At 42.6% G+C, this 121,808-nt stretch overlaps 2 protein-coding genes across 2 annotated transcripts; one reads left to right on the top strand and one right to left on the bottom strand.

Annotated features, from left to right (window-relative positions):
- Positions 1–4,198: 4,198 nt before the first annotated feature.
- On the top strand, positions 4,199–25,798 carry aldh5a1 (aldehyde dehydrogenase 5 family, member A1 (succinate-semialdehyde dehydrogenase)). Its single transcript, XM_080203883.1, has 10 exons — positions 4,199–4,595; positions 5,790–5,873; positions 12,972–13,142; positions 15,545–15,661; positions 18,202–18,345; positions 21,194–21,337; positions 22,964–23,122; positions 23,686–23,855; positions 24,668–24,726; positions 24,908–25,798. The coding sequence occupies exons 1-10, from the start codon at positions 4,305–4,307 to the stop codon at positions 25,111–25,113; spliced, it is 1,545 nt and encodes a 514-aa protein (XP_080060009.1). The 5' UTR covers positions 4,199–4,304; the 3' UTR covers positions 25,114–25,798.
- Positions 25,799–27,780: 1,982 nt separating this feature from the next.
- Positions 27,781–119,241, bottom strand: LOC145353274 (dyslexia-associated protein KIAA0319-like). Its single transcript, XM_080203870.1, has 21 exons — positions 119,134–119,241; positions 112,256–112,412; positions 104,159–104,910; positions 102,155–102,356; positions 85,686–85,784; positions 71,828–71,925; positions 67,903–67,990; positions 65,119–65,211; positions 63,088–63,220; positions 60,881–61,109; positions 59,585–59,708; positions 56,144–56,276; positions 53,215–53,360; positions 51,165–51,316; positions 48,092–48,230; positions 46,103–46,262; positions 42,605–42,747; positions 38,609–38,731; positions 34,045–34,135; positions 33,295–33,383; positions 27,781–32,580 (listed from the first exon to the last, which is right to left on the bottom strand). Exons 2-21 carry the CDS (start codon positions 112,326–112,328, stop codon positions 32,405–32,407), a joined length of 3,243 nt encoding a protein of 1,080 aa, XP_080059996.1. The 5' UTR covers positions 112,329–112,412; positions 119,134–119,241; the 3' UTR covers positions 27,781–32,404.
- Positions 119,242–121,808: the final 2,567 nt, after the last annotated feature.

Here is a 121,808-nt window from a genome sequence, read left to right as displayed (position 1 = left end):
TTACAGTCACAGCTAGGGTGTAGAGAAAGTTCAACTTATTGTATGATAGGTCCATTTCAAAAGTCTGATGGCAGCAGGCTGCATGTTGTCAGGCTTTTGTATCTTTTTCCTGATGGAAGAAGGTGAGGGGAGTATGTCTGTGGTGTGTGGGGTCCTTGAACACTACTGAATGCTTTCCTCCAGTCTAGGTAAACAAACCATTGACTACTGATCTGCTTTTGGCCCTTAGCCAATTTTGTATCCCAGCTCCCATTGTGCCTTTAATTCCATGGGCTTTAATTTTGCTAACAAGTGTGTTCAGCCTTTTGAAAATCCACATAGAGAACACCAGCTGCACAACTCTCAGTAAATACCTCTGTTATTTCATCAAGTAACTCGATCAATATAGCCACTTGATTTTACTTCAGTAAATCTATGTGAGCTGTCATTGATAAACCCATGTTTTTCCAAGTGACAGTTAATTTTGTCTCTGATCATTGCTAAAATGCATAATTTTATATAGTGTCAGAAAGTTCCACTTCATCCACGTTAGACAGACTAACCTTTAATTTTTTACTGCCTTAACTGCCTATGAACATTGGCATAACATTTGCAACCCACCATCCTCTGGCACACTGCCCTATCTAAGGAGGATTGAAAGATTATGGATAGATTTCCTGCTATTTCTACCCTAACAACCTTAAATGCATCCCATCTGAAATGGGAGACATTATTTTATAAGCTTCACCAACTTTTTAAATGCTTTATCTATTTTTATCCTATCTAATTTCTCTACTTCGTTTGTGACAAAGGCTCATGTGTTTTAGTATCATCGGATATGTGTGGTACTAACTGAGCCAGCATACCTGGCCCATCCCTAATTGTTCTTGAACAAAGTAGTTTGTTAGACCATTTCCAAAGATGTGCAGGTTAGGTGGATTGGCCATGCTAAGTTGTCCCTTAGTGTCAGGGGGATGAGCATGGTAAATACCTGGGGTTACAGGGATAGGACCTGAGTGGGATTGTTGTCGGTGCAGGCTTAATGAGTCAAATGGTCTTCTGCACTGTCAGGATTCTATGATTTCAGAGCGAATTTAAGAGTTGACCACATTTGTTCTGGGTCTGGAGTCATATGTAGGCCAGATCAGATAAAGATGGCAAATTCCCTTTCCTACAAGACATTAATAAAACGGATGGCTTTTTAAAGACAATCAACAATCATTTCATGTCATCATTAGACTTTTAATTCCAGGTTTTTATTGAATTCAAATTTCATCATTTGCCGTGGTGGGATTTGAACTGGTGTCTCCAGTACATTACCCCAGGTCTCTGGATTACTAATCCAGTGATGATATCACTATCCCCATGTGATACATATGGACTATGACTTGTCATTTTCTTGAATCAATTTTGTAAATGCTATTTGTATAATCAAAACAATAAATTGATGAGAAAATTAAGCTGATGTGCAACTTGCCAGTTAAAACAGGACTTGAAGATGATCAAACTGAGACTGGTTTCCTCTGAGTGAAACTGACCTCTGCAAATCTATCATAGTGACTCTCTTACAGTGGTACTGAAATCCTTCTGGGTTAATGTTACTTTTTTGAAAAAAAAGTATTTATGCATTTTAGCAATGATCCAAAGATTCTAGCAAGTGTATCCTTGTTTACCAAATTATTTGTCATTTGGGATGTACAAGAATGACATGCAGGGAAAGATCAGCCTAGTCATTGAGTCTGCTCCAGATTGGAGAGGACCAGGGACCATATTTCTGAACTATGATTTGGTTAGCATTGCTGCCTCACAGTGCCAGGATCTCGGGTTCAATTCCCGGCTTGGGTCACTGTCTGTGCGGAGTCTGCACGTTCTCCTTGTGTCTGTGTGGGTTTCTCCCGGGTGTTCCAGTTTCCCTCCACAATCCGAAAGACATGCTGGTTAGGTGCATTGACCATGCTAAATTCTCCCTCAGTGTCCTCGAATAGCGGGGTTGGAATATAAAGGGAGACAATTATACTTCTGTAGTTAGCCCTTCAATCCGACCTTATGTGGAACATTGTTCAGTACGAGTCACCACCCCTCAGAAAGGATAGTGGAAAGGGGACAGAATGACCATGGGGGAGGCTTAAAAGGTAAACAATGAGGACAAATTGCCAAAAAGGTCATGCTTCTCTCAAACATAGAAGATTTGATCTGTGATCTAATCAAGGAGTATAAAATGATAAAAATTTTTATCACAAAGATAAAGTGAAACAACTTCCCCTGCCAACTGAATCCAGAACAAAGGGGCATATCTTAAGCATTTGTGCTACAATATTCAGGAACTAAATCAGGAGCTGTGTTTTTGCATGGAGTGTAGTAGGAATCTGGAATCTCCTGCTGAAAAGGTTGTGTCCTCTAAGTCAGTTGGAACTTTCAGGACAAAAAGTTTATTTATTAGTCACAAGTACGCTTACATTAACACTGCAATTAAGTTACTGTGAAAATCCCCAAGTCGCCACACTCCGGCACCTGTTTGGGTATACAGAGGGAGAATTTAGCATGGCCAATGCACCTAATCAGCATGTCTTTCAGACTGAGAGAGAAAACCAGAGCACCCAGAGGAAACCCACAAAAACACAGGGAGAAAGTGCAGACTCCACACAGACAGTGACCCAAGCTGGGAATTGAACCCAAGTTCCTGGCACTGTGAGGCAGCAGTGCTAACTGCTGTGCCATCGTGCTGTCCTAAAAATTGCAGCCATGGGAATAATGAGAATGTTGAATGTGAACACTTTAAGAAGCATTTCAAAAATAAAAGATTTTAATATCCAGCTTCATTCTTCCTAATGCCTGTATCACCTTTTTCTTAATCTGATTAAAATCTCAGTTACAATGATCTAACTCTACAGTAATAATTGGATTTGAAACACTTTCAGGAACGTTAAAGAGGCACTAAGGTTGAATGGTCAAATAATCCTTTCAATCGTTAACTGCTCATTTTAAATTTAATATCCTGCCCATTGTGAGTAAATGATGCCAGTTTGAGCTTTGCTTTTCTTATAAAGAACTCACACAGTACAGCATTGTTTGATTTTTTTGAGGAGCCAGCAACTATTCTGCATTAAAAAGCTGATTGGTAGTTAACAGGTAGGTGTACTTCAGTCAGCTGGCATGACTCGCTGGAACATTGAGAAAACATTTACAGTAATGCTTTATCTGTAAGTATGTAGTGATGAAAGAATTAATTGGTCACTGTTCGTATTCAGTTACAACTCTATGATTTGGAATTTGAACTAGTTCTATGCAACATGTATACTGCAAAAACTAAATGCAAAATGATTGGGACTTTTACCCAACATATATTCTTTACACCTCCAGTGCCAGGTAGTCTCCTTATAAATGCTGTTTGTTCTTTGTGTGACTGGCATATTATTGTAAGGTAGGAAACACATTTGCAGATCCTGTAAAACAGCAATGAAATAATGAGCTAACGATTTATTGTTCATGATATTGGTTAAGGGATAAATATAATTTCAGGACAGCAGTGAGTATTCCCTTGGTTCTCTCTGTACTGTACTGGCTGTTTTAGTCCTAGGAGCATGAAGGAGAGCAGTGAAAAGTTCCGGACTTTTAGAATAGGGTAATATCCAAGAACCCATGGATGGGAGAGAATGGTGGGGAGGGGGTATGGAGGGCAGGTGGCAAGAAAGGAAGGAAAGGGGTGACATTTTGGAGGAGTCCGTCCAATGCACAGAGGTGCAGCTCTTCCTCACACTTCTGAATTTGACTACAAAAATACAGTCTGCCCACTGCTGCTCACCTTTCCGCGCCAACTGTATTTTTACAGCATGTTACCTTGGGTGATTGGCTTACATACAAGCCTTCAATTATTCACATGACAGGTACGCTGCCAATCTACACCCTAGCTATTCTTGTAACACTGCATTCTGCACCCTCTCCTTTCTGTCGCTATGAATGGTATGCTTTGTACAAGCATACACAATACTTTTCATTATACACTAATACATGTGAAAATGTCAAATCAAATTTCAGCTGGCGTATTACGGAGGTTGGCATGAAGGTGCGCAAAAGGAGGTGCGATGGTCACCCAACACATTTTAGTGCCCACACTGCCCCACAAACACATGCCAGGGTGGGGGGCATAAAGTGCAGTGCAGTGAAAGTGGGGTGCTGGCTGGATGCTGGGGTGTCAGTGCAGTAATCCTTTTGTCCTGCAGGGGGGCTAGTTGTACGCCAGTGCCCGATTGGCCGGTGCCCGCTGGGAGGCGGGGTGACTCTTGCCCCCCACTCGCTGTCTCTTCGGTTTGCCCTCTGCGGGGACGATGTTGCGGGGGGTGAGGAGCGGAATGTGGGCGCTGACAGCGGCAGCGGGCCCCCGCCCTGTCCCCGGCAACCGGCTCCACTCCAGCCAGAGCGAGTCCGGCCTGCGCCGCTCGCAGGCTTACATCGGGGGCCGCTGGCTGGAGGCGGATGGCGGGGCTCGGTTCCCGGTGTTGGACCCGGCCACCGGGGAGCTGCTGATGGAGGTGGCGGACTGCGGCCCGCGGGAGGCCCGGGAGGCGGTGAAAGCGGCTCACAGCAGCTTAGCCAGCTGGAAAGCGGCAACCAGCAAGGTGAGAGCCGGGGTGGGGTGCGGGAGACTGACAGCGGCACAGGGCTGGGGCCCCCCCTCCGTCTCCCCCTCCCTCCGTCTCCCCCTGCCCCCGTCTCTCCCTCCCCCCCGTCTCTCCCTCCCCCCCGTCTCTCCCCTTCTCCCCCCCCCGTCTCTCCCCTTCTCCCCCCCCCCCCCGTCTCTCCCCTTCTCCCCCCCCCCCCGTCTCTCCCCTTCTCCCCCCCCCCGTCTCTCCCCTTCTCCCCCCCCCCCCGTCTCTCCCCTTCTCCCCCCCCCCCCGTCTCTCCCCTTCTCCCCCCCCCCGTCTCTCCCCTTCTCCCCCCCCCCCGTCTCTCCCCTTCTCCCCCCCCCCCCGTCTCTCCCCTTCTCCCCCCCCCCCGTCTCTCCCCTTCTCCCCCCCCCCGTCTCTCCCCGTCTCTCCCCTTCTCCCCTCTCCCCCCCCCCCGTCTCTCCCCTTCTCCCCCCCCCCCGTCTCTCCCCTTCTCCCCCCCCCCCCCCGTCTCTCCCCTTCTCCCCCCCCCCCCCGTCTCTCCCCTTCTCCCCCCCCCCCCCGTCTCTCCCCTTCTCCCCCCCCCCCCGTCTCTCCCCTTCTCCCCCCCCCCCCCCGTCTCTCCCCTTCTCCCCCCCCCCCCGTCTCTCCCCTTCTTCCCCCCCCCCCCGTCTCCCCCCTTCCCCGTCTCCCCCCTTCCCCGTCTCCTCCCCCCCTTGCCTCGTTGCCCCCCCCCTTGCCTCGTTGCCCCCCCACTTCATTTTGGCTTCATGTTGCAGTGTGCTGACTTTTCTTCCCTCAGGTCAGGCGATCCCAGTGTGTCATTGTGTCAAACTGCATTAGGTTTGACACTTAATAACTTTTATCAGTCACTGGCTGGGGGGAAATCAGCGGCATTGCAGTGCCAGGTGAGTTCTCATCAGCCTTGTTTCCTCTGCCAGTGAAGGAGGGCAGAGGCAATGTTTCCATCTGTTTGTAAACAGTAAATCTCAAAAACTAATTGACAGATGTCCGTGAATCCTGGTCCACCGATAGGGCCTGGTGGCTCAAGGAAGGACAGATTTGTTTTTGGCAAAATCCTTGGATTTTATTTAAAGGATCTGTTTCATAGAACCCCTACAGTAAAGAATGAGACCATTCGGCCTATTGAGCCTGCACCAGTATATATATCTTTCAGTTTGCTATTTTTGATTCTTCTGTTTTCAGGAACGTAGTAATTTATTAAGAAAATGGTACGATCTGATGCTAAAAAACAAAGATGAACTCGCAAGATTAATTACTGCAGAAAACGTAAGTGAAACACTAATGTGAGTAACTAATTGAGAAGACATTGTTCTTTAATATGATATGGTTATATCAGTTTTATCAAAGTAAATTAATCAGGGAAAGTAACGTATCCATTTCACTAACCGTTAAAATTTCGAAAGATTAAAGCAGTAAGTGGTGTGCTGTACGCACTATATACACACTGGTGTCACAATTGTGTCTCAAAATTTTTTATTGTGCTGAGGAATTCCATAAATTCAAAAGTAGTTGAGCAACTCAGGAATTGTGTAGGATATGAAACTCTTTAGCCAGTAGTAAATCTGAATTCTTACTAGCTTTGATGTGGTCACTGACACGCAACCTGTGCTGTGTTAAATCTTTGATGAAACAAGAGATTAATTGTGTGAGCCTGTTTTGTCTTCCTATGTGCATTATGAATGAAGATTGATTTAAATTACAGGTTAAAACTGGCTCTTTTATGCGATAGTGCTAATGTATAATCAAGCTGATATAAAAACCTGACTTTCAAAACTAACTGGATAGCATATACTTTTGGTTCCACTATCCCTAGACTGTCTCTCTGCTTGTCTGACATTCAGCATTGGCTTAGCAAAGATTTTCTCCCAACTAAATATTGACAACACTGAAGCCATTGTCTTCAGTTCTTGTCACAAATTCCGTTCCCCAGCCACTGGTTCCATTCCTCCCCCTAGCAACTAATTGAAGCTGATCCAAATTATCGTCAGATCAAAGCAAAATACTGCGGATGCTGGAATCTGAAACAAAAACAGAAAATGTTGCAAAATCTCAGCTTGTCTGACCGTATCTGTAGGAAGAGGTGTTTCAAGTCTGGGTGACCCTTTATCAAATTATGAACCTTGATATCATGGTTGGCACTGAGATAAGTTTCTGATCACATATCTACACCATCGTTAAGATTGCATATTGCTGTAACATCGCTTGACTATACCCTTGCCCTGTCCATGCCTTTATGTTTTTAGTCTTCTAATAAACTCCAGGTCATCCTTTAACAGCATACCATCTGTTAACTTGAGGTCATCCAAAGCTGCTGCCCATGTCCTAACTCACACTGACTTAAATAATTGTATTTCATTAACAGTAAATTTCCAGAGTTTAACCTGTTTCAGAAGATTCAGTTTAAATATTACATTGTCATTAGTACCAGAATTTGATGTACAGAGTTGGGGTGTATCCATGCATACAAGGCAAAAAAATGTTCTTCTAAGTACTGGTCAGTCTCCTGTCATATTGCACATGGTAATTTGCAGTCCTCAGTGATTTGTTTTCCCTACTGTATGTCATCAAGGGCTTTTCTGCACACCTTATGCTATTACATTCCTTTGTGCTCTTCCACCATTTCCTTATTGCCATCAGTAGTGCTATGACGTTTTCTTTTGATTTCGTGCTTGACCACTATTTTCTGTCTGCTTTGATGATGCTGACGCTAGCATCGCCTGTAACTAGTCATTCCTCACTCCTATTGACTTCCACCAAAACGCAGGTGATGAGTGGTTAGAAACCCTATCGCTGTCAATCTATTTTCTCCTCTTCTTCTCTGCACCCCCTGCCCTGGCCAAAACACACTGTCAAATTCTCTCTCCTTAGAGGCTTTGTTTCCTTTCAAAATCCAACTTGTTTAGTTTTTTATAACGAACATTAGAATGACGAAAGGCATTCTGTCTGCCTCCCTCTATCTGTATGTCTCACAGGTGTCAGGAATTGGAATATTTACATCTTCTGTCAGCGAATCAGGTGAGGGAACTGAAAACTTTGCACTTGCTTTAAAATTGAAATTGAGATTTTGGTTTGGAGCTAAGATTGAGGAAAAGATTTTTTCTACTTCATATACCTTCTGAAATTTCTAGTACTGTCTCTGTCTTTCTCTTGCGTGCAGACAAGGTCATACAACACTTTTTTTGTAAATTGAGTATAAAATGTCAAAAATGTATATAATCCTATCACTAAAATATGTTACATTAAAGCATAAGATGGCTTAGAATCATGAAGTCCTACAGTCCTACAGAAAGAGGCCATTCGGCCAAACAAGTCTGTATCGACCACAATCCTATCCAAGCCCTATCTCCATAACCATATATATTTACCCTAGCTAGTTCCCCTGACACTGAGACAATTAAGTACGGCCAATCCACCCGACTCGCACATCTTTGAAGTGTGAAAGGAAACCCACACAGACAGTGACTCAAGTTGGGAATTGAATCTGGGTTCCTGGCACTACTAGGCAGCAGTGATAACTACTGTGCCACCCTGCTGTCCCTGAACTTCTTGAAGTTTAGGCAAGGTTACACACTAATTTTATTCTGGCAACCTAACTGTGACTAAGCTAAGACAAGTTTAACAGTCGCTCATTTCAGTTTAATTTTTATTTTCATCAGGGAACACTTCAGATTGCATTGTACTGGTCAGCTTAAGTTTATAGTTTAGAGTCACAGAGGTTTACGGCATGGAGACAGGCCCTTTGGCCTAACTTGTCCACGCTGTCTTTGTTTTTAAACCCCTAAGCAAATCCCAATTGCCCACATCCCTCTATACCCATCTTATCCATGTAACTATCTAAATGCTTTTTGAAAGACAAAATTGTACCTGCCTCTGCTAGTATCTCTGGCAGCTTGTTCCAGACGCTCACCATCCTCTATGTGAAAAAATTGCCCCTCTGGATACTTTTGTATCTCTCCCCTCACCTTAAACCTATGCCCTCTAGTTTTAGACCCCCCTACCTTTGGGAAACGGTATTGACTATATAGCTGACCTGTGGGCTTCATTATTTTGTAGACCTCTAGAAGATCACCCCTTGGTCTTCTACACTCCAGAATTTGTAGCCCTTTTATTTGGTATCAGTGAGGTGTGGTTCTGGTTCACACAGCATAGATGTCACTCACTTTTTTTGTCCTTTCAAGGAATGTGAGCATCATTGGCTCTGTCGGCATTTATTGCCCATCCCTAATTGTCCTTGAGAAGGTGGCACTGAACTACTGGCTTGAATGGCTGCAGTCAATGTTGTGTAGTGTACCCACAGTGCTGTTAGGGAGGGAGTTCCAGGATTTTGACCCGCTGACGATGAAGGAACAGCAATATATTCCAAGTCAAGATGATGTGTGTCTTGGAACGGGAACTTCAGGTGGTGGTGTTCCCATGTGTCTGCTACCTTTGTTCTTTTATTGTGGGTTTGGAAAGTGCAGCTGAAGTAGCCTTGGCAAATTGTCAAAGTGCATCTTGTATATGGTGCACACTGCTGCCATCATTGGTGGTGGAGGGAATGAATGTTTAAGGTGGAGGGACTAGGGGGTTAATCAAACGTGCTGTTCATCTTGACGATGTTGAGCTTTCCAAGTATTGTTGCAGCTGAACTCATTTGGGCAAGTAGATAGCATTTCATTACACTTTTTGTAAATGGTGGAGTCAGGCGATGAAATACTCACTGCAATTTCCCACCTCTGGTCAGCTCTTGTAGCCATGGTATTTATATGGTTAGTCCAGTTTAATTTGTGTTCAATGCTAATCCCCCAGATGTTGATGGTGAAAGATTCAGTGATGGTAATGCTGTTAAATATCAAGGGGAGATTGTTCGATTGGAGATCGTTGGAGATGGCTGTTGCCTGGAATTTATGTAGCATGAGTGTTACTTGGCACTTAGCCCAAGTTTGAATATTGTACAAGCACATGGACATTTCAATATCTGAAGAGTGACAAATGGCATGAAACATTAGCAATCATTCTCATTTCTGATCTGATGATGGAGAGAAGGTAAGGTAATTGATGAAGCAGCTGAAGATGGTTGGGCCCAAGACACTAGCCTGAGGAGCTCCCGCATCTGTGTCCTGGGGTTGAGGTGACTGATGGTGAACAACCAGAATTGTCTTGCTTTGTGTCAGGTTTGATTCCAACCAGTGGAGAGATTCCTACCTACCTACTCCCGCCCCGCCCCCCCAACCCCCCCACAAATTCCCTAAAGACTCTAGATTCTGTATTCTGTCAGATGCTGCTTTGATCCTGAGGCCAAGCACACTCACCTCACCTCTTGAGTTCAGCTCTGTTTAGAGCAAGGCTGCAATTAGGTCAGGGCCAAGTGTCCCTGCAAGCAGGTTATTGCTGTGTGTGTAAGTGCCCCTTGATAGCACTGTCGACAATATTTACCATCGCTTTTCTGATGTTCAAGAGTAGATTGGTGGGGCAATTGAATTTATTTTTTTTTCTCCCTTTCATGGGAAGTGAATATTGTTGGCAAAGCCAGCATTTGTTGATATCACTGATTTCCTTTGAATTGAGTGGTTTGCTTGGCTATTTTAGAGGACAGTTAAGAATCAACCACGTTGCTGTGTCTCCAGAGACACAGGTAGGCCAGATCAAGTAAGTTTGGCAGATTTTCCTTCCCTAAATCTTTTTATAATAACCAATTATAATTGTCAAGGTTACAATCATAAATGCTTAGTTTTATATTGCAGATTAATGATTAATAGAATTCAGATTCCACCAGCTGCCATGATGGGCTTTGAACCCATGTCCCCCGAGCTCTAGCCTGGCCCACTGGGTTACTGGTCCAGATTATCAGTATAGATTGGCTAGATTACTATCTGGTCAGAGGATGTGAAGTCTGCAATTAGTGACCCATCTGATGTTACAAAGCCAGTCTACCATCTACATTAGACATTACTACTATGTCATTGTCTTCCCCTTTCTGTCGCCTGGCTGCCCTTTGTAAACCTGTTGGATTTTCGAAATCCAATCACCAATTTTCAACAGATCACTGTGGTTTGAAATGACAAATGCTTCAAGTTTAGATTGGAATAGCTTTCAACTGAAGGAAACTTGCACTTCATTACAGCCTTCGTCCAAACATAGACAACAATGCTGAATTCCAGAAGTGAGTGTGATTACCTTTGACAACAAAGCAGCATTTGACAATGTGTAGCATCAAAGAGCCCCAACAAAATGGGAATAGAAGGAAACCTCTCCAGTGGTTGGAGTCATTTCTGGTACAAGGGAAGATAGTTGTGTTTGTTGCTGAATCACCTGAGCCCAGAATATCCCTGCAAGAGTTCCTCATGGCAATATCCTAGTTCGAGCTATCTTGGTTCCTTCATCAATGATCTTCTCTTCACCATGTCCGCACACATCAAAACGTGGATGATATCCATACTTGCATTACTAAGTGACAAGTAACATTTCAGCCACACTGATGCCAGGCAGTAACTGTCTCCAACAAGAGAGACTCTAACCACTTCTTCTTGACTCTCGTCTGTCACTAAAGCACAGCATAACATCCTGGAGGTCACCGTTGGCGGGTAGTATAATTGGAACTGGACTGGGGTCGGTTTAGCTCAGTTGCTGGATAGCTGGTTCATGATGCAGAACAATGCCAACAGTCCACCTGTTCCCCATACCAGTTGAGATTATTCATGAAGGCTTGCCTTCTCAACTTTGTCCCTCGCCTGAGGTTGGTAATCCCCGAGTTAAATCGCTACTAGTCAGCCTTCACCTTCAGAAGGGTCATCTGGACTGTGGTGACTTTACCTTTACCTAACTGAAATAACCACATAAATACTGTGGCTGCAAGAGCAGGTCAGAGGTTGGATACTTTGGAATGAGTAACCCACCACCTGACTTCCCAAAGCCATTCCACCATCTACAAGGCAGGTGTCAGTTGTTCAATGGATCCGTTTGTCTGGGTAAATGCATCTCCAACGTTCAAGAAACACAATCCCACCCAGGACAAAGCAGCCAACTTGGCCAATTAGCAAGGTACAGATCATGTCAAAGGAACTCACCAAAGCTGCTTTGACGGTGCTTTCCAAACCCATGGACTCTACCACCTAGAAGAACAATGGCAGCAGATACATGGGGATACCACTGCCTGCACGGTGTTCCTCAAGTCACATACCTTCCTGATGTGGAAATATATCACTATTCCTGGATATCTGGCTCAAAATCCTGAAATTTCCTACCTGTTGGTGCTGCATGTGGATACATCGCATGAACTGTACTGGTTCAGGAAAGTGGCTTGCCCACTATCTTCTTGAAGACAGTTGGGGATGGGTAATAAATGCTGGCCTTGCCAGTGACACCCATATCCTCTTATTAAAGGGAAAAAGGAACTAGTAGCACTAACATTTCATTGGCTATCATATGAAAGGCATTGTAAGATAATAGGTATAGTACTCGAAGAACTGCACTTACATTAATTGTTGAGGGTGGTTAAATTGAGGTTAAGTGGATTTACAAAATGCCCAGGGCTCCCAATGGACTGGCGTTCCATGTGGTATCCAATGTGACCAAGTGAGATTAGCACCTCACAGTTGACCCTGTCTCTTTCTCATGTTTAAAGCCTGAATTTAGATTTGTACTCCAGTGTATCATTCATGTGAAGTCCAAATTATTTTGCATTTAATAGTAAACAGGACTACCATGATATTATTATGCATCGGTGGCAAAGTACAATGTCTGGAGTATTGATGCATCATTCTCGAAACATGATGTATAGTTTTACACTTGTAGAGCTTTAACTTTGCTGGATTGTGTGTTAATATCTGATCCCTGAACCAGTTTGTAAAGCTGAATTTAGTTTTTTTTTCAATCTAGAGTATGTGCCCCCTATGTTCTGCATCCAATATAGAATATAAGAACCAGGAGCAGGAGTAGGCCATCTGGCTACTTGAGCTTGCTCCGCCATTCAGTAAAATTATGGCTGATCTTTTCATGGAATTCACTCCACTTACCTGCCCGCTCAGCTTATTTCCTTTACTGTTCAAAAATTTATCTACCCTTGCCTTAAAAACATTCAATAAGGTAGCTTTAACTGCTTCACTGGGCAGGGAATTCCACAGATTCACAACCCTTTGTGTGAAGAAGTTCCTCCTCAACTCAGTCCTAAATCTGCTCCCCCTTATTTTGAGGCCATGTACCCTAGTTCTAGTTTCACCCGCCAGTGGAAACAACTTCCCTGCTTCTATCTTATCTGTCCCCTTCATAATCTTTTATGTTTCTGTAAAATCTCTCCTCATTCTCCTTGTGTTGTATATACTTATATATTTGATTTTTGCAACTTTTTAGTAGAAGTCCTAACTCTTTGTAAATTGTCCTCTTTAGGGAAAACCATTGAAAGAAGCCTTGAGTGAAACACTGTACGCTGCATCATTCTTGGAGTGGTTTTCAGAAGAAGCTCGTCGAGTGTATGGTGATGTTGTACCTACTTCTTCCCCTGACCGTAGGATCCTAATCCTGAAGCAGCCAGTAGGAGTGGCAGCTGTTATAACTCCTGTGAGTATTACGCATCAAGCTGCCTGTTTGCAGTGTTACATCATTGATGCCTTGGTAGATGGAAAACTTATTTATGATATGTTTGGATCTAAGTTTCCTTTCATGTACTGCAAATTGCCTGTGGTGTATATGTTATAGCCAAATCAAATTAATGCCATACTATTAAGGGGTCACACGTGTAAAAGTTTTAATCCTGGAAGATTATAATTTGGATGTATGCTACCTGACTAGAGCATGATGATTTGCTGTTAATCACTCTGCTAATGACCATTGTCCTGGGTCTGACAAACATAATCTTAACTCAGGATACCGGGGAATTTAGAACACGTTATGTGGTTCTACTGCTGGTGGTGTGCCTCACTGGTTGAGATATCACCGAATGTGAAGTTATGAGTTAAAGCCCCATTTAAAGACTTGAGCGCATAATTAAGTGCAAACAGTATTGACGGAGTGCTGGATCATCATGAATGATGTCTTCTGGGCAAGAGTTCAAATGGAGCTCCTTCTGCTATGTTTGCATTCGACTTAATGCTGCCTGTTCTTCTTCAAAACAATGTATAAACGTTTTTTTGAAAAGCACGAGGTTGGCTAGAGAAAACTTTGGACCTATAATTTCCAATAAAGGGAAATTTTCATGCAGAGGACGTGGCTAAAGTATTAAATAAACACTTTACATTTGATGTTACCAAAGAAGTGGATAATATCAAAGTTACACTATAGAAAAAAGAAGAAAGTTATGGGCATCGTCTTGATAGAGAGTTTGTATGAAAAAGACTAGCATTACTGAAAGTTTCTAATTCACCTGGTCCAAATGAAATACATCCTAGCTTGTTGGGAGAATCAGCAGTAGAGATAGCAGATAGATCTGTCACATCCTTTCAGCTCTGAATGAATGCATCAGTAGTGCTGGAGAAACAGAGGGCTTGTAATCTTATATCACTGTTCAAGAAATTGGAGAAGGGAGATTAGTCAGGAAACAACAGGCCAGCCAATCTAACATTGGTGATATGGGAGTTATTAGGAATGATTACCAAGACCAAAATAAACCTTTATTTGGAAGGATATGGGCTAATCAAGGAGAGCCAGCGTGGACCTGTTCCAGGTAAAATCATGTCTAACTAACTTGAATAAATCCTTTGAGGTAGCAAAAAGGTTGTCAAAGTAGTTTTGCCAATGTATATATGGATTTTTGGAAGGATTTCAGCTTGTTAAGGTTGAAGCCTCAGTAATTAAGGGGGAAGTGTTGGCACGGATCTGGAAATGGCTCAGTGGCTGGAGTAGAGGGTGAATGGATATTTTCCAGTCTGGGAAATGGCTTGCAGTGATGTTCCACAAGTATCAGTTTTGATTCATTATTTTTCTCAATTTTTATGAACAACTGAGCCTCTGGCCTAGGCAGCAGCATTACAAAGCTTGCAGATGGTTCAAAAATTGGCAGCATTGTAGATCGTAGTGAGGATAGATAGAGACGTAAATGTGGCATAGACAGGATGGTGAAGTGGGCAGAAATGTGACAGGCAGAGTTTAGTGTGAAAAAGTGGTGTGTTATATGTCCATGGAAAGAAAATATATATGGAACAATTTTGAAAAGTTTGGCTGCCTTGATGGCAGTATCCATCCATCCATATAGGAGACAGAGCAATGTATAAAATTGCTAAGAGACTTGACAGGGTAGATGCTGAAAAAATATTCCCCCTGGCTGGGAATCTAGAACATGCAGTCACAGTGTTAGAATAAGGGGTCAGCCATTTTACACTGAGTTGAGTAATTTACTCATTCAGGAGAATTATGAATCTTTAGAATTCTTTATCCCCGCATCTGTTGATGATCAGTCATGTGGCTGTACTGCTCAGAGGGCACCGGGCAGTGCTAAGGGAGCAGGTTCTGGTGGAGGACAGGGCCTCTGGGGGCAATTGGTAGGGGATGAGATGTCTTGCTGCCACTCTGCATTTGGTTTGAGTGACGGGGGGTGGGGGTTGTCAAGAGATCAGGGTTGCTGGGGGAGGGGGGTTCGAAGCGTGTTTGGAGGGCCAGCAATGGGGGCCTTGGAGCTGGCCAACGATCGGGAGGCCGGCAGTGGGGGCTACTGTGCATGCGCCAATCTCCGCTATGACAGATCAGCGCGTGTGCAGTGGCCCGCTCAGCACTATGCTGCTGGCCTCTCCAGTGGGAATAGGCCCTGCCCCTGATTTTCAGCATGATTCACGCTGAGGCACTCTGCAGTGCTCAGAGTGTAGGAGGTTCATCTTGAAACTCCCGCTGAATAAATCAATGGAATTTACTCTGGGTTTTTACACAAATTTGACACTTGGAATTTTGGGGGGGAAAATCACCCTTGTAACCTTCAACAGAGTAAACTAATTTACTCTGAAACTGTCTAATTCATGTTATTTTATTTATAGTGGAATTTTCCCAGTGCTATGCTCACAAGAAAGGTTGGGGCAGCCTTGGCAGTCGGTTGCACAGTAGTGGTGAAACCAGCTGAAGATACTCCACTATCTGCATTGGCATTGGCGGAGGTAAGTTATACCGGATACCCACCTGAGGAAGGAGCAGCGCTCCGAAAGCTTGTGATTCCAAATAAACCTGCTGGACTTTAACCTGGTGTTGTGAGACTTCTTACTGTGCCCAGCCCAGTCCAACGTTGGCATCTTCACATCAGAAATACATAGAGCAGTTATTAACAAAACCAAAATTAATTGAAATCTTGGATTTGATGTATCACGGAAAAGGGAAAAAAAAGGACCAAATGCACTGATATAACCTTCAATTAATCTCAGTCCCGTGTAATCCTCCCATCAATTATCTTCTTGGCGATGCAGAACACAAGAGACCTTTAGCCAATTTAGGCAAATTCTTGTCAACAAATCCTCTGGTTGTGAATATTTATATATATTACTGTTTTAATCCCAGTTGATGTTATAACTGGGGGAAGGTCCCAGAATGGAAGCCTGGCTCAAAAGATTGTAACTTTTTTTAAAGAAAATGTGGAAGAATAGAGACACAGGACCGCTAATTAACTTTTAACAAGAAGAGAAAAAAATTATTAAACATTACGAGGTTGATTATAATGCAATATTCTTTTATGACCCCTTAGCTTCACAAATACATACAAATTTTAAGGTTAACACAGATTAGAAAGTATATCTTCAGTTATAGTAGTCACAGTAACATGTAGTCCCTTTCACCCCACAGGCTGCCTGTGATCAGACACACACTCTACTCTGAACCTGAGTAAATCTTTGTTGATTTCTCCTCAAAATCCCCATATGATTCTTGCACCATGAGCCACCTTGTTTCACTGAACTCCAGCTTCCACACAAGTGATTTCAAATTCCACTTTCAAAAAGACACTTCCAAATCTTTTTTTAAGCAGTGCTTTCCTTCAGCTGCTTCCCATCAAAGTTTCTCTTTCAGGTTTAGCAATTCCTTCTTCAGGATTGGGCCTTGACTATTGCACAAACTCTTCAGTTATTTTAACCATTGATTCCCAGATTGTATTAAGGTGACCTCAAATCTTTGATTTACTTCTGGAGTCTATTTTTCTACTTTAAATCTGGATACTACAATTGTCTCTTCAATTCAGAACACTTTATGTGCTTTTCCCTTGAATTCTCCTGAACAGTACCTTGCTCAACTTCTTGGTACCTGTTCCCTTAACTTCAGTCTTCCTTAGACAATCTTTCTGCCCTGGTCCTCTGGTTGTCTTGACTTTGTCTGGTTCTTTGGGAAATCTGTCTTTTTTGCAATCTCCTTGTTCTGTCCAGCTTTTCTTCTGCAAGAATTGAAAGATGCTCTCTCCCTGATCTCCCATCTCCAACTGCCGATATATCTAGCTAAAAACTAAACTCAAAAAGCCGTTGTACCTTAAAAGGTGCCCCAGTTGCTCAGAAACAACTTCATGCTTCTGCCAGCTTTTATTTACTTTTCACGCCATAACTTCTCTAAACATGATAGAAGCAGTTCGAATCGAAACCAAAACCCACATGTATATGAACATCTTTGCCCAGCATGAATCTAACTCTAGGTGTACCCTTCCTTACACAGCAACACTAAATTAAACTCACTTAGAACTATACCTTATTTCTAACATTTACCAACACAAATCCTTTAAAACTACCTTTGTTTTTCTGATATTAGAGCAAAGGTGATATTAATCAATTAGTAAATTGCCAAACAAAACTTCTACACTAGTGCTGGGTTGGGGCTGATTTTCAGTGGTTAAGCTGTTGATTTCTGTTCAGTGGGAGAAGGGAACAACCAAAAAGACAAAGAGGTTTTGCCTTCTAAAGCTGGTGTCAGAAACTTCAACAGTGCTAACTTTAAAAGCAAAGACAGCTCATAAACCAATTTATTGGTTTCCAGTTGGTCCTCACCTCAATAGTTTATCATTTCACCTTCTGGAATTGGAAATGTGTTGGCACCTTCAAGGTTACGTGTAACATGGCTGTTATCTTAGCATCCTGAGTTACTTAATTGATTTCAGGTAGCAATGGTAATTGTTGTAGGAAACTCCAGGGTCACTATGAGAGTGACCAGTTAGAGAACAAGCAGTCTAACAAAGCTATGTAACAAAACTTTTTTACACTAATTTCCCCTTGAACCAGCACTAACTCACAAGACAGATCATCTTTTTTCTTCCGCAGCCTAACAAACCCTCTTCATGGTCTTTTAAAGAATTGCCCTTACCAGAGGAGTGAAAAAAAGTTTAATTATGTGTTTATATTTACTTATGCATTTGTGTGTGTCTCTATATTGTGCCCAGAATTAACATCACCTATTGGGTATCCATCTCAAAGTTTGCCCAGAAAGATTGTGCATAAAGCTAGTTTTATTTTGAATCATGGAAAGAGATAACCATGGAGTTAAATCACTCCAGATGTATGGATCATATACAAGACATGGACGAACTAAGTCAAATATTTATATTTGTATAAAATTCAGCTTTTAAAAAAGCTGACTTTTCAAGTCCACTGCAAAGTGGAGGGCTTCACTTAATTCCAGGGGTAAATGTTTCTCAAAAGTAATTTCATTGCAATGATATTTCTTCTTTCTGTAGCTTGCAGATCAGGCTGGAATTCCTCCAGGGGTTTTTAATGTAATCCCCTCTTCCAAGTCCAAAACGCCAGCTGTAGGAGAGGTACTTTGTACAGACCCTCTTGTTGCTGCAATCTCTTTCACTGGTTCCACAGCTACTGGGAAGGTGGGTATTTTGGTGCACGATGGTAAAGCCAATGTTTATTGATATGTCTTGTTACGTTGCTGATAATTTGTTTGCAAAGTCTTTGATGCAAAATCTTTTGGAAACATTCAGTTGTGGCAGCACGTGAGAAGCAGATAGGATGCTGTGTTTCATTTTAATGCTGGAATCAGTTGCTGAGATGCACAGATTTAATAGGCTGAGATTTGTCAAACCCTTGGATTACATGTGAGCAGACTGTATTGGACTTGCTCATTTTAACCATTGGAATATACTTCATTAATCATGTAAGAAACAGGATCTAATGGTGTGACTCATTGCACAAGCCTATATAATGTATGCACCTGAAGTAACTTGAAATAAAGTGTATGTATTATGTCAACTATTGTGATTTGACCTACTTTGAATAGCCTAAACACTAACAAATAAATAAGAAAGCTATCCCATAGCTACTGAATAATCTGGTCAACAAAGTGGTATAGTACTCCAGGGATGTATTATCCAGTACTGTTGTTATCCCTATTTAAACTTGGCTGGTTGTCCAAAATCGGGTATGTGAATTCTGGAAAGAAGGTGACAAGGCAGCTACCCTGTGATCTCGCCGTGGTATTCTTAATTTGCATGATTTGTTTCATGAAACTGCAATTTTATCCATGTTCAGGCAGTTAAAAGTATATTCTGGCAGAATTCACCACATGTTCAAAGATGCACATGCAAACACGCAGCTATGTGCATATCTGTATGTACCTGCATAAAATACTATTGCTATCCAGACTACTCGTTCACCTTCACTCAAGTTCAAGACTTTCCAGCTTATAATTTACCAACAGCTTTAAGACTGGATCAACATCATCATCATCAGCAGTCTGTACGACTATGACTGGTGATTACTTCCTTTCCTACTGCTTCAGTGCCTAGTGATTTCATTCCACTCATCCACAAGCTCCCTCCTGTGGCACCCTTTCTGTGGTTTCACTCTTGCCTGTATTAACACTGCTGTTTATAGGTTCTCTGGTTATTTCTCCTTCCCCCATCTGCACAGTTATTTCTGAACAATCCCCCAAGCACCCATCCTAATCATCATCATTCATGTTCTGTCACTTGTGGATGTAATCCACAAGCACATCAACGCCAGCAGTATGCCTCAGGGATTAGTGCTGGGTCCACTGTTATTTGTCATTTATATTAATGATTTGGATGAGAATATAGGAAGCATGGCTAATAAGTTTGTAGATGACACCAAGATGGTGGCATAGTGGACAATGAAAGAAGTTATCTCCGATTGCAACGGGATCTTGATCAATTGGGCCAGTGGGCTGACGAATGGCAGATGGAGTTTAATTTAGATAAATGCAAGGTAATGCATTTTGGTAGATTGAACCAGGGCAGAACTTTCTCCATTAATGGTAGGGTGTTGGGGAGAATTACAGAACAAAGAGATCTCGGGGTACAGGTTCATTGCTCATTGAAAGTAGAGCCACAGGTGGATAGAGTGACAAAGAAAGCATTCAGCATGCTTAGTTTCATTGGTCGGAACATTGAATACAGGAATTGGGACGTCTTGTTGAAGTTGTACAAAAATTGGTAAGGCTATGCTTGAAATATGGGTGCAGTTTGGTCATTGTAACTCCCAGACACTCACCATCCTCTGTGTGAAAAAATTGCCCCTCTGGACCCATTTGTATCTCTCCCCCCTCACCTTAAATGTAAGCCCTCTATTTTAGATTCCCCTACCTTTTGGGAAAAGATATTGACTATCTAGCTGAGCTATGCCCCTCTTTATTTTATAGACCTCTGTAAGATCACCCCTCAGCCTTCTATGCTCCAGAGAAAAAAAGTCCCAGTCTATCCAGCCTCTCCTTGTAACTATTATAGAAAGAATATTATTAAACTAGAAAGAGTGCAGAAGAGATTTACTATTATGCTACCTGGACTTGATGGTTTGAATTATAAGGAGAGGCTGGATAGATTGGGACTTTTTTCCTCTGGAGCGTAGAAGGCTGAGGGGTGATTTTGTAGAAGTCTATAAATAATGAGGGGCACAGATCAGCTAGATAGTCAATATCTTTTCCCAAAGGTAGGGGGAGTCTATAACTAGAGGGCACAGGTTTAAGGTGAGAAGGGAGAGATGCACAAAGGTCCAAAGGGGCAATTTTTTCATGTAGACGGTAGTGTCTGGAACAAGCTGCCAGAGGTAGTAATAGAGGCGAATACGATTTTGTGTTTTAAAAAGTGTTTAGACAATTACACGGGTAAGATGGGTATAGAGGGATATGGGCCAAATGGGGGCAATTGGGACTAGCTTAGGGGATTTAAAAAAAAGGGCAGCATTGACAAGTTGGGCTGAAGTGCTTCTTTCCATGCTATAAACCTGTATGACTCTATGATTAGAATCTCCTAACTTTTCCTTACTGATGCTAGTTATTCTAAGTTGTCAGAGTTGAACTTTGTGTTATAAGTTTCAAGTAGAAAGAGCTTTATAATACAAGTTATTGTAAGTGAAGGGAATTTTTCCAAGCGTGACAGGAGTTTTTTTAAATGCCATGAGGATAATTTTAAAATGGTGAGTATAAGTGAGGGCAGCTTTATAAATGGAAACTTAAAATTAGTACACAGTTTGTTATTGCTAAAATGAAAGAATATTGATTTGATTTGCCATGTCAACCTACAAACTGGCTATTTTATTTTGGTGAATGATTAGGGAGTCAAGTGTTCCCTGTGCATTACAAAATCAGAACCAGTTCTTGATCGTTTTATTAACGTATGCACAGAGAAAGCTCTTGCCTCCACCCTTCCTATAGATTGAAATAAAAAAAAAAGTGTTTTGACAAGCTACAGTTATGCCTTACAGATCCTCCTGCGTCAAGCATCTGACACTGTGAAGAAGGCTTCTATGGAACTGGGTGGACTGGCTCCATTCATTGTTTTTGACAGTGCTGATCTAGATAAAGCTGTCGCTGGCGCCGTGGCCTCCAAGTTCCGAAACTCTGGACAGGTGAGTAGCTTGAGACAGATATCAGATCAAGAGTTTTGAATTAAAGGATCCTTTGCAGAGCACCTTTACTCGTTAAGAAATGGAAGTGTATCCCCAAATTAACAGTTGAAAACGCTCCTCAGTTGCTCTTCCACTATACTTTCAGAAACTTTGTTTAAAGGCGCAGATCAGGATACTTTGTGAAACACTCCCAGACATGGCACTCTAGAAGAAATCCAAATTGCTCACAGGCTAACCAAGCTAACCTTCAGTGGGTCAAGAAGATGGTTCACCATCACTTGAGAGGAACTTTGCCAGCAATTCCCATACTCTTGACAGTTTTTTTCTAAGCTGTTTCATTTTTCCTGGACATTCGAATGCCATAATTCTTGATATTCCATTTAGTCTGGCCTATAAGCAAATGCCTTGCCCTTTTAATCTTGACACAATTTGTCTGTGGTCAATTACCATCAACCTCATATGGTTTCAGTAAGGTAGTTTAAAAATTTTTGGTTGCTGGGGTAGGGGGATGTTTGAGGTGATCAGAATGATGATGGCTTTGGAGATTGATGCAAGTTCTGTTAACAGCAAAAGTACATTTACAATATCAAACCCATATAACTCTGAGTTGTTTCAGGAGCAAAGTCAAAGGCAGCAATATTGCTCATGTATAAAGGTGATTGATGGAATTCAAAGTGGTAGGAATGATTCCTGAGCTTTAGTTTAAAGTTTATTTATTAGTGTCACACGTAGGCTTACATTAACACTGCAGTGAAGTTACTGTGAAAATTCCCTCGTTGCCACACTCTGGCACCTGTTCGGGTACACTGAGGGAGAATTTAGCATAGCCAGTGCACCTAACTGGCGCATCTGATAACATCCTTTGTGCACACTAACAATTGATTATTATATTAATGACAATTGGTATTTCATTGAAATTCCTTTAATCTTTTATCTCATTGTCTTTGGCTATATGATTATGTACTTAAGGGCTTAAAATTTTCTTTCCAAAATGAAATCCCCACTCCTATTTCTTGTAGGCCAGTAGGCAAGCTTGGTCTCCATTTAGCCCCTTATATGTGTGATGGAGGCCCAGACCACTTTCTATCATTCTCTAGCAACCTATAGAAGTTAAAACAAATCATTGTGCTAATCCCCAGGGATCCCATCCTTTCTGTTTTGATCATAGGGATATGAAAAAGCTCAAGATTTTAAAGACGAACACTTAAACACTCACTGATTTTCATTATCTAGAACTAACACCATAAAGATATTCACAACCATACTGTAGTTGTTTAGCTGATACTGATTCTAACTTCTGCTTTATACCATTTTTTTCAGTCAGATGTATATTAACCTCTCATAATTCAATCATTTTTGAGCTCTGAAGCAAATTCAAGATTATCAGCTATTTGTGTTCTGTAATTTATGGTAGTCAACTATTGGTTTTAATTCCTAAAAGCTACTGTAATACTTTAGAAATAGCCCCGTGCTTATCTATTGGAGCAATTTAGTTATTTTTCCACTTAGTGAGGCAGTTCCATTAGCTGTCGTACCTGAACACCATTCATTGCTGCCTGGAATCTGACTTGTGCTGCATATCCGAATATTGACATTTTGTTTCTTTTGATTCCCGCTGGAATGCAGACTTGTGTCTGTGCAAATCGGTTCCTAGTGCAAGAAGGAATCCACGATTCTTTTGTAGAGAAGATGGTGAAGGCTATGAATCAAGAATTGCGTGTTGGGAATGGATTTGATGAGCAGAATACACAGGGTCCCCTCATCAATGAAAGAGCTGTGCAAAAGGTAACAAGCTACCTGTATTCAATCAAGGCAATCCATGTTAACAACTGTAGCTAAAATAGCTAACGTTAGCTCAAAGATTTCCAACGGTTTTTATTCATTCATTATTTCTTCAGAAACTGTTGTCAGAATTAAGGGAACCTGCACCAATTTTTCCAAATTAACCAACAATAAATTGCATTCATTCAGCACATCTAACATAGTGAAATGCCCCAAGGTCATTAACAGGAAATTTCCAAACATAATTGGACATTGGACATTGAACCATGTCAGGAGTTATTGGAACTGATGACCATAAATTTAGTCAGAAAAGGAGGTTTTAAGATGTATCTTAAAAAGATGAGATAAGGAATCTAGGAAGGATCTAAACAAGTGAAAGCATGACTGTTAATGAAGGGCTAAGGTAAATAAATAATGGAGCTAAGAAAGTCCAGAGTTGGAGAAATGAAAGATTGAAGGCTGTGATTGGTTATGGTCATAGGAAGTGGGGTAGATCGTGAAGGGATTTGAATTCAAGGATAAGAGATTTTAATTTTTAAACACTATCTCTTAATTCTCTGTCCCAGGTCGAAAGTCAGATACGTGATGCAACGTCTCGTGGTGCCTGTATTGTGACTGGGGGAAAGCGACACAGTTCTGGAGCAACATTCTTTGAACCAACTCTTCTTTCTAACGTCACAACAGACATGCTTTGTGCACAGGAGGAAACGTTTGGACCTTTGGCACCTGTTCTTAAGTAAGGAAATGGTCAATTAGAAGTATTTACAGGAAGCGGGTGTGAGGAATTGTAGTCAAGGAGAAGCTGTAGGAGTTTGTGGATATTGGTCCATAAACTATCCGTGAAAAGGGATACCAAGAGGTCGAGGGAAAGTCAGAAATGTAACCAAGGGAAGGATGAAAATTGGAGGCAAATTTGAAATTGTCCAGTTTCAGAGCAAGAGTACAAATTGACAACAATGCATTGTGTACTGGAGAAGGAGGTGCTGGAGGGAAATTGAACAAAGATCCTTCCATATATCTTATTAGAAGGAAGTCATGGCTGGAATCCACTTGAGTTCCCATTTGGGTTTAAACTTGTCACACCTCTTCCATTCATCATAACTGGAAGAAGCTAATTGACCTGAAATGTTAACTGTTCTCTTTGCACAGATACTGTCAGACCTACTGGTTATTTCCAGCATTTTCTCATTGTGCTATCTCCTACTACGAAAGAAATTCCATGTGTAAATAGATCTATAATTCGATTCATTCAACATCTCCCTTGTATATGCACAACTCCCCACTTCCCCATCAACAAGGTTCCTGCATTTATTGTAAAAGGTATTCTGAAAAACAAACAAACATTATTACTTGCCATTATTTGTATCACCCTCATTGTGATCTATCATGCACTGCCTGGAAGAGTAGTAGAAACAGATTTAATTGCATCTTTCTATATAGAGGCAAATTTACAGGCCTCTGGGGAATGAGAAGGACGAATTGAACAGCTCTAAGAGCTGGCATGTAAGGCTGAATGGCATATGATGCCATTTATTTTTGTGCTTGCAGGTTTCAGACTGAGGAAGAAGCTGTAACTATAGCCAATGCTTCCAATGTGGGTTTGGCTGGTGAGTACATTAGTGAGGCATGACCCCATAGCCTTGCTTTAAAGCAAAGCTGAATAAAAATAAAATTGTCCACTTCCTGTTTTGACTGAGTCAAGAAATTGTTTCTTGCTTGATAGGATAACAACATTTCTTCCAACTTTATCCAGTCACTAGTGAACTTTATTATTTTCTACCATTCCAGGCTACTTTTACTCCAGAGATCTTTCTCAGATTTGGCGGGTTGCTGAACAACTTGAAGTTGGAATCGTTGGTGTGAATGAAGGACTGTTATCAACCCCTGAGGCACCTTTTGGAGGAGTTAAACAGTCCGGCCTTGGGAGAGAAGGCTCCAAATATGGTGTCGATGATTATTTGGAAATCAAGTATGTATGTTTTGGAAATTTATAAGACTAGAGAAATAAATATTAAAACCACAACATCAATCACTGCCGTTATCTGTGAACTTACTTGAAAACAATAAGTTTACATTATCTAATGAAATAATGCTGATGATGTGGCACTTTTTAAACATTTACTGATCATGTTCCAGAGTAGAGGCAAAAATATCCCTGGTATCTGAATTGTTAAGGTAAATTCAATCTATGATTTAACTGTAGTTTAGTTCCTCACCTTTCTGGACACATTAAACATAGAATGCTTAAGCACAAATACTGCTTTATATTACAACATTTGTGTTTCTAGAGTGTTTGTAAACACTGTTGCACCAGTTTAGGATCAGTTGGTGTAAAGTGTCTGTTTCTGAATTTTAACTTCTAATTTCTATTATCTAATTGTTAAAAATGTTGAATTAAAAATCAGTATTTTAGCTATGTGCAATACTGTGACAATTACAAAACATTTAATTTTTTTGAGTTTCTTATAATTGCCAAGTATCTTTGTGTCAAATCTGTAAATTGTTTATATTTGGTCTGTAACCATGAATTATGTCATTTAATAATCCAAATTAGTTACATGTGGAACAAAGATCCATTGACCTAATTCCGTTATAGATGTATAAATTGAATCTCATTAATACCTTGTTATAGTTATATTAAGCTATGTGTCTTGAGGCAATAAATTTTTAAGAAATGTACATGATGTTGAACACTTTGTTCTTTACCCTAAGTTAATTACTAAGTTTAGTTATAATCCGTTTTCTGTTGGACAAAGTCAAATTGCCAAAGAACATCAAATGGTAGGTTAACTCACCTTAGGAATGTTAAATGTCTTTGAAAAGACAGCCATCATAACTGGGAGGAATGAAAAGGTTTTTGGAATATCTATTTAATGTAGGGACATCTGCTATTAGCCTCTTTTATATTCATTAAATATGGGTAAACACAGTTATGGCATAGCAAACCATCCACTTTATTTTTCTGTAACCACCTTCACATCTCTGCACTCTTAATTTGACCTCAAGTACGTTTTTTTATATATAGCTTATTGAGAGCAGTGTCTTCAACTACCCAATGCCCTAAACTCTGAAATTTCCTTCCTAAACCATTCCACTTCTCGATGTCATTCTAGAACATAAGAAATAGGAGCAGGAGTAGGCCATCTAGCCCTTCGAGCCTGCCCCGCCATTCAATAAGATCATGGCTGATCTGTCGCTGCTCAGTTCCACTTTCCCGCTTTCTCCCCATAACCCTTAATCCTCTCTCTTATCAAAAACCCATCAACCCGCGTCTTAAAAATATTTAGCGAGGCAGCCTCCACCACTTCAACGGGCAGAGAATTCCAGAGATTCACCACCCTTTGAGTGAAGAAGTTCCTCCTCAACTCCGTTCTAAACCGCCCCCCTTTTATCTTGAGGCTGTGCCCCCTAGTCCTACTGTCTTTTTTGAGCAGGAAGAGTCTCTCCACCTCTATCCTATCCATCCCATTCATCATCTTATAAGTCTCAATGAGATCTCCCCTCATCCTTCTAAACTCTAACGAGTACAAGCCCAGTTTATTCAGCCTCTCCTCATAGCTCAACCCCCTCAACTCCGGTATCAGCCTAGTAAACCTCCTCTGCACTCCCTCCAAGGCCAAAATATCTTTGCGCAGGTGCGGCGCCCAAAACTGCACACAGTACTCCAGCTGCGGCCTCACCAATGCCCTATACAGCTGCAGCAAGACCTCCCTACTTTTATATTCAATCCCCTTCGCTATGAAGGCCAGCATCCCATTCGCCTTCCTGACCACCTGCTGCACCTGCAAGCTGGGTTTTTGCGACTCATGCACAAGGACCCCGAGGTCCCTCTGCACCGTCGCCTGCTGCAGTTTTTCGCCACGTAAGTAATAGTCCTTCCTACCATTCTTCCTACCAAAGTGGACCACCTCACACTTGCCAACACTAAATTCCATTTGCCATTTCCTGGCCCATTCGCCCAGCCTATCTAGATCCTTCTGCAGACTCTCCTTGAAGAATAATTTTTAAAATCTACTTCTGATCAAGGTTTGAGCATCGGTCTTCAATACATGATTGTCAAATTTAGTGCAATAATTCTCCTTTGATATATCTTTGGGTCCTTTTTTACTAGCTTAAAGGTGCTATATAAGTACAAACTATTGATTCATTACAATGTAGGCAGGCAGGCAGTCCAAGTTCTTCCCGGATTAAAGTGAAAGCAAGTCACAAATGAACAATGTTAAAAAACAAAACTCCACTGGTGCAAATTATCTTTCAAAATATATTGTACCACTTTGATAGGTTGCTTCTGATCTTGAGTTCATACAGAAAGTGATTTGTTTTGCTAGTTTATGTAAACAATTCCTTTGAAAAATACATGTTTTCGGTGGTGTAATCCTTTTTGTGTAGGAGGAAACTGGGAGGTGAACGTATCGTAAAAGTTAGATCTACATGAACCAATCCAAGAATCGAATACTTGGGAAAATGGGAGAGGTGATACACAAGTATACTTTCCAAAAAGAAATGTGTTAAACATAACTTAGGATAGTATTCTGCTAGTCACTCACTTATTCATGTACAATGTCCAGTTCTGGCAATAGTATGAAATAGTACCATAGTTCTGGTCCCACCAAATTGTCAGACAAAACACAATGGATCAGGCTAAACTACACACACAAATTTATTGTCACTTAAATTATACAGAAACAAGAATAAATCAGCAGGTTAGATAGCAGCACATTATTTAGCTTTCCCTGGTACATTCTGTTATTTGAGTTCACTGCACGTTGCTTTGAGACTTTTTTCTCCTTGGAATCCTTTCAATTAATGATTATATACCCAACAGAGACATCGAGGCACTTTGGCCTGCTGGCTCATTGTTGCAGCAAACATTTCAATCATGTCAGCTGTTGAAGTGGCTAAAAGCTACAGGATTTCTCACTTTCGGTGGTCTTTGGAGGATAAAGCTATCAAAGCCGTAATCAATATATACAGTGCAGGAGCATCTCACGTTCCTGTAGATTGTTATTCCTGGATGAGCTAGAACCAAATTAGTCCTCAAGGTAATTATAATCTGCAGAGTAAAGCATTTGGGCTGCCTTTTTCAGCATGGACACTCATCCACATTTCACAATAGGTTAAAGTAGTTATAAAAAACACGATGCACCACGTGACAGTTATGCTTATAAGTTTTGCTAGGGGTTCAACCAGAAGGCAGGACATTCCAAGCAATATCCTCATGTGAACATAATGACATCCGTATTTAAACTTAGCACACTAACAAGTTTATAAAAATGATGTAACACAGAATGTCCAAAGGATGAAAAGGCAGGTGGACAAGTACATGGATAGGAAAAGTTTAGAAGGATATGGGCCAAATGCAGGTAAATGGAGTTAGTCTAGATGGGCACTTTGGTTGGCATGGACCAGTATGGGCCAAAGGGCCTGTTTACGTGCTGAAGTTGGCCAGAGCCTGGATCTGGCGCTATATGCTCTCAAATTAACAGTAGTGAAATTTCAGAGATAGATAAAGCTTAGCAGTTTTATATACTTTGACCCTGAATTCCAGAGAAAGTGCCCCAGAATTGTCAATCATTGAGTCTGGTATACTTCATCTCTTTTTGGTAAGCTGGCTATCCCACCAGCAGCACAGATTCACCCCAGTAAAAGGGGGGCCCAACTCAAAAGATTTGCCTATCAAATAGAGAAATTGAACTGATAGCAAGTGGAACAAGAAGCTTAGCAGTGCTGATTAATGTCTACTTCATATACAATCACCCCCACAAAGTGGTCTACTGGTCTTCCGTATGAATGAAAAGGTGTATTACTTACGATCACTCAACCGGATTGTGTTTGAGCATTGAAGATGCAAGAACACCTGATAGAAATGTATTTTTCTTCATAAAGTGAGTGTGCCTAATTTTAAAACAAAGCAAACATAGGCACAAAGGCACCTTTGTGTTGTTTGAACTGCAATAATTCCCAAAGAGAAATGTCAGATTTTGCAGCAGTAAACAAACTACCCCATCTTTTCAAAAATTCTGTGTGTTTTTTTTGGAAACCTTTATAATTCAAGGGGTGGGGTGTTGGTATAAGTTACTAACATTGGTATTAGATGTTGCCTGGTGGAAGACAGTGAAGGAGATACCAAGCAAACTGCCTCTTTGAAGATTGAGCTGTATAATGGGAGAAATTTTCCTAGAATGGTTACAACGCAAAAAGACAACCATTCAACACTCTGTGCTGGCTGTCAATAAGAGCAGCTCAATTCAGGATCTTAGACGTCGAACATGCTTTGTCTCTACTCAAAACACGCTCCATAATAGTTAAAAGACAGCCCCGTTAGATAGGTAGTGTTGCACTTGAGCTTCAATGTGTTGGAACAATGGCAACAGCAACTCAGCCAGTCCTACTCTCCCTGCATTTTCCCTGAAGCCCTGCAACTCTTCTCCACATAATTATCCATTTCCTTTTTTGAAATCCGCAATTGAATTTATCTCCACCACAGTCTGAGCTGTCTAAAAGATTTACCCTCCTCTTGCCTTTGGTTCTTTTGCTGAACACTTTAAATCAATATTCTCTGGTTCTCAATCAATGGAAATAGGTTATCTGTATGTGCTCTGTCCAGAACCCTGATCATCTTGAAAATCTCTATCAATTCTCCACTAAACTTTGAAGGAGAATAACCTCAGCTTCTCCAATCTATCCATGTAACTGAAGTCCCACATCCCTGCAACCATTATAAATGAAGCACTGCTGGAAATTCCACCCATCCAAACTCTGGTATGAGTAATAAAACCCTGGGCTAGGGGCACAGGATAATAGATACCCATATATCCCAGGGACTGGAAACTAATGTATATCAGTAAGGCAGTGAATTTTGGATGAACTGAAGTCCTAAGGATGGTAGGAAGCCACCAAGAATGCAACTGGTATAATCAAGTCTTGAGGTGACAGAGGGGAAAATGGGCTGAAAAGGATGTGCTATAAAGAAAATAGGCAGTCTTTGCGATGGACGAGGTTTGGGGTGGGAAGTTCAGCTTGGTTCAGCATGAGACAGTGACCGGGAAGGACATAGACTCAGAGTTGAGTGTATGGAATTTGTTTTGGGGACTGAAGACAGTGCCTTCAATTTTAGGACAAATATTAGGAGTCCATTAGTGACAATTTTGATAGTATTCTATACAATCAGGAGACAAAGCAATCCTAATCAGCCATTTCTAATATAATCTTTAGACATTGCCTGTGATAAATCAGAACAGTACATTCCTGTTTTGAGGAATAGAGGAAGCACTAATGGTCTTGACATATACAATTCAGGTATCATTTCAGATGTGCTTTAGGTTTTCATTCATGATCAAAGAGCTAACATTTAATCAATTACCCTCAGTCCAACAAGTATAAGTGATGGTACGATGTTACAAAAATCATGTAACTATCAGGCAAACTAATGTAAGTAACAAAATTGTGACCAGAAATAACTGTTGAGAAATATTCATACAGATGGCAGGGTTAACCATATAAGCCATTAAATAATGCACATCTGGATAGGGATGATGTTAACAAGTTCTGCAAACAAGATATGCCTAAAATATAATAATAACAGCCCTGTGCAGTCATCCACTGTAAGACCCTTTCCCTAGAAGTTCCAAACAAAAGATGTTTAAATCTCTCATACAGAGTGCTCATCACAACATTCCAATCCAATATCCAAATTATCTGACTTGAAAACACATTCCTTCTTCAATTTGGAGCTAGAAAATTACACAGTGGCCAACAGTACATTTGCTGGCAACCCGAAATAGCCAGTCTTAAACAGTATTATGTTAGAATGTTCATCAGCAAATGCTTTATTGCTTAGATTTCTAAAGTTCTTTTTTTTGGACTCGTAAGATCCTATGGTTCTATTTGAAGAGCAGGAGCTGTCTCTCAGTGTCCAGCCAATATTTATCCCTGAACCCACATCACTAAGCTCTCTTCATTAATCTCATTTTTGTGCACTGATTGGCTGCCTAGCCTCCCTACATCACAAATGACTATACTTCAAAAGTAGTTCACTGGGTCAGTTGAGAAAGTAAGTCACTTCCAGGAAGTAAGCATTGTGCTCAAACCTGTCAATAGATTATGGATAGTAACTCGAGAGAGAAAATTGAACTCTTGAGACGAAGGACATTATTAATTTATTGCCCAATCTTGACTTTTCATTGAATAACAGTCAGCCACAGCACAGTGGTTAGCAGTGCTACCTCTCAGCGCCAGGAACGCGTTCAATTCCAGCCTTCGGCCACTGTGTGTGGAGTTTGCACATTCTCCCCACGTCTGCATGGGTTTCCTCTGGGTATCCCAGTTTCTCCCCACAGTCCAAAGATGTGCGGGTTAGGTTGATTGGCCATGATAAGTTGCCCCTTAGTGTCGGGAGGATTAGGAAGGTAAATATGTGGGGTTACGGGGATAGGACCTGGGTTGAATTGTTGTCAGTACAGGCTCAATGGGCCAAATGGCCTCCTTCTGCACTGTTGATTTTATGATTTGCATTACTAATTCTACCTACAACTTTGTTTTTAGCTTACCTGTGTAATTGCCCTACTGATCACACTGAAAATTAGTCACAAAGAAAGATTGTTGCTTTTTTACGGAACTCTGAACCAATCTATACAGAGAAGGATATTTTTGTATAGCTTATGCTACAAGGAGTCATATTGCTACACTGCAGCTCCAAGATATCAACTGAATGATTTTACACTGGTATAAAGAGAAGAATTTTAATATCTAGATCCATTTCTTTCATTGTGTGTGAATGAACCATTTACTCTTGCAATTTTTTTATAGTTAGCATCAGGATTTCTTTTCAAACTCACCATTCATAAGACCCTGTCCATTCCCAAATTTGATTTCCACGCGAAAAGAGAAATTGTTTCAGGAGAACAATTTCTCATGTCATTTCTTATTGATGGAGCCACTCTCTTATCTCATGCTTGCACACCCCTTTAGTTAATGCAGACTTCACAGAAATTCCTAGAATCATAAATCTACAGGAAGCGGAAATTACAAAGTACCTCAACAGGGCCGGATCCTATCTGACAAATCGTTCTGCTGTCAGGGTGTCGGCATCCAAGATGAACCGATGAAGAGAAGAAAAAAGTGCTCCTTCGGCAGCTTCTAGAAAAGTCTCCTCCAGAGTATGCCAAACATTTTGAAAACACATTTTAAAATGTCTATTAATAATCCAAAGTGGGCGATTGTACCCAGTTTTGCACTGCCACATAGTTGCATCACAAGTAGGCCATATTCTCGTACGCATCACATTTATCTGTTTTGGGGGTGATAATTGAAGGAGACTCCATTCTTCAGTGAGCCATTCATTCCAACTTTATGGTTCTCCTCAATGGTTTCTCTGCTAAAGAGCGTGTTCTGATCACTGTCAAATTCCGACTCAGATACCATTAGACTCGAGTTATGTTCTGTGCTTTTGTGTTTCACACCTGGAGCAGAAAATCACAGTGCAAGTCAACAGGAAGGAAAACGCACCATTATGATCCAGTATTTGCACCTTGAGTGAGCGTTTCCCCATATGTGATTATAGGCCAAAAATAACATGAAATAACAGCACCTTTCACAACCTCAGGATGTTTCAGGGTGCTTTGCAGCCGATGGAGGGTAGACACAGTTGTAGGGAATACAACACATTTACAAATGACAATGTGATAGAAAAATTATCTATCTTGTCAAGTGATGTTGGTTGAGGGAATAAACATGCACCAGGTCACCAGGGAAAACTCCCTGTTCTTTGAAATAGTGCCAACGTATATTTACCCAACTGAAAGGAAGACTGAGCCTTGATTTATCCAATGAACAGCACTGCCAACAGGCTTCAGTACTGCATTGTAACGTCAGTCCAAATTGTGTGCCAAGTATCTGGAGTGGGACTTGAACCCAGAAACCTCTGACTCAGATGAGAAAAGCTGGACTCTATTACCAAAAATACAGTGTGACGTTTGTGCACTTGTAGTAGTCTGTTGTGGCCTGCACTGGCAACATGGCATGAATACCGTTCCAGTTACCTGGAAGCCATTTTGACATTATTCCAGCTTCTAATCTTTAAAGACAAATAGCTATCAAAAATAGACTGCACATAAGAAAATCTGTTGTGCTACTCCTGGGTGCATGCATCCTGGTATTATATAGGAAGCACTAACCATATTTTGGCCTCAATGCCATTCGTTCCTGATCATCCATATTGTCCAAGATGGTGTATTTGTTTTTCTTCCTCACTTTGGTCCGCTTCCTGTTGAAAAAGTGTGCAAGATCATTGTATGCGACGGATTCAAAGATAAGATAAACCATAAGACATAGGAGCAGAATTAGGCCAGTTGGCCCATTGCGTCTGCTCTGCCATTCAATCATTGCTGTTGTTTTTCTCATCCTCATTCTCATTCTCCTGCCTTTTCCCCATAACCCCTGATCCCCTTATTAATCAAGAGCCGATCTATCTCTGTCTTCATGACATGTGTGTTATTTTAATGGTTTCTAATGAATGATCATAGAATCTAGAGTGCAGAAGAAGGCCATTTGGCCCATCGAGCCTGCACTAACCACAATCTCACCCAGGCCTTATCCCAGTAACCCCCACACATTTACCCCATTAATTCTCCCTTATGCATCTTGGGATACTAAGGGGCAATTTAGCACAACCAATCAACCTAACCCACACATTTTTGGACTGTAGGAGAAAACCAGAGCACCCAGCAGAAACCTACACATATATGGGGAGAATGTGCAAACCCCACGCAGACATGGGGAGACCATGCAAACTGCACACAGACAGTGACTTGAAGCTGGGATTGAAACTGGGTACCTAGCGCATTGAGGCAGCGGTGCTAACCACTGTGTCACATGCCGCCCTAATGAATGATATTGAAGACTACTAGCACCTACAATGCACATACCTCTGACAGCAACAGATACAAATCCAGCATGTTGCTCCAATGATGATGATTGCTAGAAACACTGACAAGATCACATACAATACACTCCAGTCTGTAAACAGAAGAATTAGAACCGAAGCTTAGAACAACAGCGGAACCATTCCTGAAGATCTGCATTTTATATCACCTCTTACAACCAAGGATATCAGAAAATGCTTCACACAAACATAGGAAATAGGTGCAGAAGTAGGCTGATGAAGTACATTTAAATGGAGTCACTTCGTAATGTAGAAAATAGTTTTCACACAGCAAGGTCCCACCGATATTAATGTAATAATTATCAGATAATCCTGTTTTTGTGATGTTAATTGGGGATGAATATTGTCAGGTCACATTCTGTCAAAAAAGTAAATGCTGGCGAAACCTCTTGGCCAAGATCAAGTGTAGTTTTGCTGTCCTGCACTTGATGCAAGTCAACGAGCCTACACTGAGGTTTCATTTGAAGCAATTTTTAAAACACCATCGTGGCCTTTTGGTTAAGATACATGTGAGATCAAGCACTGGAGGAGGTGCAATGCTTGCTCCTATCAGCTTGGATCATGTAGCTCAGGCCCAAGACATGAAGTGGCCAGCCTGAAATGTCAGCTTGGATTTGTAATGTTTCACTGGTTGAGACTTTGAATTGGTCTTTGATTGGATTTGGATATAATTTAAAGAAATGCTGGAGAAACTCAGCAGGTCTGACAGCATCTGTAGAGTCTAAACATTGGCTCTGTTCTCTCTCCGCAGATGCTGTCAGACCTGCTGAGTTTCTCCCACATTTTCTGTTTTTGTTTCAGATTCCAGCATCCGCTGGATGCTGCAGAGCAGCACAGGACTCAGTGCTGCAATGGGATGTCAACCTAGATCTCGTGCTCACTTCTCTCTAACTCAGAGGCAAAAATAGTACCACCGAAGTCAAAACTGAGTAACATCAACCCTGTGGGTTGGTGTTTTTTAAAGGCTGCCAGGCACAAGACTGAGGCAGAGAGAGAACAGGAATGTCTGTGCTTCAACCCTGGGTCCAAGACCATTCAGGCTGACCTTCAATTAGATTAACTTAATTCCATTTATCCACCGTAGTTCCATATTCCAGACACCATTATGCCTGCTGCCATCAGGAAGGGCTAAGCCCACATTGCAGCCACTGGTACATGCTCAAATGGTCCTAACACCTTTCCTGGCAATAGAAGCATCAGTGGACTTTTTAAAAGATTGCTTTAAAAGCTTTGAAGACCAAAAAAAACTGCCAAAACTACAAAAGGTTCTTGCTCAAACCGGGAAGTGGGAAAATGTTTGAAAAGTTCCAGGCAATGAATTGTGGAGTTGCCAAGGCTTTGTGCACCAAGTTCCTACAGATCCTAACTAGTTCAACTGATAGTTAATAGGACTCTTAATCCCATGTCACTGTCTCGAGGTTTTTAATCATTTGGAAGTCGTTGGCTAGGCCAACATTTATTGTTCGTCCCTAACTGCTTTCCATTTTAGAGACTTAGAATCATAGAATCCCACAGTGCAGAAGGAGGCCATTCGGCCCGTCAGATATTTTAAATCAGGATGTCTTCTGATGAACGTGTCACCTATAACATTTCATAATGGAACAAACCATATCTGCCGAAGACTGTGTGCAATCTACTCTGTCCACAAATTTCTCACTCAGTTAATTGAGTACAATTTATTACCTTAAATAAAATGTTAAATTGTAAAAATAATTAGGCAATGTAGAGATAAAGAAATCCAGAATTGAAAAGTCTACTGATGACCATGAAACAATTAATCAATTATTGTAAAAACCCATCTGGTTCACTAACGTCCTTTCGGGAAGGAAATCTGCCGTCCTTACCCTGATCTGGCCTACAAGCGACTCCAGATTCACAGCAATGTGGTTGACTCTCAAATGTCAAATTACAAACACATACAGGTTAGGTTAATTAATTAACCTAATTTAGGCCATGCTAAATTAACCCTAGTGTCAGGGAGATTTGCAGGGTAAATCTGGGGGACCTGGGTGGGATTGTCATCGGTACAGTTATTGTTGCAGGCACCTGTTGCTACTTTCTCATTGGCATTTTCTTCTTTTACCTCTACATAAGTTTTCCACACTGGTCTTCATTTTCAGACATGCTTTTAGGGTGGAGCATGCAGTAGATACAACCCTGTAACTCCTCGCACTGTATTGTATATGTGCGAGAAGTGCTCCCCCTAGTGTTGCAGCATCAATAAACACAACCCATCAGTTAACACTCTTACCCCAACAGAATATATCAATCTCACTTAAGAAATTTTTATTAACCTGTGTCAACAGCTTTTTGGGAACAGGTTCCAGATTTTCATTACCTTTGTATGAAGATGTCCTTCCTGAGAGCACCCTGAATGCCCTAATTCTGATGGAGATGCTATGTCCCTTGTTTTGGAGTCCCTCACCAGAGTTTCTCTCAAACATTGAATTCTTACTATGCAGAAGGAGATCATCTGGTTCATCAGGTCTCCACCGACTCTCTGACAAAGCATCTTTCCCAACCTACCCCACCTATCCCCATAATCCCACACATTTACCCGACCAATCCCCCTAACCTACAAATCTTTGGACACTAAGGGGCAACTCAGCCTGAACAATCTACCTAACCCCAACATCTTTGGACTGTGGGAGAAAACCGGAGCACCCAAAGGAAACTCATTCGGACATGGGAAGTATTTGCAAATGCCAAACTGAGTCACCCGAGGCTGGAATTGAACCGGGTCTCTGGTGCTGTGAGACAGCATTGCTGCCCTCGGAAATCTGTAATCATGTTGAACACCTCAGTCAGGTGACCCCTTAATCTGTACTACTCAAGGGAACAGGAGCCAAGTCCCTCCAAACTTAACCTTTTCAGTCCCAAGTTAGACACTGGGTGAGATCAGAATCCAGTTTAGCTACACTAGCCACCAAAGATAGGTGGATGTAAGGGTTAAAATTAATTTAAAAAGGCAATAATTGATCACTGAACTAATGCACAAATGTCCATAGCACACAATGAATTAACTCCAAAATAAACAATGTCCTATCAGCTTGATAGAGCATCACTGTAATAGTATACATTTTACACTGTGTAGATTAAAGACTACTTGACATGAAACAACATGATATTCAATTATCCTTTAGCACTGGATCAATGTCAGTAAAGGCTCCTCCTTCCCCATACATACCTCAGTACAACGTTCCATTGTTAAGAGGGTGGAGAAACGGCCAGCTCCCAGAATCTACTTTGCATAGTAAATGAGACCAACAATATGTGCTCAGCCCCTCTGCTGGTTGCCTTTTCCATAGAATCTTACAGCAGAGGAAGCCACTCTGCCCATCACACTTGTGCCAGCCCTTTGAAAGTCTCAAACCTCAATCTTCTCATCATAACTCTATTCCTCTTCTAGTACTTGTCCAATGTCATTGAAGGGTTCTGTAGGAATCTGATTCCACCATTTTTCAGGTTGTGTTCCAGATCCTTGCAAACCTCATACGTGAAGATAATTCTACTAATTTCCATTCTAGATATTTGGCAAATATTTTAAGTCTATGGTCTCGATTAACAAACCACTTGCTGCACAGACATTTCTCCCTATTTACTCTCACAAGATCCCTTACAATTTTGAACACCTCTATTAAAATCTCCCCTTAATCTTCTCTGCTTTAAGGAAAACAATTGAAACTTTCTAGCCTCTCTCTATATAACTAAATGCCCTCAGCCCTAGTGCCATCCTAGTAATGCTCCACATCCTTTCCAATGCCTTGGCATCCTCCCCAAAGTGCAGTACCCAGAATTGGACATTATTATCCAGAGCCTCCATGGAGTGGCAATCACCACTGGGCTGCCACTCTACTGCTTTTTACTTCTTAATCAGGAGACTCTACTTTCTCAGGAGGCCAAGGAAATTTGGCATGTCCGCTACAACTCTCACTAACTTCTACCGATGCATTATAGACAGCATTCTTTCTGGTTATATCACAGCTTGGTATGGCTCCTACTCTGTCCAAGATCACAAGATACTACAAAGTGTCATGAATGAAGCCCAGTCCATCACTCAAATCAGCCTCCTAGCCATTCATACTGTCTACACTCAAAGTTTATTTATTAGTCACAAGTAAGGCTTACATTAACACTGCAATGAAGTTACTGTGAAATTCCCCTAGAGGGAATTCCCCTCGACTTCCCACTGCCTTGGAAAAGCAGCCAACATAATGAAGGACCCCACACACCCCCGGACATACTCTCTTCCACCTTCTTCAGACGGGAAAAAGATACAAAAGTCCGAAGTCATGTATCAACTGACTCAAGAACAGCTTCTTCCTGCTGCCATCAGATTTTTGAATGGACCTACCTCACATTAAGCCCTTCTTTCTCTATACCCTAGCTATGATTGTAACACTACATTCTGCACTCGCTCCTTTCCTTCTCTATGAACAGTATGCTTTGTCTGTAAAACGCACAAGAAACAATACTTTTCACTGTATGTTAATACATGTGACAACTATAAATCAAATCAGCTGCACATTTCAAGGTAAACTACTCACCGCAATTACTTTCTCCATCATCAAAGTAACGCTGTATCAGATTCTCCATCCAGAATGGGTAGCAGACACAACGCTTGGTGAAGGGGTCACAGTGCCCATGGCCTGAGCACTTCAGAAAGCAGACTGCAAACACAGCAAGGTGAGTAATATCACTCTCCATATGTGGTTTGAATAAAATCCTTGCTTAAAATGACAAGTTTATACATTCAGGTAATTCCACAAGGACCCCTCTTGCCAATGGTAAATGAGAGAGAACCAACCGTGTGGTGTTACACATTACAGTGGGTTGACTGTAATTACTCACAAACCTCTGTCAACAAAGCCATGTAAAAAGCTATTAGGATGTACGTTGGGTAATTATGTTATGTTATTCTCTGTTTTTTTTTAAATCTCCAACACCAAAAATGGGGAGAACACAAAGGGTGGAATATTCTGCCCTCCCCCTTGATGAGTTTGGTAGCAAGAGGAACATTTAATTAGGAAGAAGAACGAGACGCAGCCATCGTCTTGCCTCCATTACGATTTAAGTCTGTGCTCAACTGAGATCCTCAAGTGGACATCTAATGCCACTTAAGGGCCTCGTCTTCCAATCCCCACCCATTCATCACTCATTTCTGTCCCGGGATTAGCAATAATTCTAGACCTTGGATGTGTGTTGTACCAACAGCTGCCACCATCTTCCCAAATTACACTGCTGTTCGATAGAGCTGCCCACCTCGGATTGGCCAGCAGCTCTCAGTGGGTGGGACTTCCACTCCCCTGGGTCTTTGGTCTAGGGAGATGGCTCATGTTGGGGATGGCCTATGTCGAGCCTGTCCGCAGATGCAGGGTGCAGGAGTGGGAACTTCTCTGCATTTTCTCTATTCTATTTTTACAGACATTAATCTGGAACAAACTTACCTGACACACTATTGACTAATACATTAAAATCAACATGCTTTTTTTTAAAAAGGAAAGTTAATCATTTGACCTGAAATGTTAGTTCTGTTTATTTCTCCACAAATGCTGTCTGATCTGCTGCGTATTGCCAACATCTTCTGTTTTTATTTCAGACTTTTAGCATCTAAATTATTTTGCTTTTGTATAAAAAAGATGACTTGGTGCATTGGTCTCCAAGTAGTTGATTGTGATTGGCAGGTCACTCCTGGAGTCTGAAAAGTTGATTTTCATTGGCTATCAAACCACTGCCAAAAATGTCTGGTACTCAGGCTTCTTGCAACGAAGACTGAATCAGCTCATTGGCTATCAAATTGCAGGCACCAAAATGGGAACTAAGCTGGATGAAGACAAAACGATGAATGAGGAGCCAGGGACATCCAAGAGGGTATAAACCTACCATTCTAACTAAGAATGGGAAAGTGAATGTCTTTTCATGAATGTCAAAGGTAAGATCATTTGTCTTGATTTATCAGCAAGGTGTAGCTTTGAATGGAAGAGGTCATTTGGAACATCATCACAAGATAATGCATGCAAAATTTCAAGCCCTTTAAATAATGCCATTCGGGCAAAAAAAGTTGGGGAGTTAAATAGAATGTTGCAAGCTCAACAGCCACTCTTTTCATAACCTGTGGTTAAAGGCAAGGCGAACAAAGAGGCGTCTGCCATCTGCTGGCAAAACGTAAGAAACCGTTAACCGATGACAGAGTTATCAAGGAGGCTATGATGGTTGCTGCCAATACCTTGTTAAAAACAAAGAAAAAATGACATGATGATTGCCTTCAAGAGTGTGCTACTTGGTGCTTTAACAGTAGCCAGAAGGGTGGAATCATTGCCCGAGGACGTGGGTCAGCAAATACACCAAGACTTATCAGGGTGTGTGAATGTTTCTCACTGCAGTTTGATGAGTCAGTAGACATGATGGATATGGCACAGCTGAATGAATGACATGTGAGCGAAGACAAAGATACAAAACAAAGAAGTACTTTGTTATTCTTTTGCCACTCAAAGATAGGACAAGAGGTGGCACTGTGGCTAGCACTGCTGCCTCACAGTGCCAGGAACCTGGGTTCAATTCCAGCCTCGGGTGACTGTGTGGAGTTTGCACGTTCTCCTCATGTCTGCGTGGGTTTCCTCCAAGTGCTCTAGTTTCCTCCCACAGTCAAAAGATGTGCAGGTTTGGTTGATTGGCCATGATAAATTGTCCCTTAATGTCAACAGGATTAGCAGGGTAAATATGTGGGGTTACGAGGATAGAGCCTGGGTGGGATTGTTGTCAGAGCAGGCTTGATGGGCCAAATGGCCTCCTACTGCATTGTTGATTCTATGATTTGCATTACTAATTCTACCTACAACGTTGTTTTAGCTTATCTGTGAGTTTGCTCAACATTCTGAACTGATGGTGCACCATCAATACTGGGTGTCAATGCAGGCTTTGTTGACTTTGCAGAAATGATCCTGAATTCCCTTCCTTTGTCAATTACCACTGTGTTATCCACCAGCAAGCAAGGTTATTGACTTCTCATGTACTGACAGTTGTCAAGATCGTCAACTCAATTCTTGTCAGAGCTCTACAACATCACTTGTTCAAATCATTACTCGATGAGCTAGATGTTACCTATGGTGAACTAACCCTCCATGCAGATGTGAGATGGATAAGACAAGGAAATTCCTTCCAGAGATTTTTAGATCTGCTCCCTGAAATTGATATCTTTCTTAAATCAACAGATGAGGTGCTTAGCGAGCTGTCAGATAATATGCAGTTGCTAGACTTGAAATTGAATGAACTGAACTGTGAACTGCGGGGAGGGACAAAGGCTTGTCACATGATCAGTGCAGTGAATGTGTTCAAGTTGAAACTGGGCCTCCCAGCTAAAGATCAAAATTACTGAACACTTCCCAAATCTGGAGAAAATCCAACAACTGGTCAAACAGAAAGGGTCCCATCCAAACACATTCTGTGACTGCCTGAACAAATTGGAAAAGAAATTTAACAGATGATTTTAGGAGTTAAACAAGATGGAACAAATCATTATGTTTCTCTTAAATCCTTTTTCAGATGGACATTGAAGAGCTGACAGCAAAATTTCAGCAGGTGTTCAAACAAAGCAGCGAACTTGACATGGAAATAACCACCTTGCAAAATGATACAGAGCTGAAAGCTGAGGGACAAAGGGACTTCTAAACAGAGAGAAGTACGTTCTCCTGACATTGTGTGCCAAGGTGAGGGCTTTATTCCCAGGTGAAAATCGTCAAGTCCAAGTATCACACTTGTCTCACAGATACCCATCTGATGGACTGGATGAGACTGGCCATCTCAAACTACAATCCAAACTTTTAATAAATAAAGTTTATTCATAGAACGTGTGCAAGCACAGGTGTCACACTAAGAATAGGTGAGTGTTATGCACTAGTACATTTGGAGAGTTTTAGCAAAGTCAAATTTTTAAGGTTAGAACTCATGCTGCATTTTGATACTAGAAGTGATATTATGCTTAAAAAGACTGGAGACCACTGTCTTAGAGCAAACTAATATGCTGACTTATGCAATCTGGAGGCACTTCTAAAAATGAAAATATGCATTTATATGGGACAGTCCCCTCAGACCCTTCAAAATGCACAATGGAAAAAATACTTTAAAATTGAGACTGAATTATACTCTTATTCTAATATTTCCATTATAGGTTTCTACGTTAACATTTACAATGGAAACTTGCCACACTGGAGTCGTGCCCTCTACCAATACTGACGATTCAGTATCTCCAATCACAAAAGGGCATTGAATTTAATGACCCCAAAAAAAGCAACGCTCTAAAGAAGTTTCAATTGTGGATTTGAACATCACCATTTATAAAGACATTGGGCAGGAATTTCTGGCCATAGTCGCCCCAATGCTGGAAAATCCCACTGGAGGTCAATGGACCTTTGCATGGTCCATGTCCTACCGCTACAATTCCAATGAGGGGCAGGATGGGAAAATTCCACCCATCATTCCGATTATGTGCCTTGTGAAAATAGAACCATTTAATGAAGGTAAAATGTGATGACAATGCAACTCACCAACCGTATCTATCCTCAAGGTTTTGAAAAGCAGGAAGTCCACCTTCTCTCTCATGAGCTGTTTCTGCAAATTCCGAGCTACATCCACCCCTTTATACACCTTGTATGGCTGCCCGCTTTCGACATAAAAAGTCAGTACCGTACTGAAAAGGCATAGGATACAAAACCATCAGTCAATGGCATTATACAGGCTGTTCCATATTGTTCCAACATGCAGAAGAAAACCCCTTACCCTTTCATTGCAAATTTTAATTGAAACAATAGAATAAATAGTTATTTATCATTAGAGGGATCCCACTACCTAATTAACAAAATCAGCAAATGGACAATTTAAAAGGCAAAACATCCTGTTCATTAACCCTATGCTCTGTTGCATTTAAAACAAATAAAGGCTACAAGAATATAATAAGTTTTTTTTATCCTTGTCTAAGTGAATCATGAGGTGGCACGGTGGTATAGTGGTTAGCACTGCTGACTCGGTGGGTATTGGGTTCGATTCCCAACTTGGATCACTGGCTGTGCGGAGTCTGCACGTTCTCCCAGTGTCAGCGTGGGTTTCCTCCGGTTTCCTCCCACAGGCCAAAACAAAGACATGTTGGTTAGGTGCATTGGCCGTGCTAAGTTCTCCCTCAGTGTACTGGAACAGGCACCGGAGTGAGGCGACTAGGGGATTTTCACAGTAACTCAATTGCAATGTTAATGTAAGCCTACTTGTGACAATATCAGTCCTGAGGAATGAAATACTTTTCCATCTTCCACAGGTATGACAAATTGAGATAGGATTGTCCAATCACAATTCATAAAGCATCATTAACATTAACTGCATATCAATACTTGAGGATGTTCAAGTCTACCAGGCTGGGGCACAGTTTCAACATGAAAAGTAGTAGTGAAAACCAGCATGGTAAATGGATGGAGGCAGGAAACACCTAGGTCTTTTATGTTGCATTTCTCATTGGATATTGGGGAGGAGAGGTTCCATCCAATCCATTATCAGCCTTTCATTGAGGAGGAAGCAGACCTGTAGGATGGCATCTCCATAATTCTCAGTGCTGAGCCTTCCTTTAGACAGAGAAACCTGGATCAATCCAGTCAGTTGTGTTTAGTTATATTCGGGTGAAGGGCATTAATTTGGGTTTCAGGTGAGGAGATATAATGTGACCTTCACTGAAGCTGAGGTTGTAATTGAGTTAGGAGTGTATGTTTGCATTGCTTCACTTTGTAAGTAGAATGGCTCCATTACCAGCCTTCACCAATCTGCTTGCTTGAAGTAAAGTGTTAATGGAGCAGAATAACTAGAGCTTTCAAGGTTTGAGTCCTGACCTGGCAGTGATCTACAAGTGCAATCAGTATGGCAGCAGGTCCTATGCCCCCAGGTGAGCTGATGCTATCATTCCAAACAATGAAAAGGGATTATTCCCCCAAAAAACGGAAAAATATCCTAGACCAAAAAGCTACTCAGCAGGCCTGGCAGCATCTGTAAGGAGAGAAAAGAGCTGACGTTTCAAGTCCAGGTGACCCTTTGTCAAAGCTTAAAAGGCATAGAAAGCGGGAGATATTTATACTGGAGGGAATGAAAGATGAGTCAGAGCTGCAAAAACAAGGGGAAAGGCTGCTAATGGCAGTCCACTGAGAGAATAGAAGATGTGAATGGCCAAACGGCAGAGAAGCTGAAATCAGAGGGTAAACTGTGACATACGAAGGTGGGAGAGAGGTAAAATGGGGAAAGGGGAAGCAAAGGTGGAGGTAAAGCTCGAAAAGGGGGAATAAAATAGGGGAAAAAAGAGTGGGGTGGGAAGAAAAATAAAAAAAAGACATTAAGGAAATAAAAGGTAGAGAACAGTTAAAAATTAAATAAAATGAAAACAAAGGGGTAGAGCTAATCTCTTGTTGAATTTGATGTTGAGACCAGAAGGCTGTAAAGTGCCTAGCAAGAGGATGAGATGCTGTTCCTCCAGTTTGTGTTGAGCTTCCCTGGAACACTGCAGCAGATCAAGGACAGACATGTGGGCATGGGGTATCTTTTCTCCTCCTTTTTCTCAATTTTACCTCTCTCCCACCCATCAACCCCCTCCCCCGCCACATCTTCATCTGCCACAGTTTACTCTCCGATTTCAGCTTCTTTGCCATTTGGCCATTCACACCTTCTATTCTCTCTATGGACTGACACTAGCAGCCTTTCCCCTTGTGTTTATAGCTATGACTCATCTTTCATTCTCTCACCATACAGTACAAATATCTTCCACTTTCTATGCCTTTTAGCTTTGACAAAGGGTCATCTGGGCTCGAAATGTCAGCTCTTTTCTCTCCTTACAGATGCTGCCAGACCTGCTGAGATTTTCCAGCATTTTCTCCAGCATCTGCAGCAATTTGCTTTTATGAAGAATATCCCAACCTCCCTGATTAATGTAAGTATTGATAAAAACTAATATTCAGTCATCGCTTGCTTAAGTAGCATTAAGCCCTTTTGTGAAAGGTGTGTGAAGATGTGCATTTGAAATGCCATACCACACCGCTAATGACCAAGTGCTGGAAAACGGGATTATAATAGATTGGTGTTTGATGGCTGGCGCAGACATGATGGGCCAAAGGGCCTTTTTCTGTGATGTAAAACTCTTATGACTATGTATGTGTAGTGCATGACATTCTATAAAAATCATGAAACTTGCAAAAATGAAGAGCAATACTCATTATTGACACTCCTCACCTCAGAAACGGGGTGTATTTGATGAAATTGGGTACAGATACAGTAGAATAGTGATCAAGTTACAGAGAGAGTGATCCAGAGTTCAAATCAAAGATGGGAATTTGAGAATCTGAATTCAGTATAAAGAAAAAGGAAGGGATTCTTTCCAGATTCTAACCAACAGGAGTAATTTCAAATATAAGAGTTAACAGTTTTGGTCTGTAATAATATCAATGTTCAAAATGTACACCAATGTACACCATATCTACTAAAGTTTATAAGTGTCACAAGAAGGCTTACATGAACGCTGCAATGAAGTTACTGTGAAAGTCCCCTAGTCGCCACACTCCAGCGCCTGTTCAGATACTCTGAGGAAGAATTTAGCATGGTCAATGCACCTAACCAGCAAGTCTGTCGGACTGCAAGAGGAAACCAGAGCACCCAGGGGAAACCCACATAGATGCAGGAAGAACGTGCAGACTCCGCACAGGCAGTGATCCAAGCTGAGAATCAAATCCAGGTCCCTGGCACTGTGAGACAGCAGTGCCAATGGCTGTGCCACCGTGCTGCCAAAACAAATAACAAAAGGAAAGATTGCAGGAAACATGCTGCCTTTAATCAGGCTGACCTATATGTCATCCCAGCTCCCTAAAACATAACTAAAGTGGCTAAGCAAGCCATTCAGCTACACCAGGGCAACTAGAAATAAATGTCAGCCTCGCCAGCAATGAGGGTGCATAAAGGAAGAGATATATATATTTGTGATTTCAAAAGATTTTAGGTCTGGTCCCCAAAGCTCCAAATCCAACTACCTGGAATCAGAATGTGCCTGAATCTTCTGTACATTGATGTCTGTATCAAGCACCCCTAGCAGCACAGCCAGCTGTCGCACGAGGGTGTCCTTCTGCTGCTCTGTGAGAACACTCACACCAACCTGTAGCACCAGCTCCACCAGGTCATTCTTCCTCGGATCTGCAGGCCATGTGCACACAAACATTAAGTTAGACACTGGAAGTCAAGGCACAACACTGTTTACCGTGCAACTCAACATGTTTTAGAGTAAATAGACATTTTGCAGGACATGCTCTCTTCTCTACCTTTTGCACCCCTGTGTCTTAGCTCAGACCTCAGTATGATTTCACTTCTACCCAAGGCTATTCATTGCCACAAACAAACTACCAACTTTTGTATCTCACTACTTTCAGCAATGGCTGTACTCAAAACTGGAGTGATGCCAAACTCCCAAAAAATGGCAAAATAGTTTCAGGATATTAGCAAATCATTTGGACAATCATTTAGAGGGGGGTGACTGAGGTAACGCAGTCTGAGTGGTGGAACTGACTCAGCTGCACCACATGTAGATTGTCAAAGACCTATCAGAGCAGCAAAACATGAATTAATGCATGGATTTGACCAATTCCTTTGACTGTTCACACCTTAAAATTTGGAAGCATATTTTGTGGCAAATCTGTATAACAATCCAGTCTATCCAACGTGAAGAACATGGAAATAAATTATACCCAACTTAAAGAACAGTGAGAATCCACCATATCTGGCCATCCTGATGTTATAAAGCGGAGGTAGATTCCCCCCCCCCCGAGAACTAACACCTAACCACTCAAAGAGGAATACCTCGCCCCATAATCTGTAAAAGTCAGTGTGAAGTGGTACGATCTGCTCTTCAGCAACTTTTAGTGGTTAAATCAAAATAACTCCCTGACACTCTCTCTAAAATCAACAAGTAACAATTCATTTATCTAACTAACAGTATTTAACTAAACTATTAACAAACCAAATAAAACAAGATTCTAATTGAATGCTGTTCAGATAAATACAATTCCCACTTCTTAACTAAAAAATAGAATTTTGTCACTCTCTAAATTACAACCAGGTTTTGTGTCTTCTGGAATATTCTGGGCCTTCTCTGCTGATTCTTCTTTCTTCATTGGTACCTTTGCTATCAAGATGGTATTTTCTCTTAAGACATAAAGGAAGCTAAGAGCTGAACTGAGAGCTGTTACTCTCTGCTTTTGTCCCACTGACACCTTTTTTTATACCAGTGATGACATATCAATATCCCCTACAATAGGATTGTCAAAACCATGAAATTTAAATTTAATAGGTTCTTGGTATCTAAGTGCCTAATTCAAATTGCTCAGCTAAATTCAAATAATTCAAATGATTGAAAGCCTGTTGCCTTGGTAACCTTGCTGCTTGGCCTTTCGATACAAATGTTTTATTTTGGATGTTTCATTTTTGAGTATTCTATCTGTATTTGCATTTTTAAAAAACTTTCAAAGCACAGAAAAAGCACCATCTTTTAAAGGGACCATGCAATGCTTTCTGCCTAGCATTTATAATTTTACAAACACCAATCTACAATTACTCTACTCAACTCTGCAACACTAATGTTTTGCAATGTTATAAACATATTTTCTGTAGGATGAAATTGTCCAACCTTTGTTCATGCTCCAGTACCACAAAGCAATTCATGTGTAAGGATAGACTGTAAGGCATCCAGGCCAGAACTCAATCCTGATCCTCACCAAAGGTCCAAATACAATTTCTAGCAGCTGTCACTGGATGGCAGTCAAAGCTCTGGAGTGTTTTTGTTTTGGCTCAGATGCTCTGAAGCTACATGTGGGCTAATTCCCACAGAGTGAGGTTTAAATAGATTTGAGAAGCAGCACACAATCATAGAATCCTACACTGCAGACGGAGGCCATTCGGCCCATTGAGTCTGCACCAATCACAATCCCACTGAATCACTATTGCTGTCCACAAACTCTCCATCACCTTACCAGGTCGCACTTCAACAGTGGTGCTGTCCGTATCCGACTCCCCATTCATATCAGTGACTTTCAGGTGAAAAACGTACTTCCCTTCTACAAGGTTGGTTAGCTGCAGTTTTGCTTCATGGTTTGAATGATGCATTACCTCCTGCAAGAGAGAGAGAGATCATCATTGCTCACATTTTTATTTCTTGAAAAAGAAACCTAAAATGTGTAGACTGAAGAGACTCCATAGAATACTACAGTGCAGAAGGAAGCCATTTGGCCTATTGAATCTGCACCAACCACAATCCCCAACACCCCCCCAGCCCTATCCCATAACCCCATGCATTTACCCTAGCTAATCCCCCCTGACACTAACGGGCAATTTAGCATGGCCAATCCCCCTCACCTTTGGACTCAGATAAAGAGGCAAAAGCTGCTAAAAGCATAAGACATGTTAATTCCTATCTGACTGAAAAGAGAACATCAAATGTTTTAACACTAAAGTTTCATACTGCACTTGTCTCATTTCTGTTGAAGAGAATCAGGGAGAATCAAAATGGGAACATGTCCACATGTGGAGTGAGATCTAGGGAAGTGTGAGGCTATTCACTTTGGTAACAAGGAAAGAAAAATATAATGGAAAAAGGCATGGAACTTTTAAAATGTTGACATTCAAAGAGACTTGTGTTACTCAAACAAGGAACACAGAAAGCTAGCATGCGGGTATAATTATTAGGAAAGGAACTAGCATGTTGACCTTTATTGCAATGGAACTGGACTATAGGAATAGGAAAGTCTTGCTACCATTTTATAGAACTGTGATGAGACTGCACCTGGAGTATTGGGCAAAGTTTTGATCTTCATTCCTAAGGGAGGATATACTTGCATTCAAAATGGTACCATGAAAGTTCACCAGTTTGGCTGCTTGAATGAGAGGCTGAGTGAACTGGGTTCAAAAGAATGAAAGGTGATTTCATTGAAAGATACAAAATTTTGAAAGGACTTATCAGGGTAAACACTAGAAATCATAGAATCCCTACAGTGCAGAAGAGGCCATTTTCCGACAGATTATCGTACCCAAACCCTTCCCTCCGCCCTATCCCTGTAACCCCACACATTTGCCATTGCTAATCCATCTAATCTACACATCTTGGGACACTAAGGGGCAATTTAACATGACCAATCCACCCAACCTGCACATCTTTGGACTGTGGAAGGAAACCGGAGCACCCAGAGGAAATCCACGCAAACACAGGGAGAATGTGCAAACTCTGCACAGAGCTGGAATTGAACCCAGGTCCCTGGAGCAGTGAGGCAGCAATGCTAACCACTGTGCCACCATGCCACCCAGGGGTTGTTTTCTATGGCTGGGGAATCCAGAACATGAGGATAAAGTGTCATGATAAGGGGAACTGTGAAGAGGAGAAATTTCTTCAATCAGAGGGTTGAGAATCTTCGGAATTCACCCTACTCCACTGTTGACAGATTTTTCACCTTCCAAGGCACGGTGGCACAGTGATTAGCACTCCTACCTCAGAGCGCCAGGGACCCAGGTTTGATTCCCGGTTTGGGTGACTACTTGTGTGGAGGCTGCACGTTCTCCCCATGTCTGTGTGGGTTTCCTTCAGGTGCTCCAGTTTCTTCCCACACTCCAAAGATGTGTGGGTTAGGTTGATTGGCCATGAAAAATTGCCCCTTAGCGTCAGGGGGTTCAGCAGAATAAATACATGGGGTTATGGGAATAGGGCCTGGGTGAGATTGTTGTCAGTCTGTACAGGCTCGATGGGCCAAATGGTCTCCTTCTGCACTGTAGGGATTCTCTGATTCTATTCTAAGGAGTCAAATTAGGTGGGAAATTGGAGTTGATGTAGAAGATCAGGTTTAGGGAACAACATAGTGGATGATGTCATGGTCATACGGATATCCTATGGACTTGGGGCATATGTAAGGATCTGTCTCGAGGGGAACATTCAGAGCAAGAGCAAGGAACAAAGGATAAGATATCTTTAACACAAAATTATTGTTCATCAAAGGATTGGCACAACAGCCAACATCTGTACTTATTGCCTTGTTACTGCCTTTAACCAGTTGTACTTGATCATGAAAAATTATCAACGCCGCCATTTTTAGTTGCAACATTGAGATGACCAAAGCCTTTGACAAAAAGAAAGCTTATGTTTTACATCAATGTTACTGATAAGCGACAAATAACATTTGCATCATACAAGTACCAGACATTGACCAGCCCTAGCAAGAGAAAATCTAACCACTGCACCATCACGTTTGATGGCATTACCATCACGGAATCCCCACTATCAATATAAGCAGCTTACCAATCTCTAGAAACTGGACCAGCCATATAAATACTGTGGCTACAAGAGCAGATCAGAGGCTAAGACTCCTGTAGCAAGTAACTCACCTCCTGACTCCACAATATCGGAACACAATCTACAAGGCACAAGTCAGGAGGTGATGGAATAGCTTCCATTTGCCTGGTTGAGTGCAGCTCCATCAACACTCAGGAAACTTGACACCCTCCAGGACAAGCAAACCGCTTGATTGGCACCCTATCCATCACCTTAAACATTTATTCCCTCCACTTGACACAGAGTAGCAGCAGTGTTTACCATCTAAAAGATTCACTACAGCAACTCACCAAGGTTCCTTAGGCAGCACCTTCCAAACTGACAACTTCGAAGGACAAGGGCAGCAGATGCATGGGACTATCACCAGCTGTTCAGTTCCTTTCCAAGCCACACACCATCTTGACTTGGAACTATATCACTGTTCCTTCATTCACTGGATCAAAATCCTGGAACTCCCTTTGTAACAGCACTGGACGTGTTTCTACAAAAAGAAGTCTCACAACATCAGGTTAAAGTACAACTGGTTTATTTGGTAGTAAACGCCACTAGCTTTCGGAGCGCTGCTCCTTCACCTGACGCCACTAGATCCAAAAGCTAGTGGCATTTATTACTAAATAAACCTGTTGGACTTTAACCTGGTGTTGTGAGGCTTCTTACTGTGTTTACCCCAATCCAATGCTGGCATCTCCACATCATGTTCCTGATTGAAGAAGTGAAAATTTGATACTCACACCGGCAGCAGGACTTTGCCCATCTCTCGTCCAAAGGTAAGATACAATGCCTTGGTCATCAGTCGAGTTGGAGCCGTCAAGGGTGATGGAGTTATTGGGCAATGTCAGGAAATGGTTACCTCCAGCACTGGCCACAGGACGATTATTGGTTTCTTAAAGATATATTCAAAAATTATCAGTCTGCACTATCACTGGGAGATCAATTAAGCAAACAGTTAGAACTTTAAGAATTGCTGGATTCATAAATTAAGCTTTTTGAGAACAAAACTGGAAAATAAAAGACATCTAATCACAGTGGCTGAAGGCATTCATTTAGTACAAAGTGATCCAAAAGTCCAAAACCACACACATCTGAAAATCATTTCCCACTACTCCAAGAAATGACTTTTGTGCATGCCATACAATCAACCTTAGGCAATTAAATAATAATTAAGTTCATCAGTAAAATGGCCATGAGTCTTCTGTTATGCTCAGGAAGTTAGTTATGTGGGACATGGGGTATGAGAGCAGAGATACAGGGTGAGAGTTATTATCAACACCACTAACAATAGAATCTCGTTTACAAGCACAGCTTTGCAGAATGTATCCTTGTGTATTGCATACAATATGTTGAATATAGAATAGCTGTTATTTCATCGACTGTTATGTTATATTTTTATTCATTCATGGAACATGGGCATCATTGGCTGGCCAGCATTTATTGCCCATCCCCAGTTGCCCTTGGAGGACAGCTCAGAGTCAACCACATTGCTGTGGCTCTGGAGTCACATGTAGGCCAGACCAGGCAAGGACAGCAGATTTCCTTCCTTAGTGAACCAGATGGGTTTTTCTGACAATCAAAAATTGTTTCATGGTCATCAGTAGATTTTTAATTCCAGAATTTACTGAATTCAAATTCCACCATCTGCTGTGGCGGGATTCGCTCTCAGATCCCCAGAAAATTGGCTGAGTTTCTGGATTAATAGTCTAGCGATAATACCACTAGGCCATCGCCTCCCCCTAATATACTGTGCAATATGTGGCAGTTCATTCAACCTTATGAAACACAAAATGTGGAATTGTTAGGAGCTGACAATAGAATGAAGATCAAACAGCTCATAACAATTATTGGAATGCAGCCTTTAAAATCACGTCAGATTAGATGTGTCACATGAGTCATCCCAATGGATGGTTATTTTCAGTTTAGATTATTTCCTGTTCTTTACAGCGAGTTCAGAGACCGACGTTGCACTCTTGTTACAACTGTACACACATAGGTGACACCACACCTAGAATACCACGTGCGATTTTGGTAAACTTATTGAAGGTGGGGGAAGGTACTGGCAATGGAGGCAGCTCTGGGAAGGTTCACTGGGCTGATTCCCTGTGATGAAGGAGTAGCCTCAGGAAGAATGATTGGGCAGGCTGGGCCTGTACTCATTGGAAAAGAATGAGAGATGAACATGGATAACCAATTCTGAGGTGGTTTAACAGGGTTGATGCTGAAAGGCTGTTTGCTCTTGTGGGGAAATCTAGAAGTAGGGAATATGATTTCAGAATAAGGGGTCAGTCATTTAAGACCGAGGTGAGGATGAGTTTTTTTCTCAGAGGGTCAGAAATCTTTGGAACTCTCTACCCCAGACAGCAGTGGAGGTTGGTCATTGAATATATTATAGTTATGGGGAACAGGCAGCAAAGTGGATTGAGGCCCAAGTTCACATCAACCATGATCTAGCTAAATGTCGGAGCAGAATAGCTTTCTGCTGCTCCTATTATATTCCTAGGACACATCACAGGAACAGCATTGATTGATGAGCATCAGGACGTCACAAGTCTGTTCATAAATCACCTTAGCTCATTGCAACCTCTGGCCTGGACATTCCTCATTACTGATCCAGTGGTGTTATTTTATTTCCTGGGTATGAAATATTAACCTGGCGAGTATTATAACAACACTCACAGCGTAACAGGAATAAGAACTAAACAAAAAATCCTCACTTGGTTAGAACACTGGAATATTGCCATGGATATGCAGTCTTTTACAACTGAAATTCTGATACATTTTACTCACCTTCTTTGATGGTGACTGCTACTGTCTTTGAGGTGCTTAGACCCTGTTGGTCAGTGACAGTCAGCCTGAATTGATACGTACCAACTTGAAGCCCCATCACCGTGGCCACAGCCTTGTCATTATCCTCAATTTTCACATCAGGACCACTGAAAGCAAGAATTTACATTTATATAGCACCTTTCAGGACATTCCAAAGCACTTTGCAGCCAACGATTGTAGGTACAGTCATCTGTCGTAGTGAAGGAAATGCAGCAGCCAATTTGCGCATAGCAAGCTCCCCCAAACAGCAATGTGACAATGATCAGATAGTTACACTGTTGCCTCACAGCTCCAGGGACCTGGGTTCGATTCCTGGCTTGGGTCACTATCTGTATGGAGTTTCCACCTTCTCCCTGTGCCTGCATGGATTTCCTCAAGGTGCTCCGGTTTCTTCCCATGGTCCAAAGATGTGCAGATGAGGTGCATTGGCCATGCTAAATTGCCCCTTACTGTCCTGGGATGCATAAGTTAGAGCGATTAGCAGGGTAAATATATGGGGTTACAGGGATGGGGCTTGGGTGAGATTGCTGTCAGTGCAGACTCCGTGGGCCGAATGGCCTCGTTCTTCACTGTAGGTATTCTACAACATTCATCTTCCAGTGTTAGAAGGGACAAATGGTGACCAGGAAATCAGAGGGAATTCCCCAGTACTTTGCAAAGCAGTTGGATAGGAGTGTATATCCACCAGAGGGAGTAGGCAGTGTTTTGCTTTAACATAACATCTGAAATGTGACACCTCTGACAACGTAGCTGTATGCACTCAGTGCTGCACTGGGAGGGTCAGCCTAGATTTTGTGCTCAAATCTCTGAAGTGGGACTTCAAATCGGAACCCAACTAAGATTCTACCGCTGAGCTGTGGCTCAGACTGAAAATAACCAAGCACACAAACTCCAAGGAATTTCCTGCTTTGCTCTGCTAAACTGCTGAATCCAGAGCAGGTTCACGAGAATGATCCCGGGAATGAAAGGTTTGATGTATGAGGAGCGTTTGAGGACTCTGGGTCTGTACTCGATGGAGTTTGGAAGGATGGAGGGGGAACCTCACTGAAACTTACAGAATGCTAAAAGGCCTGGATAAAGTGGACGTGGAAAAGTGTTTCCATTAGTAGGCAAGAGTAGGATCCCAGAGTAAAGGGACGACCCTTTAGAACCGAGATGTGAAGGAATTTCTTCAGCCAGAGGGTGGTGAATCTGTAGAATTCATTGCCACAGAGACTGTGGAAGCCAGGTCATTGTGTGTTTTTAAGACAGAGATAGTTCTTGATTGGTGAGAGGATCAAAGGTTATGGGGGAAAAGGAAGAAGAATGGGGTTGAGAAACTTATCAGCCATGATTGAATGGTGGAGCAGAGTCAATGGGCAAAAAGGCCTAATTCTGTTCCTATATCTTATAGTCTGTGCCAGGATTGGAATTTTAAGTTAGCTTTATAAATACATCTTTTAATATAATTTTAATTGGATTTTAAATTAAGTTCTGAAAATAATGAGCCTTCGAGGAAAAATAGCGGACCAGAATCATAACAGGGATAGAATCATAGAATCCCTACACTGTAGAAGGGGGCCATTCGGCTCATTGAGTCTGCACTGACCACAATCCCACCCAGGGCCTATCCCCATAACCCCCTGACACTAAGGGGCAATTTAACATGGACAATCCATAACCCACACACCTTTGGGCTGTGGGAGGAAACCCACGTAGATAATGGGGAGAATGTGCAAACTCCACACAGACAGTGACCCAAGCCGGGAATCGAACCCGGGTCCCTGGCGCTATGAGGCAGCAGTGCTAACCACTGTGCTGCCCAATGAGGAACTCCAGTTACATGTAGAGGCTCCAGAAGCTGTAATTGTTTTTGTTACACCAGTAAAGGGAAAGGCAGTCACCGGACATTCCTAAGCACTTAATAGGATGTTCGAAATTATGAAGAATGTTGATGAAATAAATAAGGAGGATCGGTAAAGGTTTAAGATAATTGGCAAGGAACTCAGGGAAGAGGATTTTTTAAAAATACATCAGGTGATCTGGAATGTACTGTCTGAGTGAGTCACGGATATAGATTCAATAGAAACTTTTCAAAACAAAACTCTGTATAATTGAAAGAAATTTGTCGTGGCACAGTGAGTAAGTAAGATAGTGATATTAATTGGAGAGCTCTTTCAAAGAGTCAGCACTGGCCCGATGGCCTAACTGGCTTGCTTCAGTGCTGTAAGACACTGTGGGCAGGATTTTATAGCCTCGCTTGTCCTGAAACTGTAAAATCCTGCCCGAGGTTATTGGATCTTTCCATTGTCCGCCCCTCGCCCGCTCCAATTCCTATGGTGGACAGGCCAGTAAAATTCCAGCCTATCATTCCATTTCTGAATGCTTCATGTTTATCTGAGTTCCAACTGGCAGCTATTCCAATAGGTGCAGCTCCCAACAGTAACAGAGCGAGGGAAAGCTGCAAATGAAGAAGGCTATGGACGCAAAGCCAATTAATGATTTCATGAGTAAATTGGGTGAGAACTTGAGGGAAATACGCTTGTGGGGTTGGAGTGAAGAAAAAGGATTGCTCTGCAGAAGCCGGTATGGACTCAACGGGCTGAATGGCCTCCTTCCATGCCGTACACTTTGATAAGTAAAAATGCTTTAACAACAAATAAACGAAGGTAGTGTGAGGAACTCGGGCAGTATTTATGTTTTCAGATCTCTGCAGTTTCAGTAACAATTCATGAGAAAAGAGGAGTTGGGAAATTCTCAAATCCATATGCATTAACTTGTTCATTGGCTTACGTTTCGGATTTTACACTGACCTGGATTCCAGAAATGACCATTTTGTCACAGCTACGGAGCAGGACAGAAACACCATAGCACAAAACAGCACAGACTGATTATTCGAATCATCAGTTACCTGATCTTCTCCCAGTGATATGAGATAATGCCCTGGTCATCAGTACTCCCTTCTCCATCCAAAGTGGTACTCTCTACCGGACTGATTAATTCTTTGTCAGGGCCCACAACTGCTACTGGGGGGCTGTTTTTCTCTACAGAAAAGAATAGCAATGCAATAAATTCCAAAGGGCCCATTAATGTACTTACTGTGTACAAGATAGAGGAAAATGCCTGAGAAAGCTCTCCTACACACTGCTTGCACTGATATCTACCCATTGAACTGACCCTGAGTTTTTAAACTTGCCTGTTAGCATTAGTTCAAAATGTGGCAATGCTGGCATTGGACTGAGGTGGGCTCACAGCACCAGTTAAAGCACCAAGAAGTCTCATAGCACCAATTACAGTCCAACAGGTTTATTTGGTAGCACAAGCTTCCACAGCGCTGCGACTTCATCAGGTGACTGGGTGAGTCAGGTGAGGATTGCTCCGAAAGCTCGTGCTATCAAATAAACCTGTTGGACTTTAACCTGGTGTTGTAAGACTTCTTACTGAGCTTAGTTCAACACCTTCCTCCAACTGTGACATTTCAATCTTTGGCTTGCTACACTGTTCCTGTGAATCTCAATGTAAGCTTGAGGAATAGCACCACATCTTCTGACCAAACACTTTACAATCTATTAGACTTAAAACTGAGTTCTACAGTTTTAATTCGTAGCTTCATTCCTTATTTTGTTTAGGGTTTGTTTTTGCTAAGGCTTTCTTTCTTGTTTTTCAGAAATTTCCTTTTCTTGCATTCAGATGGCAGCTATACAGCATCCTGCTATTCGTACCTCATCTTCGGGCAGGTTTTGTTTCTTTATTTGTCCCATTTCCACTGCCTCAGCCATGCACCATAGAACCTTCAGTCATTTAATCTCTCCTACCCTATCACAGAACTTCATTCATGCTCTTTGTCCCACCTTCCCTCATTTTCATTTGCTCAAAACCTGTTACATTTCTAATCTTTTCCAGTTTTACTCAAAGGTATTGGCCTGAAACATTGGGCAGAATGATGGGGCCCCTTCTGTCAGTGGGGTCTTCCAGTCCCATGGAAGTCAATGGACTGTTGAATGTCCTTTTGCACTCTCCAGCCTAGCACCCACCATGATGGGGCTGTAAAATTCCTCCCATTAACTCAGTTTGTCTCTCCATAGATGCTGCCAGACCTGAATATTTCCAGCTTTTTCTGGTTTTGCTTCAGAGTTCCAGGGTCCACGGAGTTTAGGGAATCTATCAGAACACCACCTACTCCAAAAGATACCAGCCAAATCTGAGCAAATGTTTGCAAGTGGGGAGATAATTGTATGATTGAAGGCCACTGACAAACACTTTTGTTTCTGTGCCATTTGCTGTGACATTGGCAATTGCACACTTCCCATTGGACACTGCAGATTTTCCATTGAGAATTGACTGTTACATTTTCTTTACTGAGAGCAGAGCAGCAAGGGGTGGCTGGAGGAAGTTTCTTTGTTCATCTGGCAGTAGGGATGCTTCGGTTGCAAGTAATAAAAAAATTAACTTCAGAAAGTAAATCAAAGAGAAAGGTTTAATAAAGAAACTCCAACACTTGGGGCCACACAAGCTCGCCACAATTCCCCATCTGCTTTTTATTTATACCGGGTCAGCTGACCACCACATCATTTTGCCATTGGTTGCATTGTTTACCAGGTCAGCTGACCCTCACAGCATGTTACCATTGGTTACATTATAACAGATCCAATGTTATCATTGGTTACATTATAATACTTGTGACACTAACACACGGCACATTGAAATACAATGCTACACAAAAAATATTTGCACCTGGTTCTCTTGGAAATTACCTTAAACAGGTGTTCTCTGGACATCGACCTGCCTACCATTGGAAGCAATTTCTCTGTATCTACCTATCAACAACATTCAGAATTTTGAACACATTGGTTCAATCTCTCCATCACCTTTTCTGTTCCAAGAGGAAACAATTCCAGCTCCCTAGTCTCTCCTCCTATTGAAGTCCCTCATCCTTTTTAAGTGGGCATAGGACAGCGACAGATTAAAATTGAGAAATCTTTTAAAAATTCTACAATAGGCACAAAAAAGACACATCTACTCTTTATATAGTGCTGAATTAGTAGAACCATGCAGTCCAGAATGAGGCCATTTGTCCTAACATTTCTATACTAGCTCTTTGGTAGAGCTATTTAATTGATCACACTCCTGTGTTCCTTGGTAACAGCCCTACCATTTTTTTCCCCTATTGAGTCTGTATCTAGTTGTCTTTTGAATGTTACTATTGAATCTATTTCCACCCCCATGTCAAGAAATTCATTCAAGATCATAACAACTTGCTGTGTAATTAAAAGGTTCCTCTGGTTCACTCATCGTGAATCTGTGTCCTTTGGCTGACAAAGTGACTGCCACTAGGAACGGTTTCTCCTTATTTACTCTATAAAAATCCTCTGTGATTTTGAACACCTCTAGCAAAGCTCCTCTTAACCTTGTCTGCGCAAGGGAAAACAGCTCCTGCTTCTGCTATCTCTCCATGTACTGGAGATGCTCATCCTTGTCACCATTCTAGTAAAGCATGTTCTCCAAGGCCTTGACAACCTTCCTAATGTCTAATTATTCCAGATCTCATGCTTCTTGGAGGCTTCATTTTATACAGGAAGCAATCACTAAAATTGTGCTCATTCTGCAATTCAACCACTAGCCCACCTCCCCCATCAGCATTGGAAGTGACTGTAAAGTCATTCTTGACTTCCATAAAAAAATTTAGGCCCTCCTAAATCCCTCCAAGTTCCCCCCAAATCCCTCTCTTAACTATCAGCCCAAATCAGAATCCCTCTAGGCCTAAACCCCTAGATTCCTCTGGAATCCCCCTACATGGTTCCATAGGTGCCCCCCTCCTGACCCTCGCTCTATCCCTGTGCCCCCAAATCCCTCTCCCTCTCAGCTGCCCCTTAAATCCGACTAGGTTCTCCCAATCTCTGTGAGCTGCTCAACCCGTCTCTGACTACCCCCACCAAGTCCCTTCTTAGCTCCCCGATCTCTCTAACCCCACCGCCTGCCAAATCCCTCTAATTCCACCCCCTGACTTCTTCCCTCTTAAGTCCCCATTGCTGAATCTGTTAGTGCTTCTAAATCCCAAAATTCCCCCAGATCCCTCTAAACGTAACCCCCAGCCAAATCCATCCGTAAGCCCGCCTCCAGTGGTCATTCAAAGCTTCCACTGGGGACCTTGTTGACAGATGCATCTCAAAGGAAATGGTTTCATCTCCTTCCCATCAATGGGAACAGTGCAGAATTCTTCAAATGGTCCCAGAAGTCAGTCAACACACAAAAAAAATTTCTGAACAGATTTTGTTCCAGATTTCTGGGGCAAAGCTGCCTTGCAACGAATACCATCAGCCGAGAGTCAGGTAGCTTTCTATTCGATACTCACCAGGCTGTACAATGACTGTAACCTCAGTTGAGGACTGCTGCCCAGCGGAGTCCGTTACCGTCAACTGGAATGTGTAATCCCCTTCCTGCATTGCAGACAACTGGAGGTGAGGTGTCCGCACACCCTGGAGAAAAGAATTGCAAAAGAAAATCCCACTGTAAATTCACAATGGCGTCAAATCGATTTTTGGGCCTCCCACTGAATGGCACCCCCCCCACTTCCCCTCCCTCAACCCTACTACCATTGAACCAGCTGGTGCAGGCTTAGGAGAATTCTGCCCTGGGTTTTGGTTTCCATTTGCAAAAGATGAAGTGATCTGCTTTCACCAGCGGCTGTCCACTGTATTATTGTGAAGCCAAGCAAGAGTCTGATTCCCAGTTGACAATCCTTTTGACACTGGGCTCATGCAACCCCTTCAAGGACTGCTTTAGACCCAAAGAAGATAAGAGGAACATGAGTAGCACGCACCCTCTGCCCAGTTTATAATTACTGGGAGCTGAAACAGGCATTAGGATCCTGACTTGCAAATTCATGGAGATTATGAGCACTAGGACTTTGCTGGCTTGTAGTTTGCCAGCGAGGGGGTTGGTTGGGAATAACGTGATCCGAAATTGGCCACTGAAATAAAAATTTGAGAGATATTTCCAAATATTCAGGCCCAGCCCTATTCATGTTGCTCTCATTTTCTCTCGGTTTACAGTAGTTCTTGAAAGGGCTGAATGAGCCCAGTGACCAAAGGGGCGGCACAATGGTTAGCACTATTGCCTCAGCTCTAGGGACCCAGGTTCAATTCCGGCCTCGAGTCACTGTCTGTGCAGAGTCGGCACGTTCTCTCTGTGCCTGCATGGGTTTCCTCCGGGTGCTCCAGTTTCCTCCCACAGTCCAAAGATGTGCGGGTTAGGTTGATTGACAATGCTAAATTGACCCTAGTGTTAGGGGGATTAGCAGGGTAAATATATGGGGTTATGGGAATAGGGCCTGAGTGGGACTGCAGTCAATGCAGACTTGATGGGCCGAATGGCCTCCTTCTGCACTGCAGTGATTCTATAATATGCGCTGCAACTTGCTGTCACCTGTTCTACCCATCAAAACCAACCCCGTTTGCACCATTTCTACATTGTATAATTGTTAGAGTGATTATTCCTTCTAATTTTAGGAAGTGCGGGTAACAATGCATCTTTGCTTCTCCTAATTCTCATATTGTCTTTTAATCTGCTTTCAGCTTATGGTAAATAATTGTTCACATTCCTGACAGAATATGTTAAAACAGGTTGCAGTAACAGCGATAGGACTGACCTGCATTGCAACCACCTTTCCCTTGCTGTTTGGACTGAGTGACCACTCATAGTTTACAATCTGATAATCATCGTTGCTCTGGTTTCCATTCAGAGTGATGTTATTACAAGGAAGAGTTATTGCCTGATTCGGACCAGCATTTGCTACAGGTGGATAATCCACTGGTCTGCTGACAATCACCATGGCAGTTGTTGAGTTCTCAGTCCCATCCGAGTCCAGTACTGTGAGTCTAGAAAAGATGTTTGACAGAGTTTAACATCTTACACAACTCAAGTACTTGCTATTAGTCCACAATGAAAATTATCCAGGCAGGGTGACATGGTGGCACAGTGGTTAGCATTGCTGCCTCACGTGCCAAGGACCCCTATTCAATACCAGTCTTGGGTGACTGTCTGTGTGGAGTTTGTACATTCTCCCCGTATCTGCGTGGGTTTCCTCCTACAAAGATGTTTGGATTAGGTGGATTGGCCATGCTAAATTGCCCCTTAGTGTCCCAAGATATGTAGGTTAGATGAAATAGCCGTGGTAAATGGGGTTTACAGAGATTGGGTAGGGGAAAAGGCCTGGGTAATATACTCTGTCAGAGAGTCGATGCTGACTTGATGGGCTGAATGGCCTCCCCTGCACTGTAGGGATTCTATGATTCTCTTCAAAAATATCTGATCAGTCGTGTTATTGCCGCCTGTGGAATCTGTGCACGAGGTGTCTTCTGTTGACTATAACTACACTTCATAAAGAATTAGTGGCTGCAAAACAATAGAAACATAAGTTCTGTCTTAAGTGGTTATATTCTTCCCCTTCCATATTATGAAACATTTTAAAGGGTTTTCCATTTTCCACATGCACAATTCCTGGAAGCAACCAATGGAATTCATTTCAGAACCATCACTTCTGTCTGCTGAATGGGATTTGTTCTCAGTTAACATGTTATAGCTAATACCATATGGCTAATCTGTCCAGGAGTTAACAGGGATCCCGGGGCGAGATTCTCTGGTTTCCCAGTCACATGTTTCCCGCTGGTGCGTTGTTTGCTAGCGGCAGGGTTCTCTGGAATACCCACTGAGGTCACTCCACGCTAACGGGAAACCCGCAGGCCGGTGTGCGCTGCTGGCAGGACTGGCCGGAGAATTCTGTCCCAGATTTCTTCATGCAAAAACAAAACTCATCAGTAAGACAGTTCATCTCTTGAAGTTTTGGGCATAATCTACACTATCCATCAGTTCTTGCTCAAGCCTTTCCTCATCTATATGTTCTTACTCCAGTATGTCAATTATTCTGCACGCTTCTTTCTGCATGCAGTTATTAATTATTTCTTCTTGTATATATGTCTATTTCCCAAACGTCTTACAATTTTTACTTTTTCTCTTAAATGCTGCAACGACCAGGAGACTAAATCAGAAATAATAGCTCAGTTCTCTCTGTAAGTGGAGGACTGCGATATGCATCATCCTGTTGCTTTCACACAAGGGAATGAAGAGCCAGGGCTTTGGCTAGAAAGTAACTGAACCAGGAGGCAACAAAAGAACTGACGCCCACTGCTCGAAGACATTGGGACCCAGGGTTCATGTTTTGGAGGAAACAAAGGAGCTTTACTGGAGATGAATAATAGAGTTGGAGATGTGATGTGCATCTCTAGTATGTGCATTGACGAGATGTTAAAATAAATACTTGTATTATTAAAGGGGAGATGCTATGAATTGGCATTCCCAAGGCAAGAGTTTTATGCACTCCAAGTGCATATTAGGACTTGAGGGCCTGGAGGTCAGTGGCTTCTGTGAGATTCTATATTTGTTCAATGTTTGCCAGAAAATGAGAAGTGGAGTTGATTAGCCACACTGACCTTGACATCTGATTTTCCAATTTCCCACTCTGACTCACACTTTGGAGCTTCAATTCAGGAGCAGCTACTGGAGATGGCACATCGAAAGGAGCAAAGGCACAGACTCCACACGAAATAGAATCTGGGCACACTTTATCCAGGCAAGTGCCAAAGAGTTTAACAACTCTGCAATGCTGCTTGATGATTCTGTTATGAACCTGACCAAGTAGACCTCTCTGTCCATTAATCACATACATGCATTGTCCATAACAATGCCGTTTTTATCCCTTGGTATTAATTTGAAGGTGTTAAGTAAACAAATAGAAACTAAGCTCACAGCAATACAAGACAGTAGCACTCTCATTGAGCAATAGGCAGTAATAATTACCTAAAGGTGTAGTTACCAGTCACTAAGTTGGACAAGTGAAGGATGGCAGTGTTTGCTGATGCCTTCTGCTCTCGCAGGGGACCTTTAATCTCCTCCCAGTGGTAGCTGACAATCCTATCATCATCAGTACTTTCTGAAGAAAAGACGTTCACAGCATCAATTCCGTTGGCCAACTTTGTAAATATAGCACAAGAAACATTAATATGGCAAACTCTGACTACGAATAGCCTGAATGCATGATTGTTTTACATGTTTTGTGGTCGCCATGAAGTAGAGATGCTGGCATTGGACTGGGGTGGGCACAATAAGAAGTCTCACAACACCAGGTTAAAGTCCAACAGGTTTATTTGGAATCACAAGCTTTCAGAGCACTGCCCCTTCATCAGGTGAGTGGAGAGTTGGGTTCACAAACAGGGCTTATATAGACAAAGACACAATTACAAGGCAATGGTTGGAATGCGAGTCTGAACAGGTAATCAAGTCTTTACAGGTACAGACAATGCAGGTGGAGAGAGGGTTAAGCACGGGTTGGAGAGGTGTGAATGCACACAAGGACAGCCTCAACTGGGATCTTGGGTTCATGTCACACTACCTGTAACCCCACGATTTGCCTGGGCTTGCAAAATCTCACTAACTGTCCTGGCTTGAGACAATTCACACCTCTTTAACCTGTGCTTACCCTTCTCTCCACTCACATTATCCGTACCTGTAAAGATTTGATTACTTGTTAAGACTCACATTCCAACTATTACCTTGCAATTGAAACTTTGTCTATATAAGGCCTGTCTGTGAACCCAACTCTCCACTCACCTGATGAAGGAGCAGTGCTCTGAAAGCTTGTGATTCCAAATAAACCTGTTGGTCTTTAACCGGGTGTTGTGAGACTTCTTTCTGAACTGTGATCGATTGAGGCTTTTGTAGGAAATAAGTGATAGCTTTCAAGACAACTGTCTACACAAAGTGTACACAGTACACTGGCAGATATCTAATTCCCCCACCCAGATGATTGCCCCCACACCCCCCTCTATTCCCCCCACAGACGATCACCACCATGTTCCCCTCCCTCCCCCCAGTCGATCACCGCCACCATTCATCCACACTACCCCCCCCTCCCCTTGGGTCAATGCCGCTCCATTCACCCCACCCTCTCAATCCTTCCCCCCCACCCCCCAGTTGATTGTAACCACCCTGTACAAGGCTGACTTCACCAGCAGATCAGGGGTTTTTTTATTCATTCATGGGACATGGGCGTCGCTGGCTGGCCAGCATTTATTGTCCATCCCTAGTTGCCCTTGAGAAGGTGGTGGTGAGCTGCCTTCTTGAACCACTGCAGTCCACATTCTGTGTGTTGACCTACAATGCCATTAGGGAGGAAATTCCAGGATTTTGACCCAGCGACTGCATAAAAATGGATAGATATATTTCCAAGTCAGGATGGTGAGGGACTTGGAAGGGAACTTGCAGGTGGTGATGTTCCCATGAATCTGGTTAAATCACAAATGGTGCAAAACCGGGCACAAACCTGGGTTTTTCCCTCTCGTGAGCTTACCGGTTCACCATGCTGATCAACAGGCGTGACAAGCTGGTAAGATCGCCTCCGCACCCCCCAAACCCCACACCTCACCCAACAACCCCCTACACCCCCACCTCCCACACCCCCACCTCCCCCCGCCACACCCCCACCTCCCCTTCCCCCCCAACACCCCCACCTCCCCCTCCCTGCTCCCCCCCCCCGCCCCCCCCAGGTTTTTATCTCACTGCTATTTGTTTTAGTGAGTTGTGTGCAGATTCAGTGTGACAATTCCTACATTATCACAGTGACTATGATTCTCAAGTATTTTATGAGCTATAATGTATTTGGGCACATCCTAAAGTGCTGAACAGATCTATATAAATAAATTCTCTTTCAGTGGTAAGGGAGATAATATCAACACAATGATTGTGATACTCCAGGTTACACAACAATTTTTTCAGGAAGATAATGGCCCTGTAAACATTGTTTTTATTTATTTTGATAGTACTGTTACTTACGACTGCCATCAATAAATGTTGAGGTTGTAGGCAGGGAAACTTCTTGTACCCAGGGTGAGGCGATGGCTACTGGAGCTTGATTGACACGAGGAGCTTTGAGGAAGACATACAATACATCAGCAGGAGTCTCACATTACTTGCATTTTTTATGTTGAAATAAAAAGGCACAGTGGGACAATTTTATACCAGCAAAATTAATGACATTGTGTGGTGCAATTTTGTCCTGTAAACTGATACACATTAGCTCTGTGCTATTAAGTGCCAGCTATAACTCAGTCTGTAGCATTCTTGCCTTGGAGTCAGAATGTTTTGGGTTCCTTTTTATTCATTCATGGGACATGGGCATTGCTGATTGGCAATAAATGCTGGCCAATCCTTAGTTGCCCGAAGGCAGTTGAGAGTCAACCACATTCAAGGCCAACGTTAGAGACATGAGCCTAGGTTGATACTCCAGTGCAGTACCAATTGGTTATTGCACAGTGCACACTCCAAGAAGAGCCAGTCAGAGCCCCACAGTGCCTCTTTTCAGAATGGCACACTATCAGGTTAGAGGCCAGCTCTCAGCTCTACTACAAGGCAGCGACACCAGGGAGGTGGTGGCCACTGCCAGTACAATCCCCACCTTGGGCCTACAATCATTGCTGAAGCCAGGCCACAGGCCAGTGATGACAGGAGGGCAATGAGCTCTCAACCAGAGCCACTGCCCCCACCACCAACCCTCCAGCTTCCCAATGCCAGGCCCTTCGATCACATACTGAGTGCCTTTAAACAAAGACCCCTCCGGGAGCCTGCAAGCAATTCTGCATGAATTGGCTTGTTCTCCTCCCTGCATGGTGTATCCCATTCCACCGTTGGGTTCATATCAGTGACAGTGGGATGAGACCCTTAAATGGACATTAATTGCCCACTTAAGTGTCTCAATTGATAGTTTAGTTTCTTTATTAATGTCACAAGTAGGCTGACATTAACACTGCAATGAAGTTGCTGTGAAAATCCCCTAGTCGCCGTATTCCAGTGCCTGTTCAGACACACAGAGGGAGAATTTAGCATGGCCAATACACCAAACCAGCATGTCTTTTGGACTGTGGGAGGAAACTGGAGCATCCAGAGGAAACCCACGCAGACACAGGAAGAATATGCAGACTCCACACAGATAGGAACCAAGCCGGAAATCGAATCCAAGTCCCCAGCACTGTGAGGCTGCAGTGCTAACCATTGTGCCACCGTGATGTCCATGGTGGGATGGGAAGGCAGTCCCTTCGACTTTCCACAAGACATAATTGGGGTGGAGACAGGAAGATGGTAAAGTTCCCACTACTTCCTTGCTACCTGATTAAATGCCCCCACACCACCAAACCCATGACAGGAGAGGGCACAAGATTCTGCCCACCATCTTTTAGATGAGACATGACTACCCTCTCAGATGAATGTAAAACACTTCATAGCACTATTGCAAAGAAGAGTAGGGCAGTTCTCTCTGGTGCCCTGGCCAATATTCATACCTCAATTAAAATTAAAATAGATGATCTAGATGTGAGACCTTGCTGTTGGTTGCTGTGTTGAATTGACCTCCACAGTGAAGGTTAACCTTGAGATTCTCCCTTCTAGCCAAGAGCCAAAGCTTTGTTTAAATCTTCATGAACTTGGTCTCTTCAATTGAGCACGAGCTCCCAACCACATTCTGCATGGTGAGCCACAGAGACTGGCTGCCTCTATCTCTCTGCTGTCTCTCAGATTCTTGGAGGCTGATCTACCTCTCTCTGTGAGTGCAGTGATAACTTAGAAAGCTCTGAGCCAATACTGCAATGACTGACTAGGGAGTTTTCCCCTCTCAAAGCCTATCTCCTTGGCAACATGAATCATGTATCCAGGTATATATGCTAATTAGCTATCTTGTAGAACCCCAATTCCATCCTAGCATGAAATTAAATCATTTAAGGTATAACCATTCATAAAATCTGATATTTCTAACACCTCCCTGTGAGAATGTCAGCACAGCTGCTTCACAAATCTGAAGTATAAGTGCAACTAATAAAAGACGGAGAATGATTCCATTAGCAAAACACAATTGTTTCTACCCTGTAAAGGGACCTTTTCTAAGGTGGGAACAGTAATAATTATCTATAAAGTCATTTGTTTTCACACAATTTACAGAGCATCAATAATGTGGAAAAAAGTCCCTCCTTTCAATTCATGATAGGGGTTACTGTACTAGCCAGCGATTGAGCTGGCCAGCAATTGGGAAGCTGGCAGTGCGGGGCTGTTACACATGCGCCGATCCTGGATTAGCCCCCACTCCTGATTTTTAATGATATTCACATCAGTGCACTCTACAGTGCACAGAGTGTGGGAGATTCATTGTGAAAATCCCACTGAAAAAAACAGCAGTGTTTACTCCAGTTTTTACAAGAATTCGACCCTTAGAATTTTTTTGGGAGAATCCCACCCCATATCTTTGAAAATATAATTAATAATTTTAATGAGTGCATTGTTCCCTTGGGTTCCAACAATCCACAATAATGCACAGGTTCATGACAAACACTGTCGTGAGATGCTACTGGTTGCTTTAATTACTTGAAGCATTTGCAAAGCCTCTGTGCCAAAGGAGAATGTAAAGGATGTTTACATTCATTCTCATGACTTTCTTCATAACGGACTGAAAGGCCAAGAATGGATCCTGTCAACTCCATTAATCACTGGTGATTAGTTCAAACTGAAGAGGGAAAGGATCTGACTAAAGGGTTCATTGTTTGATACTGGCTAAAGTGTGTTGTCAGTTATTACCAGGCTTCACTGTGACGTTGATGAAGCTTTCTCCATAAGCGCCATCTCCAGACACACAGATCCTGAAAACATACAGGCCATCCGACAACTGAAATTGAAAAGAGGATTACATAGGATAACAAAAACACTTGCAGCATAGAAACAAGCTACTCAGCCCAATAGATCCGTGCTGGTATTTATGCACCTTCCACTTCCTTCCTATTCTATTTCATCCCATCACTGTATCCTTATATCCCTTTCTGCCTCATGTATTTGTCAAGCTTTTCGTTAAATACATCCATACTATCACCGCCAACACTCTAAACTCTCACCACTCTGAAGAACAGTAAGAAGTTTCACAACACCAGGTTAAAGTCCAATAGGTTTATTTGGAATCACAAGCTTTCAGAGTACTGCTCCTTCATCAGGTGAGTGGGCCACCTACCTGATGAAGGAGCAGCACTCTGAAAGCTCATGATTCCAGATAAACCTATTGGATTTTAACCTGGTGTTATGAGATTTCTTATTGTGCCCTTCCCAGTCCAATGTCAGCATCTCCACACAACGGCTCAGAAGAAAGAATACAAGACCTTCAGACATTTATCGTACAGTTTGTTGGGGTTAATTAGTCCTGCTTTCCATTTTATGGCAATCTCTCATTCATTTGAGGATATTCACAGAATGTGAACACAATAATTTCATTAACTTTATATCAACAGTAATTTCTCTAAACAATGGGCAGGCTTCTCCAGCCGTTTGCTGGCGGCGAGATTCTCTGATCCTACCAGCAGCACACCCCCTGTTCGTGGGTTTCCCAGCAATGTGGGGCAGCTTCAGTGGGAATTCCCATTGTGGGACCAGAGCATTCCACCACCAATGAACGGCCTGCTGCCAAAAAATCCACGGCTGGGAGGCCAGAGAATCCCGCTCATTGGCTGGAATATTGTAACCATTCACGCTGGCGGGATTCTCTGGTTCCACTGCAGTGAAGGGAGATTTCCATGTCCTCACTTGCAGCGGTGATGGATCATGAATGGCTGGAGAATTCCAGCCCATGTCTTTATTCAGCACACTATTACCCATGTGCTGAAGAATCAGAGCAGTGCACGTTACAATATGAACAGAAATCCTGTACTGAATAAAAAGGTTATCCAGCTCTAAGAAATGCTCTAATTGCATGCACATAATTGCTGCCAGATACACGTTATGGGGAGCAGTATGTTAGACACTGGTTTTCCATCTCCTTTCAACTGATGGCCAGACTGCTGGGATTTGAAATTCTTTTCATTCACTGGTAATAAGGCTCCAATGTGCAGTTAATTTAGGCAGTGGCATTCAATTTAGCATCACAGACAGCTGTTACAATCATTTTCTCAGACTCTCAGAGAAATATTTGTTTCCCTATTGATAGGGGAAATGTTGACATAAAATCCAAACCATAGAAACATAGAATGGTTACAGCATAGGAGGAGGTCATTCGGCCCATTGTGTTCATGCTGGGTCTCTGCAAGAGCAATTCATCAAGTTCCAATTCCTCACCTTTCGCCCAAAGCCCTGCAAATGTTCCTTTTTAGCCAATGATCCAATTCTCTTTTGAAAGCACTGATTGCCTTTGCCTCCACCACACACTCAGGCAATGCATCCAGATCTTAAACACTTATTGTGTAAAGGAAAGCATTCTTGATGTCACCATTGTTTCTTTTTCCAATTATTTTAAATCCGAGTCCTCTGGTTTCAATCCTTCCGCCAATGGGAATAGTTTCTCCTTATCTACTCTGTTCAGATCCTCCATAATTTTGAATAACTCTATCAAATCACCTCTCAATCTTTTCTTCTCTAATCCATCCACATAATTAATGTTCCTCATCCCTGGAACCACTCTTGTGAATCTTTTCTGCACTCAATAACTTCATATCTTTCCCAAAGTGCAGTGCCCAGAACAGGACTCAATACTCCGGTTGAGGGTGAGCCAGTGTTATAGAGTCATCAAGGTTTACAGCATGGAAACAGGCCCTTCAGCTCAACTTGTCCATGCCGTCCAGTTTTTACCACTAAACTAGTCCCAATTGCCTGCATTTGGCCCATATCCCTCTATACCTATCTTACCCCATGTAACTATCTAAATACTTTTTAAAAGACAAAATTGTACCCGCCTCTACTACCACCTCTGGCAGCTTGTTCCAGACACTCACCACCCTCTGTGTGGAAAAATTGCCCCTCTGGATCAATGGCAATGTTGTATACAGGCTTAACAAAACTTCCTTGCTTTCGTTTTCTATTCCCTTACGCATAAAGTCCAAATCCCATGTGCTTTTTTAACAGCACTCTCAACCTGTCACCTTCAAGGATTTGTGCAACAATACTCTAGATCCCAATGTTCCTCATACTAAAAGGCATCGCTTCACACTTCTATGTCATCTGTCACTTACCTGCACATTCCACAAACCTGTTTATGTCCTTTTGAAATTTAACACTATTCTACTTCCAAGTTTTGTGTCATCTGCAAAGTTTGAAGTTGTGCCCTGTATACCCAAGTTTAGGTCATTAACATACATCAAGAAAAGCTGGAGTCTTAGTACCAATCCTGAGGAACACCATCTTAAACCTTCCTCCAGTCTGAAAAACAACCGTTCACCTGCCTTTTTATTAAATTGTTGGAAGAGAAGTTGCATTTTCACAAATCAACAGCAAGAAATTTGCCTGGAATAAATTTGCCTACTCCTATACCTTATAAGAAAATACATTAAAAAATACAGCATATATGATTTTGTAGCTGTCATACTTTGCTACAAAGGTAAAACTATTCTAAGATATTAGACATTTCTGAACTCAAGGACTCAAAGGTGAAAAGTTTCCTCAACAGAACAATTAAACTCTGAATGACCTTAGCTCTTACTATGTGGACTGAGGAGGACACAGATTCACCTAAGCAAAATAACTAGTTGCACATTCCAATGGATTAAATGGGTCCAAAGATCTTCCTCCATTTCAGACTTACTGTCCTAAACTCCCACTTTGGAAACAGTAAGGATCTCACTAAATACAATTCACTTGATAATCAAATAAAGTGCAATGAATGACAAGGCAGAGGCTTTGCTCAACCTTTTAAACAATCAAAATGTTGCCCATTTGCCTCTCTACCTTTCTAATTTGAGAGAATTCAAAGCTGAAAAATAAAATGAAAAGTCGTTGGATATGATTAATAATCGCTTTACTTCCTCATCAAAGAGGAACACCAGAATTGGCAGCATTTAACCTGCCCCACATGTGTCACATCACTACCAAAAACATGGCAATGTTCCATTACTCTGGTAGCCATTACTGGCCTGTCCAGGGTATGGTCAGCTCTCTGCAGCAGTACTATCAATAAAACTGAACACAAAACAAACCAGTAAGAAAGAAAAAAATGATTGGAATGTACAACTTTTATGGCATTTTGGATTTTTTTCAGATCTACTTACAGTGCTCCCCACCCAGCCAAAATTAGCAGGTGAACAGAGAAGTATTGTTCTTATATTAACCGTTACTCAACTGAATGTCAACATATCTGCCAACAAATCTCATTATTAGCTGCAATCATAGCTGACAGGAAATCATTAGGCTTGATTTCACAACACTCATGTCTCTATCACAAGTTTGCATGCAACTGGGGAGGAAGGATCTGAAATATTAGAACTCATGGGAAAGAGCTTTCAAAGTCTAAGTGATAGACTCTTAAAACTGGCTCAAAGTATCATTGGCAATTACGCCATAAAAGGGAGGCTTCATCATGTTGTAGATTTCAGGAAATTACAATGATCTCACATAGAACCAACCTTCCTGCAAGGTCCCACCTAAAACATAAATGTAGCTTTCAATTTCAGCTGATCAACCAGGTACCCATTTCCCACATATACTATAACTGCCATTTCCAATGTTTTATTTTAATCGATTTTCACCCTTTTACCTGAGATAGCTTCAGTGTCGGGGAGTCCTTGCCTTCCATTACACCCTCAAAGTCCACAGGATGGCTCACTAAATTCCATTGATAACTGTAAGGTGTTTCTGAAGAGAGGGGGAGAAAAAGCACCAATAATCAAGCATTGTGCATGCAAATAAGCAAACTGGCCAAGATCTAAAAAAAAGGTTAGAAAAGATTTGGATTTGGATATGGATATGACTGTATCTCTATTGTCTTAACACCTTTTCTACCAGATTACCGCTTGCAGAAATAGCTGGAATTTTCCGGCATTTCACACCCCGCTGCCAATGCAAGTGAGGATGGAGATTTTGGCACTCAGCCAAATTTCCAGCTATATTCCTTAATGACATGTGAAGGGATTACAATTTCTAGGTCAATATTCATCCTTCACCAACATCACTGAAACAGATGGTCTGGTCATTTTCACATTGCTGTGTGAGGAATCGTTATGCAAACTGACTGTCCCTTTTTGTAAATTACAACAACTACTACACTTCTCTCAATTGATTACAAATTCTGGATGCCCTAAGGTTGTGTATGAGGCTATATAAATATCAGATTTATTTCTATTGTATTAGAAGGCACAAATCTTGAAAAAACTATTCGTGCAGAAGTACGAGGAAAGTTTTATATTGTCAGTCTGCAGGGAGCACCTTCCAAACCCACAACCACTATCATCTAGATGGACAAGGACAACAGGTACCTGGGAACCCAACCGCCTGGAGGTTCCCCTCCAAGTCACTTGTCATCCTGGCCATCACTGTTCCTCCACTGTCACTGGGTCAAAATCCTGGAATTCCCTCCTACCAGCACTGTGGGTGTACCTATACCTCAGCAGTTCAAGAAGGCAGCTCACCACCACCTTCTAAAGGGCAACTAGTGATGGACAATCAATGCTGGCCTAATCAGTGATGCCCAAATCCCGTAAAAAGATGAATTAAACAAAAACAAAGCAGAACACTCCAAATCAAAGACGTGATGGAGCGAGCATTATTCTGGGAAGAGATTCCTGGGTGGATAAACACGGGTCTTAGGGAAATCAGCCCAACCAAAGGCACTAAGATAAAAGCAAATGACGGTGTGATCAGCAAATTTGCTGATGACACCAAGATGGTTGGATTGGCGGGTACTGAGGAGCAGTGCCTGGCAATGCAACAGGACATAGACAGGCTGGTAGATTGGGCAGATAGATGGCAAATGGAATTTAATCCGGAGAAATGCGAGGTGATGCACTTTGGCCGGAATAATGTGGAGGGGAGTTATACGATAAAAGGTAGAACTATCCGGAGTATAGATACGCAGAGAGACCTGGGGGTGCAAGTGCACAAGTCCCTGAAGGTGTCGGCGCAGGTGCAGAATGTGATGAGGAAAGCGTATGGTATGTTAGCCTTCATAGGAAGAGGTATAGAATATAAGAGTAGGAGTCTGATGTTGCAGTTGTATAGAACGTTGGTTAGGCCTCACTTGGAGTACTGCGTCCAGTTCTGGTCGCCGTACTACCGGAAGGATGTAGAGATCCTGGAGAGAGTGCAGAGGAGATTTACCAGGATGCTGCCTGGTATGGAAGGGCTGTCTTACGAGGAAAGATTGAATGAACTTGGGCTGTTTTCCCTTGAGAGACGTCGGCTGAGGGGGGATCTAATAGAGGTTTATAAGATTATGAAGGGGATAGATAGAGTAAATGGTGGTAAGCTTTTTCCGCTATTAGAAATGGATAGAACGAGGGGTCACGGGCTTAGGGTGAGGGGGGCTAGGTATAAGACAAATATTAGAGGGCAGTTTTTCACGCAAAGGGTAGTGGGGGTGTGGAATGCACTGCCGAGTAAGGTGGTGGAAGCAGGCACGCTAGGGTTGTTTAAGAGTCACTTAGACAGCCACGTGAGCGGGCTACATATAGGGGGATATAGTAGGCCTTACTAAACATTGCAGGCTTGGGAATATGTTTTGCCTCAGGGATGTTAGTCTTTGCCTGTTTAATAATGAATTTTTTTGTCTCCACAGGCATTTAAGTCCAGCAAGGGGCATGCATGCGGCAGGTTGTAGTGGGCTGCTCTTGGACGTTGCTTCGGGAGTTGCCTATTGCTTCATGTCGTTAGTGTGCTTAAACTGGACCATCTCGAGGGCAACATGACAGCTCAGAGACTATCTCTGTTACTGTGCGGACACATGGATTTGGGCCTGTGTCTGTGGGAGTTTGCACGTTCTCCCCGTGGTTGCATGGGTTTCCTCCGGGTGCTCCGGTTTCCTCCCACATCCCCAAAGATGTGCTTTTAGGCTGATTGATTGGGTACTAAATTGTCCCTAAATTGGACCTCCCTGATCCTCGCACATTAGGCGTAGGCTAAAATCATGAATAGGTCACTGAGACAGTGGGACGGCGGCGCGGGCTCGTTGGACCGAAGGGCCTGTTTCCCGTGCTGTGTTGTTCTTTGTTTGTTCTTTGTTTGGAATCTGAAACAGAAAATGCTGGAAAATCTCAGCAAATCTAATATCACCTGTGGAGAGAGATAGAGCCAATATTTCGACTCTGGATGACCTTTTGTCAATAATGTTAGCTGTATTCTCTCTCCACAGATGATGATAGATCTGCTGAGATTTTCTAACATTTTCTGCTTTTGAATCAAAGCAACTAATTTGTAGAAAACTGCCCCAAGCAAACCCAAAGATGAGTCATTTGTTAAGAGGCAGAGGGGGGAGAACAGATAATAACAATGGGTTGATCTATTAACTAACATCATAAACCTATCCTTTTCCACACCTATCCCCATCTTGGGTTAACAAAAAAATCTATCTCAGATTTAAAAGAAATATCTGACCTAACTTCAGCTGTCATTTGTAGAAGAGAGTTCTGTCCAAGAGTGGAAGAAACTACAAAGGGTCGTGAATGAAGCCCAATCCATCATGCAAACAAGCCTCCCATCCACTGACTGTCTACACTTCCCACTGCCTCGGAAAAACAGCCTGCATAATCAAGGGCCTCACGCACCCTTGACATACTCTCTTCCACTTGCTTTCATCAGGAAAAAGATACAAAAGTCTGAGGTCACGTATCAACTGATTCAAGAACAGCTTTTTCCCTGCTGCCATCAGACTTTTGAATGGACCTACCTGACATTAAATGGATCTTTTCTACACCCTAACTATAACTGTAACACTCATTCTGCACCATCCCCCTTCCTTCTTTGTCTGTATAGCACGCAAGAAATAAAAGTATACTAATACATGTGACAATAATAAATCAAATAATAAATTTCTATCACCTTTTGAGTGTAAAGAGGTTTCCTAACTTCTCAACTGAGAGACTTGGTTCTAATTTATAAGGTACGTCCCTTAACTTTAAACACCTCAATCAGTTTCTCTCTATCTGATCTGCCCTAATCATCCCTAAACTTCTAAATTCCAAAACAAATGTAATCACGCTTCATAATTCAACCCTTGATTCCATGATTTATTCTAGAAAATCTATACTGTATTCCCTTCAAGGCCAGTGTATAAAGAGATTAATGAGAATGGTTCTAGGGATTAGCTCTTACAATTTTGTTGATGAATCACAGAAGCATCTTAAAGCAGTGAAGGTTAAGAGGAGATTTGATAAAAGATGTTTAACATCACTAATGGCTGGAATTCTCTGGCTGGTCACTCCCCACCTCCACTACCAGACAGGATGGAGAATTTGACACTCAGCCAAATCTCCATTCAACTGCAGTGGGACAGGAGAATCCCAGTTGTAAGCAAGGTCAGAGAATTCCAGCCAAGGTTTTGGATACAGCAAAAGAGAAATTATTTCCAATGGCTGAAGTGCCGAATGCACCACCTGATCAGGTGAGGGATAGTTCAAGTTTATTTTGTTATTGTCACAAGTAGGTATACATTAACACTGCAATGAAGTTACTGAAAATCCCCTAATTGCCACACTCCGGCACCTGTTCAGGTACACTGAGGGAGAAATTAGTATGGCCAATGCACCAAATCAGCACATCTTTTGGACTGTGGGAGGAAACCAAAGCACCCAGAGAAAACCCACACAGACAATGTGCGAACTCCACACAGAGACTCCCAAGCTGGGGATTGAATCCGGGTCCATGGCGCTGTGAAGCAGCAGTGCTAACCACTGTGCCGCCATGCCACCCAGGATATGGATTCAATAGTAGTCTACAGGGGGAAATTAAACAGAAATTCAAAAGAGGAATGATTGTATGTGCAGGGAAAGAGATTAACCAGACTGCTCTTTGAAAGAGCTGGACAAGTTTCAAAAGTGTGAATGGCCCCATTTGGGGCTTTTCTATGAGTCTATCATTCTTCCCAATGTGTGGTTCCCAGAACTGAGCATAGTGTTAACCAGGGCTTTGTATAATTGTAGCATAACTCTTACCTTCTTATATTTATAAAACTCAGTATTCAATCAGCCTTTTTAATTTTCTGTATCCATCCATGTTATTTCAATGAACTGTGTCCATGGACCACTACTGCTCTTTGACCTTCCACAGTTTTGTAGCTTTTGTCCATTTAGAAGCATTCTGATCTATCCTTTTAAGATCCAAAATGGATGACCTCATTCTCCTGAACTGAAATCCACTTGTCACAGTTTTGCTCGTTCACTCAGTCTATTTATACGTCTTTCTATTTTTATTTTCATTTCTATTTATCCTACTTACAATGTCACCCATTTGTGTCATCAGAAAACTTGGAATGAGTGGCCTTCTATCCCATCATCTGAACTGTAAATAAAGAAAGAGTGAAGATCCAACATTGATCATTGTACACACTAACGGCCTTCTTCAGTTCTCTGCTGAGGGCCAGGTCTGACCTACAGTACATGATCTCCGCCACATGTAGGGAAAGGAGGAAGATCCCAGGTCCACCCCAGCTAGAGCAAGTGTTGAACCCCACGTGTCGGCACCAATTTGATCCATTACAACTGTCCAACTAACTGAGCCAAAACAGCAGTCTGATTTGTTATGGCAAAATCCACTTTGACATGCATGTTATAGTCTGGAGTTATGGATAATGATGGTGAAGGCTTCCCTTTCTTTCCAATCACATGGCTGGCCAGGAATCTCTCCCACACTCACGATCTGTCAGTGGCATATATTGGAAGGACGTGCAAGCTGACACTCCATCTTTTGGTTGTGTTAAGAACACACCTTCCTAGGCCAATAAGTCTTGTGATGGGACTTGAACCCAGAGCATCCAGCTTAGATGCAGGGACACTACTCATAAGATCTCTTCTACCTATTAAACATAACTTGCCAATTAGATTATCTGTTCAATACCCTATGTTCTGTATCCTGTGGCATAGACTATTTCCCAGCCAGGTCAACAGTTTGCCTTCAAATCACTAAGAGTTGATTGGCCATGCTAAAAAAAATTCTCCCACAGTGTACTCGAACAGGTGCTGGAGGGTGGCGACTTAGGGGATTTTCACAGTAACTTCATTGCAGTAAGCCTACTTGTGACATGAATAAATAAACTTTAAATTTAAGAAGAGGTTTCCACTCCTGAGGTGCAGTTGTGTGATATTGATTACCAGAGACATAAGAACATAAGAACATAAGAAATAGGAGCAGGAGTAGGCCATCTGGCCCTTCGAGCCTGCCCCGCCATTCAATAAGATCATGGCTGATCTGTCGTGGCTCAGTTCCACTTTCCCGCCCTCTCCCCATAACCCTTAATCCCCTCTCTTATCAAAAACCCATCAACCCGCTTCTTAAAAATATTTAGCGAGGCAGCCTCCACCACTTCAACGGGCAGAGAATTCCAGAGATTCACCACCCTTTGAGTGAAGAAGTTCCTCCTCAACTCCGTTCTGAATCGCCCCCCCTTTATCTTGAGGCTGTGCCCCCTAGTCCTACTGTCTTTTTTGAGCGGGAAGAGTCTTTCCACCTCTATCCTATCCATCCCATTCATCATCTTATACGTCTCAATGAGATCTCCCCTCATTCTTCTAAACTCTAACGAGTACAAGCCTAGTTTATTCAGCCTCTCCTCATAGCTCAACCCCCTCAACTCCGGTATCAGCCTAGTAAACCTCCTCTGCACTCCCTCCAAGGCCAAAATATCCTTGCGCAGGTGCGGCGCCCAAAACTGCACACAGTACTCCAGCTGCGGTCTCACCAATGCCCTATACAGCTGCAGCAAGACCTCCCTACTTTTATATTCAATCCCCCTCGCTATGAAGGCCAGCATCCCATTCGCCTTCCTGACCACCTGCTGCACCTGCAGGCTGGGTTTTTGCGACTCATGCACAAGGACCCCGAGGTCCCTCTGCACCGTCGCCTGCTGCAGTTTTTCGCCCCGTAAGTAATAGTCCTTCCTACCATTCTTCCTACCAAAGTGGACCACCTCACACTTGCCAACATTAAATTCCATTTGCCATTTCCTGGCCCATTCGCCCAGCCTATCTAGATCCTTCTGCAGACTCTCCACACCCTCCGCACAATTTGCCTTTCCCCCAATCTTGGTGTCATCAGCAAATTTCGACACCCTACACTCGGTTCCCTCCTCCAGATCATCTATATAAATGGTAAATAGCTGAGGCCCCAGCACCGACCCCTGGGGCACCCCACTAGTCACCAACCGCCAATCCGAATAGCACCCATTGACCCCCACTCTCTGCCTCCTATTTGACAACCAATCCTCTATCCACGCTAACACCCTACCCCCAACTCCATGTCCTCTGACCTTCTGCAGTAACCTCTTGTGAGGTACCTTATCAAACGCCTTCTGAAAATCCAGAAAGACCACATCCACCGGCTCTCCTCTATCCACCGCCCTAGACACATCCTCATAGAACTCCAGTAAATTTGTCAGACACGACTTCCCTTTAATGAAACCGTGTTGCGTCTGCCCTATCAAGCAATTCCCTTCAAGATGCCTCGCAATTTCCTCCTTAATGACGGATTCTAACATTTTACCTACCACAGACGTTAAACTAACCGGCCTGTAATTCCCCGCCTTTTGCCTGGCACCCTTCTTAAACAACGGCGTAACATTAGCCGTTTTCCAATCCTCCGGCACTTCCCCGGAATCCAGCGACGTCTGGAAAATAACCACCAAGGCATCCACTATCGCCTCCGCCATTTCTTTCAGAACCCTCGGATGCATTCCATCCGGTCCTGGGGACTTGTCCACAATCAGCCCCTCCAGTCTGTCGCGCACCACCTCTCTAGTAACAGTAATGTCATTAAGACCCTCCAGTCCTACCACCTTTCCATCGCTAACACCCGGCAAATTATTCACGTCCTCCTCCGTGAAGACAGAAACAAAAAAGTTATTCAAGACCTTAGCCATATCCCCATCCCCTACCACTAGGTCCCCTTTCTCATCCGCTAAGGGACCAACGTTCACCCTAGCCAGCCTCTTCCTTTTTATATATTTATAAAAACTCTTGCTATCCTTTTTTATATTAAGCGCTAGCCCAGCTTCATAGCTTCTTCTACCCTCCTTTATCAACTTTTTTGTCAATCTTTGTTGACATTTAAACCTTTCCCAATCCTCTTCTCGCCCACTGCTCTTAGCTACTCTAAATTCCTCCGCTTTTAATTTAACACTTTCCTTCACCTCCTTCGTTATCCACGGCTTATTACCTCTCTTCCTACTGTCCTTTTTAACCATCGGAATAAATTTCTGCTGAGCACCAAGAAAGATCTCCTTAAAGATCCTCCACTGCTCCTCAGCAGACCTACCTTCCAACGCGCTCCCCCAGTCCACATTCGCCAATTCTTCTCTCATCCTACCATACTCCCCTCTATTCAAACAAAGGACACGTGTCCGGGAACCCACTTTCTCCTCCTCCATCTGCAACAGAAACTCCACCATACAATGATCACTCTCTCCAAGAGGATCCTTCACCTCAAGGTCCCTAATTCTACCCGCCTCATTACATAGCACCAGATCCAAGATAGCTCGCTCCCTCGTCGGCTCCAACACACACTGTTCCAGGAAACTATCCCGGCAGCATTCCAAGAACTCCTCCTCGAGCCCACCTCGTCCAACATGGGTCGACCAATCAATATGCAGATTGAAATCCCCCATAACTACTGCCGTCCCATTCCTGCACGCCGCACTTATTTGCGCGTTAACAGCCCGCCCCACCTCCAGATCATTATTCGGGGGCCTATAGACGACACCCACCAGCGTCTTCCTCCCTTTGCTGTTCCTAATCTCCACCCACAACGATTCCACTTTCTGCTCTTTGGCTCCGATATCATCCCTTGCTACCACCTTGATGCTGTCCTTAATCAGCAGAGCTACGCCACCCCCTCTTTCCTCCTGCCTATCCTTCCTAAACACTTGATAGCCCTGTACATTCATCTCCCAGTCCCTGTCACCTTGCAGCCACGTCTCTGTAATGGCCACCAGATCGTATCCATTTGTGTCGATCTGCGCCACCAGCTCATCCACTTTATTCCGAATGCTTCGTGCATTCAGATAAAGCGCTTTCATCCCAGCCTTCTTCTGGACCCTATTTGCCGTAACGCCACCACTTGGGACATCCTCAGCCTCCTCCCTTACCTGTACCCTATCCTTAACTGTAGACCTCCTAACATCACCTACCCTCGCACCCTCCCCCCCCCTAATTAGTTTAAAGCCCTGTCTACAGTCCTCTTTACTCGATTCGCCAGCACTCTGGTCCCAGCACGATTCAGACCAACCCCATCCCGCCCGAACAAGTCCCACCTACCCCAATACTGGTGCCAATGCCCCATAAATTCGATCCCATTCCTCCCACACCAATCTCTGAGCCACCCATTCACTTCCTTTATCCTGTCAACCCTACACCCGTCTGCACTCGGTTCAGGCAGTAGCCCAGAGAAGACCACCTTGTCGGTTCTACTTTTTAATTCCATTCCCAGCTTCATTACAGGATTCTTTCAAAGCAATGGACTTCTGCAGATTGCAAAGTCAGTTCTTTGCAATCTTGTTACCAGGAAACAGTTTGCTATATTGGTAGACTTGACAAGGAATCAGCTCGGAGACCTTATAGCTCTGGGTCTTAAGGTATGGATGTGGCTGCCCTTTCTGCTGCTGCTGTTTCGCCTTGAAGATTAAAAGGGAGATCAAAATGGTTTCTCTACCATGTGGTGAAAACTGTCTGCAAAACTCACACAACCTCAACAATACTTTACAAGCAAAAGCAATACATTACTTCACAAACGTTCAAGGGTTTGGTAATGAATAAACATCTAAAAATATGTAAGTAATGATTTGTACTGTGTTCAGTTGCTTAATCATGGAATCCCTACAGTGCAGAAAGAGGCCATTTGGCCCATTGAGCCTGCACTGACAACAATCCCACGTGGACCTACCACAGTAACCTCACATAGTTATCCTGCTAGTTCCCCTGACATTAAGAGGCAATTTAACATGACCAACTGTAGATTGTGGAGGAAACCAGAGCACCTGGAGGAAACTCATGCAGACAGGGGGAGAATGTGCAGACCCCACACAGACAGTGACCCAAGGCCAGAATTGGACCTGGGTCCCTGGCAGTGTGAGGCAGCAGCACTAACCACAGTGCCATCCTGTGAAGAAGATATTTGTGTTTCAAGTCATCCATTAATATTTGGATAATTCTACTGTGCACATCAGATTAGGCTGCAAGACCAGCAAAGTTCTGTGCACTAACTGTTTTAAAAGTTAAAAAAAAGTTTGATTAGTATTTTAAGTGAAATTTAGTTTAATGGCATTTCAACTTAGCTGGATGTCAAATCTAATACTATACATTTTCTTGCTTTATACAAAGTGCCTGTGCATTATCAACACAGCCCCTGGACTCAGAAGGAGTTGCTGCTGAAGGGGTTGTTCTTCCACGGCTGTTGATGAGCTAGGAGCCAGATGGATGGGATGTTTTACTCCAACCGTACCAAACCTAGGAATGCTAACACTTAGTGACCAGAGAATTAATATTTGTTTAGCATCGTGGGTGGAATTTTATAGCCCCATCATGGTGGGGACATGGTCAGAAAATGCAACGAGCCATTCGGAGGTTTATATATTTTGGCAGAACAGGTTGGAAATTCCAGCCAGTCTAACTCACTCTAGAAAATACCTGTTAATTAGGGATTCAATAACATTCCGTAAAAAAGGTTAGTTCATTACTACATAGGACTACAATATATGGCGCAGAAATCCACCATTCAACCCAATCCATTTACACTCCACTCAACTCTCTTTCCTTACCTAAATCTATCGTTGTAACCCTCTATCCCTTTCTCCTTCAGACATGTCTAGCTTCCCTTTAAATACATCTTTACTACACACTTCAAGCAGTCCCTGTGAGCGTGATTGCTACCTTCACACTGCTCTTTGCGTAATGAAGTTTCTTTTAATTTCCCTATTCGATTTCTTTGGTAGTTATCTTATACTGATGGCTTCTAGTTATGACCTTCCCCAAAAGAGGAAACGTTCTCACTTTATCGACTCTTTCAAAGCCTTTCATAATTTTAAAGACCTGTATTCAGTCACCCCTCAGCCTTCTTCTTTCAAGAGAAAAGAGACCCCACCTGCTTATACGACAGCATGATGGCAAAATGGTTCGCACTGCTGTCTCACAGCACCAGGGACCTGGGTTCGATTCCCGGCTTGGGTCACCGTCTGTGCAAAGTCTGCATGTTCTCCCCAAGTCAGTGTGGGTTTCCTCTGGATGCTCCGGTTTCTTCCCACATCCAAAAAGATTGGCTGGTTAGGTGCATTGGCCATACTATCTATACTATTGGCTATAAAACATGACCATCCCTCAGTGTACCTGAACAGGCACATAATGTGGTGACTCAGGGATTTTCACAGTAACTTCATTGCAGTGTTAATGTAAGCCTACTTATGACACAAATAAATAAACTTTAAACTGTCCTTTCCTAATATGTAATCCCATGCATTTCTAGCATCATCCTCGAAAATCTTCTCTGCACCCTCTCCAGTATCTCTATATCCTTCCTATAACATAGAACACTGCAGCGTCTGTTGCTAAGTCTGGTCTAATTGAGCTTTAATATAGGTATAGCATAACATCCTAACGTTTAAATGTTATGCCTCTGAAATGAAGCTTAGTGCTTGGTTTCCTGTTTTTATGGCCTTGCTAATCTTTAGCATTACTTTTAGCAATTGTTGCATTTATGCTCAAATTCCTTTGCTCCTCCAATCTACCTAGGTTTGCACCTTCCAAGTAATAAGTAACCTCCCTAATCTTCCTACAAGAATGCATTACCTTGCGTTTATCAGTTTTGCCGAGTTAGATTTATTAACTTTTTCTCCTAATTTGTTTTTGTCATCCTTGTATTGTCTATCCCCATTTGGCCCCCACCCCACCCCACAATTTGGTGTCATGCACAAATTTAGAAATTGTGTTCGATTCCCAAATTGTTACTGTAAATTCTGAACAGCATGGATCCTTGTGGAACACCTTCTGTCACTCTGAATAACTACCCTTTACTCCCACTCTCTTGAAGCCAGCTAGCAACCCGCTCTGCCTCTTCTCTCTCAAGTTCATATCCTCTTGCCTTATTCATTGATCTATTATGGGATACCCTGCTGATGGCCTTTTGAAAACCCAGGTAAAATACATCTACTGCATTATTATTATCTGCTTTCACTATTAATTTAAAATAAATCAACATGTGGTCAAATTTGAACACAATGCGTTCGACCAGAGATGTCCCATTAAAAAATAAATATCGCATACTCATAGTACTGTGGACTACTACACAGTCCAAAATTGTGCAGGTAAGGTTGACTGGCCATGCTAAATTGCTCCTTAGTGCTAGGGAGATGTTGGGGCATTAGTAGGATAAATATGTGGGATTACAGAGATAGGGCCTGGGTAGAATTGTTGTTGGTGCAGGCTCGATGGGCTGAATGGCTGCCTTCTGCCCTGTAGGTATTCTATGATTCTACCTGCCCATTCCACGTACAATGCAGAAACTGCAGTGTTGCCGCTTGCAATTATTATTATAATAATAATTTTTATTATTGGCATTCTAAAATTTGCCAATATTTAGAATGGGAAATCTTGAATTGCCCATTCTAAATATTCTGCTGAATATTTCTACATCAACATGTTAGCTGCAGACTCAGCTGCAAGGATGGATTACTTATATTTAAAATGTAGATTTATGAACTATAGGCTAGTGGAAAAAGAGTAATTGAAAGAAAGGCACACTTGGATTTATGTAGCACCTTTCACAACCTCAAAGCACTTTGCATTAAAGAAATACTTCTGAAGCATTGTAATGCAGGACACATGGCAGCCAAAAGTATCTCAAAACCAGCAGTGGGATAAATAACCAATCATCTGATTTAGGTGGTGGTTGAAGAATAAATGATAGCTCCTCTGATCTTCTGTGCACCTTGGGATCTTACACCCACCTGAAAGGGTAGATGATGCCTTGGTTTACCTTTCAGCCAAAAGTCTACTTCCTAGTACAGGACTCCCTCGGTATGGGAGTGTCAACATAGATTATGTGCTCAAGTCTCTGCAGCGGGTATTGAACTCACAGCCTTCTAACTTAGCGATGAGATTGTGCTCCCTGTGCCACTGCTGACAGAGAAGGATATCAGAGTCTTAAGCAACTGAACCAATTTCTTGTCACTCTCAAATCATCTAAGAGATATTCAGCCTTATCTTGGCTACGTAGAAAGAAAACTCGGCAACACTGCGTACAGCATGGTAATCCAACTCCTGGTAACGGTCCAGTTCCTGTTGGGTTTGCAACAGCCCCTACCCATGCTCCTTAACCTCATACACTGGTCTTCTCGTCTGCTAGCTCAGCCATACTTCTGCACCTGTGCACACCACCATTCATACTTTAGATGACCTGAAATTTCTGACTCTCAAAACCTTTCAAAATGGCACAGTGGTTAGCACTGCTGCCTCATAGTGCCACAGACACACGTTCGATTCCCGGGTTGGGTCACTGTGTGGAGTTTGCACATTCTCCCCGTGTCTGCGTGAGTTTCTCCAGGTGCTTTGGTTTCCTCCCAGAGTCCAAAAATGTGCATGTAAGGTTGATTGGCCATGCTAAATTGCTCCTTAGTGTTAGGGCAATATAGTGAGATTAGTCGTGTAAATATGTGGTGTTATGGGGGATAGGGCCTGGATGGAATTGTTAGTGCAGTCTCGATGGGCTGAATGGCTTTCTTCTGCACTGTAGGTATTCTATGATTCTACCTGCCCATTCCACGTTCAATGCACAAACTGCAGTCCTGCTGCTTGCAATATCAAAATTCAGAGATTAAATATTAATTTGGAATTAAAATGTTAATAGTTGCATTGTTTTTTATATATGGTACACATTTTTGTGAGAAATCCCTATTCAAAGTGATCTGGTGTTAAGTTGCTTAAAGTGCTTGGGAGAAGATTTGAGTATTTGACTGATTACATTTGTGATAATATGTCACACTGCAGAAACTGGAGCAGAAAATCTAGGCTGACATTTCAGGGCAGTTCTGAGTGCTGTACTGTCAAAGGTAGCATATTTCAAATCTGTAAACAGTGTATGAAACCTTTTCCAGCCTCTCGGGTGGAATTAAAAGATGGCACAACATTATTTGTGAAGAGCACAAGAAAGCTCCCACTAACCCAATCCCACCAGAACCAAATGCTTCTTCCACAGATCTACTGTATGCATAATAAAATGTGGTTACTGAGCTATGAGAAATCAGACAACACTGTCCCATCATCTTTATTACCAACAGTTTGTCAAACATCTGGTGCTCTGCCACGTTGGGTATGTAGCTTTCCTCCACTAACAATATACAGATTGGAGCTGGCATAGATAGCAAGCCTGAAATCAGTCAAGTGTTGTCAGGTACATCATGCATAACTACATTCCAATGCAAACCTCACCTGCAGTTGGTGCGGGGACCACAAAAGTATTCAGCTCCACAGAATTTTTGGGTTGAGTGATCACTATATTACTTCCAGCTGATACAACCAGTTCCTTCACTGTGGGAAAAGAGAAAGAAAGAAAGAATAAAAACTTGTTCAGCAAAACTAACCAATAAAAGTGTCAGCCAGCAACTTTTCAGATATATATAACTGCCTCGCATATTCAGGACGGTCCCTGTGAATCAGTGAATAGCAAATTCTGTAATAGGTTCAATTCCCTACCTACCAGCAACTGACCAAATTTAAAACGCAGCACTGAAAGATAATCTGGATACATCGAAATAAGAGGCACATTTATTTAGCATCATTCAAGACTGCTTGTTGTCCAAAGTGCTTTAACAGCCAAAGTACTTGTAAAGTGCAGTCTTCAAAGTAATATCATTGGCTGTGTGTGAAAAGCTGTTTGTAAACACTGCCTTGAGGAGTTGTATTTGTATCTATAAAAAAAAGCAAACATACTGAAATGTTTGGGTAGACACATCTTTCAATTTTAAGCTTTATAAGTAGAAAAAGTAATGCAGAGTTTAGAAATTTTAAAAATGTATTGTAATGGCCATATTCCATTGATCCCAAGGCTAGTTTTATTAGATTGGACCTGAGTTAAAAACAAATATTCCATTTTTTTGGAAGAGCAAGAAAAAAATTTAGCTGTTTCAGAAATCTTGAGATTGTGAAAAGTGCTACATAATGCAATTAAATCCTCTCAATAACTTCTAGCTTTAATTCTGGTCCAAATCAGCTGCTATAATGCTTAGAACAATATCACAGGTCTGCAAAATGTCAGTCTCTGGATTTTGTGTTTCTATGCTGGATGAGAAGGGATTGTGAATGTTATATGCCACTATTCAGTACCTTAATTTCCAATTAGCCTTTCTTATTTATTATTATTGTCACAAAACATGAAACTGCAATGAAGTTACCGTGAAAATCCCCTAGTCACCATACTCTGGCACCAGTTCGGATGCACTGAGGGAAAATTTAGCATGGCCAATGCACCTAATCAGCACGTCTTTCAGGCTGAAAGGGGAAACCGGAGTGCCCGGAGGAAGCCCAAGCAGACATGGGGAGAACATGCAGACTCCGCACAGTGATCCAAGTCAGGTAAATCACTTTGACAAGGTTGCACATGGTTTCTTTAAGCCAGACAGCTTTTGCAGTCATTCAGATAACAGATGGTAAAACTATGAGATAAAATTCCTCCTAATGGAAAATGTTTTTCCTCCTCCATTACTAACAAGCATTCAACAAAATTCCAAAACTGCCACCTTTGAAAGTGATTTGATGAATAAGCAGCTAGCAACACAAAAAATGAAAGAGTCTTCAGTTATTCAACAAAAGAGGCATTTCATCCAGACAGCCAAAACCTTGGCTAGGTTTTTTACAGGAATAATCTAGCGTTCATAGTGTAAGGTATCATCTTCCTAGGCCAAACCGGAATGCAATATTCTCCTCCTCTGTTTGGTGGTTTTTTTGCTAGCTGTACTATATATAATTTTTGCAAACAGGATTTTTTTAAATCACCGCAGTGCTGTTAGGCACACTTGGCAAACAAATGCAGTGATTTACTGAGAATACTAGGATGAGTCAGCTCTCTGCGAACACAGACACACTGGGGAGTGGCTGTCCGCCTTTGACCAGCAACTATCATTCAAGAGTACGGTGAAAGAATGGCATCAACAGTTTCCCTCAATGTGCTGGTAACTCAGCTGTGTGAGTGGAGATGACTACCTGCACAAGGAGAGATTAAGAGGGAAAGGTAAAAGAGGCCATGATCCAAAAAGATCAAAGCAAACATTCCATTAATAGGCATCCTCTAATTACAAAACACAAGTCATGCACAATGTAAAATGGTGTGCAATTCATTGGAGAACACATACATAGCTGCCTGGCTGATGGGGAATAAGCACAGTCAAACTCTGCATTTAGTTGATAATTTTCATGGGCCAAAGCATTTCACTGCCAAATTCATTATCTTGAAGAGCAGTGACTGTTATTGTTCAGGCTAATATGGAGGCCAACTTGTGCATGGCCATGAGATGATGAGCTGCACTATGGGTTCTTTCACGTGCCTGCTCCTCACAACCGTATAAACATAAAGAGGAATTCACCCTCAAAGTGGTCAGAAAGCATCTGAACCAAACTGATTGGAACATGTGCAACAACACAGTGCCCAAAATGTGGCAATCGGTGTTCTAAGTGAATCACAGGACTTCAATTAGCATTTTAACTGGATAGTCCACTCAGTGCTGGGCCTCAATGAAACCTTACTATGGCAACAACTATGACAACAAGGAGATGGTAGACCATTTCCCTTTGTTTCCTAAGCTTTGGCTCCACATTCTAGGATTCACCCATAGTGTGTATTCTTCAAGGCCTGTCTCAGTAAATAAAAAGTACTTAGGACATGATTGGTTGCACTCTGTAAGACCAGAGCTTCACAGAATGGCAATATGCATCTGAAGTTCAGGTACAGCGGTCAGATTATTCAGCTCACACCATCCTCTGGCCATCAAGCTAGTCGTGTGGATCACACCTGGACAACAGGTCACAAGTAGTATCAACATTATTATACTTAACTCAGACTATATTGACATCCTAGTACATGGTATCATAGCATACAGCACAGTTTTAACTCCCAGCATTGCAGTTTCACATACCAAAAGGTGAAAGTAACAAAACTAAAGACTAGAAAATCAGGAATGCCATGAACTGAGCTGTAATAACTCCCAGGGTTACTAATTGATCTCCCTGTACTTCTTTTCAGCTACCAACCAAATAAACTAAATCAAATTAACTGACAGACAACTTAAAAAGGGTGGATCCCCAAAAGGAGGGGGACCCGCCCAAACCAAAAAGCAAAGTAGAAAGGAAATTTAAAACATCAAATTAAAGTGTGATTATCAGGGTCAGGAATACACCCCAGCCCCTGCAGTGCCCAGCTGACACAGAAGACATCAACTGTGCCTCCAGACACCGCTTGCTCCTTTTTTAGGGACACTTGGCCACAAATATAGCTGCAGTAGAGGGGCAGATAGTCAGGGTGAACAACCTGTTGATTGCCCGCTGTCCAGACCTATTGATAGCTCGTCTCACTAAGCCCAGGAACAGGTTCAAGAGGAGGTCCTCCTCCCGACCCATACCCCCTCCACACCAGGTGTTCACCTTCCTGTAGGACTCATTGAATACAAGTTTCCTGAGGATTGGTAATCAACTAACCAAGTGGAACTCGTATACTGAGCCCTGTATAAAGCAGGCCCCTGAGTGGGTCTGTTATTCCTTCTGTCCTGGTTGGCACCAGTTGTGTTCACCACAGGTCTGTGGGTTTTTGCTTTACTTTATTTTGTGCAATAAAGTACTGTTCCTTTATAGCTGACTCCTGGAGTTATTAGGTGTTCCCAATATTCATTGACTGCTCCAAGCTTCTGGTGAGCAATGTTAATTCCAATAATTGTGGGAAGAATTGTATGAAGTCAACCTGTACTTTAAAACAGGTTTATTCCCAAAACAGCAAGGTAACAGGCTCCCAATTTTTTTTATCCCCTCGGTGTTCCAGCTGTTCCTCCTCCCCCTTGACTGAGGTTCCACTTATGGTTCACCAAGAATAGAATCAGAGAACCCCTACTGTGCAGAAAGAGGCCATTGGCACATCAAGTCTGAATCAACTCTCTGATAGAGTATCTTATCCAGGCCTACTCCCCCACGCCATCCCCATAATCCTACACACTTCCCATGGCCAATCCATACCTTGCACACCTTGGGACACTAAGGAGCAATTTAGCATTGGCATATCTTTGGACTGAAGGAAGAAGCCAGAGCATTGGGAGGAAACCCACACAGATGTGAGAAGAAAGTGCAAACTCCACACAGACAATCACCCAAAGCTGGAACTGAATCTAAGTTCCTGGTACCATGTTGATATTGAAACCTGTGTAGATAGATTTCCCATACAGTTCGTGGGAATTCCCATCACATACTCCACAATCAGTCAGAAAAAAAAACATCTAAAAATATCTGGCTGACGCAAAAAGAAAAAAATGAAAGATAGAAATTTCTATAACTCTGTTCAGAACCTCATGAATCCCTAAAGTGCCTCACAACCAATGAAGTACTTTTGAGGTGCAGTCAATGTGGTCACTGAGGTACACAGGAAGCACTGAGATCATCTGTTTTTGTGAAGTTGGTTGAGGGATAAATACTGACCATGGCCCTGGTTGAACTTCCCTGCTTTTACATCCGCCTGATCAGGCAGACAGGGCCTTGGTTTCACCAGAACAAAATGGGTACCATTTCTAGTTCCTCAAATTCAGATTGAATTACACAGCAAAGCTTGCTATACGTTTCTCACTGACAGCGTACCTAGTGAGTGTGAAATTATTTTGATCTAATATTAAAGTAGAAGTGCCTTAAGAATAACAGCATTGTTGTCGGTGAAGTTGCCATGAACGCTTGAAATTACTATCTGATTATAGCTCTGAACCTAAGGCACTTGTAACACTGAGCTTAAAATCTGACAACAGATTGAACAGTCCAGTTTTTACACTGTGTTGACATGGCAACAGTACACTGCTGCCAGACCAAAGTGTGCAGAGACTTCTTTTTAATTGGCTAAATTAAAGGTGTCATCTAAATCCTACAGGTTGCAATGAGACTAGAAACTGTACTAACCTACTTCAGTTTGAAGATTTATCACCATGGCAAATTCTCAAATTGTAGGCTGCTGATCCATGTTTTTTCTCAAGAACATAAAATTCCCATCCCCCAACCCCAGCCCTCCACAGTCCCCATCCCAACGATACGATTAACAAACCTTCATTTTCTTTTGACAAGTTTCTATAAACAACGGTGCGAAATTATTACATGCCTGCATTAATTTTTTATTTGATTTATCATTTTCATATGTAGTAATATACAGTAAAAAAGTATTGTTTCTTGTGCACTATACAGACAAAGCATACTGAACATAGAGAAGGAACGGAGAGAGTGCAGAATGTAGTGTTACAGTCAGAGCTAGAATTAGAGAAATATCGACTTAATATGAGGTAGGTCCATTCAAAAGTCTAATGGCAGAGGGATGAAGCTGTTCTTGAGTCAGTTGGTACATATCCTCAGACTTTTGTATCTTTTTCCCGACAGAGGAAGATGGAAGAGAGTCAGTCTGGGGTGCGTGGGATCTTTACTTATGCTGGCTGCTTTTCCAAAGCAGCGGGAAATGGATGGAGGCTGGTTTGCATGATGGAATGGGCTACATTCATGACCTTTCATAGCTTCTTGCAGTCTTGAATAGAGCAAGAGCAATATCAAGCTATGTTACAACCAGAAATAATGCTTTCTATAATGTATCCGTAAAAGTTGGTGAGAGTCATAGCGGGCATGCCAAATTTCCTTAGTCTTCTAAGAAAGTAAAGGCATTGGTGGGCTTTCTTAACTATAAGCTTTGACAAAGAGTCACCTGGACTCGAAACGTCAGCTCTTCTCTCTCCTTACAGATGCTGCCAGACCTGCTGAGATTTTCCAGCATTTTGTTTTTTGGTTTTTGATTCCAACATGCCAATGCTATAGTTATTCTTAACTATAGCATTGGCATGGGGTGACCAGGACAGGTTGTTGGCGATCTGGACACCTAAAAACCTGAAGCTCTTGACCATTTCTACAATTTCTCCAATGGGCAGCATGGTGGCACAATGATTAGCACTGTTGCCTCACAGCGCCGGGATCCAAATTAAATTCTGACCTCAGGTCACTGTCTGTGTGGAGTTTGCGTGCTCTCCCCGTGTCTGCATGGGTTTCCTCCAAGTGCTCCAGTTTCCTCCCACCCTCCCCCAAGCCCATGCTCCATTTGGTCCTCTACCCATTGCCTCTGGAGTCTTCATTCACCCCTTTCTAGTAAACAATGTGGTATCCCTTTTATGTCCTTGTTTGTGAGCTTTTCATTTAGCTTTGTCAGGATCCAGCTTCCCTTCTCTCGGTCTTTTCTCTACCTTCCATTCTTCATCTTCTTCATCCACTTCCTTGTACCTCTGTCTGCCATTGTGAGCCCTTGCCCTTTCCCCCGCCTACTCCTTATACAGCCTCCAATTACCAGCCTTGTCTTCATCAGGTTACATCCCGTTCACCCTCCCTGGACTCACCTCACACTCCACTTCCAGTCCAACTTTGGACCTTTGGTACGGTAGCTGTTTGAGGCCTGAAGCCCAGAGCTGTCCAGTTAAACACTGCTGTGTGGCACCAATGGCAACAACATTCCTGTACTCACCAGCCTCAGGCGCAGTGCTGATCTGACCCGGTGCCACAGGAGGGTCCATGGGTCCAGCAGCTCAGCGCATCCCCTAAAGACCAGCTCGGCCTGGAGATGGAGAGCAGGAACCAGTCTGTCCCATCAGGAACAGTGCAGCACCTTGGCAGAGAGTTATTTGCCTCACCCCAAGTCTCAGGCAAACTGAAGACAGCTTGTGCATATCAATCATTAGGAATTGGGTTTGACACTGATATACATTCCTGCTGGCATAACACAAGGTTGAAAGGCCTGATGGGAAGGAGGCAAGCTGTTTTTAATGAGATGCAATTGGCTCTTGTGCCAACTATCAGCAGGGAAAACCACCCATCAACTGCAACATGATTTTATGCTGATGGGCTTCCAACTTTTTGACTCCCATCAGATTCATGAAATGGATGGCAGCATTCCAAGGTGGCAGCTCACCACCACCTTCTCAAGGGCAACTAGGGATGGACAATAAATGCTGGCCAGCCAGCAATGCCCACGTCCCATGATTGAATTAAAAAAAAGAGATTCATTGCACTTGCCCGCTTGCCACCAAACGGGACGTAGGCTGGTTGGAAGAATTCCACTCTATGCGTCCAAGAACACATACGTAAGCAGTCTTTGGAACAGAACTTGAAACGACAATGCTGTGAGGCAGAGATGAGAGAGTTGCCACTAAGGAATTGCTGATATGGTTCACAAGCAGAAGAGAAAGCTACATAAAAGGCTGACAATTACTCTTGTGCCATTCCTTCAAATTGAGACCAACCCCCATTCTCTACTGAAAAGTAGACGAAAGGTTACAATCTTAATGAGACTGGACATGACTTGGCCTTGCTTTCATTCCTGGGTCTAGCATATTGCTACAACACATCTTTTTCTTCCCTGCTCTGCAACCTCCACCTGCCCTCAAGCTTTCCAAGATTTTCACATTTATCCAATTCTGCTCTGTTACACATCCCCCGTGTTAATTGCTCCATCATTGGCAGTTGTACTTTCAATTGCTTGGGAGTTGAACACTGGAATTGCCTCCATAAATTTCTCTGCTTCTCTACCTCTCCTCCTTTAAGACATCCTTAAAACCTTTCCTTTCCATCAAGCTTTTGGTCAGCTGTCTAAATATTTACAGCTCAGTATCAAATTTTGTTTAACATTCCTGTGAAGCTGCTTCAGATGTTGTACTGTGTTAAAGGTGCTATATGAATGCAAGACGTTGTTCTTCTGGCATAAAACCAAAATCTTGTACTCTCCGTTTTAGACCAACTGGACCCCTTTTGTTAGCAGTAGACAATGGAGATTGTACTGGAATTACTCTTTATGGTGCCTGTAGGTCTCTCTCATCAAGACTGATGTTATCAGTAATAATAAAGTGCAGTAGTCTTAATACAGCACAATTACACCACTAACCCAATAAGCCATTTTTATTTAAAGTTTACATTTATTTATTAGTGTCACAAGTAGGTTTACATTGTCACTGCAATGAAGTTACTGTGAAAATCCCCTAGTCACCACAGTCCAGTGCCTGTTCGAGTGGACTGAAGAAGAATTCTGGAGAGTTTAACATGGCCAATACACCTAACCAGTGCGTCTCTTGGAACGTGGAAGGAAACTGCAGCACCTGGAGGAAACCCACACACACATGGAGAGAGCGTGCAGACTCTGCGGCTCATGCCACCCATAGTCAAATTATATTAATCAAACATGAGCATTTTTCAATAATAAACATTTGCTAATATAAAAAAATTAAGTAATTGTCTTTTATAGTATCTACCATAGTCTGAAATAAATAGGGAGGGCAATTTGTTAACATTTGCAATTGATAGAAGACCTGAAGAAAGTAAATGCATCACCATTTGCTATTACAATCAATACATTCATCTCTTCCTTGAATTGTTTTAGATCTTCCTCTAAAATGGGACCAGCATAAAGCATGTTCTATAAAATGTATTTTCTATAATTTGAAAATGTCTTGTATGATTCAATTGTTTATATAATGAATAATGCTATCACACAAGTGTAGTATTGATATGCTGTGCTTGGTTGAAGTCATTAGGTTGCATTTTAGCTTCACTTGAAGCAATTTTTAAAAGCAGCATCTCGGCCTTTTGGCTAAGATGCAAATGAGATCAAGCCTTGGAGGAGGAGCTATACCTACTCCAATCAGCTTGGATCATGTGGATCAAGCCTAAGACTGGAGGTGAGAGCCCTGTCTTTTCAGCTGGGATTGGGAATGTCTCAACTTGTTGAGACTCTGAATTGGACTTGATCGGATTGAATTGGAATAAAAACATAATTATCATTGTCCGTACAACTCTAGTCTCATTCTCAAAGGGAAATCATTCTCTGATTCAATTACTTTCCAGGTTCCTCATTGTATCACAGCCTTATTGTTTGTCATTAAGTATTTATTGGAGAGACATAAAGTATACTTTTGATGCCTTTACCCTGTTATAATATGTAATTTATTACTAAACTTGCACTCTGCATTATGACTATCTGATTGAAGCCTATTAAGTAAATAACATCAAGAGGTAATAGTACATCAAATCATATCCTAAGTAAATCCTTTCCCCTAGGGGCTATACTTACCTTTTACCTATTATACCTTATTATAGAAAGAATATAATTAAACTAGAAAGAGTGCAGAAAAGATTTATTAGGATGCTACCAGGATTTGATGGTTTGAGTTTAAGGAGAGGCTGGATAGACTGAGACTTTTCTCTGGAGCGTAGGAGACTTACAAGGTCTATAAAATAATAAGGTGCATAGATCAATCAACATCTTTTCCCAAAGATAGGGGAGGCTAAAACTAGAGGGCATTGGTTTAAGGTGAGAGGGGGGAGAAACAAGAGTCCAAAAGGGCAATTTTTTCACACACAGGGTTGTGAGTGTCTGGAACAAGCTGCCAGTGGTAGTATTAGAGACGGATACAATTTTGTCTTTTAAAAAGCATTTGGACAGTTACATGGGTAAGATGGGTATACAGGGATATGGGCCAAATGTGGGCAATTGAGATTAGTTTAGTGGTTTAAAAAAAAGGGCAGCATGGACAAGTTGGGCTGATGGGCCTGTTTCCATGCTGTAAACCTCTATGACCTAATACTGAACCAGGGAGACACTCACAACAAGTTTATGTCTGTGTGAACCTGTTATAAACTGTGGCAATGTAACATCACATCGGCATGGTGTTAATCAATGGTTAGTATCTGGTAAGGGGACTGATCATCTTGGTTATGGACATAAATCTGAACCTGATGACATTGCCAGCGAAGGGCAGCAAAGATCTGAAATTGCAAACTTGCCAGCCAGGACTGCAACTTCCAGATCTTGAGCCTCTGCCAGCATTTGCACGGACAGTGAGCATGGGCTCAAGATCACCCCCCCCCCACCATTGTCTCTATCCTTACTAATGCCCAAAACTGGGAATGCTGTACTCCAGATGGGGTGTGACCAACCAAATCATAATTTCCTCCCTTTTTTTATTGCACTTGATCTTGTGATAAAGGTGAACATTCCATTAGTCTTTTTGGGATGAATTCCCTTGTTTTTCCACTGCCCTTAGCCTCTTGTCATGTGGAAGACACTCCAAATACAGCAAAACTCTGCCTGGCAAATATAAAAGAACAAATCTCTTGCTTTCAAGCTTGAGAAGCATTACCCAGCTTGTGAAATAATCTTCTATAAACAAGAAAGAACTGATTACAGAAGAAACAAATAGTCACACTGATTTTAAATAATAGGGCATTTTTGAAATGCCGAATACTTTGATGCTATTATGCGCCTACCAGCTATCCCTAAGCTGCTGAATTTGGCATCCTGCTACTAATATGGATTTTAATTCTAATACTGTTTCATGTAATTGTGCAGAAACTCAGCTATGGATAAAATACGTGCCTTCCAAGTAACTAAAATAGCTTAATTACCAGTAATGAATTTATAAATATTTCCAGTGGTAGTAGACTCTGTTTATCAACAATGCCACTAAAATGAATATCGAACATTAAGTAATCTTAAATCAGTGCAATTTTAAATGAACAATTATTCTCTTGAAGTAGCTTTGCCAACGCAAATGAATCTCAAAAGAAGTCCTGATACAGTGTTAGGATGTAAATCCAGGGATATTTAAGTTGATCTCAGCTCAGCTCTCCCTCTCCCCAGTCTACAGCCCCCTCTGCCACCATGCTTCATATTCCACTCTGCTTTCATCCAGCTCTTTCTCCTCCTCATCCTGGGCCTCTTCTGATACTACACTTTACTGAGGGTGTCATTGACAGTCTACCAAGTGGCATTTTCTCACCAATAACCTGCTCGCTGATGCCCGGTTCAGATTTTTATCAAGCCCTCTTGGCTCCTGACCTCATCACAACCTTGGTCCAAACATAAACAGAGATGTGGTCAAGAACAGCTCTGTTTTGATATCAAGGCAACATTTGACTGAGCGTGGCATCAAGGGGATCTAGGAAAATCATGGGAAGATATTTGCACTGGTTGGAGTTATACCCAGCACGAAGGAAGATGGCTATGAATGTTGGGGTTCTCTGCCCCAGGAAATCAGCGCAGGAGAGGTGTCTTTTGATGGCACAGCGGTTATCACTGCTGCCTCACAGTGCCAAGGACCTGGGTTTGACTCCTGGGTTGGGTCACTGTTTTTGTGGAGTTTGCACATTTTCCCCGTGTCTGCATGGGTTTCCTCCCACAATCCAAAGATGTGCGAGTTAGGTGGATTGACCATGCTAAATTGTCCATTAGTGTCGGGGAATTAGCAGGGTAAAAATATCAGGTTACAGGAATAGGGTCTGGGTGGGATTGTCGTCGGTGCAGGCTCGATGGGCTGAATGGCCTCCTTCTGCACTGTAGGGATTCTGAGTTCCTTCGGATAATGGCCTAGACTTAACACCTCTTCAGCTGCTTCATCAATGACTTTCCCTCCATCAAAAAGGCTCGAATTAGGGATTGTCCCTCAGATAATGAAGTAGCCTGTGCCAGCATGCAGCAATAACTGGATGCCTTTTAGGCTTGGGATGATAAGTGGAAAGTAACATTCACACCATACACATAGCAGGCAACGATCATCTCCAGTGAGACAGAATCTGACAACATCCTCTTGGCACTCAAATTCATTCCCATTACTGAGTTCCTGACCATCAATGTCACAAGGATCACCATTGACATGGTGGCACCATGGTTAGCACTGCTGCCTCACAACACTAGGGACCTGGATTCGATTCCTGGCTTGAGTCACTGTCTATGTGGAGTTTACATTTATTTTCCCCAGGTCTTTGTGGGTTTCCTTTGGGAGCTCCGGTTTCCTTCCACAATCCAAAAGACATATTGCTTAGGTGCATTGGCCATGCTAAATTCTCCCTCACTGTATCCAAACAGGTGCTGGAGTGTGGCAACTAGGGAATTTTCACAGTAACTTCACAACAATGTTAAGGTAAGCCTATTTGTGAGTAATAAATAAATAAATAAAATTTACTTAATTGGACCAGCCAAGCTGCTACAAAAACAGGTCACAGACTGCCTTCTGTGGTAAGTAACTCAACTCCTGATTCCCCAAGGCTTTCTCATCATTTACAAGGCAGAAGTCACAAGTGTGATAAGAACACTCTCCATTACTCCTAGACGAATGCAGCATCAACAACACTTAAGCAGCTCAGCAGCACCCAGGACAAAGCAAAGCAATCTGCTTGCCTGGCACTCCAATCACCACCTTAAACATTAAGTCACTCCACCACTGCTACACCATGGCTGTCATGTGTACCATCCACAAAATGAACTGCAACAACTCATCAAGATCCTTTGACACCATCTGTTAAACCAAAGTTAGCATGCAGGTACTGCAACGATGCAGAAGGCAAATGGCATGTCGGTCTTTATGGCAGGGGTTAGGAGTACAAAAATAAAAATTGTTACAATTGTACAGGGCTTTGGTGAGATCACCAAATGCACACAGTACTATACTTATTTATCCACATATACTTATGATGCAGACAGTACAGTAAAGGTTCACTTGGTTTTCCTCAGGATGAGAGTTCTATGAAGAGAGGTTGAATAAATTGGGCCTACATTCTCTGCAATTTAGAAGAATAAAAAGTGATCGCATTGAAACATACAAGGTTCTGAAAGGTTTGAACCTACAGCATGGGGGCATAGTGTTAGGAAAAGGGATTGATCATTTAGGACTGAGATGAGGAGATATTTCTTCACTCAAAGGCTGGGAATCTCTGGAATTCTCTACTCCAAAGGGTTGTGGATGCTCCACCACTGACGATATTTGGGGTCGACAAATTACTGGTCTCTCAGGAAACCAAAGGATTTGGGAAGTGAGCAGGAAAATGGACTTGAAGGCCATGGACATACTGAATGGCAGAGATGGACTGTGTGGCCTACTCCTGCTCCTGTCTCTTGTGTTCAGTGATCTCCAGTGCCTAGAAGAACAAAAGCAGCAGGCACATGGAAACATCACCATTTGCACCCTATTCTCCTATAATTCACATCCCACCCCAATGTGCAAATACATTGCTGTTCCTTCATCACTGCTGGGTCAAATTCCTGGAGCTCCCCAGCTATTAGCACTTGGTGTACCTGTACCACAATTATTGCAGCAGTTCAAGAAGGCAGCTCACCACCATCTTCTCTAAAGCAATGATAGATGGAGAATAATTGTTGGCCCTGCCAGCACACCCCAAGAATGAAGATAAAGAGTTGTCTACAATACAAGTATTGCACTGGCTGTCAAGCATTACGGAACATCCTGCCATTGTGAAAGGTGCAATTGGAATGCAAGTCCTTCTCTTTGATTGGAATTCCCTTTGAAAATCACAAGTGTTGACAAGACTTCTTTAAAACAGAGACACTAGCAACTTTAATTTAGCACTGCTGAAATCACCTAGGCAACGTGAACATATGGAATGATGAGTGTCCTAGCCTGCAGTAAAGGAAAAGCAAAGTGCAAAGGCTTATAATTTGTAGACAATACTTATCTCATCACCCTACCCAATCAACCAATTTGATTTACGATTTACTGAATTTAATCAACACTAATGCTGTTCCGATAGGAACAAAATTGTATCTTCCTTACCAACGAGATTTAAGGCTGCAGAAGAACAGGAATGATGGAGAAGGAGGGTGAAATAGAGTTGGTAAATTAGAGTTGGAAGCAAAAGCAACACAAGGAAAATCTTTTCCATCCAGCAAGTGGTTAAGGTGGAGAATGCACTGCCTGAGATTGTGGTGGAAGCTTGTGTTAATCGAGTTGTTTGAAAGGCAAAAAGATTTATCTGAAGAAGAAGAATGTTCAGGGTTTTGGGGCGAAGGCAGGAGAAATGGCTCTGGGTGAGTTGCTCAGGGAGCCAGTGCAGACACAATGGGTTGAATGGCCTCCTTATATGCTGTAACGGTTCTGTGATGTGTATTTATCATTTTATTATTTTTCAGTGTAATTCAATGAAAAAAATTCAGCACCTTCCAATTAATTTGTTCCCAAATCCCAGTTCTTAAATCTTTTTCTTATGTTTCCTTCCTCCTCCAAGTTCCAAAGGTTCAATAATGAGTAGGTTAAGTAGATTGGCCATGGTAAATGGCCCCTTAGTGGCCAGTGGGCAGTACCAGGCCCCTGGTACATATGGTTCCTTTTGCTGGGGCTGAAACGTGATCCTCGCTGGTGAGGACCTCCACTGGCAAGGCCATTAAGACAAATAAGCCTGGACGATTCCATCAGAGACTCGTTAATAATATTTAAATAAAGATTTAAATATTTATATCAGTGTCCTTCCCAGGCACAAGGCGGATCACACCGGCAATCCAGAGCTCGTAAGATTGTAAGAGGTGAGAAACCGGCCATGACAAGCAGATAAGATCACCCCCAGTATCTTCCAAAAAGAAATTTGAAAAAAATCTTGGAGGGCTATAGGCCAAGAGCGGGGGAATTGGGCTAATTGAAGAGTACTTTTAAAATGCCAATGCAGGCATAATGAGCCAAATAGGCTCCTTCCGTAGTGCACAACTCTATAAACCTTGGCTACCGATTTAGTGCTGTACTGGAGGAATGCTGCAATGTCACAAGGGTCATGTTTCAAGTCATATGTTAAATCGTAGGGGGATAGGGGAGCGGGAAACTTGCATTTTTAACAGTGAACTTATCAGTAAATAGGCCCCATTAACAAACAACATAAACGGAACCAGAGAGTTGGAAATTAGCCAATCATAAAATTCATCAATATGACTTTGGGCAGGTAGTCAAGACAAATAGGCATTAAACTGATATCATTGCCATCTTTCATTTGCTGATGTTTCTATCATACTGCACAAATTTCACTTCAAAATGTGTCAAAAGTGTTCAGGAAAAGAAAAGGGAAATCAAACATCTTATGTCAGGTCCTGATGATCTGGTCTTTCCCCGGGGCAGGAGCTGAGGATTTGCAGCAGCTGTCACATCTACAGATATTTTCCTCATTTGACCTCAGAATATGATAACCTTTTTCCCCATGAGGGCAATATCCAGAAAGGGATGGGCCAATTAGACAGCGCTCCACCTGAGCAAACAAAACATCTTCATCTCTCTAGATCACCAACAATTTGTGAGGTGAACTGATGGTAATCAGCTAGCGGGAGAAACACTGGGTATGATTTGACCAGAAAATATTCCAAGTGCCCAATGGGTGAAAAAACAAAGGTTTTCCTGCCCATTTTTTTGACAAGCTTAACTAAATGAATTTACGGCACTCTGTGCATCACAGAGGCCGTTTGGGATTTGTGCCGGGGGCTGGTGCAGGACCTAATCCCATTTAGGCCACCAGCAGCAGAGTGCTGAGCGGGCCGTTGCGCATGTGTCGATCTCGCAGCATACTGGGAGATCAGTTGGCATGCACCCCCACCCCCCCACCCATACACTTCGAGCTCACTAAACAGATGCAAATGGCATTATAAATATTTAAATCAGTCTCACGTCATTCCCCGAAACGAGGCTGATCACGTCATAAATAATGGCATGGGATGATCACAACCGGCATTTCCTTTTTGGCCTCCCACTGGCATTTCCTGCCCTGCACAGCGGGCCAGGAAAATCACGCCCCATATCTGGAAGTAAGTTATTATGGATCAGGGGCTTGGGGGAAAAGTAAAGGCAGCAAAGGAACAAAAGGCAAAGGCCAGTGATAAGGTAGGAGTAACCAAATGGATGATGGTATAAGACAACAGGGGAGGCTTTTGCCTACCACTGTTTCCTTCGGTTCAGATTTACTCTGTTCAATCTTTTTACCTCAACCAAAATTTGGACAATGTTCAAAAGTCACTTCAACTTCATTCTCATAGATTATGCCACCTGATCCCTTCGAATCAATTACAATCTTATGGGAGAGAAGGTTAAGAGGAAATTTAATTGGGGTGTTCAAAATTGTGAAGAGTTATGATAGAGTGGACAGGGAGAAACTGTTTCTATTGACAGGAGGATCAGTAACCAGGCGGCACAGAATGAAGATAATTGCCAAAAGAGCCAGAGGGCCAATGAGTTGTCACCACCTAGAATTAGCAACCTGGAAATGTGGTGGAAGTCAAGAGTAACATTCAAAATGGAATTGGGTATATTTTAAACTTATTTATTAGTGCCACAAGTAGGCCTACATTAACACTCCAATGAAGTTACTGTGAAAATCCCCTAATTGCCACACCCTGGTTCCTGTTCAGGTACACAGAGGGAGAATTTAGCATAGCCAATGTACCTCACCGGCACGTCTTTCAGACTGTGGGAGGAAATCCAGAGCATCCAGAGGAAACCCACACAGACACGGTGAGAACATGCAAACTCCACACAGATGGTGACCCGCGCCGGGAATCGAACCCAGATCCCTGCGCTGTGAGGCAGCAGTGCTAACCACTGTGCCACCATGCCACCCATGAAAGGTGACAAAAAAAAAATCAGAGGAAACAGCAGGAGAGTGAGAAAATTGGATCTTTCTTTCAGAGATCAGGCACAGCACAATCGCCATATGGCTATAAGGTTGCATGAATTTTGCAATTTGTAATGGGATAGCCACCATTCTGTGTTCCACGGACTTTGGGCCCCAGATGCAGGGTACAATTTATGTTGCCCTTCATTCAAACGCAAAACTCCACCTTACAAACCACACTTCATCTTTTCAGCTGAATTGAAAAAACAGCACAGTACCTCGTTGCTTAGCAACTGCAGACACTGTTGATGCTTCTGTGGCAGAGGGCCATGAAACGAGTGAACTCTCGCCACTGGGAGTTCCAATGTGGACGCCATCCCCGGACTTCTCTTGGTGCTCAGACACAAAGCTGCTGCTCTCTGGGCTCAATGTTGCAGTCGTTGTTTCTGCAAGTGATGCATTTGAGGGAAATTCGGGCTCCTGGCAACAAAAAAAGAAAATGCTAATTACTTGTGCATTACTTAGATGTCCATCCTCAAAAACAAAATTAGATTGTAGAAAAAAAACTCTGTGAATGTATTTCACTGGGATTATCATTTCTATTTCCTTTAAGCATTGATACACAATGTAACTTTATACATCTCCTCCATCCTCATGGTACCAATTACAGCCCCCCTGCCCCATACTACTAATTATGCAATTCCCACCACCCCCCCCATGACATAAATCTCTTCTGATTTTCTTTGCTCTCAGCTCTGACGAAGGGTCATCTAGACTCGAAATGTTGTCTCTATTCTCTCTCGCAGATGCTGTCAGACCTGCTGAGATTTTCCAGCATTTTCTGTTCTGGTTTCAGATTCCAGCATCTGCAGTATTTTGCTTTAGAAAATCTTCTCCTTTTTGTAACATAAATAAAAACAAATGATGCAATGTTTGAATTCACACTTAGCATGGCTTCATTAATGAATTGGGTTTAACAATATGCAATATCCCAGAGTACTATAACTAAAATTACTGTTATAATCAACACTGGGGTAAATTGAGTTGTTCTTTAAAAGTATTGGTCTCATTCTGTCTTTTGCCCTTTCCTCAGTCTCAGATTCTGCCTCAGTTCCATATCTTTGCCTTAGTTCAGTGGTAGCACACCCACCTCCAACTCAGTAGGTTTTAGGTTCAAATCCCACCCCAGAACAAAATTCCTGGCTGACATTTAAGTGTAATATTGAGGGAGAAATGCTCTGCCAGAGGGGCAATCTTTCAGGTCAGATGTGGATAAATTGAAGTCCACTTGCCTTCTCAGGTGGATGAGAAAGATCCCATAACACTATTTTGAAGAAGAGCAGGAGACTTCTCTCATGATCCCAGCCAACATATATCCCTCAACCAAAGAGTAAAAACATGGCATCTGGTGATCACCATGTTGTTCTTTGCAGGATGTTACTGTGTGTAAACTGTCTGTAGTCACAACAGTGACTTCAAATGTACTTCATTGACTGTAAAGTACTTTAGGGTATCATAAGGTCGTGACAGGAGCTATAGAAATGCTAATCTCTTTGCAGCTAACTGGTTGGACAGACGGCTTGCTCCCAAGCCACTGGCCAAAGCCATCCTTGGTTAGCCACCCTACTGGCTAAACTGGACCATCTCTTTCCATTTGACCACCATTCTGCAGGGAGCAATGAGGTGTTTCCTGCCCACTTCCCCAAGACAGTGTGGCTGAGGTCACAAGATCACAGTTCAGTAGAGGTTTGAGCCTGTGACCTGTTTTCTGAATTGTAATGTGAGCCAGTCCTCCAATTTTTCCATAACATACCACTGTCTACCGTTAAACTGCAACATTGGCCAAACGGCCACAACATAGATTTGACACCTAGAGTCCCCAGTTGTAAAAACTCTTTCCTGCTTCTAATTCAATACATTGTTATTTAAAAGCCATGCACAATAAGCTATTACTAACTACATAGATCATAATAAGCATGTTGTTCAGGCTCCTTAAATCTCCAAACCATAACTCCCTAGTTTCAGTTGTGCTCAGGAACTTCCATTAAGGAAGGCAGAGATACTCTTCCCTCATCTTCAGCCCCATACCCTTTGTCTCCCCCTGCTTCCAAACCCCAGTACGTATCCTGGCAGCTTTGGTTTGGACCAAGGGGAAGGTTACTGACTGATTATCTCTAATGGCTGATGCACAACATTGCAATCCAAAGAAAGGGGTGGGGAGAAGATGCCTTCAAAGAAGAATTAAATAGAGCCTGTAACAACAGCAAGATATTTTAAAGTACCTCTTGAACATTGGTGCTGTTTTCATTTGAGTTCTGTAGTAGATTTCCCACCATCTCCAAAGAGACAAACTTTAGCATATCATTTGCCTCTTGCTTTGTTTCATCACTCCATACTTCCTGCTGAGACTCATTAACTGCAAAGCCTGTGTCTGAAGGGGCTCCACTTTTAATCCCAGATTTATCCTCCTCCGCATCACCAACCCCACTAGCCTTCACTGAAGACATGTCCAGATCGTATTTCGAGTCCCACAGTGGCCAGTCCTGTGAGCCACGCGTCCTCTCTTGATCCTTGCTGGAACCTTCAATCGCAGGTATTTCTTTATAATCCCTTATAGAGTCCTCCGCTATAGAACTACCAAGATTCAAGTCTTCATCGTACAAACCTCGCAGGTTACCGTTCCTCTCAGTTGGTGCCAACTCTCTTTGCTTCCCCATGGAATGCCCTCTGCCTTTATAATGGGCTTCTTGCAAGCTTGATCTCTGAGCTGATGACCGCTGTACAAAGGTTAAGTAAGATTCCACAGCGCTGGTCTTCTTTGGCTCACACTCCTTCCTGTTCTGGCAGTTTATAATATAACAGCGGCCTTCAAACATCCATGCCAAGTCACAGCCAGGCAAGTCACAACACGCTGATGTACACTTGGACATGGAAACTGCTGGAGGAACACGTAGGATTTTAGTTGTCTTTGGGTTGGGAGACACTATAGCATCTGAATACTGAGCTGTTTCACTGCAGTAATCGGATAGAGCACCTGTGAAAACATTACAAACCACTGTTAAATGTACATGCATGTGACAGCCTACTGAGTTCCTTTTTTTGTTTGAAATATTACTTTATTGAAATTGCATTGCAATCCCAATTAGAAAGATCACTTCCTCTGTTTGACATTAACCGTTAAGATTCTCAATATGTTGACTTTACGGTCCTATAGTACACACTGCAGCGTATGGGGTAGTGTGGTTATCAGATGCTTCCCTGGGACTGGTATCTCCCTGCTAAGTGATAGCTTCTTGGGACCACAGGACATGGCTATTTCCTTGGTACTGGGGCATCTGGATATTTCCCTGGAATCTACTGCAGCATTCATGGTTCTGGATGAACTGCCAATCAAGCAGGCTGCTTTGTCCTTGATGGTGCCAAGCATCTCACGTGTTTTTGGAGGTGCACTCATCCAGCCAAGTGGAAAGTATTCCATCACACTCCTGATTTGTGCCTTGTAGGTGGTGTACAGGCTTCAGGGAGTCAGGAGGTGAATTACTCACTGCAGGATTCCTAGCCACTGACCAGCTCTTCTAGCCACAGTATTTATATGGCTAGCCCAGTTCAGTTTCTGGTCAATGGTAATCCCTGGCTGTGGATGGTGGGGGATTCAGCAATGCTTATTCTAACAAACTGCAAGGGGCGATGGTCAGAATTTGTCGTCTTGTTGAAGATAATCATTACCAGGCACTTGTGTGATGCGAATGTTACTTGCCACTTGTTCGCACAAACCCGGATATTATCCAGGTCTTGCTGCATTTGGATATGGACTGCTTCAGTATCTGACGAATCAAGAATTATGCAGTCATCAGTGAACATCCCCACTTCAGACCTCATGATGGAGGGAGGGTCATTGATGAAGCAGCTGAAGATGGTTGGGCCTAGGACACTACCCCAAGGGACTCCTGCAGTGATGTCCTGGAGTTGAAATGACTGATCTCCAGCAACCACAGCCATCTTCCTTTGTGCCAGGTAGGATTCCAATCAGTGGAGAGTTCTCCCTGATTCCCATTGACTCCCATTTTGCTAAGGCTCCTTGATGCCAACTTGGTCAAACACTTCCTTACTGTGCAGGACAGTCACTCTCACCTCACCTCTGGAGTTCAGCTCTTTTGTTGTGTTTGAACCTGTTTGTGGTAACTTACTATACACAATTTGAGTACTGTGTTTCCTATATTAAAGGATTGACTATACTTCATTAAAGTACTTTGTCGGCTTTTAGACATCCCAAGGTCATGAAACATGCTACAAAAGTGCAAGTTCCTTCTTTCTTTTATCTCAAGAACTTCTAATTTGCTGGAAGTGTGTTGTTAGGAGCTATATTAAAACGTTCTGAAAGCCATGACTTTGGGGGGTTGAAATTCCATTGGCTGTAATGACGCAGCATTCCCAGTTCCACACTAGTGTGGTTTACTCTTAACCATCGTCTGACCTTGGCCTTGCGCTTTAGTTGTAGCCCAGTCACCAGGAGAAGGGCCGGGGCAGTGTTTCTTAATATTTTGGATAGTTAGGTTGCTGAGGCCATTTAAGTTGTTACTTGTAAGCCTTAGGGCTGAGAAAGGAAGGGAAGACAATCATTGTGGGCCAACCTGCATACAGTATGTTGGGCAGGCAATACTGGGCGAACAGTGGGGGTGATTCTCCCATCCCACTGCTCTAATTGGTTAGCACAGCGGGCCAGGAGAATCACGTGGGGTGTGATATGTACGATTCCCACGAATGCTTGAGCCCCCAGCATCTCCCAGCGCTGGATTTCCATCGTGATCCGCTCTGCACCAGAAATTGGTGGAATGAGCAATTAAATGATATTTTACATTTCATTTGAATGTTATTAGTGGGCCTGGAACTGAAGTCTCGGGCCCTGCTAGCCTCTCCCACACTACCAGGTTGTTTCACTCCATTGGGGATTACGCTAGCTCTGCACTTTCAGATTGCTAGCACCTTACCCTGCCGGAGTGAAGGTGGGGGCAATCGGGGCCCCCCAGGGTTTGGACAGGGAGGGGTTGTTCCAGAGGGCACCTTGGCACTGCCTACTGGGCATGGGACAGTGCCAAGGGGCGAGGTGAAGACTTCTACTTCTTGCAGGGCCCAGTATCATGATAAAAGTGGCAGGGGGGTTGGGGGGGGCGGGGGGGTAGTTTCCTGCCTGGTGCACTGCAAAACCACACCCAATCACATCTCTTGAAGTCCAGCTCATTGAGAAGTGAGTGTAAATACTTATAACAGTTTTTTAAGTTGGCCAGGATCTTTTCCTCAGATTATAACAGCACTTGGCTAGGACCCCTCTCCTGCCACTGGCTCCACTCCACCTATCCTCCCCAGTTCTTTCCCTCAGCTCTCCCAATCCTCAGTTCCTCTTTGCCCATCCTCCCCATCACCACTGTCTCCCATCTTGCTCCCAATGGCACTCCCACAACTCTGCTCCAGCTGCCCCTGCTCCTCAGCCAATATGTTGGAAATGACACTTGATGAAGGGGGAAAGGGTTGAAAATGAAGAAGGGTGACCTGGAGCAAGGTCACAATGGTCCCTGGCGCTGTGAGGCAGCAGTGCTAACCCCTGCCACTGATCATCTAGACTTTCCTGTACTCTCATTAATTTTATAAAAACATACAAGGATAGGTTCAATTCCCAGTATTAGAGTGCTGTGGTCGCTACTGGGCTAATAATCAAGAAGCCTGGATTAATAATCCAAGGAATACGACCTAAAACCTAGCAGGAAAGCCAGTTTTAAAAATCTGGAAGTGAGAAGCTGGCATCAATAACAGCAGTCAAAAATCCAACTGGTTCACTAATGCCCTTTAGGAAACCTGCTATACTTCTCCACTCTGCATAAATAGGTCTCTCCAGTTCCAAACTAATGTGGTTTGCTCTTAACCATCATCTGACCTTGGCCTTGCAAGCCACTCAGCTGCATCGCCATCATCTCAAAGGTGAGCAATAAATGCCAGTCTTGCCAGCGATCCAAGAATGAATGAAAGAAATATGTAGGGGGTAGGGAGTGAAGGATTCTCAGTGGTGGTAGAGGAGTCCAGGATGCTGGGGAAATCATGAAAAACATTTTAATCACAATTAGCAACAATCTGTTCATTGTGTGGATGGGAAAATGAACATTTTGAGGGCAAGCTTTTTGATCAATGCCTGTGATTATTAGCCCTACATTTTGCAGAGAAAAGACTCCATGCAACTTGAGGGCCACTTTAAGAATGGGAATATTGGTACAATCTGCATGGGTTCCTCAGAATTCACTGGGGAGGTGACAGTTTGCCATTGTTGAGGAAAGGAAGTCTGGGATATGTTCCTCTCCGCTATCAAAGTACAATGAATTTACATTTCTGCTTAACTTTGAGAGCAGCAGCTGTATGAGGCAGTGTTCAGGTACGAACAATAATGGCCAGCACTCTGTAAATAAAATGCATGCTGAGATCTGTCAGAACAAACTATACAGCCATTTCTAGGCAAGCCTTTTAAAAGGTTCTTCTTGAATATGTGTGATTGTTGGTCAGTGCAGGCTCAATGGGCTGAATGGCTCCTTCTGCACTGTAGGGAATCTACGATCTTATGCTCACTTATTCAGGCCTACAACAAGCCCTTGAAGCTATGTACTGTTATCCCTATTATTTCTGGTTTATGATCATGGGTGCACAAAGAAAGCAGGTAAAATAAGAAAAGTCAACACTTGTTGTTGTTGACATTTCAACAAAATAAAACCTCATACTTCTCCCGGAAATTAAAACCTCCTACTTATAACACAAATTAGCTGGGGTGGTGATGTTTCTACACTATAATCTGTGGACAGGAACAATCCCTATGTTTGGGAACAAGACAGCATTTCATTATTTGGTTTCCGTGTTCCTTTAATAAACATGCAATTGTCCATATGCTATTGTTTGCAAACAAACTCAGAGCTATCAGTCTTTATTGGATTAACAGTAGGTGTAACCTATACATGGGTAACAATTAGTTTAGTTCGTTTATTTATTAGTCTCTAGCAGGCTTACATTCTCACTGCAATGAAGTTACTGTGAAAATCCCCTCATCACCACACTCTGACGCCTGTTCGGATACACTGAGGGAGAATTTAGTATGGTCAATGCACCTAACCCACACATCTTTGGACTGTGGGAGGAAACTGGAGTGCCCAGAGGGGAAATCTATGCAGACACGGGGAGAACGTGCAAACTTGAGTGACTCAAAGTCAGCCAAGGCAGAAATCAAACCCAGGTCCCTGATGCTATGAGGAAGCAGTGCTGACCACTGATCACCTAGACTTTTCTGTACTCATATTAATGTTATGAAAACATACAAGGATAGGTCTAATTCCCAGTATGAGAGTGCAGTGGTTGCTGTTGGACTAGTAATCAAGAAGCCTGAATTAATAATCCAGGGAATATGATCTAAAACCTAGCAGGAAAGCCAGTTTTAAAAATCTGGAAGTGAGAAGCTGGCATCAATAACAGCAGCTATAGTCAAAAATCCAACTGGTTCACTAATGCCCTTTAGGAAACCTGCTATACTTCTCCACTCTGCATAAATAGGTCTCTCCAGTTCCAAACTAATGTGGTTTACTCCTAACCATCATCTGACCTTGGCCTTGCAAGCCACTCAGCTGCATTGCCATTGTCTGAAGGGTGAGCAGTAAATGCCAGTCTTGCCAGCGATCCACATCTCAAGAATGAATGAAAGAAACATATACCCCGTAATCTATTTGTTGTGATTCTTTCTATTCTTAGTTTTCATAATGATGCAAAGGATTAGTTGCATTATTTGAAAATCTCACGCAACCTGGCTGTTTGAGAATTCAAATTGGAACTACTTGATGCATCAAATTTACACAGCACTGTCCCTCAATTGTGCACTTTCATGGTCGGTATCTAGTTGGGAATGAAAACTGGCATTTTATCTTGGAGTTCATTTATTATTACCCAACCTGAATCAAAGCAGAAAACTGTAGTGCAAGCAGTGTCCACATAAAGATAGTAAGCTCATCATTCCATGGCAAAAGAGTGGAATGATAGTCAGCCCTATCAAAGATGGTACAGAGCTCACAGAATGCCACAGCGCAGGAGGCCATTTGGCCCATCGAGTCTTAACCAACCACAATCCCACCAATGCCCTATTTCCATAACCCTACATATTTACCCTGCTAATCGCCCTGATACCAGAGTCAATTTATCATGCCCAATCAATCTTACCCACACATCTTTGAACTGTGGGAGGAAACTGGAGTGCCCAAAGGAAACCCACGCTGACACGGGGAGAAGTGCAAACTCCACACAGACAGTGACCTGAGGTTGGAATTGAACTCTGGCGCTGTGAGGCAGCAGTGCTAACCACTGTGCCACCGTGCCATGTTATTGGACAAGTGGCTCAAGGAAGTGGAAACTCCTGAATTAAGTTACCTCACTTGTGAAATAGTGAGGGGTTGAGAAAGCATCGTGTGAGAGACACTGTAGGATCTAAAATTTGAGCTATCAAAACGGTTCAAAGGCTGACAGCTTTATCCCAGACACAATGGCTGGGACTTTTCTCTCACTCTACATCTGACCATCTTCTTCCTTCAAACTGATCTTTGCAAGTCAACTAAATGCATGTAATGGCAGGTTGGCTGATCATTCCCATAGTCAGGTCGATTGGCATGAACTGTAATGAAAAGATGCCTTTCAATCAGATCACACACATATCAACAGCCAATAATGAAACTGAAGATCAGCTTTAACAAAAAAATTCAACAAAGAAGTGTTTCCTCAAAAAATGATTTTTGGCAGTAGGATTTGATGTGGAACTGGGATTGTGATTATTTGGCTGGTGTAAAATTAGATAATAGTATTTCACTGGAAACTAATCCTCTAGATGTGAAATAAGGACAGGCTATCTATTTTTACCAAAACACTGATGTCTCTCTCACATGTGATTAGATGTGACTGCAAACTGATTTAGAAAGATATCCAAGTTAAACGTTGAGGGTGGAATTTTACTGTCGCTTCCGCCAGAGGTGTGTACAATCTTGCCCAAGGCCAACGGACAATGCTGTTCTCCGAGTCTCACTAGTCCCCGGAATCAGGACAGGCTTGCTGGTAAAATTCTGGCCTATGTCTGGTATAGTGTGATCACCCTACAACGATTCACTCAATGCAGTTTAGTATCAGTGATCAGACAAGTGGTCTTGCACTGATATTGTACCTTGCAGTCAGCATGGGGTAGGGCTTATACACATTATTTAAAATGCATACTCATTTAAATAACATTGGTTTTGGGAGCTAGGCAGCCACACTGACTAGGAAAGATCCAGTCTGAATTTCCATTTCAGTGCTAGGTCAATTGATCTCATTGCCGTGGTAATATTAACAATACTATGATTTGCCTAGCACCCCTGGGCTAGGAAGATGGAAAAGCAGGCAGGGTTGTTTACTCATGTCCCTTGCTGGGAGATTACTCACATGGATGGTTGATAGGGACTAGTTTAGGCTCAGCTATAATGGCCTTTGCAATCAGGTCATATGCCCTGCTGACACTGCTAAGATTCACACATAAAAGATGAGCACATGAATCAAGTATCAGAAGATGACCAGCAGCTGAAGAATTAGTAACCAGGGTCCACAGGTCAGTATGCCAAAGTCGAGTTAGTGTCTTTGTGAACAGAGGTGGAAGAGCCATTAGCCAAATGCCATATTTAATTGACAGAAGAGCCAGAGGGGAGGAGATTTTTAACACAGCAAGCTATGATCTGGAATGCCTTTCCTGTAATGTAGTGGAGACAGTTACCATAGTAACCTCCAGAAAAAGAGAATTCAAAAGGAGACGTTTACAGGGCTTTAGGGAAAGAGTTGGGGAATGAGTCTTCTGGGATACTTTTTCAAACAGCTGGCATGGATATGATGGGCTGAATGGCCTGCTTCAGTGCTGTATGATTATATGATTTTAGAAAATTGACAGAAAAACTGATGAGGTTGTAAAAACAAGTCAGTAATCAGAGATTGGAGAGCAGCACTCTCTCTCCCTCTCTCTCTCTCTTTGAATAGGTTCACATACAGCTCTGATTTGTGGAGAACTATCTAATTTTGAAACAGATTGAATTCCATATTGGTTTGATATAACCGCCACATAAATCTTCAGCAAAATGAAACCCAAAAATCTATCTTTTAAAGGAACATCACAATCAGCAACATGAAGATAAAACTTTCTGGACAAAATTCCTTGCGAAAGCAAAATATAGCTGATACTGTGATTTTGAAGTTCTGACAAAGTCATTTACCTGAAATGTTAACTCTCTCTCTGCCAGATCTGCTGAATATTCCCAACATTTTCCATTTTTAAACCAATTATTTCAGTAGCATACCTGTTATGGTGCATAGCAGTACAACATTGAGGGAAAATGGAAAGCGGGTCATTTTCACGGCAGCAAGCTCCATTCAAGCTGCAAAGTGATGTGTATCTGTGCTATTTCCCCAAATTCTACTTTCCTTTATCTTCCTTCAGTGGCAATTTTGGAAACGCTAGAAAAAAGGAACACATGAAAGTTATCAGCCCAATGATGCAAAGCACATGTCATTAAGATCAACATCGTCAGTGCCGCTTGGGGCAGCACGGTGGCACAGTGGTTAGCATTGCTGCCTCACAGCACCAGGAGACCTGGGTTCAATTTCTGGCTTGGGTCACTGTCTGTGTGGAGTTTGCACATTCTCCCCATGTCTGCATGGGTTTCCTCCAGGTGCTCTGGTTTCCTCCCACAGTTAAAAGATGTGCCAGTTAGGTGGACTGGCCATGCTACATTGTCCCTCAGTGTCAGGGGAACTAGCTAGGGTAAATGCATGGGGATTGGGCCTGGTGGGATTGTGGTCAGTGCAGACTCGATGGGCCAAATAGCCTCCTTCTGCACTGCAAGATTCTATAAATCATTTCTACTATGTAGTTATTATACATTGCTGTGCTAAAGATTTGTCTCCATAATGTTGCTCAGAATGTAGAGAAGTGTAATATGAATGGTGTTGGATCCTGTATCTCAGAACACAGCGTCTTTCAAGTAACTACCTTTCTTTTTATTCATACATAGGAGCTAGGCATCACCAGCCAGGCCAGCATTTATTGCCATCCCTAATTGCTATTGAGGAAGTGGTGGTGAGTCATGTTCTAGTACCACAGCAGGACTGTGAGGGAATGAATTCCAGTGACAGTGAAGGAATGGTGATGTTTTTCCAAGTTCGTATGATGTGTGATTTTGAGGAGAACTTGCAGAAACTCTAACCACTGCCCTCAATATTCAACAGTGTTACCATCACTGAATCCTCCACTGTCAACATCCTCAAAGTTACCATTAACCAGAAACTCAACTGGACTCACCACATAAACACAGTGGCTACAAGAGCAGGTCAGAGGCTAGATATACAGTGACAAGTAGCTCACTTCCTGGCTCCCCAAAGCCTGTCCACCATCTACAAGGCACAAGTCAGGGAATACCCCCCACTTGCCTGGATGGGTGCAGATCCAACAACACTCAAATTTGACACCATGCAGGACAAAACAGCCCACTTGATTGGCACCACATCCACAAACATCTACTCCCTCCACCACTGACTCTCAGTACACAATACTGCTACTATCTCCAAGGTGCACTGTAGCGATTCACCAAAGTTCCTTAGACAGCACATTCCAAACCCACAACCACTTCCATCTAGAAGAACAAGGGCAGAAGATAAATGGGAACACTTGCAAGTTCACCTCTAAGCCACTGACCATTCTGACTTGGAAATATACTACCATTCCTTCACAGTCACTGAGTCAAAATTCTGGAATTCCCTCTCTAACAGCATTGTGGGTCAACCCACAACATGTGTGACTGCAGCATTTCAAGAAGGCAGCTCACCACCACCTTGTGGGCAACATGGTGGTACAGTGGTAAGCACTGCTGCCTCACAGCTCCAGCAACCCAGTTCTGATTCCCAGCTTGGGTCACTGTGTGGGGTTTCCACGTTCTCCTCGCGTCTGCAAGGATTTCTTCCGGGTGCTCTGGTTTCCTCCCCCACTCCAAAGATGTGCAGGTTAGGTATATTGGCCATGCTAAATTGTCCCTTAGTGCCCTGGGATGGGTAGGTTAGGGACATTATTAGGGTAAATATGTCAGGTTATGTGGATAGGACCAGGGTGGGATTGTTGTTGGTGCAAACTCAATGAGCCGAATGGCCTCCTTCTGCATTGTGGAGATTCTGTGATTCTCAAGTTGCAACTAGAGATGGGCAATCAATGCTGGCCAGCCAGCAATGCCCATGACCCACAAATTAACAGAAAAAAGGTGATGATGTTCTTATACCCGTTACCCTCTTCCAGTTGCTATAAATGCCAGTGTTGATTCTCTAACAAAAGAGCATCTCCAAAGTACAACACAGCACTGCTTCTCTATATGATGGCGACAAATGTATGCATATTGTATGGCTGTTCATGAATTAAAAATAAAAAGTGAAGATATGTTCGCTGTAAATGTTTTGCATGAATTAGACCTGTGCAGTTTCACACCAATTCTTCAAGGAAGTGTGTCTGCAGCACAAAATCACTCTAAGTTGGTACTGTTTGGTAATCTTTTTCTGAGATGTGACTGGTTGGACATTGTTGGAGTGGAAATATGTACCCTCCAGAGTTGGGTGATGTGTAAATTATACTTGACTGATCAATACCTATTGGATGCCTGAAATAAAAATGCTCACCACGTGGTCAGCACAAAATTAGCAAGGAGGTGTGATATTATAGTGATGAAAATGCAACTTCCTGCATGTAGAACCAACATGTAGCTAAAAAAAAACATACATTTAGACTACCAGCATAGGTAAATTCACATACACATTTTAAAGCTTGCTTTTGTTAATCATTTCCAATGGTGCTCTGTGAGATTATATTACCCCCACAACTCACTAACTCAAAGCTTCCTTCAACATCCACATCAAAATAACACTGAGACCAGACAACATAAAAATCATCCTTCAGAAAATGCTTAGCAATGTTGTTTCTTTAGTTGCTGATGGGAAGTGCTATTGTTATGAATATGATGGCAAAGTGGGGTAGTGATTGGGTGGTCTGACCTGCTCTGATACTGCCTGATAACAAGACTAGGTAACTTGGTTGCTAAGAGGGCAGGGAAAGTGGGGGCAAGGTTGACTTACTGGGAAGAAGGTGCTATATGTTCACACTTGTCCCACAAGAAGTGGGGCAGTGTAAACACTTTATATGCTCTGAAACTAGTTCATCAATTCCCCACTGTGAGAATAGACTGGGTTCACTTTTTAAAGGAAGTCTAAATGTAGCCTGTCCTCCTGATCTCTCACAATGCCAAAGCTAAAGATGGAAACATCGGACAGATTAGAAAAAGAGTCAAAATTGGATGAATGTGAGAGAGGCAATAATCCCAGGAAAATGGTGAGGAATGCTTCCCGTTAGTTCAAAAATAAGGCTCCACTCCTGACCATATCCTGCAACGCATTGTGGACAATACATGTATGGACAATAGGGGAAAACAGGCCATGGTGATCTTCAGGAAACAAAAGATGCTCACCAATACTCACTTTATTGCTTCATACAATGAAGTGATCTACTTAGTTAGGATGCATAGAAAACCAGCAGCAGTCAGTGCTTTAAGGAGAGGAAGAAATACAGAAATGGGCAAAAAACATAAATGCACATTTACACACAGATCTTGAAGCTTGTTTTTGTTAATCATTTCCAGTGGTGCTCTGTGAGATTGTATCACCCCACAACTCACTAACTCAATGCTTTACCTTCCATATAAACAGGTGACACTATCCAATAGACAGTGCTTGCATTCAAATTGTCAGCTTTCCTCAATGGTTGTACTCTCACCTTTGGGTTAGAAGTCCGTGGGTTCACAACCCAGTCCAGAACATAATCAAGGTTAGCATCTCACTGCAGAACCAGGGGAGCGTATATTCTCAGTGGTAGCTTTAGATGAAATGTTAAACCAAGTGCCAATCACCAATTCAGATGAATATTAAAGATCCCATTGTACTAATTGGAGATGTGTAGGGGGAATTGTCCCAGTTTCCTCCACAACATTCATCCCTAATCAATACCACCAAAACAGATTAAATGGTCATTTATCTCACTGCTGTTTGTGGGAGTTTATGTGCACATTGGCTGCATCAATTGCCTCAAACTAATTAATTGGCTGTGAAATGTTTTGGGTTATTGCATGGGCATTAAAGTTACTAATATACAAGTTCATAGAATCCCTACAGTATAGAAGGAAGCCATTCAGCCCATTGAGTCTGGACCGCCAACAATCCCACCCAGGCCTTATCCCCATAATCCCTCATATTTACCCTACTAATCCCTCTGATACTAAGGGGCAATTTAGCCGATAAACCTAACCTGCACATCTTTCTACTTTCAAAGTATGTTTTCATAACTGTTTCTATCCAGAAGTTGGAGGTACAAAGAAACTAATCTATGTTCTGTGGGGTGTAAGGAGAGCAGATTTTATTATTGTAACCCCAGCAGTTCAATTTGTAAATAACATAACATAACATAACATAAGAAATAGGAGCAGGAGTAGGCCATCTAGCCCTTCGAGCCTGCCCCGCCATTCAATAAGATCATGGCTGATCTGTTGTGGCTCAGTTCCACTTTCCCGCCCTCTCCCCATAACCCTTAATCCCCTCTCTTATCAAGAACCCATCAACCCGCTTCTTAAAAATATTTAGCGAGGCAGCCTCCACCACTTCAACGGGCAGAGAATTCCAGAGATTCACCACCCTTTGAGTGAAGAAGTTCCTCCTCAACTCCGTTCTAAACCGCCTCCCCTTTATCTTGAGGCTGTGCCCCCTAGTCCTACTGTCTTTTTTGAGCGGGAAGAGTCTCTCCACCTCTATCCTATCCATCCCATTCATCATCTTATACGTCTCAATGAGATCTCCCCTCATTCTTCTAAACTCTAACGATGCACTTAGCAATGTCATGGTGAGTCATAAGAGCACAAAGATCCATTCCAGCTTAATTCCCTGATTTCTGGGTTCTTCACAGAATCCCTACAGTGCAGTAGGAAGCCATTCAGCCCATCGAGTCTGCACGACTCTTCAACAGAGCATCTTACCCAGGCCCATCCTTGCCCTATCACTCCAATCCCACATATTTATCCCACTAACCTATATATCCTGGGACATTGAGGAGCAATTTAGGGGTTGATTTACTGCATCTCAGTTAAGAAAGTTTGAGAACACGCCAGTGGTGTCAAAGTTTGAGGAATACCAGTGAATGGGCAGGGGGAGAAATTGGTCAGGATTTCTGCTTATGATTCTTATCCAGTACCTCAATGTGTGAGGATATCAGAAGAAGATAGGAGTATAATTAATGATTACAACTCACTCTTCTCCAATTTTGCCTATCTTCATGGTCTTGGTTTACAGATGAACAATGAAAACTTTGAAAAGGTATAAGAATGATGCAGACTGCTTCAGGAAGAGTGATGGGATAAACAGGATTAACTGGAGAAGGTAAAAGCAATACAAAATATCTCAGAGAAAAGCAAGCCGTCAGCAATCTAAACCAAGTAATTTTTGATTACACGTTTAAAGTTTAAAGTCTTTTAAATAGTGTCACAAGAAATCTTACATTAACACTGCAATGAAGTTACTGTGAAACTCCCCTAATCGCTACTCTCCGGCACCTGTTCGGGTACACTGAGGAAAAATTTAGCATAGCCAATGCACCTAACCAGCACATCTTTCAGACTGTGGGAGGAAACCCATACAGACACAGGGAGAATGTGCAGACTCCACACAGATAGTGACCCAAGTTGGGAACTGAACCCGGGTCCCTGGCACTGTGAGGCAGCAGTGCTAACCACTGTGCCAGAACAAATGGATATTTTTTCCTCAGACGTCCAACAAGCTCTCAACATAAGCAGTTGGGTATTGGTAACAGATATCCCACCTTGCACTACTAATGTAAAACCTTTGTCAACAGTACTTCAGTAATTCCTCTGTCAATATTCGGAACTATTTGAACAGACCGTGACTATGATCAGTAATCCTCTGCACCCTGCAAGAAGTAGGTTTTAACAATGAGATGATACTACCAACATTGATCATCAGTCTTTAATCTGCACCCCAACCTTCTCTAAGTTTTGATCCAATTTTAACAGCTCAAACTGTTTCATTTCCAGCCAGACGTTAAATCCTACACTGCTCACAGGTCTTAAAATACCTTCCTCTTCCAGTTCCCTCGCACTGGCTAGTAGCGGTGCTCCCAACTTTATTGCGGATTTACAGCAGCACCTGTCTTTGCAGTTCCCATTTACAACTTTCTGTCGCCTCTTTTTAAATCATATATAAATATACATCTACACCAGCCTATTTCATCTTGGCCATTGCGCTGAAAGGTCAGAATAACTTGACTCCAGCCCCATCTTGCGTCTGAAACCCCCTTCTCTAAAAAAAAGACAAAACCTATTTCCCTTCGCAGCTTTTTGTCCAGTCCATTGTGTGGCACTGGGTGGGTTTCGTTAACCCTTACCCTTGGTTTTAACATAGATCTGAGTTGATCTCTGGCTCGGGAATAGCCAGTTGAGTTCTGGCCACCCTGCTCTCCTCCTCCCCCACAAATCTGGTTTATTTCGGAATGAGGTGGATGGATAGATAGGGGAGAGGAGCTGAAATCGGAAACGTTTGACTCTGGGAGGGGCGCCATCTAACAACAGGTCCCGAGGAGAGGGGCATCTGGTCCATTTGCCCCTGCTCCAAGTCGCTGTGGGTTATTTATCTGCAAAGCTTACAGGGAACCAGGAGAGGCGGGGAGGGGGCTAAAGTGACCCTGTCCATCACTAACAAAAGCCATCTCTGCGCACACCTCCCTCTCTCTCATATTGATAAGCGTGCTGACTTGGCACTTTATCCGAAGCGGTCAATCCAACCTGCTCCATTCCCACTAACTCACCTATGGAATTTATTTTCCCTAATTCTTTGCAATAAACACAGGGAAAGGGGGTAAAAACGCCATAGCTCCAAGGTTAAGGCGTGTATGTGCTCCAAAGAAGCGCTGAGCTTGGTACCTGGACAGCAGTTCTGCACATCATCATCGTTAGTCAGACAACAGGGCGGGGATTCGGCTCACCCTGTTTCCATTCCAGCTCTTTTTCCTGGGAAGGGGAAGGGATTAAGGGAGCCTTTCTACCTCCCCCCGCCTCCCCTCCCCCGGATACTGTCCCACTCCACTCACCGGTACAGTTCCATGCCTGGCTCCCGTGGCTCCAATATGCTGAGAGTCAGCCGCTCCTCCCGCTAGCTGCTGGAGCTGGGGCAGGAGAATGAGTGCTGAGGGTGCCGGCCCATTGCGTGATGCGAGCGCGTCGCCGCGTCTCCTCTGCTCCAATGCCGGGAATCCTGCTGTAGGCACCAGATGTGATGCTGCTGCTCCTTACCCCGCTGCTGGATGTGATGTGGCGTGGCTCCATCATCTCACCGCATGTTATTCACAGCCAGCTCTCTGCCGCCTGCTCACAACTCTCACCGGTACACACATATATCACCCCAATCAGTTATCAGGATGATTTTATCGCATAATGGACCATTCCTCTTTATTGATCTAGTCTCCAGTCATAAGGCAGCACACTGGTTAGCACTGCTCCTCACAGCGCCAGGGACCCGGGTTCGATTCCCGGCTTGGGTCACTGTCAGTGCGGAGTCTGCACGTTCCCCCCGTGCCTGCGTGGGTTTCCTCCGGTTTCTTCGCACAATCCGAAAGACGTGCTGGTTAGGTGCATTGGCCATGCTAAATTCTCTCTCTGTGTACCTGAACAGGCGCCAGAGTGCGGCGACTAGGGGATTTTCACAATAACTTCATTGCGCTGTTAATGTAAGCCTACTTGTGCCAATTCATAGGGAGAACATCTACATGTCAGGCAGTGCAATGCAGCAGAAGGAATATTTTCTATCCAGTTCAAAGTAAAATGGAGCGATTGCTGACAGAAGCTTTGTCACTGTAGATGAGCCTTTTTACATCTGAAGTGGAAAGGTTACCAGAGGTGAACTGGAAGTATTATCTGGTGGTTGTTTTCGCAGCCTCATCTCAGCATCCTGTTCAACAACAGGCTAAGCCAAAAAATATATTGCCCAACAAAATAAAATCGGATAACATTCCTGAGAACTTTCAGTGTGCCAGCACTCCACAGCCACAAAGGGGTTTGGGTTAGCTGACAGAAAATATATTTTGGCTACAGGGTGAAGTAACAATGGGGAGATTGAAATTCAAACCTAAATTTTAACCACTGAAATAACATGAATCTTTCACAAACAAAAAACCCACCAGCGACAAAACAGCCAAAGCTGGAATTGGCCATTTTAAATACAAAAACACAAGACATTTCAGAGAATGACCTGAGGTTCCAGAAGTCCATAAATCACCATAATCCCAGATAACCATAGATGGCTCTCTCCTTCAAGGGCGAGAGTTGATTGACTTAACCGGAGGATCACCCTGCATTAATATAGCATTTTTCACAACCACCAGACATCTCAAAGTGCTTTGCTGCCAACGGAGTGCATTGAATCTTGGAATCTACAGTGCAGGAGTCCATTGGCCCATCAAGCCTACACCAACAGCAATTCCACCCAGGTCTTATCCCTGTAACCCCCTATATTTACCCTCCTAATTCCCCAACACTAAGAGGTGATTTAGCATAGCCAATCACTTTGCACTGGAGGAAGAAACCGGAGCACCCAGAGGAAACCCATGCAGACACAGGGTAAACATACAAACACCATACAGTGACCTAAGGCCGGAATTGAACTCAGGTCCATAGCGCTGTGAGGCAGCAGTGCTAACTACTGTGCCACCGTGCAGTCCCAATGAGACACAATGTTAAGAATCCCACTGATGTTAGATGTGAAGGTATGCCAAAACCCAGAAGGATAACTTGGAATGCTGGTTCTTAAGAGTGTTTTTTTTAATTTGGTATAGTGAGGAAAGATGGACAAACTAGTCAGGGAAAGGTCCTGTTGTAACCATTCAAATTAAAGAATGTTTTTTAGCATATAAAACCTTCAACGAGAAACGTCACAAAACAAAATAAAGGTACACTTAAATGCAATAACAACTACATAGAATCATAGAAACCCTACAGTGCAGAAAGAGGCTATCTGGCCCATCAAGTCTGCACCGATCACAATCCTACCCAGGCACTACCCCCATATCCCTATATATTTATCTGCTAATCCCTCCAACCTACGGATCTCAGGACACCAAGGGGCAATTTAGTATGGCCAATCAACCTAACCCGCACATCTTTGGATAGTGTGTGTACATACACATACTATATTCTGGAATTAACCCTGTTCCCATCTATTAATGTCCCAGAACTCTGAAAAATGTCCCTTATCCCAAAACAATCATTCCATTCTGTATAACTATGAGCTAAATCCAGCAAATAGGTACTACTCATGAGTTACCTTTAAATTTCAGAAGCCTTTTTTTTGTTCAGCTTAGTTTTTCTGAGATTTTCAAATTTTTAAAAATTAGCAACTTTTAACCAAGAGTTCTGCTTTTGGTGAGTTTCCCATTACAGCTGGACATGGCTATGATCATGACTGTTTTCCAGCTGCTTCTCCTTTCTTCTTTCCACTTCTCCTGTCAGTACAGTCTGGAGGTGAGTTACTTGCCACAGATTTCCTAGTCTTTGACCTGCTGTTGCAGTCACAGCATTTATGTAGTTGTGCCAGTTCAATTTCTGGTTAATGGTAACCCCCCAGGATGTTGATAGTGAGGGATTCAGTGATATACAATTATCTTTTAGATTTGTAGCCTTCATGACAACTTATTCTATATGTGCTCACAAGAAATACATGGTAATCAAAATTAAAAGATGTCAATTTTTTGTGTCCATTTGCTTTGTGAGC

This window comes from Carcharhinus amblyrhynchos, chromosome 2 (assembly GCF_965287045.1).
Source record: "Carcharhinus amblyrhynchos chromosome 2, sCarAmb.v2.hapA, whole genome shotgun sequence".
In the NCBI taxonomy this organism is placed as follows: domain Eukaryota; kingdom Metazoa; phylum Chordata; class Chondrichthyes; order Carcharhiniformes; family Carcharhinidae; genus Carcharhinus; species Carcharhinus amblyrhynchos.
This window is presented reverse-complemented; position numbering and strand designations above follow the sequence as displayed.

Coding starts and splice junctions, on each gene's coding strand:
- aldh5a1 (XM_080203883.1), top strand. CDS start 4,305: ATGTTGCGGGGGGTGAGGAGCGGAATGTGGGCGCTGACAGCGGCAGCG. Junction 4,596..5,789: donor GGAAAGCGGCAACCAGCAAG/GTGAGAGCCGGG, acceptor TTCTGTTTTCAG/GAACGTAGTAATTTATTAAG. Junction 23,123..23,685: donor ATGAAAGAGCTGTGCAAAAG/GTAACAAGCTAC, acceptor TCTCTGTCCCAG/GTCGAAAGTCAGATACGTGA.
- LOC145353274 (XM_080203870.1), bottom strand. CDS start 112,328: ATGGAGCTTGCTGCCGTGAAAATGACCCGCTTTCCATTTTCCCTCAAT. Junction 102,357..104,158: donor ACAGCACCAATGTTCAAGAG/GTACTTTAAAAT, acceptor TTTTGTTGCCAG/GAGCCCGAATTTCCCTCAAA. Junction 85,785..102,154: donor TGCAGTTGCTAAGCAACGAG/GTACTGTGCTGT, acceptor CTTTTCCCACAG/TGAAGGAACTGGTTGTATCA.